The 110594-nt window shown below is 40.1% G+C and overlaps 1 protein-coding gene across 2 annotated transcripts; it reads right to left on the bottom strand.

The window, feature by feature from the left end:
• Window positions 1–5106: 5106 nt before the first annotated feature.
• ACTN2 (actinin alpha 2) lies at window positions 5107–95910 on the bottom strand. Of its 2 annotated transcripts, none has more exons than XM_048843788.2 (21): window positions 95485–95910; window positions 62701–62815; window positions 60222–60341; window positions 53073–53159; window positions 52013–52100; window positions 50676–50754; window positions 45894–45975; window positions 43562–43647; window positions 40213–40305; window positions 38566–38796; window positions 36949–37096; window positions 34267–34417; window positions 28306–28414; window positions 27250–27390; window positions 25650–25832; window positions 21349–21483; window positions 20613–20792; window positions 18869–19015; window positions 10455–10520; window positions 8630–8788; window positions 5107–6495 (listed from the first exon to the last, which is right to left on the bottom strand). In XM_048843788.2, the coding sequence occupies exons 1-21, from the start codon at window positions 95608–95610 to the stop codon at window positions 6337–6339; spliced, it is 2685 nt and encodes an 894-aa protein (XP_048699745.1). In that variant the 5' UTR covers window positions 95611–95910; the 3' UTR covers window positions 5107–6336. The 2 variants fall into 2 exon arrangements, with proteins under 2 accessions (XP_048699745.1, XP_048699744.1); XM_048843787.2 differs by lacking the exon at window positions 43562–43647 and adding an exon at window positions 41239–41324.
• Between the last annotated feature and the right edge of the window lie 14684 nt (window positions 95911–110594).

The raw sequence follows: 110594 nt of genomic DNA, 5'->3' as shown, positions 1-110594 counted from the left end.
CTCTAGCCCAATGACAGGTCTACAGAGGATAAATACAGATTTGGGCACCTAAATCAGCAGTCGGAATAGGAAGTATGTATAGGGTATAAAATTGGACATGTAAGCCCAGATCCACAAAGTTATTGAGGCACTTAACTCCTATTGAAATTAATGGAAGTTAGAAGCCTGAACCCCAGTGTGGCAAGGTACCCCTTCTATCTCACCAGACTTAGTGCTCCCTCCTCTGGCAAGGACTGGGCCTGGGGTAAATCAACCCCCCCCACTCTGGAACATGTCTGTACTTCCTCTTTGGGGTTTGTTTCTCAGAGCTTTCCTGGTTGGCCTCAGGGCAGGCCTGAGAAGTGCTCCTCTGCCAAACAAAGGGAATAAGTCTATAACACACCAAAACAAAAGGAAAATACCTTTCCTTAGCCCCCTCACTGGGACAGGTGTGGTCCTGTCACTGGCCCCAGGGTGTCAGTCTTTCCCCAAAACAGGTACTGGGCTTTGGGTGTCTTCCCTATGGGAAGGGGCACAACATCTTACACTAGAAGCCAGTCTCCCTGCTACCTCCAGCCTTGCAGGAGAAAGATTTTAACAGGTTTAGGCAGCCCTTAATTGGACTCAGATGTCCCTAATTGACCTGAAGTAAGCCCTTCCCAGCTTGTAGGAAAAAGGGCCTTTAGCATTCTAGGACTAACATACCTGTTTTCCTGCAGCCATCTGGCCTAACTTTGTCACACCCAGTTTTTAAAATGAGGTCTAATTGCCTGATTTTCAGAAGCGCTGAGCATCTATGAAGTTAATGGGAGCAACAAATGCTCAGCACCACTGAAAGTCAGGACAGATGTTTGTTAAAACCAGCTAGATTTCCATTTTCTTTTCTGCTTGGAATTAGTCTTTTGAATTTACAGACATTCTTGTTGAGAGGAATAACAACATCGGTGGAGGTGAGACTATTTTGTTAAAAAAAAAAGGCAAATGTAACTATTTCTGAGGAAAATCTATTTAAGGAAAAGAAATCATCAAACATGTACTGATGACTAGTTTGTATGTACTAATACCCTCTATTGACTAGAATACATTTTACTAGGCAGCTTCTGACACAGGACATGAAGAACTTGATTAAATACTGAAGTGTTCTGATTTGTCAGCCCCAAGCATTCCAAAATAATAAATCGAACAAATATTGGCTTAAAAGTTATGAGGGTATCTTGTTTGCTTTTGTCTTTTTAATTGTTTTTTTGTGGGCATTTAGGCTTCATCTTTTCAGGCTTTTCTCTGCAACCATGAAGGCTAGAAACTTATTTTGGGTTTGTTGTTTGTGTGTGTTTTGTGTTTTATGAAAGCTGAAATTCTCTGATAATTCCATGGTTCCAGAAGCTGCATATTTTTTTTAAAGAACACAGCAAATATCACAAGAGTTGGCACCACTGACACTGTTTGGGTTCCAGTTTGTTATTTATACATTTGTACTATAGTAGCATTTAGAAGCCAACTGAGATTGGAACCCCTTTGGGCTAGGCACTAAACAAACTCAAAGTGAGAGACTCACAATACCTGCCCTGAACATCTTACAATATGACTAGACAAGGCAGAGGGAAACAGAGGCACAGAAAGGTGAAGGGACTTGCCCACGGTCACACAGCATGTTAGTGGCAGTTGTGGGCTTAGAATGGAGTTTCCCCTCACTCTCAGTCCAGTGCCTTGTACATTAGACCACACTATCTTCTCAATTAACATGATTTTCCTTGACTGATCAGCAGTTTTTGGACCAGACCCTGTAACCTGTTCTGCATGGGAAGAAGGCATCAGCTTGTGTGGAACATCTTGCAAGACCAGGGCCTTATTTTGATTTCTTCCTTTGTGTCCTTGTGTTCCACAGATGTGCAATCCTGAATTATATCCAGAGGCAAAAGTAAGCTGGTACGGGCCGACATTAAACACCGTACCGGCAGGGTTGCTGATGGGGGGCGAGGCAGAAGGGGTAGATGCCTCGGGGCCTGGCGATTTAAAAGGGCCCGAGGCTCCTGGCAGCAGCCAGAGCCCTGGGCCCTTTTATCACTGCCAGAGCCTCAGGCGACGTGAGCCGGACAGCGCTGAAGGGCTGGCTGGGGGAGTCTGGCCCCAGCCATGCCCCTTCCGCCCAAGGCCCTGCTGACCTTGCCCAGGACCCTGGCTGCCCTGCATGCCGGCAAGGCCTTTAAGTTACTTTCACCCCTGACTATATCTTATAGAGTAGTATATTGGGAAAGAGTGTTTTATAGAAGTCTTCCTTTCCTTTATGAAGATTTTGAGCTAGTACAGTTCATTTGGCTTGTTCTAAAGCTTAATGTGCCAGGTCTCCTCATTTTAAACTCTTCTTGAAAATTGTTCATGAGCATAGAAATGGCTGTAGTGATTGTGTGGAGGGTTTTCTTCACTCCTTAATGGCCACTATCTCCTGTTACTTCCAACTGTTTTGAAGCAAAAGCTGCCTCATGTATGTGAAGTTGGGTAGGACAGGCAATTGGGGTAGGGTAAACCAAGAGAGTGAGGAGGCAACAGACAGTGGAGGCTGAGCTGAGAGAAAAATGGGATTGGGAAGAAAAGAAAAACAGATCCTCTACCTTACAGGTTAGAGGAGAATAGAATGAATTACCCTTAGCAGCCTGGACAGGGATCTGTACTTCTGTGGGTCATTCTTAAAAGACAGTAGAGAGACAAGGTGGGTGAGGTAATATATATTTTATTGGACCAACTTCTGCCGGTGAGAGAGACAAGTTTTCGAGACACACAGAGCTCTTCTTCCTTTAGGGATGTCCCTTATCTATTAAGTCCACTTATTGTCAGGGCTGATCTTAAAAATACATGGAGAAGCATTGTCACCAACGTGGGAAGTGAGCTCATACGTGCATATGCTTATACTGTTGATTCCATAGTAGCAGTGGCAAAGTCGTGCCCCACAGAATTATTCCGAACCACAAACTTTGTGATATTCCAGAATGCCTCCACCTAGCATCTGAAATCAACTGCTCTGAGGAATTGTCTCCCTTCTTCATTACATCACCTGTACATGGGATGGTCTGCGCAGACACCAGGAGCAAGCTGAGTGTGTAATCAATAACACAGCATGATCCTGCCAAAGGTTTGGAACAGCATGAAGTCCTGGAAATTCTAACTGAAATAGAAGCCACTAACTACTACTGGCATCTCTGATCCAGCCCTTTTGTGACTAATGAATACGAAAACAAGAGCTTCTGGAATCTCTATTAAAGGCGATAGGCAGACAACATCAGCTCTGCATTTTGTTAACATCAAACACTGACATTACGGTCTCCTAGATACCCCAGTGCCTGGGTGCTGTCAGCACCTGGCTGAAGAATAGTTGGCTGAAAATGAACCAGGACAAATGGAGGCAATGCTGTTGGAAGAGGGATGTGCTTCAAATAACTGGCCATGCCCATAACATCACCTCCAGCGAGAGACTCAGCCCTACAATCGTTAAGACAGTCTACAGCCTTGGAGTCTTCCTCGACTCCTCACTAACTCACAATATCCATGGGTGTTAAAAACATCCTCTAGCACCTACTACTGACTGGAATACTGGTTCTGCTCTATCGTATCCCACTTTAATGTAGGAACATAGGACTGGAAGGGACCTCCTAGGCCACTGACTCCAGTCCCCTGCTGTCACAGGCAATCCCGTCACCTAATCCCATTCACAAATTTAACAAGATCTATCTTAAAACTCATTAGGATGTTTGCCCCCATTTTGGCCATAATGATCCATGACTTCTAGGGTTGAATATTGCAGGTCATTACACCTAGGAGTCTGGGATGGATCTAATCAGAGCATCATAGCCAGCAAATGCCAATTCAGCCACCAGCCCCAAATGTAAACAAAGTGGTTCAGTAGAACAATGCAACCGTCAGGCACAAAGGCGAATGCTTGTGAGCACAATGGACAGTGCTTGCTCACTGGCTGTCCCACAACTCCGGAACTCACTCCCAGAAAATATCAAAAAGACCATGAATTTCTCCCCCTTCAGAACAAAACTCAATTATTTAACTTCGGTTTCTGTAAATAAACAAACAAATATATGGAGAGGGAGGGAAACTTTATATTAATTTTTTTTTAAGTGTAAGGAACAGCCAGATGACAAGTACAGTATAAAATCTTTAGGTAGGTTTGGATGGGGGATTAAATCTCTTCTTGTGTAGGTTACTGTGTGCTTTAAGGCTAGTTCTGCTTGCTGGTTTTTTTGGACACCACAGACTTGTTCCATGGATCAAACATTATTTTACAAATGCTATTTCCTACTGGTGCTGATGGCTTTGTTCCTCGCTTATCCTGATCAGTGGAACATTCAGATGAAAGAACGAATGTTTCAGTGCTTTCAAAGATAGGGAAGAATTTCATGCTTTTTGAAGCAGCACTCAGCTGCATGTAAAAAATTTTGTAGCTTGTGGAAGTGCCAGTTATAACCACACTGAACTGCCTTTGCATTAAAATGTTCAGTATAACTCTGTTTCCGTAAAACAGATTTTGTTTCCATGCCTGTGCCTAATTTGGAAGCTCACTGGTTTACAGACACACATTCATTCACACACAATAGTGAACATGGGATATACTCTTAACGAATCTTTTCAACAGGATTCAGCTGTACAGCCTCCTGAGCATTCATTTGGATAGCAGTCGGGGAAATTCCATATTAATCCAAGTATTAAAATCAAATAAAGACATGATCATTCTTAGCACTTAGGTAGTGCTTCTCATCTATAGGTTTCAAAGGAATTCATCAAAGTGGATAAGCGTCATCTACCTTTTATAAGTGAGAAAAAAATAATGGTACAGAGAGGTTAAGGTACTTGCCCAAGGCAGAGAGTAGGCAACAGAACCCAGTTCTATTCAATCCCAGCCCTGGCCTTAGACCACTAGATCATAGCTGCCCCTCACCAACTAATTCGTTAGCCAGCCAAGACACTGGCTCCAACAATGTTGTATGCATTGTTCCAACTGGGATAATGCATGGAATGTTTATTCTTTTAAGCAAATGGAGAAATCTAAACCTATTTTAATGTGTAGAAATATTTCTGGTTCTTTAGACGAAACACGAGATGAATCTCAATGACTGAATCTTCATAAAGTTTTGAAAAGCAGAGTTTATTTAGTAGGCACATCATTGCTTTAGTAGCACTGGATTGTACAGTTCACAACTTCACCATTTGTGAATGTTTTGTTTGGTTACATTGCATTTTTCAGTGTCTGTTAGGATTCAAGTAAAAAAAGTGATTGCTTTATTTCTCTACAGGTTGTCAAGATGGAAGCATGACTCCGATAAAACAAACTAGCATATGGTAGCAGAACTGCCATTCAACAGAAGTGAAGACAAACTATAATCTGAATTCTGTATGTGACATACAGTTAAAACTGCAACACAACCATACTCAAGCTAGTTCAGATAGGATTTTGCATCACATGGGATGATGCAGGTTGTTCACCAAAAAAACAAAGAACTGGGTTTCACACAGTAGGAAACAAAGAATCTATTCAAAATAGACATGACTGAGAGTTTCAAAATAATACAATTTACATGAATTAGCTTCCTTACTATTTCCTGATTGTAAAAGTTGTGCTCTCTCAGCTGCAAAGTAAAAGGCTTAAAAGGAAAAGTACTGCTTGTTGATTTATTACAAGATATTAAGATAATAATTATTATGAGTTTGCAGGATTATGCTTCTGATGTTACAGCTCTGTGTTAATAGAAAACCACCTTTAAAAGATATAAAAATACAGTTTGGGATTATTTTAGTGGTTAAGTATTTTACTTGATGGGTATTTTTCTTCTCTGAAAAGTTGCATTTTTTATTTTATTAAACTCCACCAGTAGAAGCATACAAAACCATAAAATCTGTAAAGTAATATTTTTATATGAAAGAAAAAAGTATGACTTCTAACATGTAGCTCTATGAACATAGTAAAAGCAGCATATATGGGATGAAGAATGTTTGAAAATGGCAAAATATTTTGTTAGTCTGAATAGTTTTTATTTTCACAAGCTTTAATTTTTTTTTATCTGAATAGGTCTCAAATTTAATATATTTTTTTAAAATTAGTGATTTACCTTTTCTTTCAAATACATTTTAATAATATATAGGCCAGATAAACTAATACCATCAATGCAGATACCTACTAGTGCTGCACACTGAAATATATGCTAGTTATTTGCATTTCTAATATTTGACACTGAATGTACCTACTATATTTGTAAAAATAATTTTTAAATCATTTTGTCAAAACTTTCAAGAAGCAAACTGGGAAATCAGGGTAGTTGTTTTTTCCAGCACGTACAATGAGTACCACCAATTCCTGAATTACAGGTCACTTTCTCCATACAATGCTGATGAAAATGAGGTATAATCCAGAGCTCCAGGAACGGCACCTGGACCAGAGTAGGCAGGCATTCTTCTGATGCAATACTGAGCTTGTTCAGAAGGCAGTTCTCGCCGCAGCTCGTCTGCGAGAATATAAGGCTGAAAAAAAAAAGTTATTTTTAAAAAACCCAGATACAGAACAGATTATTTAACTAATATTAATAAACTAGGACTTCCTGCCTGTTTTTGCAAGATCAAGAATATTTCTCCTCCTGAGTCGTAACTTCAACCATGAGCTGGTAGGAATAATCCTCTCAGCAAATAGACAGGGTCAAAGTCTAGCCTTAGTTATATACCGTTGACTTCAATATTATAATAAGTTTTTAGATAAACATTTTTATTACAATAATTACTACTTTCAATTTAGAATGACCTAGGAATGCCACTCTGGACACCTGTGACATTATTTAAAATAACAGCAAAACGTTCAAATCTCACTTTCTTGGGAACTCGGTGTGATCTTCAGCACAAACTCCTATTTGAAATGTGTTTGGAATTCAAAGTCTAGTCCTTCTTAGTCGAGATCACAAAATCAATATCAGGGGCCAGACTGAGTCTGCCTGGTGGCATTGCAGTCCTGTTCTAGTCTGAGCACAGAACAGCTTGCTGGCAGCACTCTCTGGGACACAGTCACAGACTACTCCAAAAGGGGAGTGAGTTATGAAACCACTGTTCTTCCCTATTGCATGTTCCTCAACTCCTACTCCTGCATTGCCTTGGCCAGCAGAGCTGGCTGTGGAGAGGAGAACATGCTCTGCTTTCCTTGGGAGATGTGCAGCAGTTTTATTCCCTGTGTGTGCCCAGCGTCTGGAGGAAGGATAATGCTTCCCAAAGCTCTCCTGGGACAGGCAGCTCCATACCACCCCATGGTATTTTGCTCAGCCAAAATTCTCATCTCAGCCACACCCAGGCAAAGCAACGGAAGTCAGAAAAGAGATTATGAAGAGGATTTTACCCCCTTAAACAATACTGTTCCATGGACATGCATGAGAGCAGATTATGACCACTGTATATGCAGCTGTGTCACTGAGCAAAAACTATTCAATGCATCTTATCTTATCAGAGAACCATAGAAGTGTAGGACTAGAAGGGACCTCAATGGGTCATCTAGTCCAGTCCCCTGCACACAAGGCAGGACTACATAATAACTAGACCATCCCTGACAGGTGTTTGTCTAACCTGTTCTTAAAAATCTCCAATGATGGAGATTCTACAATCTCCCCAGGCAATTTGTTCCAGTGCTTAACCACCCTGACAATTAGGAAGTTTTTCCTAATATCCAACCTAAACCTCCCTGGCTTCAATTTATGACCATTGCTTCTTGTTCTATCCTCAGAGGTTAATGAAAACAATTTTTATCCCTCCTCCTTGTAACAACCTTTTATGTACTTAAACTGTTATCATGTCCCCTTTCTGTCTTCTCTTTTCCAGACTAAACAAACCCAATTTTTTCAATCTTTCCTCATAGGTCATGTTTTCTAGACTTCTAATCATTTTTGTTGCTCTTCTCTGGACTTTCTCCAATTTGTCCACATCTTTCCTGAAATGTGGCGCCCAGAACTGGACACAATGCTCCAGCTGAGGCCTTATCAGTGTGAAGTAGAGCAGAAGAATTACTTCTTGTGTCTTCCTTACAATGCTCCTGCTAATTAATACATCCCTGAATGATGTTCACTTTATTGCAATAGTATTACACTGTTGACTCATATTTAGCTTTGTGATCTACTATGACCCCCAGATCTCTTTCCACAGTGCTCCTTCCAAGGCAGTCACTAACACAGCTGCTACTCTGAAACCTTCCTAAGTGGAGTACTTTGCATTTGTTCTTATTGAATTTCATCCTATTTCCTTCAGACCATTTCTCCAGTTTGTCCAGATCATTTTGAATTTTAATCCTATTCTCCAAAGCACTTACAACCCCCTTCCAGCTTGGTATCATCCACAAACTTTATAAGTGTACTCTCTGTGCCATTATCTACATGTTATGTTAGTTCTTTGTGATGTGAAGGAATAAGGACCCAGCTTTGAATTCCACTTGCATTCCTGTTAGATGCTTGGGTCGAAGTACAAACCAGTACCACAAGAATGAACGGTGAGCACTTTAGTCTTCTTAATGAAAACCAGACCCTAGATATACTAGACAGTTTGTTCAAGACTTTCATCAAAGGAAGGTTAAACAACACTGCTGTTGAAATACAGGGAATTCCTTACAGCTAGGAGCAAAAGGACTGACCTTATCTGAAGCTAGGATTCTGAAAGAAGCGATGACTTGCTCAGCCGTGTCTGTGTCTGCAGTCTCTCTGGTCATGAAGTCAATGAAGGACTGGAAAGAGACGGTTCCCTGCCCATTGGGATCAACCAGGGACATAATTCGGGCAAACTCTGCCTCACCCTTTGACGAAATTCAGAAAGAAAAAGATAGTAACTGTAAAACCAAATTTCAACATAATGTATCTTTATGACATACTACTAGAGGCTCTGGGTAAAAATTATAAAAATACTTAAGTGACTCAGAAGCCTAAGTCTCATTGTCAAAAATGACTTAGGAGCCTAAATGTGACTGAAAGTCAATATGACTTAGGAGCAAAAGTGCCTACATCACTCTTGAAAATGGGATTTAGGCACCTTTGAAAATGTCCTAAAAGCATTGTATGTGCCCTTCAATTAACTTTCTGCTTCCTGAAATATTTTCTACACTAAATCTAAATCATTTATAATGGATCATTAATTTCCATTTTTTTTTAAAATAGTGGCATGATAGAGTTTTGACTTAATCCTTTATTTAAAAATATATTCTCTCTGTTTTTAGCACTCTATCAAGTTTCTCTGCTACCACAGGCTCGGTCCTGAAAAGAGCTGAGCACTCTCGCCTCAGTCCAGCAAAGCACTTAATCAGCATGTGCTGAACTTAAGATGCACTGAGTCCTTGGCCTTGACCAGGGTAAGTGAAGCTGCATGGGTATATGGTACACATTCATACACCAGCGTCTCCCTTGTTACAAATGGAGTGACAAGTTTGTTTATCTTTTCCGTTTCTCTTCCTTTGTACAGTATAACTAGTCTCCAGAGGTTTCACTTGCTCTTTATAATTAGTATCACTTTCTGCACTACCACAACAAAGCTGTTATGTTGTATTTGGGACAACATTGAAGAGGACTGGTTAAACATATTCAAAAGTAATGAAAACATTTTGATTCTTATGAAGCTTGGAAAGTGCCCCCCTCACACATTTTTTTTCCAAACAGAATCTAAATTTGGGGCCTAAATTGAGCTGTTACTTTAATGCAAAGCATTCAATGCATGTTCAGTTCTGCTCAATGTCATACTGGTTTCTCTATTCTATTCAAAGATATGTTAAATTCACATGTTCAAAGAATAACTTGATACCATCATCTCTTCTAAATCTGTTCTTGCTCCCATTGAAGTATATGAATAAAAATTAACTCTGCACAGATGGACCCTTGCATCAGTGTGGTACCACAATGACATTAAAGAGGGTTGCAGGACTGAGGCTTTTCTTAGCAATTAACATACACTTTGTTATTATGGTATCTACATTTGGCAGAAACAATTATTAAAATCTCCCTAATACATGACAACAATTACATTTATTCCTAAGATTTTTTTTCAGTTACAAGAGAATGAAAAATGTAGAGATTTTAAATAAATAAATCTCAACCCTACAGTTTCCTTTCAAGAATTAGGAGTATTAAAGCCTCAGAATAATTCTTTTTTATGCAGACAAAAAGCTAATTTATAGATCTATAAACTGAAAGAACTTAATTGTATATTTATTTGATACAATGTACATTTCATGGAATATACTTCATAAATCAAAGCTAAATGCAACAAACCATAAAATAGGTGTCTTCAGGGGGTATATTTTTACTTTTAATTTTTTTTTACATTTTTAAAGTATAGAAAAAATTGGAATTGATAGCCAAAGTGTAAATATTATTGTTAGTAATATGTTCAAACTATGGTAACCTTTAATGCTGACGTGGTTAGCATGATTACCGATACGCAAAACAAATTTCATTGTATCTTAAAATTCATACCAAATCATAACCCATTGAAATTAAGCAAGCTCTGAAATCATCATGGTCCATCAGCCCATTCTTCTTCTATTGATCCAAGTAGCATAAGGAATATATGAGGGAAGGTTTGAGATATCAAAGACAGGCAGGAGATCATCACCATTTTCGTACAGATGACAAATGTGCATCACCAGAAGATTGGATCCATGGAACAAGAGGATGTTCATTGGAGGTATTGCCAAAGCAGGTCATGAGGAACACCATCAATTTAAAGGAGGAAGAAGTAGCTAACACATAACGTACATGAAACAGACACACCACAGAGAACGATACCAGAAAAGGGGTGGGTTGAGTACAACATATGAACATACAGAGCACAACCAGAAAGGAGAGAGAGGCAAGGAGAAAAGTTGTCACTGAACTAGCCAAAGTCAGGAAAGGCAGGCTGGTTCATTGTGAGACACCATACTTTTTCGGTTTCAATGTTGGAAGGTTTATTAGAAATTGCAATACTTTTTAGTGACTAGCAGTCTAGAAATCTTTGCTTTTTGAAAATACTGTACTCCAGAGCCAAGGCACACTGCGCTGTGTGCTGCCACATGGGAAGTGAATTCAAGAATTCTCTCTCCTCTGATCTCTAGCTAATGGGACTCTGAATACAATAGAGATATGAGCCAGTGGGGTTGATGGAGGAAAAGTGTATTGTTTTGTATCCAACAGAAGTTGGTCAATGGCAGATCTCTTATTAAAGGAAGGCGCCTGTTTTTTCAGCAGCAGGGTGAGTGGGACATTCATGGCTAATTGCACAGGGTGGACATTAAAATGGGGTCTTGGTAGAAGAGGTCGGCAAAGGTCTATGTGTACTAAGAACACCCAAATAGCCAGTGCAGAATCCTGGTGCCATGGGTCCTTCTTGAGGGAGAGGGAGGGCTCCTGCTCTTGGAAGTATGAGCAGGGGACAATGGGCAATATGAGTGTGTGATGGGAAAGGCAGCAGTGACCCACTGCAGCTCATTAGAATCCAAGTAGACTACCTTGGATCACACAAAAGCAGCAAAATGCAAACATTTTTAAAATCAGCTACATTTGAGTTTAAACCCAGGTTTCTTTAGGCTAGTATTATACAAGTCTATTTGAAAATAATAATACGTCAGTTTTCTCTACCTGCAGGTCATTTCCAACCTGTCCTAGACTGATGAGGCAGGCTTTAAATGCATCAGGCTGCAGATCGCCAGATTCATCCTAGTAGCACATCATGGATCATGCATGCAGAACGTGCAAGGAGGAGGGAAAAGTCATAAAGTGGGTTAGTTGGTTATTAAAGAACACTGCAAAGTCATATCAATAATGAGTTGTTAAGATGGAATCTGACTAATATAAATAAGGAGGATCCATTTTCATTGTTTACTTTTTTCAGAAGATCTTAGCTGTTGATATTATGTGACTTGATCCATAGCTTATTGAAGTCAATTGAAAGACTCCCATTTGACTTTAATGAACTTTGGATCAGATCCACTGTGTGCTTGTTTATTGGTATATTATTGGTTTCATGAGTTTTGGGATAATTTATTTTTACTCCAACTACAGTGTTGAACTGTTGCTTTTATACAAATACCATTTTTCTTTTTTCTGCATTTTCTCTGAAGAGGGATTTTTGTTCTGTACTCTACCATTTTCATCCTTCATTTTCTGTCGCCATACAATTTGTGAGAGATAGTCAATGGATAACTTGACCTAGACAAAATTATTTTTCCCACTGGATTAGGATTGCTTCTTCTCCCTTGATCTGATAATATTCTTAAAAATTTGAGTAAGAATAGCTTGGATAAAAGAGAAAATAATTATATACTCATTAATTCCTGGCCTAGATCAAAAAGAAAACCCTGATCAATGACATAACTTGTTTTAACCATTTGTCTTCTTATGACCCATTAAGATGAGGATCTGCTCTGAAAATTTATTATAAAAGTAGAACCATGGGATCCCACATTTATTGTCTCCCAGTGACGCCAGATCAAATTTGCTCATTTTTTCCCAAGTACGTTTTGTTTCTTTAATTACCAACCCCGCAAACTCACCCAGCATTCTCAAAACCAGACTGTTTTCTTCCCTTCCTGTTCAGACCACACCCATAACCCTGACCCAGTTGAGGCATAGTATAGATTTAATTCAGGTGCATGCAATTAAGGTCTGTCCCTAAAATCTGGAAATTTTTCCTCCTACTGGTCTAACAAAGCCAGAGTTTGTACAACTTTAGGTCACAGATCAAGATCCAACTTTTTTCTGTGACTTCTACACAAGAGAGAGGATCTTGGTCAGCTGATGAGTAATTTAAAAGGCAGGAGGCAAGCCTTTTCTTTTTCTGACTCTTGTATAGTTATGTATTTTGTTAATCGTACATGCTATTAAGAGATGTACTGGGTGCATTTTATAAATTAAATAAATAATTTGGTGCCATAATCAGTTCCTGACCACCAACATTTTAAAGGAGATAAATAGGCAATTATGTTGGCTCTCTCTGCTGTCAACCTCCCACAGCTCCACTGTGAGAAGGAGCAGTACAATGCCAATAACCAGAGATAAAGCGGGATGAAAATTTCAAGTGGGGTTTGTTGAAACTAGTAATTACCAGCAAATGCTTCCCTTAATTTCAGTCAGATTTTATGGGCTAGTATTTGCTGGACAGAATCATATTTCAAACAATTTAACAGAGCATTTCTCTTAGCACATCAATCAGTGCTGGCTCATAACTCTCCAGACTCACCCCAGGTCAGCTCCAGGGCCAAGTTATACCAGGGGAGCTGAGCTCATTTATTTATAAGGCCACAAATCACCCTGTTCCTTAAAACAATATGAAAAATAGGAACAAACGGCCAACTCCTGTCCCTCTCTCTGCAAGCATAAAGAATCTGGACAGTGGCGGAACAGGGCCATTCAACCACACGTGGTTTGGTGGGGGACGAAATTTGTGCATGCACTCCTGCCTGGTGTATAATCCAGCTGTTGCTGTGCAGCAGCTGTTTGGGGGCAGACTTAGGGAGGGGAAGTGTGAGGCTAGTGGATCCACTGCTACATGTATCTATCAATCATTCCTTCTGCAGAGGACAGGGAGAAGGTTGTATAGGAGCTAGTATCCACTTCATCAACTGAGTGGGATTCCCCAGTGTACGGCCCAGTTGCTTGTGCCATGTATTGGGGCAGGATCTGAGGCTTAGTGAATTTTGTAATATGCATCAGTCCTGGTTCGGGAAAGACATCTCTGCCTCTGCCATACACCAAAGCCCCATAACTGCATGGGATATGAAGATACTTTACAATTAAGTCACAGATTTCTTTATATTGCCTTTTTGTTTTAAAATAAAGTGCAAGGGGTTGGTCACAGAGAAATAGTTCTTTGTATTATTTATACTTTTGTTATGGGACAACATTAAACACTTAATTATGTTTTTAAAAGGATATAAAATAACCTTACTTGTTCATCCTTTTTGGCCAAACCAGAAAAAAACACTGACATTTCCCATCTAGTTTCACTACTAGCCCCCTGAAACTTGTCCTTTCCCCTCTGTAATTTATACACAGCTTTACACAAATACAAACTTCCAAGCCACAGTAATGCATTCTCAAATGTGTGCTTCAGTATCCTGAATGTTAGTTTATCTACATAAGCTTGTTGCTGCAAATCCTTTTATAGGGAGCTGTTGTTTTTACTGTTAGATAAACATATACAATCATACCTTGCTACTGTTTTCCACGCAGAGCTCCCATTTGAAATCAATGGTTTCGCAAAAATCAAAAGTAGAATATGGCCCACATTTACTGACATTAACGTGGAAAATCAGCCAATTCAATATTTATGATATTGCAGGTGTAGCTGCAGTAGATATTTTATCATATGCTTTGCAATTAGGGTTTATTAAAACATATTGAATCTGAAAAAAGACTCTGTTCTTCGCATTACATGTGGAAACACTAAAGGGATTGAGAAGCACTGATTGCCAACATACACATGTCACCTGTGTATGATAAATCAATTAGACACCATTTGGAGCATCCCAAAAAATCTTGTTATATTTCAAATAAATTGTACCCCATATCTCCTTTATGCCTTTCTATTGCAGTACAAGGAATATAACAGTTGGGCAGCAGATTCCTATTTATACTTGGAGCTTGATTGTGCCTTTAGTCACAGCCCTGAGCAAGGAGTGGTGCACCTTCTCAGGAGCCCCAGGAGGTACCATGCCACAACAACACCTGTCTAAGACATAATTCCCTCCCTGCTTCCCCCTTGCTACAGGGGAGGTCATAATTTACTCTTGGCCTATAGCTAAGGGAATTTACATCAGCTGTTTGGTTCAGCTGTGCTGGTTGATGCACTGGGGAGAGATGGAAACTCTCTCTGCCCTTTGCTTCAGGTGTATGCAGCACACCTTACTCCAGCACACCCAGACCCAAAGCTCAACTATTCCATGCAGAGGTCTAAAGGGGTAACTCACTCCTCCTAACTCCCCTGTGTGGGCCCGTAGTCCAAGCCAAAATCTCATCCTTTCCATTTTAAATAGTATGGAGTTTTATCTTTCCAACAGTCAAGACATACAGAGGCCACTTAAAATAACATGAGCCTCATCCTCATGCCCTTCCTCAAACAGATCAAGATTGGAGACTCAGGTTCTGTAACAGTAACGGAGTTTGAATGGTAAGATCATTATGATTTTGAATATTTGCCCTTTTTTTTTTCTCCTGGAGAAAAAAAGGAGTTCCCCTCTCAAATTTATATCTCATTGAAGCCATTCTTGGCAGTTGTCTATAAACTGTTTAGTTTCATGCAGATCAAAATGAACTATTAAAAATGGAGCTTTTAGTGACTCTGCACATTAATACTCTGTAATATTCACACACACATGCAACATTAAGATCTTATTTAAACTGGTAAAATACCAGGAAACCCAGAACTTAGGCATCCATAACTGACCCTGTTTAAATAGTTAAAGTCTACTTGTCAGGAATGGTTTTCAGTTTTTGGATTCTTGCTGATTGTTCATCATTGAATTGCACTCTTCAATTCTATTTATTTTTCTAAATACCTTATCCATTCAGCACCACGATTAGCAACAATAGTCGATTAGCTATAAAGCTAACAATTCTATACTATATAATCTTCCTTAACGGGAAGGAAAATACTGGCAGTACCTGTTTCGGATATGCATGTGTTTTAAAGATTTAGAAGCTAAAGAAAATATGTCAGCAAACCTCAGAACATAATGTTTATATTGAAAATCTCTACACCCATTTCTGCTCTCTGCTTCATAAGGGAAATGTGATGCCTTTCATGTTACAGAACTACATTTGGATGATCCAATTTCATGCACCCCAATTCCAGATTTCATAGCCGAGTCCACATCTGCCTTACCTCTGTAAACAGCCAGTTTAGAGGACTGATAATTGTGTGTACTTGAAGAAACTCTGAAGCAGAGTTGATACATTTTATCCTTTGACATTGAATGTGTAAGTTTGGGAGGATGAACGGAAGGTGTAAAATTGAAAAAGAAGCTTCAGTCTTTCAAATGTGTTTGTTTAATGAAAAAGATTTGCCTTCTTCTAGTCTGTGTAGATTGAATCACATTTGCCCACTATATTATACCTTAATTAGGACTGGTCTACACTAACATTTAATTCACACCAAGCTGAGGTGTGAATGTAGCCTGAATTAGCCTACTGCACCCTAACTATCTGTGTGGACCCTGCTACTGTGCATTAACAATTCTTTAGGGCATGGCTACACTGGAAACTTCAAAGTGCTGTTGTGGGAGCCCTCCCGCGGCAGCGCTTTGAAGTGCGAGTGTGGTCGTGCGTGAGCGCTGGGAGAGAGCTCTCCCAGCACTCCTGGTAATTCACCTCCACGAGGGGATTAGCTCCCAGTGCTTGGAGCCTGTTTACACTAGCACTTTAAAGTGCTCTGATTTGCTGCACTCAGGGGGGTGATTTTTCACTATAAGAGCGCTATAAAATGGAAGTGTAGCCAAGCCCTCAGTGTGCTTTGAAACAGCTTCCCTTTTAGCACTATTTGTTGCACACAGGAAGCCTGGCTTAGTAGCTGTGTTTTCAAATTTTGCCTCCTTTTCTTATATTTGTACACTGCAGAATGTTAACTACTCTCCAGGCCTTCGGCCTTACCCTCTTTCTTAGGGTCATATGCTCTCCACCCTGCCTAAAATTGTGTGGAAGCACCACCTCTCTCCTACACCCTGTTATATAGGCTTTTCTATGCTGCAGCTCTGCTGCACTGTTTCCTCTGGGACCTGGAGGTGTCTCTGCCAGTTCATGGAAAGGCTGCAGGTCCATCAGAACATGGCCAGTTGCCATAGATCTTAACTTGTGCATATCTAGGCCTTCTGCAGCACCAGAAGCTTGACAGTCCATTCTGCTGGGCTGCCACCACCTAGCAACAATACCCCCTCCATGGAAAGTTAAAGGCACAGAGCGGACATTCCTGCTCTGAAGGATTCAATAAAAGTTATGGAAGTGCTGGAAATGGCTACACAGTGTGAGTTGTACTATGGCATAGCCACCTTTATCCCTTACATACCATACCTCTTCCAAACCTTCTCCACGTGGTGTGAGGGAAGCATATGCTCTTTAGGGAGCTCCCAAATCTTTACACAAAGTTCCTGCTTCCCCACAATGGATTCTTCTAAACTGTAGGTTGTAATTTATCTGGGCCTGATGCTCCGTCTGCTTTTAATAGCTCTAATTACTCAATTATCTGCTCCAGTGCATTGGGAAAGCCTTTCAGCATGTTACTTTTTTCTCACCCTGGGAAATGTATCTCTGTCTCTGTGATATTGTCTTCTCCGTCCTTAGTGAATACAAAGAGGAATTATACACCACTACAATTACACTTAGGGTCTCCATAAAAAAATGAAGTACATCTGTCACTGACTCCTGTGGATCTACCCTCTCCTTGCTTCTATTGTAGATATTTGAAAATTCTACTTTTTGTCTGAAGTGCCAGATACCAAATGTTGACTATCAGGATCCAATACACATCAACTACAAATTTAGATACATGTAGCCACTTCGGAGCTGGGGAGCTAAGAAATGGAATATCAGGATGGAGATGAAAGGGAGGAGCTAGCATTGGCCATGGGGTGGACAGAGTCAGGCTGCGAGTGGGTGAAGCTCTCTGGAACCAAGGATAGTTTTCAGGGAATCCAGGTGGTAAGAGGGAGAAGGTGAGGAATTGTGTACAGCCTCATGTCAGAAAGAAGCCAGAGGAGAAGGAGGAAGGGAGCAGGCTGGTACTATATTACAGCAGTCATTTTCAGTGTTTGAGATTTGCATTGGATTTTGAAGACAGATTTGTATGAGCATCTACACAGCAAAATTGTGTATGAATATAGTTTTCCAACTGGGAATGTCACTCACATCCCTATGTGCACAGATATAGATGTGAGGTCTTTTTTAGGAGTGGTGGGTGAAATTCTGTGGCCTGCATTGTGCAGGAGGTCAGACTAGATGATCATAATGGTCCCTTCTGGCCTAAATATCTATGAATCTATGAATCTATTCTTATGTATGAAAATAACTGTTTGCATTAAATAGTTTTGCTTTGTTACTGCATCCATACCTATCTCTTTATTTACCTCTTACATGTGCATTTTGATTACTTCTTTCATTTCTTTGATTGCACTGAGAATCACCAGTACAGTGTGTTACATTCATCCACAAGGGTATTTTCTTTCCTACTTTATTAATTTCTAACTAAGGAACTGAAACACACAATCCCTGTGCATAGAAAGGATTTTCTTTGAAAACGATCGCTGCCCCTGCTGAGTTGCTTCCTTGAACAGAATATTTCTAGGGGGAAAAGTTATTTATTTTTTCCTTTTTTTCTTTTTGTTATAATGCAGGCGAAATCAAGCCTTAATATGTGACAGCAACTACAGGTGAGAGCATGTAACAGGCCCCTGCTTTAAGGTAAGGGACCACATCACTTTGTAGCATATACAAAAATATCCAGTCAGTCCCCTGCATTATTTTAACAGGTTGTTACAAACACTCAATTAGCTGTCAATCTCTCTGAATTTTAATTCCACAGCAAAATTGAAGAGCAGAAATTAATCTTTAAATCATCTGCATAATAAATGCTGTAGTTTAAGAGAATATGCCTCCTCTTTTTATTTTGACAGGTTTCAGAGTAGCAGCCGTGTTAGTCTGTATTCGCAAAAAGAAAAGGAGTACTTGTGGTTAGTCTCTAAGGTGCCACAAGTACTCCTTTTCTTTTTATTTTAGCATTTTTACTTCAGAAAAATTATCCATTTTTTAGTGCATCTTATTTTGTTTTAAAGAGAGACTGATATTTGGAATGCAAGGAAACAATGTTATACTGACTTGCTGTTGGAGAACTGTTAGATGAGAAAGAAGTTGGAGTACTGTACCCTATCAAAGTGATTGAACGATGCTCTGAATTCATTCATTTGTTCTTGGGTGATACCCTTGGCATCTCTTGTAAGGATCTGTGTCTCAATCTCATTGATAGTTCGGGCAATGGTGGTCAGTAAGAGTTCCCATCCAACGCGGACATGCTAAGGAGAAAAAACATGGATTCTTTAGGCTGTAATGAAAACCTAGCATGATAAAAAAGACAGTGAGAGAGAAACCAACAACACAATCTGAAATTATTTATATAGATTGTTGTTTGGTGCCACTTCCTGCGTGCTACGATTATGGGTACACTAGAAATATAACAGCATGGGCAGTGGGTATTGTAGGCAGGGGAGGCTGTGCCTCCCCAAACTGCCTGGCTTGGCCCCACCCATGCTATACCTCCAGGTCCCCTTCTGCCTGCTGTTCCCTTCTGTGGCCAAGAGGCTGCAGCAGGCAGGCTGAGGGCCGTGGTGTGCACAAGACTCCCGGACTGGGGCAACGCTGGGGCTGGGGGTGCTCCAGTCACGCCACCTGCATGCCCAGGGCCGGGGCTGGGGGCACTCTGACCACTCTGCCTGCCTGCACAGAGCTGGAGCTGGGGGTGCTCCAACCGCGCCGCCTGCCCGCCCGCCCAGCGCTGGGGTTGGATGCAATATGGCTGTGCCGCCCACCCAGTGTTGGGGCAGAATGCGATACAGCCATGCCGCCTGCCCAGCACTGGGGCTAGGGGTAGGCGGGGGGCCAGTGGCCGTGGGGGGAGATGTGCTCCGGGCTCCGGCGGGGGAGGGAGGCAGAAGGGGCTGGGTCTCGGGCAGAGCAGGAGGGGCTGGGGGTTAGCCTCTCCCAAGGGCATGCTCACCCGCTGCCCATGTATAACACACATGCAAAAAATATTAAATTAGTTCCTAAACTGATACTTGTTCATACCCTCTATTGGTTCTTGATCATAGTGTTCATGTTAGCCATGAAGTCTGATGTTGGCTTAGATGGCAGCACTTGGATTTGAGAGCTGTTGTATTTTTGAGCATCAGTTTAATTCTGGACAGTATTTGGCTGACCCAACATGGTTCCCAAGCTTTCCAGTTATAGTCACTTTCCCACCTTGGGCTCCAACTCTTTGAACACTTAAAATCATGAGTTACTTTATACATGTGAGCAGTCTCATTTAGTTCAATGGGACTACTCCTGTGTGTAAAGTGACTTATATATATATGTGTCAACAGGACCAGGGTCTTGGCTGGTAATCTGTCATGGCAAACATGTGGGAAAAGACATGGCTTTATCATGACAAAAATGCTACAACAGACATAAAAAAAGGAAAAGTCGTGACAAACTATATTTTAAAGAATACAGTTTTTTGTCATGGGAAATTAAGAGGAAAGTCAAATAAATCTTTTATGTTCCAATTAAAACAATAATATTTAACAGTTCATACCCATATAACAATCTATGTTCCACCCTCCACGAACATATAGAAAGTCCACAATGTAAAATGTATAAAGGAGTCTTATGCTCTGATCTTGCAATCAGCTCCATCCAGGACCGGGGTCTTTCTCAGGAGCAGCTGATCAGGTGACAAAGACCATAGGCTTCATAAAAAAGACCAAAAGTCATGGTTTTGTCACAGGAATTTATGGCCGAGACAAATGGAGCCTTAGTAATGTATATCTTCTGCTGCAAATAAACTAGGAACTCCCTCAGACTGGGGGAAGTGGATACATGAACCTAAGAGCACAGAACTGAATTCATAAGTACCTCCATAGTATAACTTGTGTGCTTGTTATCAAACACCAGGGCTTCTTGTATAAGCTGATGGTCTCCTTCCAATTTGTCAATATTGGTTTTGTAGTTGATGATATTGTGTTCATGCTGCTTCAGTTGATTCATCTGGTCCTCCAAGGTCCCTGTCAACTCAATAGAGCTGCGGGCAATTTCCTGTCACACAAAAAGAAACAAAAAATCTAAACTCCAGGTTTGTTAGTTTGCCACACATTTACGTGGAAAATGTAACCTTTTTACACTAAGAATCAGTGGCAATCAAAACTCCCTCCAAACTAGAGAACGTCCTCTGTTGCACACTCATATCTCAGGACAACATTCAGACAATGGTATTTACATAGAAAGAACACAGCTAAACTAATAATCATAATCTAGGAGAGGACTTCGAAGGTCCAGCTCCCATGGACTGTTAATGTGGTTGGGTGCCTATCTGTTCTGTGTGCCTTTGAAAATCACCTCTCTAATGTCCCCATTCACTTCTCAAAAAACTATTCCAAAATGATTTCATCTTGTTAGACCGGTTTTTATTTGCTTTTATAAGCTCTGACTATTTTAGAACCCTTCTTTAAAAGACTTGATTACATGAATGTTTGAGTGCTGGTGCAGGGCACTGAAAGCCACTGATGTTCTGTGTGTACAGCAGGGAGTATTCTGAGAAAAATGATATGTGTTCTATTCAGCAGTGTCCTCTTGATGCCTCAGTGATACTCGCCTCCATCTTGGTCTGGATCCATGGCCCAACGACATTGGCCTGAGCAGCAAATTGGCGACGCAGACGTTCATTAGCATGCTGATGGGCTAGCTCCTCCTGCAAACATTGATCCCTCACGGGCACAAGTTGTTTCACCTGCCCATGCACAAAAGAAATGAGGGTTGATGTGAATAGATAAGATTAGATCATACTTGTAAAAATAATGTAGCACATAGATTGATGGTTTCCTAACCTCAGTTTTCCCCCTTCCTCTGTCACCCCCTACAGCTATTTAGCAAGCAGGTTTATTTCATTACCTGAAATGCTTGTTTGCTTTCAATCATTAGCAAACTTTGTGAAGTTTTTGACTGTTTCAGCTAATGTTTACATGTGGCCTATTGTGTATTTCTTACTTGAATTTTTGTACGGTTCTTTAGGTACTAGAACTATTGAAATGAAGAGATGTGCTGTACAATGAAACAACAGGTACTGACTTCTTTTTTAGTGAATATTAAGCATTATTGACCAATGAAGTAAATACTGACTGAGGTGGACCCATGTGAGGAAACAGAAAATTCACTGCAGTGAAAATAATTTTTTATTTTATTCCTGGACGGAACAGGATGAATCAATAAAGCATGACAGGGAGTTGTCAATTATGGTTTAATAAAGATCTGTGTTGGTGGTTGTTAGCTGTTAACCAGCAAGGCATATCATTAGACCACAACAAACACCCTGGAAGAACTCATTGTAGTTATAAAATATTACAGCACGGTCCTGCAGCCACTTTCTACTGAGCCTAGTGTTTACTCCCTCGAGATGGAAATGAAACGACTGAAGGTAGTGAGCGCTCTGGCCCTAATTCAGGAAAGCATTTAACATGTGCCTAAGTTGCATCCCTGTTTACAAGAGCACGTAGGCTCATGTGTAAGTGCTGTCCTGAACAGATATGCTCTGTTTAACTGGGGTCTTCGTGGAAGATGGAAAACGAGAAAGAAGAACAAAAGCAGCCAGTTTGAGAATGGTTTTTTTTTTAAATTATTATTAAGTTTACGAGAAAAACAGACCCAAGTTATTCTAAAGTTTTAATGACAAAAAATTAACTTATTTTTCAGATAAACTTTTATAAAACAGAAAAATTACTCATTCTTTCAAGTGGACCTTTGTACCGCTATCAGTAATTTTTTTTAAAATTCAAGGCATTTTATTATATACTTTAATTCAATGACTAAATATAATGCTGAATTTAAAACATTTAATCAAATAATTATTGATTTTTCAAGTTAAATATTTGGCTGGCTCTTGTGATTAATTTAAACCATCTCCCCGGGCAATTTATTCCAATGCTTAACCACTCTGACAGTTAGGAGGTTTTTCCTAATGTCCAACCTAAACCACCCTTGTTTCAATATAAGACCATTGCTTCTTGTCCTATCCTCAGAGATTAAGGAGAATAATTTTTTCCCCTCTCCTTGTAACAACCTTTTGTGTACTTGGAAACTGTTATCATGTCCCCTCTCATGCTTCTCTTCTCCACACTAAACCCAATTTTTTCAATCTTTCCTCATAGGTCACGTTTTCTAGACCTTTAATCATTTTTGTTTTTCTCCTCTGGACATTTTCCAATTTATCCCCATCTTTCCTGAAATGTGGCATCCAGAATTGGACACAATACTCTAGTTGAGGCCTTTTCAGTGTAGAGTAGAGAGGAAGAATTACTTCTTGTGTTTTGCTTACAACACTCCTCCAGATACCTCCCAGAATGATGTTTGCTTTTTTTTTTTTTTGCAAGTGTTACACTGCTGACTCACATTTAGCTTGTGATCCACTATAACCCCAAAATCCCTTTCCACGGTGCTCCTTCCTAGGCAGTCATTTCCCGTTTTGTATGTGTGCAATTGGTTGTTCCTTCCAAAGTGGAGTACTTTGCATTTGTCCTTATTGAATTTCATCCTATTTCCTTCAGGCTATTTCTCCGGTTTGTCCAGATCATTTTGAATTTTAATCCTATCCTCCAAAGTACTTGCAACCCCTCCCAGTTTGGCATCATCCACAAACTTGATAAGTGTACTCCCTCTGCCATTATCTAAATAATTGACAAAGATATTTAACAGAACTGGACCCAAAACTGATCCCTGTGGGACCCCACTCGATATGCCCTTCCAGCTTGACTGTGAATCACTGATAACTATTCTCTGGGAATGGTTTTCCAACCAGGTATGCACCCACCTTATAGTAGCTCCATCTAGGTTGTATTTTCCTAGTTTATTTATGAGATGGTCATGCAAGACAGTAGCAAAAGTGTAAAGTCAAGATATACCACATCTACTGCTTCCCCTCTTCCACAAGGCTTTTTTCCCTGTTAAAAGCAAGCTATGAGGTTGGTTTGATTGCTCTCTCTAAATATATCAGAGGGATAAAAACTAGGGAGGGAGAGGAATTATTTAAACTCAGCACCAATGTGGACACAAGAACAAATGGATATAAACTGTTCATTGGGAAGTTTTAGACTTGAAATTAGATGAGGGTTTCTAACCATCAGAGGACTGAAGTTTTGGAATAGCCTTCCAAGGGAAGCCGTGGGGGCAAAAGACCTATCTGGCTTTAAGATTAAACTCAATAAGTTTATGGAGGAGATGGTATGATGGGATAACATAATTTTGGCAATTAATTGATCTTCAACTATTCATGGTAAATAGGCCCAATGGCCTGTGATGGAATGCTAGATGGGGTGGGATCTGAGTTACTACAGAGAATTCTTTCCTGAGTATCTGGCTGGTGAATCTTGCCCATATGCTCAGGGTTCAGCTGATCGCCATATTTGGGGTTGGGAAGGAATTTTCCTCCAGGGCAGATTGGAAGAGGCCCTGGAAGTTTTTCACTTCTTCTGTAGCATGGGTCACTTGCTGGAGGATTCTCTGCTCCTTGAAGTCTTTAAACCACGATTTGAGGACTTCAATAGCTCAGACATAGGCAAGAGGTTTTTCACAGGAGTGGGTGGGTGAGATTCTGTGGCCTGCATTGTCCAGGAGGTCAGACTAGATGGTCCCTTCTGACCTTAATATCTATGAATCTATGAACCTATGATTTGTTCTTGCTAACTGATTGCTTAATTATTTGCTCCAATATCTTTCTGGGTATACTCTTGAGCATTTTGAAACCAGTCAGGCTGGAAGTGTGACCAGAAAGACTGACTTCTAAGGAAAAGAAAATCTAATTTCTGGCTAGATTTAAGTTTGACTTTTTAACCCTGGTCTAGTTACTACCCTGTTTTTCCTGTTGGAAAAAAACAGGCTATTTTAAGCATATTCACTTCCCCATTAGTCTCACTTAGCTTTAAACAGTAATTGACACACAACATTACATTCAAGCAAAGCCATGAAGGTAGACTCAAATGAGATGTGTTGGGCCAGCTCCACAATGCGGTTCTAAAAGCCTCAGTAATAGGATTGCACTTGATACTTTGCCTACCCTACAAGGTTGTTATGGTGAAACTGTGAGTTTGGTTCTTGTTACCTGTTGGGATCACATTCTTGTGGTTTGCACTATATGTTTGTGTATTTGGTGGTGTGCATTGGTCCTCTGTGTGAATGTGTGTGTTTTTAAAAAGAGAGTTCCACAATGCAGATCTGGATTCTGATCCAACTCCTACTTAACTTCAATGGGAGCAGAACTGGTTCCCTGGCCTGTGTACTTCAGTCATTAATGATATAGTCACGTGACCGGGGAACCCAGTTGCAATTCAGGGAACTGTAATGCTATTGTATAATTAAAATTAATATAATCCCATGTAAAACATTTAAAATGTTTTAAATATATTTTATATCATAAAAACTAACACTGAGCCCAAATTTTCCTTGCAGTTCTACATCAGTTACCCCACTGACCTACTAAATATTGAGTTGAAACCTGTTTAAAATGTTAAATATGGCTGTAACTCATATTTTTTTCAATATCCGTCCGTACTACGTTTCTCCATAATACATAGGTAGGCTTCTTTTCTACAGCAGCCATAATGACAACCAAGCTTCTTCTAGCCAATAGCCTAATTTTATGTTGACATACTTTCTGCTGTCCAAACTAGCCAAGATTTTTAAGGAAGAGCTTTCATTATGGGGCTGTTTCTGTTTTTACCCATTGATTGTAGAGAGAGTTTTGCCTGAGTGAATGCTGTTGGATCAGCCCAGATATTAGACTTTTTTTTTCTTTTTGGTAATTCATGACAACTTCTTGAGAGTTAGTGTAGGTCTCTGTTCTTATTATTCTTACAACCAAAAAAACATTATTCCTGCAATGTCATTTTCACCTTTACCATACAATACCTTATCCCACTTGGCACGGATTTCATCCATAGTGACAGTGCTGTAAGGATTGCTTGCACTTATTCTGATGTTGTAACTCTGAATAACCTTCTCAACTTCATTCTGGATCGACAGGATAGCCTGTCTCTCACCATCTGCCTCTGGCAGAGTGGCTTTAAACTGTTCATGGGCAGTGATTAAACTCTGGAATCAAAAAAAAAGGGGGAAAGTATGAGGATTTTTGTTGTAATGTCAGTTCTATGATCTTGAGGGCCTGATATAAATAATTGTATTTCCTCCCCAAATACATTGTACACATGGGATGAAACCCTGACCCTATGGAAGTCAATGGCAAAATTCCAGTGGAGACAAAATTTCACCTATAGGATCACCTCAAAAAAGACAGAACTTGCAATAAGGTGGTTTTTGGGGTAGCAGACCATATTTTGCTGTTTTTTAAGTATTTAAGAGACACTGTGAAGATGAAAATGATGCATTTCTGAAAAATGTTTCTTTACCTGTGTTTCTAAAAACATATGATATTAAGAATGCGAATAGAAAAAAACTAATTTAACTGTCATACTTTGTTGCACTTCACGCACTCTGAATAGTAAAGCCAGACAGATAAGTTTCACTTCATTTTTCATGCTACCTTTGATGTTTTGCAATACTGTGCTATTTGGGTTTCCAATACTGCAAGTGACTATTATCCCCTTTCCTTTTCCCCACCAAGTTTAAAAAAACATAACAAGTTTTCTACTCACCCTAACCTTGCCCTGTTTAAAAGAAAAAATTAATTAGAGCCCTGACACTTCATATGGACACAGGACTTCAAGTGAGAGGATTCCAAAGGAGTCTCAATGAAGTAGTGTGACTCCGCATAGGCAAAGCGGTCTTCCATAGCAGATCATGATGCAGCATCTGGGCCTAAATACAGCTGCACAAATGTACCACTAATGTTGAGTGCAACTGAATAAATGACAAATTAATGCCTTTAATTACTTTCACAACAAGCCAACTATGCACAATGAACAGCCCAATTCTCATTTATACTAAGAAACTTGTATACTTATCTGGTAATATAAAGTGGTCTTAAAGTGGGTGGAAAGGTAAATTATGCCTTTCCTTTAATGAGACACAGAAGTAAAGTGTTAGGTTCCACAACGTTGCCTTTATTATTAGGTTAACATTAGTGCAGTCAGATATGACTGTTCTGGGCCAAATCCCATATACTGTGACTACTCAAGGCCACCAGTCCCACATAGCTAGTGTCTTAGAGCCCCAAACAACTGCCAAGGGCCATATAATGAGAAATGCAAAGAGACACCGTGTTCCCAAGTTCTGCTCTCCACATGGTTTGCCTGCCTTCTTATCTCTGGCTAAGGACTCCTTCCAAGGGGAGAAGTACTGCAGCCAGTTGCCTTAAAAGGCCATGTCTGCTTATAGGTTATCACTTTATGCTCACAGATGAGTGGGAAAGGACATTCTCTGTCAGAAAGATAGCTTAAAGGCAGGATATGTTTTCACCTACACATGTTGACAATGTCCATTCAGTGAGAGGGAAAGCTTCCCTTTCTTGACTTCCTGAGGATTGCAAACCAAAAACATACTACCAATTTACCTGGATTTCCTCTATGCTATGAACAATAAACATGTCCTGTAGGTCTTCCATAGCACCTTCCATCCAGTTGTTGAATGGAGCAGCTCTCTTGGCAAACTCCAGGTGAAGCTGATCAATTGTTTCCAGCAATTTCTCTGTCCTCTGTTAAGTCCAATAAATGCACACAAACAAATTCATTATTACCAAGGTGAAAGCTAATTTTATGTACATACAAGTAGTGTCCAAGTTACCTTGGGCATACATTTTCAAAAGTGACTGATGATTTTGGATGCCTCATTTCCTGGCTCCCCAACCTGAGATATCTTAAAAGATGCCACTGAAGTCAGTGAGACTACTGACATTAAAATTATTTTCATGTTAAACTTATGTAAACTTAAGTATGTGCATAAGACTTTGTAGGATCAGGGCCTAAATGATTTTATTGCCATTTATTGCATTTTAAATATTTTCTGATAATCTGATCTATAAAATGAACAAATTAAATTGCATCAATTGGAAATGAATGGCCTGCTTTAGTCATTTCTTTCGTGTCTGAAATGGAGCAGTAACATATACATGTCACATTTGAACCCAGAGATGTATGTAGGTGGCTTCCACTGATCTCATGGGAAGCCATGAAGACACATCTTAGGGCTTTTAGTAAATTGGATCTCACTGTTTTGGAACCTCCATCACCAGAGAGCCTGGACACTGGCCTACTGCTCAAATGGAGTTTTGCTATAGGGAATATGACAAGAGAGCTGCCTAATTATATCACTGCTATGCATCAAATCCCCAAAGGGTGAAATTACAAGTCACCTGTTGGTGACCAAATTCATTCTGCTGCTGCTTTATAACTTCTAACTGCACCATAAACTTCTAAGAAACAAAGCACCATCAAGTCTATTACTGAGCAATTCAACCTCTATTGCAAATGAACTCATAGCAAACTGAAATGGAGAGCTGAGGAAAGGGTTATTGCAGTCTGGATTCCAGGAATTAACACGCAACAATGTCTTTATAAATCCCAAAGGATTCATTTTTTTAAATGGAGTTGCTTATTGATATCAATTTTACCTCCAGAGCCTCTCTCCTTTTCTGCGTAAGTGTTCCCAGTTTGTCCCATTGGTCACATATCTTCTGGCATCGGTCATTGACACTTGCAGCATCATAAAAATCCAGTTCGCTAGGAAAGAGTGAAGAGAAAGAGCTATAGCTTTCTAAACAAATAGACAGGAAAACACTGTACATTCTGCACCTGTGAACATGTTGCACTGGCTCTCAGTAACTATGCCTCCTCTTCTTTTTCCTCCTCTTGCTAAAAAAGTCAGCTTGCAAACAGTTAGGCAGTGTAGTGTTATTATGTGTGGGATCTAGGCACTAAGGGCGGGATCCACAGAGGTACCTAGGTGCTTAAACCCCAGATTTAGGTGCCTACGTTCCCATTTTGGTTCCACTGTGATCTACAAAACTCCCGCCAAACCTCGTAGTCCTCTAAATTCACTCAGCACATAAGTTTCCAATGTAAAGGTTCCCTCAGCACCTATGTTTCCACTTTTTGGCATGTGCACTGCAGCCTCCCTCTATGCATCTGTATAGCTATCTCCCAACTAAGACCCAGAGTGATTCATGAACCTCAAGGAAAGACATGTTCAGCTACCTAAGCCACATGTGGGCTTGGTCGATAGGCATGCTCAGAGGCTGCTTACTGGACTGGGTCCCATTCAAAATCCGGCCTAAGGTGGTGGTGCTCACCTTGTAAATTTTAGCCCAATGGTTAGAGCACTCGTCTAAGATGGGGGGGGGGCGGCAAAAGGATTTGAACAGGAGACTCCCATGTCTCAGGAGAATGTTCTAACCACTGAGTTATGGGATATTCAGATGTGGGGCATCCTCAATCTCTCCTGTTGAAGCTGTTGCACTGTGGATAAATAATGAAAGAGTGACTGGTGTAAGGGGATTGGACCCAGGGTCTCCAACCTACCAGGTAGGTGCCCTAATGACTCGGTCATTTTCACTCTCTCTGTGGCCCAATGACTGTTCCACTGTGGATAAATACTTATAGTCATTGAGACACAGAGAGTGTATGTGTGTAAGAGAATGACTCTTCAGTGGCTCTGCAGCAAGAACCAATGAACTGTTGGAAACTAAGAGCTTTTTTGATAAAAGTTCCCTGATCAGCAAAAGGTTAGAGAGAAACCATATGACATCTAAACACATTATTTATAAAAAGGAGCAAGGCATTCTCCATGAGGGCCCTTTGATTCTGGAACTGCTCCGCACTCTGCTCTAGACCATTCCAGATTTGTTGACCTTCAGAGTATGCAGTAAAAGCTATCTAATTAATAACACTTTTGGGGAGGTCTGAGGGTATGGGGCTGTGGGTGGAGTGAGATGGGACATAATTTTGCTGTTTTGATGTACTGGCTGCAAGTTAATTATTTTTTATGTTATACTCCTACTGATAGATGAAGTTCATACATGGATTGTGAGTTTAGTAAATTGTCAGGGCACCAAGAGCTTCTGTATCAGTATCTTTTTGCACCATAAGTCTAAATAAATAAAAAGTGTTTTTGAAGATTTTCCAAGTGGCACCTCTGAGACTATTGCAAATTTTATTTTTAGCCCAATGGATCATTGATCTCCAGTTGTGTCTCTCATTTTTTTAGGATAGGGGCAAATGTCACTTTTGTGAAAGTGAGGGACTAATTGTCCTGGCTACCCATCAGTGCTGGGAGATACTGTACTAACTTCGCCAAACAGCTCTGCCAACATACCTCAGTCATGACCTGCAATATCCCTGCTATCCTATTTTATTAAGCATAGATAGTTTGTGTTGCATGTTTGGATGTGGATAAATAGGGAAGAGAATGAGATTATCAATGCTAATTTTAAAAGGGTACCTACAGTTTAAAAATAATAGGCCGGATCCTCAGCTGGTATAACTCAGTGTGACTCCAATGACTTCAGTGGAGCTATGCCAATCTACCTCACATGAGGAGCTGGCACCATAAACTTCTAAGAAACAAATTTCCTTTAAAAAACGTCACATTTTACAGGCATTATTAAAAAGGAAAGAAATGTAAATACCTAGTTTACTTTTGCACTACTTGCGCTGTTTACTTTTTGTGATTCTCTCACCATTATAAGTAAAAATAGAGTAGCTTTCACTTTTCTTTTTTTTTTTAAAGTGAGTTTCTAGTCAATTTAACTTTTAGCTTTTCATGCACACACAATGCTGCAGCACATGGTTGAGAATTCCACCAGTGAAACCAGTGAAATGGTTTGGTTTTTTTTAAATCCCATGATCTTTAGAATTTAAAACAGTCATAAAGGTATTTCTTTTTTTCTTAATCCTAATCTGGTTTTAGATTTCATGAAATCTTACTTTCATCGATTTTGGCTCACAGATGGGCCAAATTTGATCTGACAGTAGCTTTGATCCAGCAAAGCATTTAAGCATGTGCTTAACTTTAAGCACGAGTAGTTCCACAGAAGCCAAGTTAAGCATGTACTTAAGTAATTCCTGGATCAGGGCTGGCGTCTTTGTAACTGTGCCCATAAACACAATTTGAACCCAGGTATGCAGAAGCAAAAGGCTTTCTAGTCCATCTATGCTGGAGATTAATATAACTGTTTGCCTGGCTGAATATAAGTTTTTACACAAGGTAAGATAAATATTTTAAAAAATACATTCAGAAATTTTGATCCTGATTAGTGAAAATCTTGGAATTAGTGCATAGGACCATAAATGAGTATACACCTTAGAGCACAATTTTGTCTAATTCTTTTTAGCATTTACAGTGTATTAAATGGGAAATCCCTGATTTTTTTCCCCAGGTTTAAATAGTGCCCCATCCAAGATTTACGATGTCTCACAATCTGGCACACAGTGACAGCATAACAGCTTCCAAACTAGAATGATCCTGCTCACACACACACAAATCCTTTATCCAGACACCATCAATCAACAAGCTTTTAACAACTTTAACCTTTATGCTCTTAGTGGGCTCAGCTGCTGTAGCAGAAAATATCATCGCTGACACTGAACTGTAACCAGTGCAGCTCAAGGTCACACAGCAATTGTTCTCCTTCAAAATAGCAACTGCAGGCAGCCAAGAGATGGCTACCAAAAATATAGGGCATGCTGACCTGAAGCACAGTCAATGATGGTCTTTTTAAGGGCCTGATCTAATGGCCAAAGAAGTCAAGAGAAAGATCCTTATTTATTTCAATGAGCTTTAGTTCAGGCTCCAATTGCACCTTTCTTAGAATGAAAATTTTTACACAATCCTAAAAAATATCACTGTCAAGAGGAACTAGGACTTTTCACCTCTAATTTCTAAAATTTTGTGAGGAACTGTTGGTAAAATTATTGAAATCAATATACAAAGGAAGCTGCCCATTTGCTTGCAGCTACTAATACTTGGCATTTATATATAGCACCCTTCATTCAATGTCCTCCAAGGGTTTTAAGACTAATTGAGCCTCACAACCCCCCTAAGCAACCGGGCAGAGATTTCTCCATTTTACAGGTAAGCACATGGAGGTTAATGCAGAGCACCTCTGAAGTCAGTAGGGTGTTCAAAAATTGTTCTCCTTAGCCTCTCAAGGTCCCTTCCAATCCTACAGTTCTATGATTCATCACCTCTGAAAATCAAGCCACAAGTAGCTTGTCCAACATGACATAGCAAGTCAGTGGCAGAGTTCTCTCTCCCATCCAGCCCCATTCTAACCACCTGGCTATGTTCCCTTCAAGCTGGCAAAACACAGACTTAGAGGATGTAGCACCAACCCTGCCTGCATTAAGAATGTTATTTCAAAAATCTCACTTTGTTGCTAACACCAGTCCAACTTCATTGATGTTAACAGTGTTTGGAGCCCTAGTGTAGATGGCCAACCAGCCTTTTAAGCATTGCGTTCATTAGCCTGATCTGAGCAGAGATCAATGACACGTCTAAAACAATGGTGGCCATTGCCAGGCTGTCCGCACTCTGCTCTCAATGCTGCTAATACTGGTGGAGCTGAACCAGCGTTAGACATTTTCAGAAATTGTCTCTAGAGAGAGCCATTGAGAGCTTCTCTACAAACAATTACACAATAGAAAGTCATTATTACCATACAGGTTAGGATGAAAAGAAAGGCAAGTGTTTTATCAACTGAAGAATTCACTGATACGTGCATCCTTTTAAGTTTCATGCTTTTTGGCACTAACTAATTACTTCGTCTTTTTTTCCTCCAAATATATACATTCTCTTTTAAATAAACTGGAAAAAAAATAGACCTTTTTCTCTAATCTCTTCCAGTTAAAGTAATCTTAGGTGTCACTGTTAACAATAGTAGGCAAAACATTTTCAGAAGGTGCAATTTCTAACTTGATGATGGATTTGTTTGGATTTGTTTGTTTGGATTTGTTTCTAAACAGGGGAGACTTCCACTGGATGAGGTGATAGAACTGGTGCCTGTGCTAGCCACACTCTACCCCCGCACAAGAATGGAAGGCTCATGGCAAAGCTGTAAGGTCCCTCCTCCCGAGACATACGTTAGGGTAGACTCCCAGATGCTCTAGACTGAGGCCAGGCAGTACAGGATCACAGAGACACAATTGGAGCTAGTGGAGAATTAAGACCCAGGTGTTTCTGAGTTGTAGTCCTTTTCAAAAATTTTGCACAATATTCTTTTGCAGTAGGTATTTAACCCATCAAAGAAATGAAGAAACTAAAACATGGAAAGGTAATAAAGAGTATGTCTATACAGCAACTAGACACCCAGAGCTGGCCCGTGCCAGCTGACTCAGGCTCTCGGGGCTCAGGCTGGAGCCCAGGCTCTAGGACCCTGCGAGATGGGGGAGTTCTAAAGCCCAGGCTGAAGCCCAAGCCCAGAAGTCTACACAGCAATGAAACAGCCCAGCAAGCATGAGTTGGCTGGCATGGGCCAGTGGTAGGAGTCTGTGGAGACAGAGATTTGCCACAGGTGACACAGAGTCAGAGACAGGGTTGGGAACCGTGCTTTAATGCCCCGACTCCCAGACAGACATCTGTTTTAACCACTAGTCCACACTGTCTTCTGTTAGCGTCATAAATTTATACTGCAATTCAGCAATGCACATGCTATTAAGCATGGGAGTAGTACCACTGATTTCCAGTATAACAACATTAAATTCAATGGGACTATCCACACTCTTAAAATTAAGGATGTGTTTATGTGTATTGCTGAACTGGACCCTTAAACTAATTTGTATTCTCTCTCTGAGTGTGTGCACACATGCATGTGTGTCTGTGTGTGTGTGCTGGTCCAGTGGTTACGGCATTGGTCTTGGTCGACTTGGTTTCAAGTCCCTACCCTGCCACAGATTTCCCGTGTGACCTTGGGCAAGTCTCTGTGTGCCTCAGTTCCCACTCTGTAAAATGAGGCTAACAACACTTCCTCACCTCACAGGGCGGCTTGTGGGGATAAATACATTAAAGATTGTGAGGTCCTCACACACTATGGTAATGGGGGCCTGACAAGCACCTTAGACCCGAGACACACATGCTATACAGAGAAGGAATAGGAATTAGTTTTTAAAGTATATAAAGTACTGTGGGATGGGAGACGCGATGCAAATGTAAGACATTATTTTAATATCAGCTTGCAATATTTGATCTATATTATACATACGTGGGTAAAATGAAATAAATTTTTATGAGAATGGTTTTACATCTCGCTTCTTGTAGCAGAACACATGAACTGGTAAACTAATTCCATATATACCCCCACCACATACACAATTTACCCACCAGCAGATCTACAGAAACAAAAGCTTACTGTTAAGTCAATTTTGAAATGTTTGCCCTCAAACCACTGTATTCAGTTGCATGTCTATATTTAGTTCAATTAAAAAAAAAAGGAAAGGAAAGGTGTCAATGACCAGCTCAGATAATATCCTTACAAAGCTATCTGTGGAATTCTTACATTGTACCTATGACACTATTGAATTCATTGGAAAGAGTTTATCAGCTAAATGTCAGCAGCTGCATGCCTCTAAATGGAACATACTTCAGCTCCTGGGCAATGGCTGCGATCTGTTCTACTCTGTCCTGGTGGGCAGCCAAGTCACTCTCAAAAGCTTCATGTTTCCTCAACATAGCGCGGACTTCGGTCAGAGAAGCAGATTCATAATCCTTCTGGAGTAAGATCTGCTCTTTGCCTGAAAATAAAAACAAAAATATCAGTAATTCATTACTAATTCATTAATTACCCTCAAGTCAGTCATTTAAATTGGGGCCCAGTTTTGTGGTGCTTTGATCAGTATCATACACCCAGTGTGAAATCTGGCCCCACTGAAATCAATGACAAAACTCCCATTAATTTACTTCAATAGGGCTAAGATTTCACCCCTTGTGTAAAGCCTTTATTAACAACTCACTGGAAAAGTCATATGACATTTAATAGGGTGAAATAATAAATATTACATATAAATCATTTTATAAACCTGTAGAACATATTAAGATATTTTCTGTAGGTTGCTGAAACAATCCTATAGAATTCTATAACTGGGATGTGATTCTCTATTATGTTCCACGGAATCATTCATGAGCCTGTCTAAAGATTACTTTCTGTTCATTTCTAAAGGATTTTTCCACATGGGAATCAGCCTGTTTCACACAGACACATTGTTGTATAACATGGAATAAGTAGCAAGGTAATTCAGGCTCATTCCAGAATAGGACCAGATTGTCAACTCCCTACCTGCACTGGTGAAGAGTTACTTAACTGAGTAGTTATTAACTTCTGTGGGACGACTTGGGTGAGTGACTCCTTCCCAATCTGTGTAAAAGGATTCTCAAACCTGGCCCTTCGTTAACATGTAATTTATAAACACAAAGATGTAATAAAGCAGAAACATCCAGGTTGCTGGTACGATTCTTGGCTCAGTGAACCACTATTTGTGATGGTTTAAGACAGGCCTGGTAACTCTGTTTTTTGGTTCTGTATCTTTCAGTTACCGACAAGCACTTCAATGGCCTTTTTCACAGCTAGCACTGAACTGCAATTTATTCTCACTGTCTGTGGAGGTGTATGAATTTTGAAACTTTTGGTCTTGTTGCTGTTGAAAGAGGAGGAGAGTAGAAGGGGGAAAAAAAAGAGTGTAAGGAAAGGACACCAAAGAAGAAAGGAATGGGGGCAAAACGCAACCATTCCCCTAAAAAGGCCAATAATTTTGCTTAATTTCTTTTTTAAAAACCACCAAGGGAAAAAAGGGTGGAAATAAAAACTATGATTATGCCCTCACAAACCTCACACAATTCTGACCCACACTCAGAACTTTTGCCAATATAGCAATGTTGGCTAGGGGTATAATTTTTTGAGCCCTACTATAGATAAGGTATACCAACATAAAAGTCCTTTTGCTGGCATATCTTATTTTGCTCAGGGAAGTGGTATAAATTATATTGCGAAAAGCAATTTTATGCCAGCACTGCGTGGGGTGGCTGGCATAGCTATATTGGCAAACCTTTTCCAGTGAAGACCTGGCTTATGTAGCCAGCAATCAGATCACTATGTTCAGTGTAAGTTATGTTAAAGATATATTATCTTCTTTGAAGTTCTGCCTTCAATCCATTATTCACTTTGGCCTCACGCCCAAAACCTCCATAAAGGCTGAGATATGTGGCCGTCTTTTCAAACGCTCTTTGTTTTTTAAACAGAAAATGCCAAATCCTTATGACCCTTTCCAAATTACAAAAGCAAGCAAATAAAATCGGAAACTGAAAGATTATCTCTCACTCATCAGCAACTCTTACCGTTAGGAGAGACAACTGAATTCAAAGACAGCCACTTCAGCTTCAGTTCACCACATACTATTTCCTAGATTTTAAGGCCACAGGGGACCATTATTTCTCTTGCTATATATTCTCCTGTATCTGTCATGTGTAATTTCCCCGTGTCAGAGCTACGACACATGGTCAGAGTAGCACGTGCTCAGTAAAGAGGCTTTCAGAATGATCACAGCTTCACTTCTGGCATTTACTTGGCAGCCATTTACTGATTTGGGTGCTTCGAACAAGCTCACTATGGGCTGGACTCTGGTTTGAAATGGCCAGCACAGGGGCTGTGGTGGGAGTGTGAGGGGCATGATGGGGTAGAGCTGCATTACATAGATTCTCTACTGTGGTAAGGTCCTGAAAGAGACCTTATCGCAGTGCTGTGTGCGAGAGGAGCCCCTCAGCTAGCTGTTCTAACTTATGATGGGGTTGGACTAGCAATAGCACCCCTCCCCTGTGCTAAAGTTTAATAAAAGCTGTAGCCTGCCACTTAATTCCATGCAAGTGTCTGTCCTCATTTCGCTGCTGTGTCCACATCAAAGAAAGCCAGGTTTTTCATTCCCATCTTCTCCCTGAAATTCTGGGGAGGTAAGCTAAACTGTAGGACGTTGCTTGTTGACCTTGGCTAAAGAAAGCCACCATTTAATATAACTTTAGTTTTGGGACTTGGCTGGAACAAATCCTGGTTGTATTTATGTGTCACCCTTAAAGTGGAAGGATGTCTTTTGTCTTTGCTGCTGTTCAGTTAATCACACTCTGCTGATATCTGCCTTTTCCCTAGATTCTTTCCTGGATTTAATGGAGCTCTGACTGGTTGGTCACAAGACCTGGCTATGCAGATAAAACCATGATGTGATCTTCGCAAAAATGCTGGATAGATTTACCTGAAACACTCTAAGCAAGGTCTGCTTACCATATGCCCAGGTTTCATGAGTAGAAGCCTTCTGTCTAAATTTCTCAGCCAGGTGTTCAAGTCGTTCCAGTCTTCGTATTTCATTCAGCAACCACTCTTCATAGCCCTTCTCAGCTTGTTCAAGTCTCTGCCAAGCGCCAGCAATATCCTGTGAGAAATTTGGGGATGAGTAAGGGAATGAGATTTTAATCATTACTCTGTATCTCCTCTGACTTTGCCCAAATTTGTGAACTCTGCAAGAATTTACAGTCTTGCTCCAAAAATGGAAATTTAGGTCCAAATTTTTCAGGAATAGTCACCTAAACTACACCAGACAAAATGAGTGTAGGTGAGTGCAAAATGGAAACAATGTGTACAAAATGTGATTGTCCATGCAAAGCAGTTATCTATCTACTGCCTCCGTGCATATTTTATATCTTGTAATTTCAGTGAAGGTGATTTATAATATCCTTAAAGGTTTCAGAGTAACAGCCGTGTTAGTCTGTATTCGCAAAAAGAAAAGGAGGACTTGTGGCACCTTAGAGACTAACCAATTTATTTGAGCATGAGCTTTCGTGAGCTACAGCCACTGAATGCATCCGATGAAGTGAGCTGTAGCTCACGAAAGCTCATGCTCAAATAAATTGGTTAGTCTCTAAGGTGCCACAAGTCCTCCTTTTCTTTTTGCGAATATCCTTAAAGTGTACTGTTTTGTGCATCCACTATCAAAATAAAAATGTTTTGGTCTTTAGAAGCTGACCGTGATGGAACAGCTAATAGCAAAAGCAATCCAATGTGCACTTTCGCTGGTACACAAAGTCACTAAGCTTTCTGGCCTATGTAGAAGGCTGAGAAATAAAAAAAGCTTGATTCCTGTTGTGTGGTCTTTGCAGAATATTTTGAGCTTTTACAGATGCGCAAATGCACCATTTATAGCCAGGGCTGCCAGTCTCTATGATATTTTGTGAGCCAGATAGATTTTTCAGCTAACAGTACTGCCTGTTTATAAAACCTGAATAGCTTAAACACAAGATTACAGCACAGTAGAGACATTTGTTGGCTATATTCAACACCTAAAACACTCAAAGCTCTCGACTCCAAAACTCTTATCAAGAGCTGAGAGTTAATTTGGAGGAACTATTGTTTGTCTTCACAGATTATAAGGCTCCATTCAATTAAAAGCAATCTATTGCAAACTGAGGCTGAAAAGGGTACTGAAACTGTGCCAGGGCCAATCCTGGGCCAAATTCTGAGGTCCTGCATTGAAGAAAACTCCAAATGAAATCAATGGTAGCTTTGCTTCAAACAGAATCACACAATTTAGCTCCTTCAACAAAGCAGTACTGATCATGTTCCAAAAGGGGGATTTGTCTCCCACTCTCATGGCGGGAGAAGAATGACTGAAGTGGAGGCAGCCTTAAAAAGAGACAGGGCCCCCGGTAGGGAGAAATGGTCCTAGAATGAAGTACTGAATAAAATAAGTCTTGTTGATTTAGCACTGCTGGTACTTGAGAACTAGATGTTGCAAGTTGAAATGAGTGAAGATGTTTTGGAATAGTAATTGGATCCCATCTATTCACATATTACTGAGCATTTCAGGTGAAAGGAGAAAAGAGACTGGACCCGTATTTTACTCACTGAAACCATTTTCCCTTCTGATGGCATGAAAGCTGGCCTATTGCTGATCCTCAGTTTTGTCTGCAAGGTATTGAAATTGATCTCCAGTTGACATTTTTCCTGGACTTTGGGAGGCTTGTGCTTGCGGCGGTAGTCTCGGAAGTCCTCTAGCTTCTTCTGCATGGCCTGCATTGTTTTCTCGGGTGTTTTGTCTTCCAGCCAAGGGATTGTGCGACGAATCCATTCTAAAAGCTATCACATACAGACACAAACAATTAAAACTCAAAGCAATGGAAAATGGAACCAAAAAAAAAGAAACGATAATCCTGAATGTACAGACTCTAGTGTCTTTTCTTTAACAAGAGAGTCATTGCCAAAGTCAATGACTTAGTGACAACTAAGCACAAGATTTTCAAAAATGACTAGTAATTTTGGTTACCTCAATTTATGCCTAATTTGAGACATCCTAAAGGGCCCTGATTTTCTGAAGGTGTTGAGCACTTGGCTTTTTGAAAATCAGGTCCCTTCAAGGTATCTCAAGATGAGTACCCAAAACCTGAGTTATCCCAAATCCCCAGCTACTTTTAAAAATCCAGGCCAATGGGGGCTGAGGAAGCAGCGTGGGCCGAGGGACGTGCTGGCCACCCTTCCTGCAGCCCCCATTGGCTTGGAGCAACGAACCATAGCCAGTGGGAGCCGCGATCGGCCGAACCTGCAGACGCGGCAAGTAAACAAACCGGTCCGGCACGCCAGGGGCTTTCCCTGAACAAGCGGCAGACCAGCTTTGAGAACTACTGGTTTATATGATAAAGTTCATGTTCCAAATTCAGGGCACAGTTTTAATCTGTTTCTCTTTCTAGGTAGGTAATTTCACTGCAGATTCTGAGAGCCTCACAATATTATTGAATTTATCCAGCAAAGGATCATTATCCCCCTTTTCCAAATGGGGAACTGAGGGACTTGTCTCGGATCACACACAAAGCATGTGGCAGAGTTGAAAACACTGTTCTCCTGAGTCTCAGCCCTTCCACAGATGCAGGGATGCATTATGATACACCTTGAAAAATACCTTTTTCTGGCCTACCTGTGAAATATCTCATACCTTATACCCTCATATTTCAGTTTGAAATAAAATCCTTATGGACCACTTTATACTTAAACATCTTATTTTTATCACTTAAAGATATGTTTGTATTTATCTATCATGTTACAATTTTTGGCTGAGGGGAAAGAAGCTTTTTTTAAACTAGAATTATGGAAAACAGTAAGTGAATTTAAGATTCCTTATTTGTGCAAGCAGTTATAACATATAAACCCTCAAAGATCTCTCTCTCCGGTACTTAAATGGCCTCCATTACTGCAATATCCGAGTGCCTCACAATTCCTACTATGTCTATCCTCACAACACCCCTGTGCTATTATCCTCAATTTCCAGATGAGGAACTGAGGCTGAGAGAGTCTATGTGACTTGTTCGATGTCACTCAGGAAGCCTGTAATGGAGCAGGGAATTGAGCCTGGCTCCTCCAAGTTCTAAGCGAATGCTCCAAACACTGAACCATCCTTCCCCTCTGATAAAGATGACTGTCAGCTGTATGTGACTTTAATTTTGCTCTGTTTTCATTGTAAATAATGCACTGAATTTATCATCATCACTTGCTAGCCTTTACCTCACTTGCTAGCCTTTCATAGTCTTCCATCAACTTTTCATTTTCTTGATTCACAGCAAGCACTTTACATATCCTGTTAGCTGCAGTCTCAGCCTGTAAAATACAGAAAACAAACAGGACATAGCTGTCATCATGTTCACAAGCAGATACAAACTTTAAGTAAGCTGAATGTGACTGCTGAAAATAAAAATTGCTCTTATCACTGTTGGTTAGTGCTCATGACTCATATGTAAGTTCGCCCTTCTCAGAGTTATTGGGACAAATTCTGCAGTGAGTCTCCCTGTAAAACTCTACTAACTTCAGTGTGCTGCATAGCATATAAATCAACATAGAATTCATTCTGTTAAATGTTAAAGCCTTATTATATAGGAGGTAGTTTCACACTAATGTCAGGGTCATTTAATAAATCTTTACTTTGAAAGTGACTTAGACTATTGTTCAGGTTATGGTATTAGGTTAAAAAAATCATACTAGAAATCTATTAGGTTTGTTAGGAACATGCAAAAGAAGACCCAAGCAAATTAAGAGCCCAGTTCACACAGTTTTTACAAGTCATTTGCATTTATAACTGCTAGAATGTGCACAACTGGTCAAAGTCTGCTCTTCTATACAAGTGTAAATCTGGGGTAATTCTAATCGGGTCAATTGAATGTTGCATATTTTTTCTGATTGTGCACCTGAGAGCTGCTCCTGCAAGGAAAGTTGTGCATCAACTCAGCCTGAGGTCCATATGCAAAACAAGGTCTCTTTAAACTTACTTTTCCTGAAAATAGCCTTTTATAACCACTAAGGACCCTCAAAATCAGTGGTAATACCTTTTGGAACCAAAAAAAAAAATCCAATTTGCTACAGGGCTTTTAACTGAATCAGGATTAGAAGTTAGTTAAAAAAAGCATTCACATTCAAATAATACCTGGGAACGTTGATTAAAACCTCAAAGATCTATATTCAGGTGAAAAAATCTCATGGAAATGTGAAACAACCAACCAAAAAGCACAGCAACTCAAAGGGACCATTGATTAATACCTGCTCTGCTCCAGCAAAAGCATGGTAGAAGCAGGAAACATAAGTCATGATAGCTCTTTCATCAGGTTTGGGAGTGTTCACAATATCTACAGAAGGAAGCGGGGGAAGGAAAGGAAAGAACAAAAAAACAAAAAAAAAATAGAGGAGTAGAAAACAGGCTGAACAAAGAGAAGCACAAAATGGTTGTTACCCTGCCTTGATTTCTGTATGCTAAGCAGGTGCTGGCCCACAGCTCTGTACTCTGGAGACAAAGCTGGAATAAACTGTGTGTGAGATTTATTGGTGCTGACAGAAAAAAAAAATCAATATGCTGAAACTCAGACTGAGGTCTTGCAGGACAATGAAGTGAAATTATTTTTCTTTGCAGAAGGCTGGATCTTGCACCCTTATTCATGCACTGTAACTCACAGGAGTAAACCCATTAACTTCAGTGAGACCACCTGCATGCATAAGGATTACTCACAACAGTAAAGGCTGCAGGATTGGGCTCAAATTTAACAATTTAAAATCTGTCATCTAGTATAGACGCGATAAATCGACCGCTGAGCGCTCTCCTGTCGACTCTGGTACTCCACCAGAACAGGGAGTGCAAGCGGAGTCGATGGGAGAGCGCCAGCTGTCGACTTACCATAGTGAAGACACTGCAGTAAGTAGATCTAAGTACGTCGACTTCAGCTACGCTATTCAGGTAGCTGAAGTTGCGTATCTTAAATCGACCCCCACGCAGTAGTGTAGACAAGCCCTTAGATATGTAAAAGACAGGCTACATAACTCACGGAATTTTAGCTCTTTTAACCTGGGAAGGACCTCTCTACAGAAGAGTAGCTCAAGCTTGCAAAAGTATCTGTTAGCTATTTAATACTATATATCAGTATCCCTAGAGTGAGCATTTTCCTATTAGTGACACTTGAACTGTGTCCAATTCTGAGTTTCTCTTTACAGTAGAACCTCAGGGTTACGAACACCTTGGGAATGGAGGATGTTCGTAACTCTGAAATAGTCATAACTCTGAACAAATCATTATGGTGGTTCTTTCAAAAGTTTACAACTGAACAGTGACTTAATACAGCTTTGAAACTTTACTATGCAGAAGAAAAATTCTGCTTTTAACCATCTTAATTGGAATGAAACAAACACAGAAATAGTTTCCTTACCTCGTCAAATCTTTTTTTTTTTAAATTTCCCTTTATTTTTTAGTAGTTTACATTTAACACAGTACTGTACAGTATTTGATTTTTGATTTTTTTGTTTCTGCTGTCTGATTGCATACTTCCAGTTCCAAATGAGGTGTGTGATTGACCAGTCAGTTTGTAACTCTGGTGTTTGTAACTCAACTGTTTGAAGTGGGCCACCTTGTTCACATTGGCCTCATTTGCACTACAAAACTGATTCCACCCCTTCTTGTCAACTGTTGAGAATAGCCCACTTCCACTTTAATTGAATTAGCTCATTAGCACTGACCCCCCACTTGGTAAGGCAACTCCCATCTTTTCATATGCTGTGTATTTATACCTCCCTAGTGTATGTTCCACTCCATGCATCTGATGAAGTGGATTTTAGCCCCTGAAAGCTTATGCCCAAATAAATTTGTTAGTCTCTAAGGTGCCACAAGGCCTCCTCATTGTTTTTGCTGATACAGACTAACACGGCTACTCTGAAATCTGAGATTCTACAGTAATTATTTTTTGCTTATATTTGCTGAGATACAATTCCAGATTTCTACCTAGATGTCTGTATATGATATTTGTGTCTGCATCACATATAATAAATGTCTTATGCTGCTATGCATTTGTACATACATTAAAATGCTAACACTTAAAAAAATCCTGAAAACAAAACTGGTGTATATTTTCTGAGATTGTGCTATATTTTTTACATTTACAGCATGAATAATATCCAGGGTCTCTGGCATGGTGGTGGAGATAATATGACTGCTGTTGGGATCTCTTTTTTCCATGTGAGTTTGTTATTTTCATCTTGCTCTTTAAATGTTGATTCAAGTCAATGCACAGAGGTTTCAAATAGAGGGAAGTATGTCTGCTATCCAGGTCAGTAACCAACTGTTGAGATCTACTTGATATTACTAGTAAAGATACAGAATAGTGAGACAGAAAAATATGTTTCTGGAGAACAAACAAATGGCTAAACTTCTATTGACTATACAGAGACAGGAGTGCAGAGAGAAAATTAGGAAATGAGGTCTTGCCCAGCTCTAGGATGCTCCTCTAGTAACTAGTGGGGGGAAAGATCAGAAGAGAAAAACTGCTAAAAAAACCCCACAGAAGGTGAAGGGTGAGATCTGATCCATCTTTTACAACCTCACCTTCTGAGCACCCGCAAATGCATGGTAGTAACAGGAAACATAAGTCATAATGGCTCTTTCATCAGGGCTGGCAGTGTTTACTACATCTGTGTAGAAAGAAGAAGGTTAACTGCTCAGATAGTCTAATGGCAATATACTTCCATCTGATGATGATTCCACCTCACATGCTGCAAGGATTTAAAAAAAAAACAAAAACAAAAAAAACCAAGGTCATTCCTCTTGCTTTCATCCACTCATATCAATGCTGATCAGACTTTAGGAATCAATAAATGAAGGAATTATCAATTGCTCAATTGAAATGTTAAAAATATCCGAATATCTAGGATGTACAGAAATAGCATTGCCACATTGCACTGTTTTGTACAAGACCCAATTTTCAAGAGCTATTGGGGAAGGCTGGCAGATGCAGACCTCCTGGGATCAATTCTGCTTTCATTTACACTTACATAAATCCAGAGTAACTTCATTTAAGTCACTAGACTTACTCCAGAGTTAACTATGTGTGAATGTAAGTAGAGTTTGGCCTAGTAACTTAGTTATGGATGTAGAAGTGCATGTGAAGCACGTTAAAACAGTGTCTCTATATTCTGCCTGCCCTGCTCTACGTTCTCACATATCAGAGTATTGATCTGTATCCAAAACCTGCAAAACAGGTATACATGTGCTACTGTGATCCAGAATAAATCTAGCACTCAGAAAAGCTTTGATTTTTAACAGTTTTGCAGCCTTTGAGCCAGATTCTATTTTCAGTTAACCTCAACATAAATCATAACAGAGTTCAGCCCCTTATTTTGGAAGGCTGATGGGTTTTGCATCATTATGGGAGGAAATAACTAAAATGACAGGATATGACTGAAGTTTGGGCACATTGACAGTGATGGTCCCTTTAACACTCTGCAACAGATAAAGACAGAAAGTGACCAAGCACTTCATACTGATTATCAGTGAAGAGGCTTTTTGAATGGCATTAGCACCAATGCAAAAATGCCCATTTCACACGCAGCCGGAGTAGGGTTGGGGAGATGACCAGGGAAAGCAGATAAAATTTCTAAAGTTAGCTGTGGGATTTTATACCATAAGAACCAATATATTTCATAATTCAGCATCAGTTTCTTTTATTTTACAGGGGTTAAGAACGAACTTTTGAAAAGGATACATTAAAAGAATCTGAAAATTGAAATAAAAGCTGACAGCACATATTTGGATGATTTCACATATTAATGATGACTCTAATAAAGCGTCTTTTTTCTTTTAAGGTGTAAAACGCCAGGATATGGAATACAATATTTAAGGAAGCTGACGAAAAAGAAAAATGGTAATGGACGTTCATATCTATGAATAAGGAGATAGTAGATGTGTTAAATAATTACCTTGCATCTTAGTTTACAGTAAGAAGGACAAGGTGTTGCTTAAAACAGGACTCAGATTTCCAGGAACAAAGAGAGAATGAGTTCTGAAGCATGAAATCAATGCTAGAAACCACTGAGTTATTTGGGTGGGGTTTTCAAAAGCACCCAGTACTAACTCTACTGCCATTTATTTCAATGGGAGCAGGCAGGCTAAGACTGAGTGCTTGGGAACATTCTACCCTTTGAGACCAGTCAACTGGCAAGAGACCAGATCAGAATTAATATATTTAAAGTAGCAAATGTTCATATTTTGTCTCCATGCATGCCCAAACTACAGAACATTAGTTAGTTCCAAGAGGTACTTTAACATCATATTATTTATAGAAAGACTCTGAAGTCTTTTTCAAGGGTTCAAATATGGGACTACTCATTAAAACTGATCATTTGGAAAAAATACAAATACAGGTTTTTTTGTTGTTGTTTTTTTAAACAGTAATTCCTCAACTTCAGCTTCCAGCATGGGTGGCACATGTTACTAGCTGTATATTTGGGAAGGACTATATTAGCTATAGGTCTCTTTTTAAAGTCTTGATTTCAGCAGTATACAATGTTCATGTGTTTTTAAACTGTTAACATCTGTGCACCATCTTGTGTTACAGGTAGATTTTAAGGTCTTTGGGGCAGAGATTGTCTTTTTGTTCTGTTTATATAGCTCCTACCACAATGGGGTCCTGATCTATGATTGGGACCCTCAGTGCTACTGCAATACAAATAATAAATAATATTTAACTAAACAAAAAAGTGTGAAATTATCCAGCACACAAGAAATAAAAAAGGAGGAATAATTTGAAAAGGAACCATAATAAAGAGGCATCATTGTGGTGATTCACGTATAAGCATTCTTGAAAAAAATGTATGTACAAGGTGACAGATTTTACTGCCTACTTCTTATTCAAGGCACATAATAAAATTTTAGCTCCCACCTTCTGCATCCAGCATTTTTGGAATATCCAGATGTTTTTCTGCAATTTCCATTGCCAGATTAATATTTCTTAGAGGATCATCCTGCATGAAAGCAAAAATGAGAACCAGTTAAACACCAGACATTTTTCTCATAGCAAGAAGAAATATACACAGTATGTATATTGAAGGTTATTCCGCCTGATCCAAGACATAGATTTTCCTCACTGGAAATGAGTCATAATTAGTGTTTTCCAAAAAGCTGAGCTCATAGATATAGAGCAGCAGTTCTCAAACTGTAGGTCAGGACCCCAAAGTGGGTCAGGACCCCCTTTTAATGGGGATGCCAGGGCTGGCTTACACTTGCTGGGGACTGGGGCTAAAGCCCGAATCCCACTGCCCAGGGCCAAAGTGTTGGGACTCAGGTTACAGGCCCCCTGCCTTGGGCTGAAGCCCTGGGTCTATGGCTTTCCCACCCCCGATCCCCCGCCCAGGGCGGTGGGACTCGGGCTTTGCCGCCACCCACCAGGGGTGGTGGGACACAGGCAGGTTCAGGCTTTGGTCCCTCCTCTTAGGGTCATATAGTAATTTTTCTTGTCAGAAGGGGGTCACAACGCAATGAAGTTTGAGAACCCCTGATATAGAGTGAGTGAGTGAGTCTGTGCGTGTGTACACACGCACGTGTATATATATATAATGCGTTTCTATCTTTTCAAGAGAAAACATTAATAAGCTATGAGATATGATTAGGTATCCAGTGTTAATTTGTTCTGCGGGGACACAAACATTATGTATTTAATATACACATATACTATGATGAAAATCCAACATATATATATGCAGAATAGCACAGAGATGTGAATTCTAGCAAGCTCATAAGCTGACTACTGGTCAAGCTCACATATAATGATGAACAAGCACAGAAAAACAAGAACAACTAGTCTCAGAAATGCACAGAGAAGCCGCTTCAGGCATAGGAACCTACTGAAATCTAAGCTACTGTTCAGAATGAGTAACACCTTTAGATCTTGGTTTGGATGTGACTTGTTTTTATTGTGCATGTACATATAACATGGCTTTCAGAGGTGCTGAGAACCTATAGCTCCTATGGATCAAGCCAATGGTTTCCTTTTTGTTTTTTGAAGAAAAAGGAAGGGGAACAATAAGTGAACCCCAAATCAGAAGTATACGTTCAATGTCTCAAATTATAGGGGATGATTACTGTTGGGCTTAGTGTCTCAAAATTAGGCAAGGGAATATGCTCCTTATGCTGCCCTGATATCTCATATTGGAGTCTTAGGGTATGCCTACACTGCAAAGAAAAACTGGTGGCACCAAGCCTCAGAACCTGGCTCGGGTTAATGGGGCTCGGACTGCGGGGCTAAAAATAGCAGTCTAGATGTTCCCACATGGGCTGGAGCATGGGCTCTGAGACCCTCCCCCTCACCAGGTTTCAGAGCCCTGGCTCCAGCCCAAGCAAGAATGTCTATTTTTAGCCCTGCTGCCTAAGCCCTGTGAGACCAAGTCAATTGACCCAGCCTCTGTGATTCAGTGCTGCAGGTTTTACTTTGGAGACATACCCTCAGTGTTTCACATTAGGGTGAAAACACTCTTTGTGAGAGGTCTTGGTTTCTGAAAATGCCACTACTGGTGGAAGACCTTGTCTTTAGAAGAGACACAGGTTCTCCCAGTAGATAGATCTGTTCCTTGCAGGCAGCATCCGGGTCTTGCGCTGGGATAAAACTGCTATCCTAGAGAGGGGTCCTGATGTCTCAAGTGGGCTTTTTTTTTTTTTTTGGTTACATCAGTGAAAATAGTGAGATTTAACTCACAGTGATTATTCCAAGTTTCATAGAAGTCTGTACTTCACACATCTTCTGAGTATGAAGTATTTAATTTTCTGCATATTATGCATGTGTTTCCAAAACGTAAGTAATGTTCCCAGTGGTACCTCTTTCGAGCAAATATATATCATACTCATCACTCAATTTGAAAAATTATATGTTATGAAGGCTTTTGCCTGGCCTAAAGATTTTGGCTCATTTGTATATTATACACAATAGCTGCATTTTCTAACTTTACTATCAAGTGTATTTCATATAGTAGGTTATATCAGCTGCATCATTTCAATTAAAAGGCATTTAAAATTTGGCCAATATTTAAAATCTATGGAACTTTATTTGTGGATATATATATTTATGTGCATGCAACACCATGTATATACAACATGGGTTAATGGCATGTACAAAAACTATGTTACAGATATGAAATATGTATAAAAACTAGACTAAATCTAAGTGAAACCTATTGACTAATTTGAGATACTTTTCTTATAGATGAGTGATAGACACCCCCCACTGGTATGTTCGTTGTATAATCAATGATTGATCAAAGCTCTGAAGATTTGGGAGAAGATTTGTTTAAAATTATAGTGAAGCCTGAGATGCTGGGAGATATCCATCACCCATACCATAAAATAAAGCTACAAACCACAGTAATTAAAAATCTCTGTTGCGGCTACAGAAATACCTCATCTAACTTGTCATAGTCAAGAAGATCAGGCCTGTGTCTATGGATAAGGGCACTGAGAGCAAGGCCATCCTTCCAGCTACCATAAGTCCACACAAGATGCATAGATGAGAAAAGAAAAGAAGGCATGCAGGAGAAACAGATATCATACCAAAAGAAAAAACACCAAGACAGTTGTTAAGACACCCAACAAGTAGCCAGTCAAACACAGCCAGGACAGGAAAAAAGCCCAATGTTACGATCTTTCTGCACATGATTGACACGGCAGTCTCATCAAGGCACATTTGTTTGAGTTCTGTTCTATCTTCCCACCGCACACACAAAAATAAAATGGTTTTACTATGGAAGTTTTGTACACTGTGGTCAAGGTTTCAGCAGGCCTTCCAGAAAGTTAGCATCTGTTATGCATAAGTACCTTTAAATGCACAAACAGGTTGTCTGTTTACCTAGTAGGTATGTTTGTGCAGAAAATGGTGTGTGCGTAAAACTGGAGACCATGCTGGTGCTAGCTGACAATTTTGACATTTTGGTTTAGATTTGTAATTGGGATAGAATTGTTTTAGGAGCAGTGTAAAGAACAAATGGGGGGCAAACTGCTGTTGAAAATCATTAACCAAAAGTAAGATGAAATGCTAAATCCTCTTACTCACCTTAAGTAAGAAGAGTAGGACTGAGCTCAAAATTAATACTTTCCAAATGCCTTAGTGTTCAGATTAATACTTTCTGAGTTTAAGTTAGCATTATAAATCGATTGACTATTTATTATTATGTGCCTCACAGGCCCCAGCATAACTTTTTAATACTTATAAAACAGAACCAGCTTTATAAATCATTTCATTTTAGTTCTTTTTTTCTTCAAAGCTTTCCCATAACAGCCAATTCCTTTGTAGAATCTATTTACTATGGGGAGCAGGGAATGAAGAATCCGATCTATGACTTAACAATCTCTTTCACAAATGAGAAGTGTTTGGTAGCATCTAGCAAGTTAAGACAATGATGGGGTATGTTTACACTCCAATAAAGAACCCACTACACCAAGTCTCAGAGCCTGGATGAATTGACTTGGGCTCTCAGGGCTCAGGTTGCGGGGCTAACACTGCAATTTTTAGCCCTGCAGTCCAACCCAGCTGATCCGGGCCAGCCGCAAACATATCATATATCTTTTGGAGCACTGCACACATGCCCATGAAGTCTTCTTCCTGGCTGGCACTGAAGGAGACTTTTAGCTGTATTCTCATTTTAGAGCACAGGAAATTAACTGTAAATCCCCAAAACTGGGATGAAACAACTCTATTCCTCTTTCTTTTCTAGCATTGTTCATCTGTTACAATCTGGCAAATCTGAGGTATGTGCTTGCCCCTCATCCTCACACCCCCTAAAATAGTTATTCATGACCCCGATAGATGAGATTTTTAATGTTTTTTCTTTTGAAGACTTTCTAAACTAGTAAAGCCACCAATTTCAACAGCAACACAGTCAGGCCCCATTTGCGCCCTCTGTTCTGCTACGATCAGACCCATTGTGAGAATAACATACTCCCCTTGTCTGTAACCTAGTGACGTTAGGGCACCATTAGGTTTATGCTTGTAGGGGACATTGGTGGAATTCTGTTAAAAACAAAGTAACAAGAAATTAATATTTTCTTTGTGAACTTTAATTTGTAAGTCTTGTTATTTCCTGCTAGAGGTAATTTATTACCCAGACCCAAGGGCAGAGCAAATTAGCTTTGCAGGACCCCCTGTGGCATGGGGCCCCTGGCAATTGCCCTGCTTGCTACCCCCCTAACGCTGGCCCTGGCTTTTATATGCAGGAAAACAGGTGTTGTGGCACAGGTGGGCCGTGGAATTTTTCTAGCATGTTGGAGGGAGGCTCAGAAAGAAAAAGGTTGAGAACCCCTGCGCTACTGCTTTGCGCTTACATTTACACCAATGCAAAGTGGGTGTAAACACCGCCACCAGCATGAGGGGAGAATTCGGTTCTATTAGGATTTCACACCCACTTTGCACTGGTATAAATGAGTTCCAAAGATGCAAAGCAGTGGAGAATCAGGCCAAGCGTATGTAATGTTAGCTGCTGAAGTGGGGCAGGGGGAGGTGGAAGGGGAGAGGAAAAGGATGGAGTGTCCTTCTTCCTCAGAATCAGTTTTGTCAGGATCCTGGCAAACCAGTCTGAGTTAGTAAGCACTTCTCAGCTTATCCTTAAGGAAACATGCTAAGCAAATAGGAAGTGAACCAGATCACTGCAGATCAGCATGCTGTGGCACCCAGACTGATGACCTTATTTAGCTTGGAGTAGTCAATAAGATCAGGTCGGTGTCTGTGGATAAGTGCACAGAGTGCAAGGCCGTCTTTCCAGCTTTACAACAAACAATAGAAAATAAAATGGAAAAATAAGTTAATACAATCATTACATTGGACAGTTTGACCCTCACTTAATGTTTTGCTATATGCATGAAGGCCCATGTTGCATCCAGATAATTAAATCTCATGGTCCACTCTCACTGTGTGGTTCTGTTAGTAGACTGTGTACTCACTCTTCTATAATCCATATATTCCTGATCGCCCTACAAGGGTCTTTACACAGTGTATGTTATGTAAAATGCGTCCTGAGTAGAAACTGGTTAGCTTCTGTGATGCTCCAGGACACAAAAGGATACAGGTTCTGCTTTCAATGCATGTGCATAACCCTCCAAATATATTTATGGTCACACGCATATCAAGGGCCAAATGAACCCCTGAAGATTCGGCTAACAGAACATGCTTGTCCAAGAGTCTTTTTCAATGTCACTTATATCATGCAATTATAACACCACAACTGGGCTTTTCTCAACGGAACATACAGTGGCAGCAGAAAAAAAAGCTTAATTTATTTAAACACTTTCTATGTATTATGGGTCTCATTCTGAATGTTGCTGAGCACCTGCACTTCCCCCTGTCTTCAGTGGAAGTTTCAGATGCTCAGTACTTCTCAGGATCAGACCTTATAACAATGATCCTGGAGACAATAATGGAGCCATCACTTACATCCATTTAGGGATCATGTCAAAACTAATTTACAGACATAGGCCCTGATCCTGCAAGATACTCCATTCTGATGGACCAATTGGACTCTGCATGGGCACAAGGATCAACTTGTGTACAGCAATTTGTAGGATTGGATACTACACAAGACGTTTGTAATACTAAAAGCTTTTAGAGGTTCTGTTAACTGACTTCAAAATGTACAAGCAAAGACAATTCCCAGATAAAGATTCAATACAAGTGTTACACATAAAAAGTTCTGTCATCCAAAAGGTAAAATTCAAACAATATAAGCATCTATTATTTTAAGAAAACATTTTCCCTAACCAAAGATACATGCAATAATAAAATAGTCTGGAACATACTCTGTAAACCAAGAACTGAAGATAGCATAATCTATACTTTGAATATAAACTTGAACTTATGCCAGGGTTCTGCCGGTAAAAACTTTTTTTCCCATACATTGAATGAGCCAGTATATACCAGTTTAAACATTACGGGCCAAATAATGCTCTTAGTTACATGTACACAACTGGAAGCAGAATCTGATGCAAAACACTTGTATTTTATCCCTTGAAATAACGTGATCTTACCTAAGATGGAAGTTCTGAATGTTCACATTTCTGTAAGGAGCAGTTTTCCTTTGACACCACAGCAGCAGACCTTCTTTGGCTGAAGTCTCTGTAAAGGACATCAGAGAGAAAAAGAAAGAATGAAAAGGAGCTCAGGTAGACTACTCCCTATTATTTTAAATAACATTCACAAGCTGGAACTTGTTACCATCTGCTGCTTGGGGGGAGGGGGACTGTGCAATAGATGTTGATGGTCTCAGTTCGTTTCCCCGGGGTTAGCTGTCAACGTCACAAAATTACCACCACCACAACTGGCCCCCTTGTTGGCAGTCTCAACACATAAATCAAGGACTAAATAGACCCTGGAGACTGATCTTCATCTCAACACTAGAGGTGGTTCCTCCAGGTCTATCATGATACTCCTGGCAGGGCAGTGTGGGAAGCTTGCACTACCACTGCTTATACATTACATCCTTCCTGTGGAAACTAGAGATTAGTTTCTAGAATTGTCAGTGACACTTTTCACAATTTAAAACTGATTTAAGTAGAGAGGCATTTGACCAACAATACAGTACAGCCAACACGTGAAAATGTCCTTCATACAAACTGCAAGACACCTTCCAGAGTTGAATACAATTACTTAGGGACAGTAAAACAAAACAAAAAAACACTAAAGCAGTAGAAGAAATTAAGAGGTACAGAGAAAGAAAAAAACATATGTACTCAGATCAGATTTGCAAAGAGGTGGAGAAGTGGACAGATACAGGATGCTTGCTCCAGAAAGCAGGAAGTTCAGAGAGCTGGCGAAAGTGTACAGTGAAGAGGCAAAGATTAAGCTATGGCTTGATGTGTGGAAACAGCAGAATTCGACCTAACACTGTAGTGTAGACCAAGCCTGGATTGCATATGGAAGCTAGCAGATCAGCAAGCTCAGGCAGACAATCTTGTAAATCGGATGTTGTACCACTACACAGTGATCCAGTAATCTGACAAAAATAGATTTTTTACTTAATTTTAACGTCAACTCAAATTGACGTGCTTTGCCCTAACTATTTTAAGATAGCCAGGGGTATATTCTTACCTTCTACTGAAATGTCCTGAATAGCAAAGCGAAGGATGATGGTCCATATCATACCCAGGGTCATTTTCACATTGCCATCAACAATTTCTAGGGTAAAAAAGGGAAACCAGAATTCACAAAGTACAGTTTGCAATGTGTCCTCTTACTTTCATCCTGCACATCTGTTATACTGCAAGTTTTGTAATTCTTAACCTATACAGAATTTCTTCTAGTTGGATTTTCAACAAGCTCATGGTTCTGCTCAGGCTAATTAGGCTTGAAAATTACTTACAGCTAAGGTCACCACTTCCATACTAAAGCGCTTTATTCAATTGATTCTGATTTTCTCAAATTTTCACCATTCAGACTGACTTTTCTCTGTTTAGTCGCTACCTAAGGAAAAAATATTTCTCTGAAGGCTTGTCTACACTTAACAATTAATCTGGAATAAATTAGTGTGTGAATTTAAAGAGGATTAACTGTTCCCGAGTAACTCCATGTGTTCACACTCTTAGGCCATGTGTCTACACTTACCCATAGATCGGCGCTGCTGCAAGGGTGTCAATTTAGCAGGTCTAGTGAAGACCCGCTAAATTGATGGCAGAGAGCTCTGTAGTCAACTCCAGTACTCCACCAGAAAGAGAAGAGTAAGGTAAGTTGACGGGAGAGCGTCTTCCATCAACGCAGCACGGTGCAGACACTGCAGTAAGTTGACCTAAGCTACATCGACTCCAGTTACGTTATTCACGTAACTGGAGTAGCATAACTTGGGTCAACTTACTGCAGTAGTGTAGACAAGGCCTTATTCTGCACTCTTACTCCATAATAAGAGCATCCACACATGGAGTTAATCTGGAATAGCTATTGCAGAATAGCTATCGAGGTAGATAAGCACTAAAGTTTGAGCAAAATCAGTCTTGCTGTTTTCAAATACAAAGCAAGTGAACAAACAATTTTTTGCAATTTTTTAACAGCTCTCATGCATTAGTGGTGTACAAACTTGAAATCTGATTTAGAGAGGGGGGTAAATTTCTTTAAGTGCCTAAATGACTTAGGAGCCGAAGTTCCATTTTCAAACATGACTTTGGCATTTTGGAGCCTAAGTTCCATAGACTTTCAATAAGACTTAGGCACCCTAGTGCCTAAGTCCCTTCTGGAAATGGGACTTCAATTCCTAAGCTTTAGACAGGTTTGAAAATTTTACCCATTGTCCTTAGGTAGGGTCAGATTTTCAAAACTGGTCAACAGCCAGCAGCACCCACTGAGGACAATGAAAGCTGTTTGTTGCTGAGCACTTGAAAACTTGGCCATAGGTTACATGTGCACCTTTTGGTTGTCTGATGAAAATTCAATTTGATTTGGCCAAGTTACAAGGAATTTTTTTAAAAGTACTTTGTGTATGTACACTGATGTGTTACTAATGATAAACGTTCAGCTATCTTTTAAGTCATATTCTTCTAAATATATACTGACAATGCCCGCATGCACATAAGTAATTTGAATGGCATTTTTTATCCCTGTGGTTTGAAAGTGATTCAAGACACCAATTCTATTTGCAACCCAATCAGGATTTTCTCCCCCTTTCCATGGAGTTTGTGGAAGTAACTCCCAAGGTACTGGAAACCCCAGCACAGTGACATTGTAACAGGAGCAGCAGAAGGTCCTTAATAGTGGGGGGATCACCAGCGCCCGAACCAAGGCCCCAGCCTTGTGCCGTCCCTTCTCCTGGAGGCCCCGCTCTCCACTCACTCCTCTCCGACCCCTCCCCCACGTCCCTCGCTCTTGCGGCCAGTAAAAAGTGAAAGAGCATAGCCCTCCCACTTTTAAAAGAGGGGAGGCCATGGGCCCCTAGATTCCCCTGTTCTGGTGCCCCTTCATTGTAACATTTATTTTTATAGTGCAATAATCAGTGTTAAAAAGATAATTGATTTTTTATTTTTCCTCTTCACTCTTAGGGGGTTCCAACTCATTTTTCCAAGATTTACATCCCTCTTCTCAGGACTCCATGTGCCACTGCTACCACCGTTGTATAGGCCCTGGAGGATCACGGCCCTCCTGAAGTTTACCATGAATTATACCAAAACTGAACTTTCTTAATCAATCAGAGGCGATTGAATCGTAACTGGTGCATCTCTCAGTTGTTTTTTCCTCACATACGCATTTCCTTGCACTTTGATTGGTTGTGGATGTTGATGTACGAATCACTATACAGTCATTTCTCAAACTGTACAATAGCTGGATTGCAATACTCATGGAGCATGCTGACTGTCAGCCAATTAGTGTATTTGCATAATCGCTGCGTCCCAGATCTGCAAAAGTATTTAGGCTCCTAACTTCCATTGAAACCAATGGAAGTCAGGAGCCTATAAACAATTTTGTGGATCTGGGCCTGTGTGATTATTTCATAACAGCTACACGGCAAATATACAAATCTTTCTATTCTGACTGGCTACAACAATCCCGCTGTTCCCAGGGCTCCAGACAGAACTTTCAAATTATTTGTCAGCAATAAAGTAGATGTGTCAGTTCCTCAGTCTCCTTAGCCAAAACATTGTATGGAAGAGCCAAAACATATCTGACATACATAGAAAAAATACCAAAAAGCAAGGAGAACAAAACTGCTAAACTGCTGAAAGTAATTAAAGCATACTTTGATTCATTCCTTTCTCCCTCCTCTACAGGCCATCAGGGATATTATCCCCAGAATAACTCTCATATCTGTAACAAGGAGTCCGGTGGCACCTTAAAGACTAACAGATTTATTTGAGCATAAGCTTTCGTGGGTAAAAACCTCACTTCTTCAGATGCATATCTGTGTTTTCATTGCCTGTTTGCTTTGAGAGAACTGCAGCCCCTACCTTTCAATTCACTCAAAACCCATCATAAGCTAAACTACATCCACAATTATTCTGGGGAGAAGAAGATGGAGAAGGGATAAAAATTTGGGGGGCGGGAGGAGGTTGACTGAAGGCCCAAAATGTTTTTTTGTTGTTTTCCTATTTTACTTAGTTGTTTGTCTTTCAGCAGATTCAGCAGCCCACTTTGTTTTTTGAAATTTTTTTCTTCTCATCTAACAAACAACTCCTTGGAGGTCCTTCCTATTAATGATCTTCTGTACTACCAGTCTCCTCAATTTCTCAGTTTATTCAACCCAGGATACAATAAAAAGCACCCTCAATTTATTTGATTTTTTTTTCTTTAAACCCACTGTGACGCATGGCTAGAAAGCGTTAAAACATCCTGCAAAATAAATAACCCTCATAAGACGTGGGGAGAACATGATTGTGTTTTTGTGTATTTACATATGTATGAGTAGGGTGGACCATGCAGTCCCTGTCTATGCAGTATTCTGATAATTCAGAGGTGAAAAGAATATCCTATCACCGCTAAATCCAGGGTTGTGAGTTCAATCCTTGAGGGGGCCATTTAGGGATCTGGGACAAAAAAAAAAAAAAGAAAGAAAGAAAGAAATTGGGGATTGGTCCTGCTTTAAGCAGGGGGTTGGACTAGATGACCTCCTGAGGTCCCTTCCGACCCTGATATTCTATGATTCTATGATATCTCGGTATTCATCTCACTTTGAAATATACTGTGAATGGTAGAGGAACAAGCAAATGGCCTTATGTTAATTCGTATAGCGAAGTACCGGTGATGGACCTCTTTCAAAGTCATGCTAATTACCTTTTGAACTCCCAACTTGTCAAAAGACATGAAAATGTATAAAAGATCCTTGGGTCCTGATTCTGTCATCTCGATCTGTGTATGCTTCATCAGGAGACGTTTGAGTTGCAAGACTGAGGTCCCAGTTATGCTGGTATGCCCTGAATATGACATTTGGACATTGGACTATAACCTATGAACTATTTATGAAAGAACTCTTTGCAACTACAAAGCTCACCATCTATGCTATGAATCTGCACCTCAGTGAATTGAACTCATGTCTGTATGTATATTGATCTTTTAACCATACTCTCTCTCTTTTGTTTTTTAACAAAGTTTAGTTTAGTTTAATAAAAATTGGCTATAGTTTTTACCACACATTTACTGAATAGAGACAACTCATAAATACATTAAATAGAATTTTGCACTAGAGCTGCACAGGACTAGTGGTTTAATCTTTATTCTGGGCCTCTGGTTTAAATCACAGTTGGTGGCACTAGGTTCACTACAGACTCTTCATTGCTCAGTGTCAGAAAATTACACATGATCCTCAACAGATGTAGAGACAGTGACTTCACATTTTGGAAATTAAAACATATCCCAAAAATGTTTATGAAAGATTAGGTGATTTACAGCCACCAGTAGCCAGAGCTGAAACACCATTTGGCCTGTTTTAATTATTATGTTCCTCTTTGTGTCAAAATAAATATTATTATATTATTATTATTATAATAAATAATAATGATAATGATAATACTTGGCTTTTCTTTTGTACCTTCCACCCAATAATCTAAAAAGCTTCCAAACATTAATGAATCAAGCTTTGTAACTATTATCTCCAATTTTACAGATGAGGAATGTGAAGCACAAAAGTTAAGCGACTTGCCCAACGTTACACAAGAAGTCTGCGACAAAGCTGGGAACGAAACCTAGAACTCTTGACTCCTCAGCCTGGACCTGCTTCTCATTTACATTAAGGCCCAATTAACCTTTCTGTGCTTCAGTTTTCCCATCTGTAAAACAGGGCTGATACTTTACCTCACAGGGGTCTTGTAAGGATAAATTCATTCATTCATTCATGTTTGAGATCTTCATGTGGAAAACAGTATATACAGGGGCCAATATCTTTAAAAATGGGTACTTAGGAGCCTAGCTTTAAGTCCATACTTAGAGACCTCAATAAGTGACCTGATTTTCCGAAGTGTTGTGCACCCAGCAGCTCCCACAAATCAATGAGAGATCCCTGGGGGCTTCTTTAAGTGCCTAATTATGGATTTAGGAGCCTAACATTAAGCACCTAGAAAATCTTGGTCAGTATGTATAAAATATTATCAGGTAGAGTAAGCAACCGTCAGCAGAGCTCTTCACCTCAGCCAGTGAATTTAAGATTCCCATGTGACAGTGAAAAGCACTACTCACCAGACCATTTGTTTAATCCATTTTAATTCTAATTTTGGCCAGTTGGTTCAGTATTTCTATACCAGCTCTGCAAACAGTCTGCCTTACGCTTGATTTCTATTTCCACATGTAAATTGGCTCTTCAATGCCCTCTGCTGTCCATAGAATACAATATTGCTCTCAGAATAGCACAAGTATAAAGTATACCGGAGAGGGGAAGGGGGAGCACTTTTTTTTTCTATTTCTGCTACATAGTTTGTCCGCCTTGCTCTCCTTGTTCTATTCAGTAGCTGAAGAACAGCAAAACATTAATTAAAGCAGCACTTTGATATTAGCTTTGATTTTGGGAGAGACTGCGCAAACCACAAATACCCAAAGACGAACAATTAAAATCAATATTTTAAAGACAGCTACACACACACGTAAGCACCCAGGCAGTTCAGTCTAATCTAAGTCAGAGTAGAGTCCACCAAAAACTCAGCTTTGACACATCTGTTCTCTGGTGATGCTGGAAATCTGAACCTAGATCTGGATCTGAATTTGGCAAATGACACCTGTTTATAACGGACTAAATGAACACCCACAGCTCTGAAACACCAACCCAAACCTTAACTATACCTGTGAACAGTGGCACCAATTCAGATATTTCTTTGGTGGGGGAGGAATTCCAGTGTCCCACACACACATACACACACACACTGGCAGGGACCACTTTCCAGTCCCTGCTTATCTCCCTTCCCCCCCCACAGGGACCCCAGGTGTCCTTGTCTCTGACCCACATAGTGTATGAGCCAGTGCCACCATGAGTCAAGTTCTTGATGGACTCTCTGGGGCTCTGTCGTACAGGAACAGTTTCCCTATATGCCCAGTTGCAATACCATTTGGCCCAGCTGCTCCTCCATATAAATGGAGGGGCGGCTGGACCAAATCTGAATAATGCTCCAGCAGCAGCCATACTGATTTAGTATAGGACCATGGCTTAAAAGTGGTCAGGCCATAGCTCACCCCCCACCAGCTACATGGCCCTATGGAACTTTGAGCAAGTGCAAAAACCTTAGGGGAAACATTTGCCCCCCATGAACTTCACCTAAGTGGCACTATTGCCTCTGAAGCCATGAAGGTTGTTCTCCCACTCACTCCTACCTAAATATCCTTCCTCCCTCTAATCCAGTTACCCTCCCCCTCTCACTCAGCCCCCTGAGGTGAAGGGTTGGAGGCTGGAGTAAGGATAAAAACATGGGGATGGGGCAATTAGATCAAGGGTGGGAACCATGAAACAATCTAATTTAGATAGCACAAATCACTGTAATGTCTAGATGCTGAATGGGAAGCTCCATGGGAAGCTGCATTTAGCAAATCCCATCTGCTGTGAGATCCTGCATATTTCAACCATCAAATTATGTTTCTCAAAATCCAACCAGCCAATCACGTATTTTAATGTAACTACAGTGACTATTTGGAGCAGAACAACAAAATAATCATGTCACATCTAGTTCCACTTCATTTTGGGTTCAGTATCCAACCAGCTCCAGCCACCACTTTTTCCATTGTCCACTCTTTTAACTGCATCTAGAATGTTGAACCTTGGTCTTAAAAATGTACAGTCACCGTAGTAACAATTGGGACTAGGTCTCAACTCCCAAGCAATTTTATCAAAAGAAGTCCGCTATACATTATACTCACTAAAGAGATAAACAAAGACCCAGGGCTGTATGAGGTACATTCTAGACTCCTATCTGATTTCTAAAGTGACTGGTTTTTAATAGCATGTTGGAATAAAAGAAGGCACTGAAAGAACCAAATGTTGTCCTAATCTTTAAGAAAAGGAATGGGCAAATGCCAAGAAATTATAGACCATTAAACCTAACTATGTAGAGAAGCAAATTCTAGAATCATCAAGCCCTTCCACAACCCACATCTCCCCACACCCAAAATCTTTCCAATTCTTGTCTTCCCACCTCTGCAGAGAAGCCATCAAGATGCATCAGGGGCCTTGGCCTTCCATGGCCAAGGAGGCACCAGGACAAATTTGGCCCCTGATCTCTGCTGTCTAGCTTCTTTGGGATATGTATGCCTATAGACCAAGGCCTATTGTCAAGTGTTTCCACATACCTTCTGCACCAATTGACACAAGTTTCACTCCTTTGCTGGCAATATAATCCAGGGCTTTGTTGACATTAGCAATTTTATGGAAGCGCATTTTTCCTCTGTCTGGTTTTGGTAGTCTTTCCCCTGTAGTACAACAAGTTGAATGCAATTATTCTTACAGGCACCTGGCAACAGACACACCAGTGACTAGAAAACTCAGATAGAATGTATGCAGTACATTTTCTAAAAGCTAACAGTTATTCTGGAGGTATTTTTCTGAAAGAATGTCAAGTGCCTTTGAACAAACCCACAAAAAAGCAAAGAAGTTTCTTACCTTGATCTTCCGGTACAGCAGTGAAACCTGAATAAAATTTGATGTTTGCCCAAACATAAGAGGTATATAAATGGATACACTTTTCATATTTTATTGTGCTGTTAGTGTCTGCTTTATAGTTGAAAGAAAGTAAAAAGGAAGTGAACAGGCCCTTCCTCATAGCTCATCATCCTTTCCTTCCTGATTACAAGGGAAGGAAATCATATAAATCAGACAGCCATGTCATCCCTTTCTGTGTAAAATCTCCCCAAACCCATGGCATTTGAAGAGCTGCTGTCGGACAGCAGGATCGGCAGAGATGCACAAGAGGGAAGAGGAGTATCCTGGAAAAAATGCAGAATCTGAGAATCGGTGTGGTTAAATGGGAACAAATCCCAGACGTCAGGACCCTGTGGGCATCCCTGCCACCTCTGGACTTATCCCAACCTCATCCATCACTGTCAGAGCCATGCTGCCACCGTCTGGTGCCAAGGGCTGCATGACTATGTCTTCTCAAATGGTCAAGAGAGTAACTATATGTGAATAAATCCCCCCTACACAAATTCAAAGCGTTCCACAAAAAAACATGACTTAGAAATGCTCCTTCCCTTGATCCTTTCCCTTTATCATCCAATATGCCCCTCATAACCATCCCTCTTCACAGGGGCATCGTCAGCTAATCACAGTCTGCTGGTGACTGCTCCCCACCTTTGAATGGCAGAGGAAATAGATGATTTAGCTGGTTTGCATAAATAAGTCAATAGGAGCTGTTCGGTGCTCAGAAATTTTGAAGATCAGACCACTAATTATTTAAGGCAGGGGTAGGCAACCTATGGCACGTGTGCCAAAGGTGGCCCACGAGCTGATTTTCAGTGGCACTCACACTGCCCGGGTCCTGGCCACTGGTCCGGGGGGCTCTGCATTTTAATTTAATTTTAAATGAAGCTTCGTAAATATTTTAAAAACCTTATTTACTTTACATAGAATAATAGTTTAGTTATATATTATAGACTTATAGAAAGAGACCTTCTGAAAACATTAAAATGTATTACTGGCATGCGAAACATGAAATTAGAGTGAATAAAATGAAGACTCGGCACACCACTTCTGAAAGGTTGCCGACCCCTGATTTAAGGTCTCTAAATATGGATTTCTGAGCCTGATTTTAGGCACCAACTTTTGAAAAGCTTGCTTAATAATTAAAAAAAGAAAAGAAAAAGTTTGGAGTACTCATACTAAGGGGTTAAAAACTGAATAAAATGGTTAAAAAATAAATTTGTGACCTCCACATGCAGAGGAAAGGTAAACTCTTAGTAGCAGGGCCTAAGGACCCTGCAGGTTTTATGTCTCTCCAACAGCAGTTTGTGATATCACCCAAAGCCAAATGGTTCAGACAGCTGCTGTCATAGTATGGCTTTGGGACATCATCAGCTCAGAAGCACAGAACCTTTATTTTAAAATGTATTCATCTGTAACTCTTTAAGCTCACTCATGCACTGCCGATCTTTAACAGTTTTCATTCTTTTAAGAGAGTATTTCACTAATTTTTTTCCTACTGATGACACCCTGAGGCAGGCTAAGAAAAAAACTTTTTTTTTTTAATTGCCCAGTCCAAGGATAACCAGGATCTCAGATCTGGTTGTTCAACAAGAAGCTGTGGTTATTTCAAAGGTTTTTATTTATTCATTTTCTGGTTTTGTTCTGTAGGAACTAGGCAGGTACACAATTTCCAGTAGGAATATGCAGGAGGGGGACACAAATGTGCACACAATTCCCAATTGTGTGCAGTGGGATTCACAACTAGAGGAATGGAGGCAGAAAAGGAATTTAGCAAAGCAGTAAGTGCTTGGTGGACAAATCATCCATTTCCTTTACTATTCAAAAATATTTACAAAGAAACTGAGGTGAGAGACCACTTTTTATTTTCAGCCTCAGATCAGATGCAATGGTCCATCAATTTGCTCAGGATTCTTAAATACAGGTCAGCAGCTCCTCCAATGGACAGTGAACAGATCACTTGTTGGACTGGAGTTTTGCTGTCCCACGCAACTGGAAAACAAGATTGCTCCTAACCCTCCTCAAGGTCGAGGATTAACTTCTGTTATAGTTTTGCACTACAAAATCTCTACGAGGTTCTAAAGTCAGGGGTGGTGTTTACTAAATGCATTAGACATTTTGTTTCTAACAAACCTGAAATGACTTCCAAGAGGAGCATCAGTTTAAGGCCATTCCTGAAGTCATCTTCGATGTTCTCAATCTGTGTGCCTGCTTTCCTGAGGTGGGAATTGCACCAAGCTGTAAAGGTCTATAACAGCAGAAGGAAAACAAAATACTTGTCACCATGGCATCTTTCAAAGCAACTGCTGAACCATCTGAGTGAGCAAACAATGCAGATGAGATTGTCAAGGCTGCCTGGGACTTCTAGTAATACTGATAATCCTGGGGCTTACTAGTAATATTGATAAGAAACAAAATGCCTTTTTAAACACAGACTTTTTGAAAAAGAAATACAGCCCAGTCTCTTGGAAGCTTTACAATGAGCCATGCACAGTCATTACAGAATCTGCACGACGTCTGTATTTCAATATGGCCTGATTCTTCATGGATTATTTTTTTAATTTGGTTTCCTCCTTGTATGAACTTCCAGATTGTGACCACAACTTGGTGAAACAGCCAAGTGCAGAGATGGAAGTTTTCATGGTTAAATTTATCATGAAAGACAACATACAACAAGAGTATCTTTCTTTTTCTCTTTCTCTCTGTAAAACCACTGAGCCTGATTATTTTGTCCAGTTCTCATTGCTAAGGCAGCGCCAGCCTAGACCAGACCTTACTAACCCCCAGTTTTGAGAAATGCTGTTGAGCCTACCTTCAGCATGGTCTCAGCAGGGGTTTCAGTCCTTGGACAGCTACCAGGGTGGGTTGGGCCAGTGGCTGAAACAATGTTCCTTTCTTTTCCAACATTTCAGCAAGCACCCTCCCTTCCCTCAGCCCCTCCCTCCTGCTCCTCCCTCCTGCTCCAGTCAGAAAGGACTTGAGAGGAAGGAGCACTCTTGGCGGGGAGGGGGGGGAGAAAGGAGGAGGCAGGGACTCAGCCACTGGTGAAGCCATGGCAGCTGTGAAAAGAAAAGACTCTGAGGTACTTGTGGCATGGCAGGAGAGGGTGAGTGAGAGCTGATGAGCGGGTGGAGACAAACCGGTGGCTTCCCTGGGGGAAACAAGTAGGGCCCTACTATATTTACAGTCCATTTTGGTCTATTTCACAGTCATAGGATTTTAAAAATTGTAAATTTTCATGATTTCAGCTATTTAAATTTGAATGAGGTTGTAACTGTAGGGGTCCTGACCCAAAAGGAGGTTGTGGGGGGGTGACCAGGTTATTGTAGGGGGGGTTGCGGTACTGCCACCCTTACTTCTGCGCTGCTGCTGGCAGCGGTGCTTCCTTCACAGCTGGGTGGCCGGAGAGCGGTGGCCTCTGGCCAGGCACCCAGCTCTGAAGGCAGAGCCACTGCCAGCAGCAGCGCAGAAGTAAGGGTGGCATGGTATGGTATTGCCACCCTTACTTCTGCACTGCTCCCTTCAGAGCTGGGCCCTTGGTCAGCAGCTGCCACTCTCTGGCCATCCAGCTCTGAAGGGAGCAGTGCAGAAGTAAGGATAGCAATACTGAGACCCCCCCTACAATTACTTTCTGACCCCCTTTTTGGCTGGGACCTCCAGTTTGAGAGCCACTGGTCTCCTCCGTGAAATCGGTATAGCACAGGGTAGAAGTACACAAAAGACTAGATTTCACAGTCCATGATGCAATTTTCACGGCCGCAAATTTGGTAGGGCCCTAGAAATGAGGGAGTGTATGGAAACAGATGTGTCCGGAGTTAAAGTAAGGGGGAGAGGAGAACATGTGGGAGCGCAGCTCTCTGCCTCCTGTGGTAAAAGCAGGCCGGAGCGCTCCTCCTCCCCCGGCTTGAGGAAGCAGTGATTCTCTGAAGCTCCTACTCTATGGCTAATTAAATGGGCACTCTGCTCCCCTTCTGTGTCCAGCTACTGAAATCACTGGCGATGGCTATGGGGCAGAGGCGATGGATTTGGGGGATCTGTGCAATCAAATGCCCACTTTAGAAATACGTAAATTTTATGTAAATTATGCACAAACAAAAATACCTCTTCAGACTTTTCATTCAGCCCATGGAGGCAGATCTAGCCTTTTGCATTTTGGGCCTGTGGGCGCAGAATTGACTCATCATTAATGTTTGTTCTTGTATTTTCAGGGGACTCTCTGTGAGACCAAAAAAAAGCCTATTTGAATGCTTAAAATTATTTAATAAAATCTGAGTTGCGGTTCTATTTTTACATCCTAGAATGCTACTGTGGCCCTTGAGGTGTCAGGATGAGTGGGGTGACTGGGATGAGCCAAGAGCAGCCAAGAATTGCCTCTGCTGCTTTCAGCCCTGCATGCAGCCAACAGGTAAGTGGCTTGTGAGGTGACAAAACCAGGGCTGTGGGCTGTGTGCAGTTCTGGTCTCCCATGTTTAGGAAGGATGAATTCAAACTGGAACAGGTACAGAGAAGGGCTGCTAGGATGATCCGAGGAATGGAAAACCTGTCTTCTGAAAGGAGACTCCAGGAGCTTGGCTTGTGTAGCCTAACCAAAAGAAGGCTGAGGGGAGATAGGATTGCTCTCTGTAAATATATCAGAGGGATAATACCAGCGAGGGAGAGGAATTATTTAAGCTCAGTACCAATGTGGACACAAGAACAAATGGATATAAACTGGCCACCAGGAAGTTTAGACTTGAAATTAGACGAAGGTTTCTAACCATCAGAGGAGTGAAGTTCTGGAACAGCCTTCCAAGGGGAGCAGTGGGGGCAAAAGACCTGTCTGGCTTCAAGACTGAGCTTGATAAATTTATGGAGGGGATGGTATGATGGGATAGCCTAATTTTGGCAATTAATTGGTCTTTGACTATTAGCAGTAAATATTCCCAATGGCCTGTGATGGGATGTTAGATGGAGTGGGATCTGAGTTACTACAGAGAATTCTTTCCTGGCTGTCTGGCTGGTGAGTCTTGCCCACATGCTCAGGGTTTAGCTGATTGCCATATTTGGGGTCGGGAAGGAATTTTCCTCCAGGGCAGATTGGCAGAGGCCCTGGGGGTTTTTCGCCTTCCTCTGCAGCGTGGGGCACAGGTCACTTGCTGGAGGATTCTCTGCACCTTGAAGTCTTTAAACTGTGATTTGAGGACTTCAATAGCTCAGACATAGGTTAGCGTTTGTTACAGGAGTGGGTGGGTGAGATTCTGTGACCTGCCTTGTGCAGGAGGTCAGACTATATGATCATAATAGTCCCTTCTGACCTTGAAGTCTATGACTCTATCTATGAATTGCACTGCAGGGACTAACTTTACCATTGCAGCTGCAGCATTTGCAGTTCCTACACACAGTGGCATGGCAGCAGTGCAGAAAAACATGACTGTGGATGCAACTGTGCCTAGACTGGCACTGAGCAAGTGCAGACGGGACTGTGGTGTGCGTGCCTGTGCATTGTTGGAAAAATGTGTCGGGTTGGGGGGGAACATTGTAGCAACTTGTATGGACTTGGAGGAAGGAGCCCAGGTTGCAGAGGAGAAGAGTCTGGAGAAAGCACCAGGAAGTCAGTCTATGTGCACATGGCTAGAATGTTAGCTGTAGCATCTATGTACATAGTTCTCTTAATAAAGAGCCAGTTGAATTTTACAAGCATGGAATCTTGGGTGTTATTACCCAGCATATGAAAGAGACACAAGGTGTTTTACAGGCCTGGTAGGGTGCTGCAACACCCAAATGCTAGTGTTGACAAGCCTTAAGAGCTATATTATGGCTTTCAGGCAGAGCTCTGCACTGGGAGCAGTGTACTACACTACACAAACGAGGGCTGTCAAAGGCTGTCCTATCAGATTCAGACACAGTGCCCCCCACCCCACCCCACCCCGATCGCCACTGCTTCACCTTCCACAAAAGTGCTGTGTGCTCTCCATGTTATGTGAAGCCCTATATGCTGCTTGTGAGGGAGCAAGGCCACGGTCCCATACCCACCTGGGCCCTCTCACTTTGGCTTGCTTTGCTTTTTAGTACTAGCCTCACCGAGTCCTTGAGCCCACAGGAGTGCAAGGACCAGATTGTACCAGGCCCCAACCCCAGGATAAAAAGCACCCTCTCTGCACATGTGAACCTGCACAGGGTTGCACACAATGAAGCCCTATGGTGGTACCTGGCATAATCAAATACTGCCAGAATCTAGCTTGTTACAGCTTTTGTCTGCCTCTAGCATCTCTGAGCATGTGTAATCAGTATTCGTGGGTCAGTAGCGCACATTTGCAAATACCAGAAATTATAGTACTCCTCCTATGACAGAGAGATATTAGAGTAATGTAGAAGACACAGCTTAAAGCACCCAAAGATAAAATGCACAAAAACTTGTTACATGGAAACCCGGCACACCCATTAGAAAAGCTAACCAATAAATGTCTGAGCCTTTCACACTCACCAAAATGATGGCTATCCATTTACTTTCAGATGCTATTGTATTTTGCAGAACTGTTTTGGGGACACAGGACTAGGCTAGGTCTGAACAGCCAAGCAGATGGTAAAAATAGATCCATCAAAACTGGGAACAGACAGGTCACAGTGCTATTTTCGTGATCTCACCCATCTCAACACAGGACTTTATTGAGGGTTATGTTGATTTATTTTTTGCTGTTGAGCAAAGATTAATCTGATACTTGGGTTCATCATCCAAGCAAATTAAAATATTTCCCACCTCTAATTTCTCTGTTGGCCTCTCTACTTTGTACTTACATAGTGTTTAAATACCACAATGATCAGCACAGTATAAGAACCTCAACAGAATATTCTAAAATATGGTTGCATCGGAGGGTCCCAAAGAGGTTTGAAAACTAACTTATTCAAACATCCCTTAGAGATAAAGGGAAAGGAGTACTTGCGGCACCTTAGAGACTAACCAATTTATTTGAGCATAAACTTTTGTGAGCTACAGCTCACTTCATCGGATGCGTTCAGTGGAAAATACAGTGAGGAGATTTATATACACACAGAACATGAAAAAATGGGTGTTTTTTTCATGTTCTGTGTGTATATAAATCTCCTCACTGTATTTTCCACTGAACGCATCCGATGAAGTGAGCTGTAGTTCACGAAAGCTTATGCTCAAATAAATTGGTTAGTCTCTAAGGTGCCACAAGTACTCCTTTTCTTTTTGCGAATACAGACTAACACGGCTGCTACTCTGAAACCTGCCCTTAGAGATAGGTACTTTTTATTATACTAAGTTTACAGATGGATAAACTGAGCCATAGAGCTGTTATATGACTTGCTCACAGTAACTCGGTGGCAAAGCTAGACATAGAAGCTGGATGTTCTAGCACTCAGCCCTGTGATCTAACCACTAGATCACACTTCCTCTTCATTCCCTCTCATCTCTTCTGCTCTACCTACCTTCTCTTTTTGCTGATGTTATTGTTCATTTTATAAAGATTTTGAAGATACTGAGCAGCTGATGTTGCTACTCCATAAAGAAATCAAAGATGCTACTTTGGCCCAATCAAACTGTTTTAGATGAGCAGACTGAAAAGGGATCAGTTCATCTTCACTTTTATAGATTGTCCCACAAAGCCTTTTCTGTGCTGATTTTTGCTGTCCTTTTTATTACATTTTTACGTGTCTGAACATTAAATCAAAATTGATCCACAAACTGAAAATTACCAACATAAGACATGGACTCACACCTGTAGTCTCTCAAAAATGGTAAACTTAAAAAAATGATCTGATTACAACCCACAAAACCTACACAGTGGGCTAAACGAAGTTCTGTTGAAGCACGATTCCTTTTTATGGTATGACACCCGCTTACACCAGGTCTCAGTTTATTCTGATTGGTCAAGTGCAGCAAGAGACAACTGCAGCTTCTCATCGCAGCGTTTTTTTCCAGTGCGAGTCCTTTGTTCATGAAATGCCGTTATCTGTATTTCGGTTGCCTTGTGCCTCCTTGAAAGCACAGCTCATGTACATTCCAGCAGACTATCTGCATGTGACTGTATAATCCAGTGGCCGCAAAAACCTGTCTTGTTTGCCTAGAACTAAACACAGCTATATAGACATCATTTAATGTCAAAAGAGAGACTATTACTGACTTCAGTAATGCCACAGATAAGAAGTTGCCGAACAAAACTCACTACACACCTAACCTTGCGACGCCTTCCACAGTTCACATCTTGTTTAATCCTCATTCTTTCACTCTCTCATTGTGATCCCATTTGTTGAGAGCATAAATTGGCATTACTCCGGCTCTGACAAATAGCTCTATAAAAAGTCAGTAAGCAGCAATTCAAAAAAGCTCAGGTCCTGGAGATCAAAACACAACCGGCATATAACACTGTATTCCGCAAATCTTAAATCCTCTGGGATTGAAAGGAAGAATTAGGAAAAGCAAATTATTTTCACTGCTGACCTGTTGGGAGCATATCAGAGTAGCAGACTGCCATGATGAGCAGGGTGGAACTGACATCACAGAGCAATAGTATATGCTAAAATAGGTGCAATTAAATGCCTGGAGCATTGGCCTTTGGGGTTTGAATTTATTTGCAAAAAGCAAACTCTAAATTTTTTTTTAAATGCCCATCACAAAAGCTACCAGTAGAAGAAAACCTGTGCTGTCACTCTAAGCAGAGAGAGCCATGAACGAAAGGGCAAGGAATTTGAACTACTCTCTGACCCCTGTAGGAAACTTTCCCAAAACACACCACCAATCGTGTCAATCCTGATTTGGAAAGCCTATGTTGAGGGATGACAGAGTAATTCAGGTTTTATGCAGGCAGTGCTTGGCCTCTCTGCAATCACCACCAAAAGGATTGTCTGTGTCATTTGTGATGTAAAAATATGTTCACTGAAAACTGGACTGAGAAGACCAAATTGATTTCACGTAGGCAACTGAATCACCATGAACATGTGAATTTGCAGTCATCGGGGTAACTCCAACTTGCAGTCCTAGTGCAAGTAACTCCCCAAAACTATGTGTACCTTTGTAAGGATGCAAATTGAAGGACATAGTATTTCTGATTGAATAAACAACATGTATGAAGGCAGAAAGGGTCCTACAGTAATAGGAAAGCCCACATATGTTGCATATGTTAGAGTACTGATAAAAATTTAACTTTCTTTTGATGCTGCCCCAGAATTATAAAAGGAGAACACTACTGTAATTATGAGCCTTTGATCCTGATGTAACGTTTGAGATATTTAATTGAGAAATTCCAGTTGTTTCCCACTAGCTAGTACTCACATTTCACAAAAAGGCTAATGCTCTCTTTGACTGATTCAATGGAACCAAAGAAAGATGGGTCGCAATAACTTTTTTATGTTTCCTATACTAATTACACCACCTATTTAAAATTCAAACTGATTTTAAAAGAGTTCTTGTTTTCTCTCTCAAAACAGCTACTGGCCTTCCTGAATCATTTCTTTTTGTTTCTAACCCTACCCATGATTATTCCATAAGATAAAAATATACAGTGCTCAATGGCAATCGAGCAACGATAGATCAAAATACACATACATATACACAGTGCAACACGAGTAAAAAACTTAATACTTTAGATTTCTGTTTTGTGACGCAGCACAACTGCCTTGTGGACCTTGCAGTGTACTGAACCGGGGACAGGGGAGCAAGCTCAGATAAAGTGATCTTTATAACCAGATCTTCAGGTCTTCAGAGAAGTGGAAAATATAAGCTGGCAGTGTTTCCTAAAAGGATGTGCATTTATGTGTTAATACACACACTTGGGTGACTCCTGCTCTTTACTTCAAAGGGACAACTGCTTAAAACTGACAATTATTTTGCTTCACAGCACTGATCCTGATATATCCCCGCTCTCTCAAATGGTGGCAATTGGGATTGTTCATTACTTCAAGCCTAAATGGGATGCAATGACTCGCTCTGTAGCTATATGTGGTATTTTACTGTGCTCTGAGTACATGGCAAGAGTGCTGCAGAGAGAAAGCCAGCCAGAACATTCCTACTAGAGGAGACTGAAGTCTCTCTTTGAAGCACAGCCAGCTTCTGCCTATTATCCATATTTCAAAATGTAAGCCCTGATCCTGCAATGCGACCTGCTAGCATGGACTCCTGTGTCCATGGGACTTCAGCATCAGGGCCTTTCTCTCCGCTTGGAACACAATCTGCATGCTAGCTGTATGCATGTAACAAAGAAACTTTACCATTATTTTTAGTTTAAAAGAGAGAGAGAGACAGAGCAAGAGTGAGAGAACAGTTTCCCCATTGGCACAACTTACACTTGTTGCATAGATGTGATACAACACACCCATTGGGCCAAATTCAGAGGTATTGTAGGCAGGTCAATGAAGCTGCACTATTATCCCAGGGATGAATCTAGCCCATTACTGTTATCATATCTGAGTAAGAATGTAGAAATCAGAGATAGAAAACACAAACAATTAGGTCACTTGATTCATCCACCTGCCAGTGCAGAAAGACTCCCTACACAGTATCTGCTAAACCTATTCTAGCTGTGACAAAAGATGGTGTTCCTGTCACTCTCCCTGGAGGACAATTGAACAGTCTAAGAAATCTCACTTTTAGGAAATTCCCCCTTCCCCCCTAATATTTAACTTAAATTCTCATTTTCTCTCTCTGGTCCTGTTACTCCTAGTTATAAGCCTCTTACATGGCTCTAAACAAAACCTCATTACTAAAGTATAAATTCAAAAAAACATACACGTACACTCAGCAAACTATGTGATCTGGTCTTCCTTTAACAAATGTATATGGGAATTAATAGTATTCTTATCAATTAGGATGGAATAAGAAATTAAAATGTTGATTCATTTCAGTTTACAGTCAGACATACCGTACTGTGGAGTCTGTTTTTTTTAATGTAGTGGTGATTGCTTGCCACAATAATTTGTAATAATAATTTTATTTATCAATGAAGTCTTGACCCCCACCAAGGGGCACAAGATGATGGAAAAAAACACAAATGGGGTAGAATGGTCTTATGGCTAATGCAAAAAGACTTAGAGTGAGGAGATCATTAAGAGCTCAGAAACAACTCTCAGCAATTTTTGCAGCACTGTATAATATTTTGCAAATTCTAAGCTGTCTTTTAAAAAAAAATCAAAGTAAGTGTTTTTCACTGCTAAGATTTATCCCTCGTAACACAGCAGTTACCCTGTTAAACTGTCTTGCAGAAAATTGTCTCAAGCCAGACAATAGCCCAGGCCAAGTGTATATGTGGGATGAGGAGGAAGGAAAAATGGGTTAAAAAGGAACACACTGTGGAGGAAATCCTGTTCCCACTCAAGTCAATGGCAAAACTACCATTGAGTTTAATGAGGTCAGGTTTTCACTGTTTTTTATCAGGTTATTCCATAATTTTCCACCCTGGGGTTTCTTCCATCTTGCTCTGAAGCATCTGGTATTCACCCTTGTCAGAGACAGTATACTGGATTGGAATGATCATTGATATACTCTGCTATCGCAATTCACTCTTATGTATAGCAAGATTAACTCAGCCACATGGCATATATATTACTATTTTCTATTTTGTTTTCCCAGGTAAGTATGCAGTAATATTACTTAATAGCTTACTATTTATGTTGTAAAATGAATACCATGCAAACATATAGGAGATGAAACATAGACAAGTTGATATCATTGAACGCTGACGTCTGCATTTTTCGCCTTTTTGATTTTAACTGTGGAGTGTAAAACAGTAGGAAAAATGCTGAAAAGCCAAAGGAAAAATGCTGAAAAGCCAATATTTAAACTAGCAAGAGAGTTCCACAGTGTAGGGGCCACCGGAACAAACGCTTTGTCACCCACTGACTTAAAGTGTGATAGTGGAACTGTAGAAGGGCGACTGATTTCCAGAGGTGCTGAACACCTATGCTACTTCCAGCTGAAGCCAGTGGGAGCTGCAAGCCCTCAGAATGCAAATACCCACCAGGACAAGACTTAAGGAGCAGGTCTCAATATATCCAGGCTCCTCTCCATTAAGAGCCCAAAAAGCCAAAAAGACCAGCCTCTTTATAGGCAGTCATTTCTAAGTTGGAATAATATGATCATATTACTCCTCCCTGTGAACAGGCACTCTACTGCCTTCTGCACAAGTCGCAAACAGCAAAGAGACCCAGCTGGAAGCCCTGCACAGAGGAAGCTACAATAACTGAGGAATGATAATATTGCCATAAATTGACACAATTTTCTCCACTGTGGGAAGGAAACCTTTCAAATTGGAACTTCCTTTACTGTGACTTCTCATTTTCCTCTTGGCAGTTGCTGAAGTGACCTATCTACACTATTTTTACCATTTGATACGAAGTACAGCTTGTACCATCATTGGACATAATATCTTGCTTCTGCTGCTCTGTCGTTTGCTGCTGGGTAAAACAACAGCAGCTATTACTGTTGGCTGCTTGTACTACAGTAGCACCTAGAGGCCCTAGTGTGCCAGGCACTGTACAAACACATAGTGAGAGAAGGTCCTTGCCTCAGAAAAAGAGTTTGCAGGCTACCTGAACAAGACACACGAAGGGTGAAAGGGAGAACAGAGGTGAAGATATTTGCCCGAAGACACACAGCAGGTCAGTGGCAGAGCCAGGAATAAATGACAGAAAATAAACTAACCCTTTTCAACCATATGGTAATATGCTGCAAGTGCAGTGAAACTGCCTGGCACCATTTTATTTAAGTTTCAGTTTTAAATGTACCCTTATGGCTATTAATTGACGTGTGGGGGAGTTTCTACAAATGTGTAGAAATGGCTGCACCATTAACTGAGTTGGTATGAACTAGAAATAATAAATAAAGGATTCGATTTTTTTTTTCAGTTGTTTGAACTCGAGTTTGGATTTTACCCCTTTTCCTTTTTCCACCCCAAAACAAAAGCCAAAATGCACCTGGTACAATTTCATAAAATAACTAGGGTGACCTACAGTTCTGGAGCCTTAAATGCTACCTCTTCTGGAAGTGTCATTTTTACAGGAACTTAATGTTATTCAATCACTGAGTGACAGGAAGTCTTCTACTGGCCAAGTGAAATGTTAATGTTTAGCACAGCAACTTGCTAATTGAATTTGGTTATGTAAAGGATGTAAATATTTGAAGTGGGTGAACTATCTGGGATGGTTCAAGGGATTATGTACCATACATAGGAGTCATTCAAAGAAATCAAGAAAAGGAAAATCTAGGCTAAATATCACGGAAAAACTCCTGACAGTGAGGTCATTTAAACTGCAGAACCAGAAAAACTAGAAAAGGCACTAGAAAATAAAGAATCACAAGGTCTTAGAATTCAGAGATGGAAAAGCCCTACTAAGCTCTTCTGTCTGAAAGTGCAGTAGTGATCATATCAGAGATTAAATTGATACCATACTGGATCATAGTAGTGAACAGGTTTCAGAGTAACAGCCATGTTAGTCTGTATTCGCAAAAAGAAAAGGAGTACTTGTGGCACCTTAGAGACTAACCAATTTATTTGAGCATAAGCTTTCGTGAGCTACAGCTCACTGCTGTAGCTCACGAAAGCTTATGCTCAAATAAATCGGTTAGTCTCTAAGGTGCCACAAGTACTCCTTTTCTAGTAGTGAACAGTCCACCCTACTAGGAGATCAACTCCATAAACTGAAAGGTCTTTTTCATCACTGATTCCCACAACCCTATTATTCATGAGGTGTATAATTAAAAAGGCACATTCCCCACTCAGTAAACACAATGTAAGCTCCAATAGCATTAATGGGAATTCTACGCACACAGAACAGCCAGGGAAGACTTTAGCCCTTACAAAGCAGGTGGTCTAATCCTATGTGAGGATAGGGTTTCCTGGAAAATACGCAACTCCCATCACTGTGTGACTACATGTCCATTTCACAGGCCTGATTATTGCCAAAAAAAAGCTGAAGATTCTAAAGCATTTAAATATCACTTTAAGAATAACTTTAGGAGATCACCACCAAGGCTGGACACTGGCAAATGTCAAGAAGATCATCAAGCATTTTGTTACAGTTCCATTAGTGATTTCTTTTAGTGGAGTCAACAGAAAAAGGGTTGCATTGTAAAAACCCATCAGGCAGAGACGTTCCAGGGGAAATTGCATGTGGATCACTGCATACACTGTTCCCAACTCATTGTCATCTTGTGAGGGAAGGGTTTCTCAGGACTATTACAGGAATGGGTAGGTGAGGTTCTGTGGCGTGCAATGTGCAGGAAGTCAGACTAGATGATCATGATAGTCCCTTCTGACCTTAAAATCTATGAGACTGTAGAAGGGATAAGACTACCATTAAAATGTGGATATTCCAATAGATCCACGGGGAAATCCTGCAAAGAGCCTGCATGATTCATTCTGAACTCTGGAAGCCGCACTGATACTGGCTCCCCTCCTAGATCTCCAAACTATCCCTACTCCAAGCCCTGAGCCAAAGCCAATTGAAAGCAATAGGTGTTTTTCCATTGACTTAATTGGGCTTTGGATCAGGCCTCAAATTTGGAAGAAGGCAGGAGCGAGAGTTAATACTGCAACTGTCAACATTAACTCCTAATATAAACTCCACTGTGATGACAAGGGCGATACCATCCAGTTAGAGCACTGTCATAAATATAAAGGGAAGGGTAAACCCCTTTGAAATCCCTCCTGGCCAGGGGAAAGCTCCTCTCACCTGTAAAGGGTTAAGAAGCTAAAGGTAACCTCGCTGGCACCTGACCAAAATGACCAATGAGGAGACAAGATACTTTCAAAAGCTGGGAGCAGGGAGAGGAACAAAGGGTCTGAGTCTGTCTGTGTGCTGCTCTTGCCAGAGACAGAACAGGAATGGAGTCTTAGAACTTTTAGTAAGTAATCTAGCTAGGTATGTGTTAGATTATGATTCCTTTAAATGGCTGAGAAAAGCATTGTGCTGAATAGAATAACTATTTCTGTCTGTGCATCTTTTTTGTAACTTAAGGTTTTGCCTAGAGGGGTTCTCTATGTTTTTGAATCTAATTACCCTGTAAGATATCTACCATCCTGATTTTACAGGGGGGATTTCTTTATTTCTATTTACTTCTATTTTTTATTAAAAGTCTTCTTGTAAAAACTGAATGCTTTTTCATTGTTCTCAGATCCAAGGGTTTGGGTCTGTGGTCACCTATGCAAATTGGTGAGGCTTTTTATCCAACATTTCCCAGGAAAGGGGGGGTGCAAGTGTTGGGAGGATTGTTCATTGTTCTTAAGATCCAAGGGTCTGGGTCTGTAGTCACCTAGGCAAATTGGTGAGGCTTTTTACCAAACCTTGTCCAGGAAGTGGGGTGCAAGGTTTTGGGAAGTATTTTGGGGGGAAAGACGCGTCCAAACAGCTCTTCCCCAGTAACCAGTATTAGTTTGGTGGTGGTAGCGGCCATTCCAAGGATAACGGGTGTAATATTTTGTACCTTGGGGAAGTTTTGACCTAAGCTGGTAAAGATAAGCTTAGGGGGTTTTTTCATGCAGGTCCCCACATCTGTACCCTAGAGTTCAGAGTGGGGGAGGAACCTTGACAAGCACTATTAAACATTTTAAATAATATAGATACTACAACTTGAAATATAAAATAATGAAAAACAAGGAAGCCATATGGTCAGCCTGGTTACCTGTAGCAAGACAAGACGATTGGTGCTGCAGCCAGAGACAAAGGATGCTGCAGCTAGAGACACAAGGGAACAAACCCAGAAATGACACAGCCGCCTAAATTCCTACTGTAACGTGCAGTCTCGTGTTTGTGTACAGTATTACCCTCTACTGGATGGAACTGCTTAGTTGCATTTCATAGGTCCTACTATTGTAAAAATCACCAGCCTAAACGTGTGAATTTGCACGTAAGGCCACAGAATACAGTTCAACATACTGTCAATGTAGCTCGAAAAAGATTACCAGTGTACAGAATTTCATTCCTTTCACCAATTTCTACAGGGGCTTTTGCTGTGAGAGCCAAAGCAATGTGCCAACTCCATTATAGTTCATTAGCTCTCGCTCTCTCACACCAACAAGCCCTGTTCTAGCAAACAAAAATAATAGATTTACATGGTCTCAGAGTTAGTAAATAAAGCTGCAGCAGCGCAGGACTGCTTGTCACCTCAGGATGGACAGCAGCAGTTTAGACATGGTCATCTGGAAATCCTGGCTCCATCAACCATACCTGGTGCTCAGAGATGGTCCATTGGCTGCTCACATTCCTATGGCACTGCATCCTTCACAAGTTAATCTGACTCTCTGATTACACCATAGAGACCTACAACTTCAGATGAACAGCAGGTATAATATTCCAAGTGCCCTCTCTCATGCAGAAAGTTTCATTACCACTGATGACACAGGCCTTGTTACAAGACAAGTTTGATTGCAGCAGGCAACTAGGCAACCCATCACAACCAGTGGAGTTCTCAACTTTTATGCAATATCAAAAAAATCTGCCTGGGGCAGAGCAGGGGCGGGGTGGGGTGGGGGCGGGGCTGGGGGCCATGGGAAAGAGGCGGAGCAGGGACTGGAGCAGCAGGCAGGCAGCAGGCGGCTGCGTAGGGCACCAGGAAACTGTGTTCTAAAACTGAAAGGCTTCATATCTCCAGTATCCTGAGCTATCCAATCGCCAGTATACAAATTAATCTCCAGGCTTTTGTTAATATTGAAATAGGGAGTTCAGTTCCTTAATATGGTCACTACCCTGCTGATTGGTAGTAGATTTCTGGGTCTTGCAGGTTGGTTTCCTGTTGGAGAAGACATCAGTCTGGGTATTTTCATAGTATAGCTTGTTTACATATACTATACACAATCATCTTTGAACAGAGTTGGTCATAAATGGCATACAGGTAATTCCCGCTTTCAGAAACCTCAATCCAATGCCCTGCCTCAGGAAGCAACTCTGCACAAAGAATTGACTCTAGCTAGACAAGGTAAAGCTGAGAGCAAACTCTCCAGCTGTTGGCAACAGCTCCCCCAAAAGGACTATACATCACAAAACTTACAACAATATGTATATCTTCAAAGACCGAACACTGTTTGCGTGCCAAGAAAACAAACTGGTAATACTTTGTGTAACAACATCCTCCAATGACTCTCACCATAACAATATTAAGATCTTTATTTTTTTTTAGTATTGAAGACTGTTCTTTTAATCTGTGTTAACTGCTTAGGGTATAACATTAGCACTATAACAGTTAAATAAATATTATCTCTTATGCCAATATACAGTATCTATAATACTAACAAATTTCCCACGTACATTAGCCCCCAAATTAAATTGCTATACCGATCAGAAAGGAAGCATGATCCAGTGGTTAAGGTGCTAACTTGAGACTTGGGAGCCATGGTTTCGAGTCCCTACTACACTGCAGACTTCTTGTAGGATCGGGCAAGTTCCTGAGGATACATCTACACAGCAAAGAAAAACCCACAACTGGTCTGTGCCAGCTGACGCGGGCTCATGGGGCTCAAGCTGCAGACCTGTTTCATTGCTGTGTAGACTTCTGGGGTCAGGTTGGAGCCTGGATGGAAGGGTCCCAGAACTCTGACTCCAGCCTGAGCCTGGAAGTCTACACAGCAATGAAACAGCCCCACAGCTTGAGTCAGCTGGCATGGGCCAGATGCGGGTTTTTCTTTGCTATGCAGACATACTCTTAGTCTCTTGTCATAAATATAAAGGGAAGGGTAAACCCCTTTGAAATCCCTCCTGGCCAGGGGAAAGCTCCTCTCACCTGTAAAGGGTTAAGAAGCTAAAGGTGGCCTCGCTGGCACCTGACCAAAATGACCAATGAGGGGACAGGATACTTTCAAAAGCTGGGAGGAGGAAGAGAAACAAAGGGTCTGTGGCTGTCTGTATGCTGGTTTCTGCCAGGGATAGACCAGGAATGGAGTCTTAGAACTTTTAGTAAGTAATCTAGCTAGGCATGTGTTAGATTATGATTTCTTTAAATGGCTGAGAAAAGAATTGTGCTGAATAGAATAACTATTTCTGTCTGTGTATCTTTTTTGTAACTTAAGGGTTTGCCTAGAGGGGTTCTCTATGTTTTTGAATCTAATTACCCTGTAAGATATCTACCATCCTGATTTTACAGGGGGGATTTCTTTATTTCTATTTACTTCTATTTTTTATTAAAAGTCTTCTTGTAAAAAACTAAATGTTTTTTCATTGTTCTCAGATCCAAAGGTTTGGGTCTGTGGTCACCTATGCAAATTGGTGAGGCTTTTTATCCAACATTTCCCAGGAAAGGGGGGGTGCAAGTGTTGGGAGGATTGTTCATTGTTCTTAAGATCCAAGGGTCTGGGTCTGTAGTCACCTAGGCAAATTGGTGAGGCTTTTTACCAAACCTTGTCCAGGAAGTGGGGTGCAAGGTTTTGGGAAGTATTTTGGGGGGAAAGACGCGTCCAAACAGCTCTTCCCCAGTAACCAGTATTAGTTTGGTGGTGGTAGCGGCCATTCCAAGGATAACGGGTGTAATATTTTGTACCTTGGGGAAGTTTTGACCTAAGCTGGTAAAGATAAGCTTAGGAGGTTTTTCATGCAGGTCCCCACATCTGTACCCTAGAGTTCAGAGTGGGGGAGGAACCTTGACATCTCTCTATACCTCAGTTCCCATCCATAGACTACTTCCTTACCTCACTGGAGTGCTGTGAGGATAAATATATTAAAGATTGTGATATCCTCAGATACCATGATAGATAGAGGCCCCCAGATGCATGCATGGTTTCCATTTACTTAAATGGGATTCACATATACAGGCAGAATTTGGCCACTTAAGTATCTAAAATAGGTAAATTAAGGACCCTTTTGTGCCACTTAAAAATGTTGGTTCTGTAAATATAAAATATGTTACAAAAAGTGAATGAAACTGGATAATTTATTAAATTTACAAGTGTTCTCATGCTGAAAGTACTATTGAGTGAAAAACGACCGCTTGACACACATAACTTGTGAGAAGAGCAGATCCAGACCTAAAGTTGCTAAATTAGGTTAAAATTTTGGGCGGGGGGGAGGGAGGGAGGAGAGAAATAGGAAAAAAGGACTGATGGAACAGAACTATAATACCTAGGCTTGAATGCTGTGTTTTTGACACTACGGCCTTTGATGTCTTTTATTCTTACAAAGGTTAATTTTGTATTTCCCCTTGGACCAAAGGTTCATTAACACACTGATCTCTTCCAGTAAGCCACATTGTTCTAGCATTTAATAATTTAACAATTAAGACATTACAGTGCTTTGTTTCACATATAGTACAATGCCAAATTCTGCCTGTATATGTGAATCCCATTTAAGTAAATGGAAACCATGCATGCATCTGGGGGCCCAAACCTGCAAGGTGTTGTACCCTTAACTCCCAATGATATAAATAGGATTGATGGTACTCAGCAGTTCTCAGTCAATACTCACCACCTTGCAGGATCAAGGACAGAATTTGGCGTTTGTGCTGCTGAAGAAAACATTTCCTTCTATCAGGGTCACCTAGCTTTGTGTCAGATATATTTTAGCAAGCACAGTGTACTGGTGCTTTTTGGATCACCGTAGAGCATGGTGATGTCTGAGGTATCTCTATGCCCCCAAATAGATTTACGCTGCACTGGAGTAAACAGCAGGATGTGGGGAAGCCTTTGAGGTTCAACTCCTGCAAAACTGTGAAATAGCGAGGTAGACAAAAAAACAGTATGTACTATGAGAGCAAACAAATCCAGTGAGATTTTGAGTTGCTATGCAAAGGCATCAAGTCACAAAGGAGGGAAGTAATTGGTCCTCTATACAGTTCAAGTGAAATCATGTCTGGAATATTATATTCAGGTCTGGCCACCTTCATAACAGAAGGATATCAACAAGCTGGAGGCTATTCCAAGAAAAGGAACTACACAGTGTTAAAGGGGCTAGGGGCAACTTAAGATGTGTAGCTTGGCAGAGTGATGATGAAGGGTGTGAACGTAGAGATCTAACTGAAAGGAGAGGTCATTCCGTTTTCTGTGTACTGCACCTTACATGTAGGGTCTATTCCAGCTGCATGGCCAGTCTCCTATGGCAAGCCACTTGTAGAAAAAACTGCATAAGCTCTGCTATGTCTGTCACTGCCTCTAGAATTGAGAAAAGGGAGAATTGAGACAGGATGAAAGAGGAGGTGCCAGAGGAAGCTTCTCCTTAGCTATTCTGATGGTTCGGCAGAGGCACTTCTACACCTGTATTACACACGTGGACTCTGAGGTGGAGCACATGCCCTCTGCACTGGATAAAGTTCTCCACCAAGTCAGTTCAGCAGAGGGAATCAACATGACCAATGCCCCATCATCAGCACATGAACATTCATATCACTGAATTTTATTTCTGGTTCCCTTTTCCAGTCTCAGGGCCCACTCACTGCTCTTCCATCATCAACAGCGGCATCTGATCCCCAACACCCTCCTTCCGGCATCTCATTGCCTCCTGAACCATCAGTGTAGGTGCTGGTTGACTTTTTTCCCTACAAAAAGAACAGGAGTACTTGTGGCACCTTAGAGACTAACAAATTTATTAGAGCATAAGCTTTCGTGGGCTACAGCTCACTTCATCGGATGCATAGAATGGAACATATAGTAAGAAGATGTGTATATATATATATATATATATACAGATAAGTTGGAAGATGCCATACAGACATATTTTTAAATGATCCTTGGCTATTTAAGGTTATGTGATGGAAACAATTACATCCAAATGATAGTGTGGGTGAAACGGAGGGTATACCCTCCAGATAGTAGGATTAATTGAAGTAGGCTAATCCAAGATTTAGTAGACTGGATTTCCAACTGTCTCCCCTGCTTTCTCTGAGGCTTTTTCTTCACAGTGCTATCTTTTCTTGTTAATTATATGCGACATTGCCACGCCCCTGCTCCCCCCTCCCCCAGTGTATGATTCAGCCAGTAATAGGGTAGATAGAAAAGTTTTCATAATTTAGTTTATCAACATGCTTTTAAAATGTTCACGAGTGTAAGATCATGTCTTCCACACGGATAAAGTGAGAAGAGACTCAGAAGAGACAATGCAATCTGAAGACCATTTGGTGTTTTAATATCCTTTTACTAGTAAGTGATCATAAGAAGATATATTTATGGTCAGACATCAGAGTATTTTTGAACAGTGAATTAATGCATATGTACTCTGTTAGATAACAGATTTCAAGCCTACCTAATTCAGTTTCTCTAAACCAAGATTTCAACTGAGGTCCCTTTCTCAGAAGTAAAAGCCTTCTGCATTAGCTCACTGTGTAACCTAACCCGCTTGTGTGTATTAAATGCAGTATTTCTCAGCACACAAAGCATATACGTCAGCTAGTGAAAGTTAATTTCTCTGCCGAGTCACAGTTGCTGACTGAGAAATAAAAAAAAAATATTCGTTTTAGATTTAATACTTTAAAGGTTTTGTCTTTTTTATTATTATTAGAATACAACGGCATAAATATAGGAGGTGCATTTAAAACGTATTGTGCTTGGTTATTTTTTAACCTCAGTAACACGATTGCTCTGTGACAAAGTAGACAGAGAGTAAAATTTTCAAAAGCACCAATGTATTTCGGCCACCAAGTCCCATTGACTTTCAATAGGACTAAAATACCTAAGTCATTTTTGAAAATGGGACTTGTGTGCCAAAGCCACGAAGGTGCTTTTAAATATCTTACTCAGAGACTATAAATAGATATCATCATTATATATGCACACAAAATGGTATTAACTAACTTGTTTTTGCTTAAGAACCTAACCAGAATCAATAGAAAAAAAATAATAAACAGCGACAGCTCAAATGCAGGGAGCAGGAACATCTGTTTTTAGAGCGAGCGCTGAATTTGTAATGAGCAAATCCTTTGTCAAGTAAACATAGAAGTTCTTTGTTAAAGTGCATGTTTTCTGGTCATAAAACATTTTGACTATGGGGCCGCTTTGCGTCATGGAAACACAGGCCACAAGGCAAAGGCAGAAAGTACAATCTTCAGACTATTTGTATGGTGTTTTGTTTGTTTGTTTTTAATAATTCTAGTAGCTTGCCAAACCCCTGGTGACAGATGTATAATACACTATATGTGTAGATAAAGACATTAAATAGAATAGATAGACAGGGCCAAACTGATTCCTGACTGTAACTCCACTGAAGTTTATCTAGCTACAGATGGGATTGAAATTTGACCCTACAGGTTTTCCACAGCCTGAAGAAAGACCCATAGCTTAAAAAATCCCTCAAAGCTGCACCAGCATTTATGTTTTCTTTGCTCACGCCATGCAGGTGATTATTGGTTTTCTACAAACAGTAAGTTCCTTGTCGTCTCACATACAAAGGTGCAAATTATTAGCCTTTCCAGCACCAGAAAGCTATGCTGGGACCAAGATTTTCAAAAAAGTTTGCCCAAAGATAGGCTCCTAAACCCTTGTTTAGGTTCCTAAATAAGTGCCCTGATTTTCAGAAGTGCTGCATAGCCTGCAGTTCCTATTGAATTCAGTGGGAACTGATGAGTCTGGGTGTTCAATACTTTTGAAAAATCAGGGCACTTATTTAGGTACCAGTTTAGGAAAGCATCCTCATCCAGGGCAGCACTTAAACACATGCTTAACTGTAGGCATGTGCTTGGCCTATGTAGGGATGGATTTAAGCACATGTGGAAGTCTTTTCCTGAACCGAGACCCTAAACAAGAACTGAGAGCCTAATTTTTAGGCAGCTGTTTCTGAAAATGGGGTTGAAATTTGGCCTGGTTTTCTGGATAACTGTTCATTTGTCCTCTAATGTATCCTCAGCTTACATTGACTTAAGCATATTGTACTACTCTTTAAAAAAACAAATAAAAACACACCACTGTGGGACATTTACTATGTCAAGTATCATATTTTAACACAGTTGTCATCTAATCACGTCAGAGTAATAGATTTTTAAGGCCCAAGAGACCATTAGATCCCTTCTCACCTATGCAACACAAGCCATCAAATTACATCCAGTTGCCCCTGTTGTGTTAGAATGCATTAGTGATAGGACTGTAACACGATTCAGTAATGTGGCTAAAATATGGTTTGTTTCCATCTACACAGACAGAACCAAAACGGGTAAAATCTTTGGGACAGGTACTGTCTTTTTGTTCTGTGTTTATATAGCACGGAGCACAATGGGATCCTAGGCCATGCCTAGGGCTTCTAGTTGCTACAGTAATACAAATAATAAACAACAACATAATCCCACAACAAGGTCAAATTGCCTATGTAGACAGCCCCAAATCAGAGGTATTGGTAAGTGTGACTCCAAAAACAATGGCAAGGATTTATCATAGAGCTATGAAAAATATTGTCAGTCTTTAACTACTATTGTAATTTTCTAAAATTCTACTTACCCACTCACCCTCGAGAAAAAATTTTTAAAGTAAAATATTATTCTTTTAATGATTATCAATTATCATGGTAAAATGGGCAAGCAAGTAGATTTTGTTGTTAAATTTTCGTGACAGTGTTCTGCCTACTACGTAACTTTGCAATTTGAAGTATTAAAAAGTTTGGGTTTTTGGAAGAACTGCTTGAGTTAGCCAATGGAGTGTGAACTATTCACACTCCACCTTCTCTTTTCATGATAAACACTGAAGAATGTTTCTCACCACTAATTCAAGCTTTATCATCTTTGATCTTTTTCTGTAATGTGGTATGGTAGCTGAAAAGGTTGGAAGGAAAAATCTGATGGAAAAGGAAGCATGAATTTGCATTATAGGGCAAGGGCAATACCATGGAGTTGTTGGCACAGTGGTTTTTATCTTTAAAGACCTAGATTTAATGTTTGGTCTTTCTAGCGCCAGTTGTTTTTCAGTTATGTGCGTGCAAAATATTTGATCAAAAGTATGAAAGTGCTAGGTATTTTTCAAACAGAAAAATGATAAATGACAAAAAACATATCACCTGTGGGTGAACACATCACAAAATGATCTATCAGTCATCATCCTCAAAGGAAACCTGCACAAAACCTTCAAAAGATGAGCCTGGGTGCTTAAATTCATAACTTTGCGAGACACTAAAAATCGTGGTCTTAATAAAGACGCTGGCTTTATGTCTTTTATTACAGCAATTTGTAATTCACTAATCCCACTTTTTTGTCCTATGACTGGAGAGGTGTTAACAGGTCACTTTACCTTGAATGGTCTCTTAAAATATGTGTTAGCTACTTATACTAAACAATCTGTTCTACCTTGTATTTGGCTGTGACACTCTGAGTGCCTTTCCCTGACCTGCTGAAGAGCTCTGTGTAGTTCTAAAGCTTGTCTCTTTCACCAACAGAGAAGTTGGTTCAATAAAAGATATTGCCCTATCCACCATGTCTCTTATTATATCCCTACATTTCTTTCTTACACTTCTCAGGTTGTGTGTGTTTCTAGCAGAGGTGACCCATGGGGAGGGGGGCGCATGCAGGGTCACATGCCCCTCCAGATTTGGTACTTGGCTTGCATTGAGCATGGTCATACAGACTGAGCACAAACTGCTGAAGCTGGTTCCTCCCCCCCTCCCCACTCACACTATCAGCAGGCATGGCTGGTCTCTGGTTTCTAATCTCCCTTCAGCTGTTTGGTATCTGTCCTTAGTTTTAATCTCCCTCCCTCTCAATTCTCTCTCTTTTCATTTCGCTCTCCTTCCCTCTCCTTCACCTGATTATTCAGGCTCTCTCTCCTGTTCCAACATCCCCAGCAACAGAGGAAAATCACCACTGACAGCAACTGAACCTCGGGTCCTACACAGTAATTCTTTCCCACCAGTAGTTTGAGAATTATTAGAATCACGCCACCCTAGTTAGTTTAAAAAAGAGTTGCTTCCAGTACCACAGGGAAAAGTTACTGTATAGGAACAGAAGCACAGTCACAGAAGGTGATCATTCAGTTGTATTTTCCTGTTAAATAATGTGGAATAGGTAATCTTCTTAAATTCATGCCTGATTTTATAAACTGAAAAGGGACCATTGCACAGTGCCTGATGACATTGTGAATGGCTCTGCCCAATGGTCTCAGTTCGATGTATACTAAAATCCATCAATGCTTTTTCTTTTAGAGAGCTCCAGTGCATTAACAACAACCTTGGTTGGCCCAAGCTGGTATACATGCAAGTCTGTTTGCAAATGCAAATATTACCAGTGTCTTATTACAACAGCTTAAGGTGCATATACTTCCTAGAAACCAACTATGATGAAAAAGGTATATTTTTCAATATATTTAAATTAACTTAAAAAAACCAGAAAATTAATTTTTGAACAATATTAACTTGACTGTGATGTCCACAAAGTTATGTTCCTTATCAGGAAGCATTTTAGGCATTCTACTTCATATAAATTCTTCTCTCTGGAGTGTATCATATATACATGCCAGAGAAATTAATAATCTAACATATTCCTCTGTAACCAAGTTCAGTTCTAGAATGCTTAAATGTAGCCAGCTGTGTTATAAAGGACACTGAGTATTTTTAAAATCCAGTTGTTCCGTCCCACTGTAATGAATTCAGTAGAACTGCATAGTGTAATACAGAATTTGCCCATTAGAAAGCAAAAGTGCTACATTCAGATTAGAGGATGACTATAAATTGAAAGGAATAAAATAAATGAATAAATATTGGTACTGCACCGATGCACTTATTTCTTAAAATAAAATGGTGTTTTGTTTGGGTTTTTTAAAAGGATTTCCCAATAGAACTATAAACTTCTGCCACCATGAAATATTGCTGGTTGAGATAGTTTCATAAAAGCTCTGTTTAATTTTCTTTTATATTCTGGGTACATATGGCCACAATTTTCATTTATTTCTCCCTCAGAGTAGAGTTTATTGATAATATTTAGATAAAATATCAAACACGCTGACAAAATATGGTCACTCTGCCACTGCTTCAGTGTCCTCCTCTCAGACACAATTCCACACAAGTCACATTAGCAAAAGGAATTCAGCATGTTACTATTTTAACTTAAAACCAATCTCTAAGGGCCTAATCCTGCAAAACAATCCACGTACACAGCCCTGACTCCTACATGGAGCCCTACTACTTTCCGCAGGATGCTGCACAAGAGTAGGGCTCTCTGTTTGTGGGTCCCTTTGTAGGATCAGAATCTACAATTTAAGGCGTAATACTAGAAAATAGTTAATATATAATAACTTCTCAACAACCAACATTCTCTTCTGTTTAAAAGAGGAAAACCCTGACCAACTTGAGAAAAACACTTAGCCTCGGGGTGCGGAAGGTTTGCGATGCTAAGATCCATGTTGGATGCTTGCGCCGAGCCCAGCGGCTGCACCTAATTTTCATATTATAGGCACATCATTCCTTTTTTTAAATGCACACAACCATGATATTCACTTGAACCTGTTGATAAATAAACCTGATAAATATAAATTGTTTGCTTTTTGCTGCTTTAATTCACCAGTAATTAAAAACTTGGCAGTTTATCAACTGTGTTCTCACCCAGAGGATACAGGGAGAGGATGGCTGGGAGTTGCATTTTAGGACTCTGCGGGTCACATGAGATATGATCTCCCACAACTGTCTTTGTACTTCCCTCCATGGCACTCCTTACAAACGGAATCCCTTCCCTAAGTTAGTCTGTAAAGCCACTTATCTAGAGACACACATCTACTGTAATGCCGACAAAAAATTGCCAATTAATATTGGCTAGGTAGTGAAGTAGCGGGAATGTTGATATTTATTTATTTTTAAAGACTGTGTTTTCATCCCTCTCCCTTACCCTTCAAACACTACTTGTTTCCTTAGGCCCTGCCCTACAGGTGCCTGTATAGAGCCCCATTAAATTCAATGGGATTCCATGTGGGCATAAGGAGACCCTGCTGTCTGTATCACATTGCTAGAAACTCTTCGGGGCAGAGATTGTCTTCATATACTATATGTCCGTGAATCTTCATGAGCAGACCTCTGCAGATACATAGAGCCATTTATTTCAATGGGGCTCTGCACAGGCACAGGTCTGCCTACCCAACTCTCAATGCAAAGTCGACCTGCAATTGGAAGGTGCCTATCACAATCTGTGGATACTATTATACTCCAAATAACAACAGTGGTGTCCTGGGGCACCCTTAAGTATAACAGTAATATTTCTACATTTCCTAATTTTCCTAGTGATCTCCAACCAGTCCTGGCACCCATTTAATTTCTTTTTCCTATTTTATCCACAGTGTGTGCAACCCAGGCTTGATCACCTCTTTTATCCCAGAGGTGAGGAATGGGGCTGCTGCCTTCCATCACTTTAAACTTCTCCTCACCCTGTCAGACTTTTCAAGAAAGAGGGGTATTTCTACTGAGGCTACACTGATGGAAGCCAGCATGGACTCTGGAGTGAAATTTACTGTAACTATTTACAGATGTTGCCTACAGATTTATAGAGTCAATTTCTCTTAATTCCTGTTCATCAGTGCAATGCCACTGAACTCAATTAAGTTGCACACGTTTAACTAGATGGATAATTTGGTCCATAATGGTGACTAGTCTTTCCTAAGAGAGTCTTCTGTGCCTATACTTCTAAAATGCAAACTTTTCTTATTTTCTAGTATGATGGAGGCTGTAATTACAGGATTTACATGCCAAATTAATACATCATAAAGGAAAAATTAATCTGTATATTGCCAAAGATTGGATATTTAGTAGGATACAAAACAATGTGGTTTTTTCCTGACAAGCCTGTTCTGTTCTGGCAGTCTTCACACGTGCATACTTCCCAGTGAAATCAAAAGGAGTTTTTCATGCAAGAGGAGTACAGGATTTAGCCTAAATAAATACTTTGAGATTTATTCTTGTTTACATTAAGGCCCTTTGGTGCTACTCTAGCAGTGTAAAAAGGCCTTAAATTAAGCAGAAATTAAATTTACACCCACCTTAAAAGAACCCTTTATACCACCAGTGTAAATAAGATTAAGACTTCTTGTGCTGGCTTTGTCTATAATAGTATAACTAAGGCCAGAAATCTTGTTCCAGTACACTTTCTATTAATTTATAGGACAACAATAGACAATCATGCCTGAAGTACTCCAAAGGATGGTATGAGACAAAGATTTCTAGCATACACACTGCCCTAGTCTGCAAATTCCCTTTTAGTTCAGATATCCTGAAGAGTGAATTGCACCTGTCCACAACCTTCAGATCTTTTCTTTATCCCAAAGGCTTATGATTTCCTTTAATAACAAACAAGAATGTTTTATGTCAAGGTTTAAAAAAACCCATAGCAATAAATCATTATATGACAAAAGCTGTCTAAAAATAAAACTTAGGCATCAGATAAATCTTTCTGTCCTTTACTTAAAAGGTGGCAATGTTTCTACTCAAAAGAATCATGAGCTTCCATGCATCTATCTGCCTAGGTAGCCACTAGATCAGGAGCACAAAGATTTCTAGATGGGCTCCCAGCACGCAACTTCTCCCTCTTCCCTGTATTTCAGGTCTTCTTGTTTATCTGTCACTGCCAAAACAGACATCCCACTCTCAGCCCTGCACTCCCACTAGGGGCACTGATGTAAAGGTGGCTCTGCATACGAGCCCCCCAGAGTCACACACTTATCACCCACGTCTGAGATAGTCTCTAGAATGCAGCATTCTGTTCTCCTTGACACAGACAATACAGTAAAAACAGGCTTGGGGTTATAACTCATTGTATTTTAATATCACATTGAACAGGTTAACATAATAAAAATTCCAATACATAAAGTATCAATAACAGCTTATTACCCCATGAACTATTATAATTCTGTAAACACAGGATAAGAATATTCAATAAAACAGTCTGTTTTCTTACTTAAATGTATCTGAAGTCAATATATACTTTCCGCCAGGTTTGGCGTTTTAACCAAATACATCTTTATATCTGGTTAATAAAAGCAGAAAAGACCAGCATTTCTCCTATTAATACACAATATGAAAGATCATCAGTGTGACCAAAGCAGTGTCCATTATGGTCATTCCATTTTTCTACTCTCATAACTTTTCCAAAACATTCATCCTTTAAGAAGTTATCTATTCTTGGTCTCTGGTCAAAGATAATTTGTTTTTAAGTTTGAGCAAAATCCCTTCTGACATATTGTCTTTATAGTGAGAATACAGGGAAGAAAAAGAAACTTTTCCCAATGGAAAACAATTACAACCACATATTTTAAAAGCAGGGTTACAGCAAACGGGGCTGTAGGATTACCTTTTGGATCTCCTGACTTGCTAATGTTGAATATCTTAACTCATAGTATTTAATACATATCCATATATTCCTTTAAATAAACAATGTCTCTGGGGCCCAGAAATCAACTGTAATACAAGCAGTGTTTAACTATATGAAATTAAGTATTTAAATTCCATGTATGTTAAAGGTTAAAATAATATGGATGAACCTAATTATTCAGTAGAGGTTTGCATACTTGGAATTACAGTCTGCTCTCAATTCATATGTATAACTCCCATTAATATTAAATAGGAGTTACAGGGGCATCTCAGGACAAAAATGTATGTCCTCAGTATTTTAAAAAGCCAGCTTAAGATACCTCCCTGAGTGGCAACCCCCCCGATTTAGAATTGCAAATACTATTCTCAACAGCATACTCTTGCTTTGTTAAGATAAAAGGTAAGCATTGAATTTTCCATAACATTTGAAGCTGTTATTCGTAAGAGCACCCATCCTTCACTCTGATCTGTGTGGGTGAACTGCTGCATCCGTGCAGAAACACACTGACTCCAATGGGACTCTGCACAGATGTAAGGGTCTTGCCCAAATGGACTGTACAGCACAGCTGGGTCAATGACAGCCATGCACCCATTTTTACCATTGATTTCAAGGGGAGTAAAAGTTAAGTCAAAAAGTGTGCTTTTGAAAATCCCACTTTATGTGAAATATTTTAACTGGGATTAAACAAATGAAAAATAGACGACTGCAAGCACAGTGTTAAGTAGTTGGCATTAGAGAGCGCTAGTGGGAAACAAACAAGCAAGTTAGCTAAAAAAGGAATAAATGAAGAAATAGTGATATAGCTTCGTACAAGTGAAAACAAATTTACTAGAGTAACAAAATACTTCCCCTGTAAATTACTACCCCTGGAACCCTCAGCACCAAGACACAGCCCCATCAGTGTTAGGACTGTAGGTTTCTTGAGGCAGGAATCTTATTAATAATTATTATTTACATTGTGATAGTGCCTATGAGCCCTGGTCAAGGACCAGAACTCCACTGTGCTAGGCACTGTACAAACACAGAACCGAAAGATTGACCTTTGTCTTCCTACCTATGTCTAAAAATTCGAGAGCACTTGTTTCTATATATGACATAAATAATAAAAGGCAACAGAATTTATTTTAAAAAGCCACCTATAATTTTAATCCAATTGATGACCCTGAAATATCAACGTCATGCCCTTTGTGGGGAAACCTGGGCTCAAGGGATGTAATGCCTTTCACGTCATTGTCTTCAACATACATGCTGATACTCAGTCTTTTCACCCAAGCCTCAGCCTGAGAATACTCCAAAAGCCTTTGAGACTGACTCCAGAATCTCAAGACATTTGGTGATGTCACAGCCATCGGTGTCACAGGATCAGATGCCAGTTGTAAAGATGACATTCATTAAAACCGAAGGGGCAGGCAGCAAAGAATACAGGACTTCAGTTCTTGAGTTTACCATTGCCCCAATTTGCCTAAAGTAAATTGATAGTCTTTTCCCAATTGAATTATTACTGAAATATTTTATTGAAATGTATTAGATATCAGGTTTTTGTTTTGAAACAGCAGAAATCAGAAGGGAAATCTTAGGCTTTTAAATTTTCCATTGTCAGCAAGTATGGCTTTCAGTTCATATCCAGCCCAGCTTGGCAGTGACTGAAAGGTATTATCTCCCATGACTAGTAAGTGGCCCAATATAAACTGTGCTTGATGGCTTCCTTTTAGGTTCAAATGAACAAGTGTCTACATCCACATCACTTGCAGAATATTTTTTAAACAAGCAAGCAAGCAAAGTGCATATTGACAATGGCAAAGCACTGTGTTTTTATTAAGCAGTAAACTTCCAAAGTACTAATTGACTCTGTTCACTTTCTCCCGAAGATGAAAACAAGACACAAAAATTGAACTTTTCTGATCAGCATGTATTGGAAGCATCTCTACACACGGCATAATGAAGACATACTAATAATCTCATAATTTAATCCTTTCAAACCTCTGTTTGAAATTCAAACCCTACAATCCCCAATTATGTTTTGCACCATTAGCATCTAATATTGTATACTGCCAACTGCTGCACTTTAGTGGTGTCCTTTTACACAGGTTAAACTTTGCGCCAACTGAAGCTTTCAATTTGCAGTTCACGTTGACAGCAGATACAGCAAAGCTACTCCCCAGCTTCCTTTTGTACAATGTACATCATATTTAACTGAGACTTCTGCAACAAAGAATTCCACAGCAAGAGCCTGGATTACTGCAGATCATAATACCCTATGAGCTGTGGTTATAATTAGCGTCATATCCATTGTAATCCTATGGACGTCATCGTGTGTTACCAGCATCTGTTGACAGATCTCATACCATGCATATCAGTGAAATGGCAAGTCTGGAGAGGGCAGCCAACAATAGAAACAATGGCATTTATTTTTGTCCTCTTCCAAGATTGTCTCATAGAACATATATGCTGCCAACTGCCAGGGTTGCACTGAGATCACTATTCATTATTATATTTGAACAAATCTTTGTGCCCACCCAAGCATATACAGCCTTCTCCGGTAAATATGGGAATGGGGAATGTACTTTCCGTAACTTATTTTAGCACCCTGAAAAAACGATTTTGACACCCTTAGATCACTTCAGATCCATCAGGCCATCTACTGAGATATTATTAATCCAGGGGAAAATATACTATCAGACTCCTTTCTAAACCAAGGAATAAGAATGCCCTCTCTTAGTTATTTTTAAATGTATGCATCACTTTGGCATTTGTTTCAAATGCACATGGCAGACAAAGAAACAAAACCACAATATAGCTAATCTATTGATGTGCTCTAAACTGCTAACTTTCCACGGAAGCATTGTCGAACTGGAGTGAAAAATCAAACTGGTATAGAACAAGAGATAGAAATGCTGAGTCCACAGTTTGTGATTCACATGAGCGTTTCCCTGTCCTACTCCCTCCACCACCCCAAACAAATGTTAAAAATGTGCAACAGATTAACTGCTAACAAAAATAAACCCAGATTCTCTGCATATCTGGTTTTCACTATAGGAAAACTCTTCTGGACTGTCCAAGAGTTATTCAACTGCCACACTATTAAAAACCCCTCAGTACTTTGTCTTCTTTACCACAGCATTCTGTGCATCTGCCCACTCTGCCAAGAACATAGACTCAAATGGGACACAGGATCAGTTTTATCCTGGATGCTGCAGTCTTATGAATTCAATATTTTCAAGAAAAGTAAATCTAGCTGATGCTTCTTGGAAATACAAAACTGTTGTACAAAACTGCAGTTGTTATACAATGTGGTTTTTTGCTGCATAAGAAACTGTATTAGGTCCTTAGAGGAACTATAAGTACCATACTTTACAAAATGAACAACGTCAATTTTCTAATACTGAAAAGCCTTCCATACTTTAATTGCCACATAGGTTACAGTGCATCAGAATCACTTGCTCACCAGATAAAAAAATAAAGTCCAACTAAAATAAATCTAAGTGATGACTGCTGTAGTTTTATTACTGGTCCGGAGGATACAATTGAAATAACAGATATAAAGACCAGTATTCAAGATATCCCACAGAGTGCACATTACCTACACACAGTAGTATCTGAACATATGCTATCATGCCAGGTCCTGAAAACTAAACACACAGAAACAAAAAATAAAGGGAGGAGAAAGGTTTGCAATTTTGCTAGAAGTAGAAATTTAGGGTGAAATCCTTGCTCTATTGAATTTAATGGGGAAAAAAGACTCATTGACCTATGGTCAGGATTTCACCCTTAGTTTCCTGCTAAAAGCAACTAATTGCTCTTACATTGAGAAAGAGGTTATATACAGAGGGTAGGTGTTCAATAGGCTGAATTCTACCTTCAGATACACATATGCAACTTCCACTGAAATTTTCAATGGGAGCTCTTCACACATAGCAAAGGACAGAATTTGGCCCAATTGCCTGATGGATACCACATATTTTATTTCTGCAATTAGCAGATGACCTCATAACTCCAAATCTTACAGCTATAAATTTCAACATTATCTGTTACTTTAGGAAATAACAGAAATATTTCACAGGTTTCAGAGTAGCAGCCTTGTTAGTCTGTATTTGCAAAAAGAAAAGGAGGACTTGTGGCACCTTAGAGACTAACAAATTTATTTGGCATAAGCTTTCGTGAGCTACAGCTCACTTCATCGGATGTGATCATCCCTTTCCCATGTGCTGCTTATGCAACAGCTTAGGTGATTTCTACTTTGTCATGTTTTAATGAAGCCGTATTAGTGATTATCTAGTGGAGTATCAAAACTGTTAATCAAGTTGCTGATAAGATTATAAATACCACCTGTACTCAGCAACCGAGCATCATCAGCCTCTATGCTGGTACAACTGTTTTTCAAAATTCAGAAGGTAAGAAGCATTTCCTCCACAGTAGGATGCTCAGGGCGTTTACAGAGTTGTCTCTGTAAGTTGGTAGGACGACAGCTGGGTACCTTTCAGTCCCTAACTCAGTAAATAAAGAGACTTTTTAAACCTCAGCCTGAACATTTCCCAAGACTATAGTTTCTTAACAAGACTGTTCCACTGGATTTGACAGTAAATTCTAATACGAGTCAACTCAGAGGACCTTAATTTCAAAAGTGGTCTCTCAGTTTGTTCCTGGAAATATGCAGTTGCAAGTGCATTTTGGGTAATTGCAGGCATAGCTTCTCATTTACACTTTCAATTACCTTATTTTTACAGGTTTCAGAGTAACAGCCGTGTTAGTCTGTATTTGCAAAAAGAAAAGGAGTACTTGTGGCACCTTAGAGACTAACCAATTTATTTGAGCATGAGCTTTCGTGAGCTACAGCTCACTTCATCGGATGCATACCGTGGAAACTGCAGCAGACTTTATATACACACAGAGAATATGAAAGAATACCTCCTCCCACCCCACTGTCCTGCTGGTAATAGCTTATCTAAAGTGAGCATCAGGTTGGGCCATTTCCAGCAGAAATCCAGGTTTTCTCACCCTCCACCCCCCCACACAAATTCACTCTCCTGCTGGTGATGAGTTGTCACTTTGGATGGGCTATCACCAACAGGAGAGTGAATTTGTGTGGGGGGGTGGAGGGTGAGAAAACCTGGATTTGTGCTGGAAATGGCCCAACCTGATGCTCACTTTAGATAAGCTATTACCAGCAGGACAGTGGGGTGGGAGGAGGTATTGTTTCATATTCTCTGTGTGTATATAAAGTCTGCTGCAGTTTCCACGGTATGCATCCGATGAAGTGAGCTGTAGCTCACGAAAGCTCATGCTCAAATAAATTGGTTAGTCTCTAAGGTGCCACAAGTACTCCTTTTCTTATTTTTACAGGCAATCAGGTGAATTTACACAAATTCAGAGGCCACTTTTTGAAAATATGGCCCAGAAAGTGATTTTAGGAATGGTTAAAATCTCTGCCAACAGCCAATGTGAGCATGAAAAATATTGAATCAAAGTGTATCAAAAAACTTTCATGATATTCATTTAATTTCATATACAGCCTCCATTTATATATAAGAATTCTAAAAGTGAAGGACTATTTCATAAGCTATATATAACAACATAGTTAAAAATGTTTATATAAAGAGTAAAACTGATCATAGATTCCTTTGCAAAAATTATAGCACTTGAATTCACTAGTGCACATTCATTTACAGCTACAAGATAAAGTGTTATAATAAGGCGGTGATTATTATTCCAGACACACACAGACAGACACACAGTTTATTTTCTTTCCTGACCTTCCTTTGCTGTTTCTCCCATGCTGGGTCCAGGAGCATGTCCCTATCCCATTCTTCCTCTTGGATCATATACTCATCATCTTCATATTCATAGCTGTACTGCATACTTGTTTCTATCTGGTTCATATTGCTCAAGGACCAGATTCAACTCTACACTTGCTGTGGCTTTTATTACTTGATTTTTATTTTTTACTTTTTTCTTTGATTTCAGGCAGTGGTGTTTTTTCCCTGCTTCCTTCTTTCTTTTTTCAAGGTGAGAGGGTGTTAATATTGATGAGTCTTGCTGGCAGGACAGGTTGAAGCTGTCAGGATACAGGTATGAGCTGAACTGTGATGACCTTCACTTCCCTCCCTCCCACTCTGCTGCTGCTGCTGCAGGTCCCTGTGGCTGAATCTCCAGAGAAGCCCCAGCTCCAGCTCACTGCTGCTGCTTATTATCCCCACTGTGTCACGTGGCTCAGCAGCCTGGACTAGCCCCCACCTTTTTCAGTCTCTCGTTTACAAGTTGCAAGGCAGACCTTCAGCCTGATCAGCAGAAGCAGAATGATCTGTTGGTATATAGAAGACTATGCAATTTTGCATTTGCTATTAAGTGTTATTAAACTGTTACACAAATACATGTAGGTATTTACTGTGCAGAGAAGAGCAATGATTTATCTGCAGGAGGGAAGTCTAATCAAGGAAATTCACCTCTGTATACATTCTCTGTTCAGTGGCTCTGAACATTTTCTGTGATTTGCATTACTGTCTTTTTTCTTTTAATAGCACTCAGAAACTGTTGAAGTTTCATCTTTGTATGTTCGGTGCATGCATCTGTAGTTTGGAGAGCTGATTACAATTTATAAATTAAAAAACAGAATCAAGATATATTATATACACACACACACACACACACACATATAAAAACAACATGTTACTTACTGTTGGTCCAAAGCTTCAAGGCCCTTGACTCACTTCACCCCATCTCCCTTTTTGAAAAGGTTCTCATGAGTTACTATAGAAAAGCATTTACCAAGAGAAAACAAAATGACTAAATATATCAGGACTGGAATATAAACCAGAGAGAAAAAAAGCCAGATCTAGCAAAGCTCTGAGCACTCTCAGCTCCCACTGAAATCAATGGGATGCAGAGGATGTTCAGCAGTTTGCAGAATCTGCCCCCCTGGTTAGAATGAGAGAATTATAAATTAATGACTGCTAAAGCAATAATTTAGGAAAAGTCTTTTGGAAAATTCAGTGGGGAAACTTTTTGTTCTCTTTATGGTGCCTTGTGAACAATGAAAACACAATTCAGACAAGCACATCCCATGCTTCCCATGTCATAACATTTTAATTTTCCTGGGGAGAACATTTCTCTTGGGAACTGGCAGGCAGGTTTACTTTGTTCTTCATCTAGTCTATTATTAAACACTCACCCAAGCATTGCCAGGGAAGGTCATCCCTGTGCTAGTGCTTGTATTGGACACAAACCTCTCCTCAACTACAAACCACAGGATCACAGAAGATCAGGGCTGGAAGGGACCTCAGGAGTCATCTAGTCCCACCCCCTGCTCAAAGCAGGACCCATCCCCAACTAACTCATCCCAGCCAGGGCTTTGTCAAAGCCTTTTGTCAAAGACAGAATGCTCAGCAAAATTGACCCCCAAACAAACAAGGTCAGATTTGGGGCCACTGTATTAAGTGGTAGGTGTCCCTTGAGATGCTAGGAGTGAACTACAAGGGTGAATGTAACATTAGGACAGCCTATAGGCAGTCATCCCAAAGGAACACAGTTTAGAAATATGCACATTATTACTATGCTGACATATTTTGTGATGGTTTTATTAATCAATTATACACACACACACACAACGTGTATAGTCATCTGGGTTTGGGTATTTACATGATAACTTTAGATATTTCAAAACCCAAATGAAAAGTCTTTTTCTAGTCATTAAACGCTACAGGAGAAGGTTGATGTTTATAGATGAAAACTAGGCAAAAATTCCATAGGAAATTCTTATTAATAAGCAAATTATGGGAAATGTTGACACCCTGTGTTTCTAAAACTTGATATGGAATGTGCTTACAGTACTATTGCAGGCAGAGAGTGGAACCAACACACCAGTGTCTATGCTGTATTTGAATTTGCAGAAGCCCTCCTCGTAAAAATGGCTGCTTAGCAGAGACCAGCACTGATCCCTCATGCTGCATGAAGGCTCCTGGTGAAAGCCAGTCTCTGGAAGCCTGAACCCTGAAAAGTTTGATGCTGGCAGCAAGAAAACACTGTAAAGTTAGTTACTGGAGCGCGAGAACAATGTTTCAAACATCTTGCAGATCATGAGGGAGATGGACAACTAATTATAGACTCGACCTTCTGGGACATCAGTAAAAACACGTATTTGGGGCATGTACTCTGGATGCCAACATACAGATTCCCACATGAAGCTGTCAAGTGGGAACCAACTGGTCTGAGGAAATGAGGGTGGCCCAAGAGAAACCTTACAAAGAACCCCTAGCGGGGAGGGCAGAACAGTCAGTCAATCTCAACAATGTAGAGCAGATGGAAGCAGCAGCAAATGACAGAGAAAAATGGAAGAGACTAGTGTGGTGGGTTCTCCCTGGGGTGCCACCTGGAACTGGGGTATTACTGAGCCCTCTGACCCACCAGCCTGAGCTCCCTCTCACATTGTGTTGCCATGACAAGTTGCAGCCCTCCAAGCTTGCACTTTCACCAGCATTCACACAGGTAGGAATACACCCAGCTGCAGTCACATGCAGGCTCTCTAACCACCAGCCTCCCAGCCTAGGACCCCAGGGCAGTACTGTCCTGCCCTGGTCAAATCTGGCCAGTCTATGGGTTTAACACCTGGTCTGCCTCTCCCTCAATGTGAGGAGGACCATACACACTTGTGGTAACCAAACTGAGATTTTCCCCAGACACCTAAGTCAAACGCACACTGGTTTGGATTAAAACATAAAATAAGTTTATTAACTACAAAAGGATAGATTTTAAGTGATTATAAATGATAGCAAACAGATCAAAGCAGATTGCCTAGTGAATAAACAAAACCACGAACTGAGCTTAACACACTAGATAGGGTGAGAATTTGCTAATTCATATCCTACCTGAGTGATAAACAGGCTGGCAGATTCTTAAGGCACAAGCTGCCTTGGCTTTGCAGCTTGGATTATCCAGGTTTTCATACACAGGCTAGAAAACCCTTTAACCTGGAGTCCCAGGCTTCCCCCCATTCAGTCTTTATTCTTCAGATGTTTCCAGGCGTGTTGTTGTTGTAGAGAGAGTGAGGTCCCATCATGATATCACTTTCCCCCTTTTATATCTTCTTCTCACTTGCTGGAAAGTAGTTTTGCTGTGACCTAGGTCAAACAGTTTCCATGGTGTAGGGCTATCTCTGAGAGGTTTCTACTGTACACAGTTCCTGGGGTAAACCTAGTGCTTGTGTGCATTTCCTCCACAAGCCATTAACATTGTTTGGCCTTTTTACTGTCATACCTGAAAGGCTGATTGTGGGCATTTCCAACCTCACAACAAGTTTCAGTAACACACACAGCGCCAGACTTCATAACTTCACATACGACGGCAGCACATACAATCCAATGAGATCTTACTGTCTATCCGATCAAGACTTTTAGAACGATACCTCAGAAGGCATACTTTGTACAAAACATTTCCTAATTACATAACAGTGGTGAATATTGGAGTGCCCGGGTGTCACAGCTAGTTTCCACCCTGAGATCTAACACGGTTGTGGAAAGGATGTAATGTAATGATGTAATGTAAAATGAACTATTATTATTTAATGTATATATAGTGCCAGAGGCAAGCAAAAAGACAAGGTTATTATTCCAAGGAACTTACAGTCTAATATTCAGCTAGCACAAAGAGTAAAGCCAACATCAATGGGAGGTTGGGCTGGGTATCAACAGTGAAGGAGAAAGAGCTCTTGGGGGCAGCATTTGATGTTTATTTTGTATTGCACACAGATTTTTTTGATTGTAAATAAAGAAAATCGTATTATGTTACAAAACTTTATTTTTATAAATAAATTGTGCAGATGGTAATGGGAAGTACCTGAGAAGTTAGTGATAGAATGTTAGCCAAAAATGTGAGTTTTAAGGCAGAATTTGATGGAGACAAGGGAGCCCTCTCAGTGTTTTATGAGACAAGGGGAGCTGTGGCCGGCAAATGAAATGGCATGAAAGAAGGTGGGGTCATGAGTGGGAGATCATAAGCTTGATTGTGCTTTTAACTTGTGCTAGGGTAGGTCAGCAGTGGCTCCACTAAAGTTGGGGGAGTCACACAGCCAGAAAGCTGGTGTCAGTGAGGGAAGAGTCAGGCCAAAAGTGAGCATCGAAGCAAGTGAAACTAGAGAGAAAGACATGTGGAACAGGAAACAAGAACCCTGCTACAGGTAGGCTCAATCACAATGAACCTTGACAGGGGGAATGAGGAATTTGAATATGATGTGGAAAGGGACTTAAAGCCAGTAGACAGACTTAAAGTGGAAGTGACATACTTTAGCCATAATGTGAGGAGATGATGATTTTCAGAGTGGTGTTTTGGACAAATTGGATGAAATGAGATGTGTGTCAGGGAGGTCAGAGATGGAGAACGTAGCAGTAAATTGTCAGAGCCTAGACAGAAGACAGCCCCTCCCCCTCCAATCATAATCCCCTCCCAGGGAGGCGCTGCAATGGTAGAATGTGACTGTCACCTCCCTTGCTCCAGTGGGGTATAGGAAACCAACACGTTCTAAATAAGTAAGTAAAATGTAACGCCTGGGTATAAACTCAGTCAGCATGTCCTCACAGTACTTCCTACCCATGGAGCACCTATGAAATTCATGTTATCAAAGGGAAGACACCGGTAACACTGCTTGCTCTCCCTTGCATTGAACCTCCTGTGATGGAATGCATCCTGTATTCACACCCTACACACTACTGTAATAATCTTTGTACCAAATATGCCTTGTGAGGTATCATTTGAAAACTCATAGCTTGCTTGTCAGTGTGGCCATAGTGAAATATACGTAGCAACATTGTAAGGGAAGTTTCCCCCTATTTTCATTCCTTTTGCAGTGAAATGGAGATGAATTTGTAGACTCAGTAAGACAGGCCTGCAATGAGTCACATAAGGAAAGACAGCTTTGCGACCAGAAGGGCTGGAAACTGCTTTTTTAAAAAAAATTGAAAACCTCAATTCCACAGAAAACTTTGGAAATACTAAAAATCCTAGAGAGAGGGAGAATCCATGCCATGTGTTAAAATCCTAAATGTTAATTCCATTGGCTTCACATTTCATTCACAAAAGAGTAAGAGAAAAAAATAAGAGAAAAAACCCTCAAAGTTAAAGGGTCAACGCCTTGGGTCAACTACCAACATAAGCCTGAGCCAGTGATCAAAAACAAAAAGCCATTTTCCTTTCAACATTGATTATTGGTGTGGTTTCCAGTAGCCTTTCACTTGTGACAAATACTAGCTCTAAATTTGTTTAGTTTTTTTAAAGTTTAAACTAAAAAATTTAAGATGATTTTAAATGAATTTAAAGCAGACATTGTCAAGGTACGTTAGGCCAATATTCTGGATTCTGTTAAAAATGGTGAGTGGCTGAAAAAAGGAAATATAAATAGAAAGAAGTTGCATGTTATATACATAATTTAATTTAAAATTAAATAAGTGAACGAAGTTTTGTGGAATATTTAGACTCTCTCCTTCAGGGCTGATCTACACTACAAAGTCAGGTCAGCTTAACGATATTGTGCAATATTGTGAAAAATGTCATGGACTGGAATGATGTAATTAAGCTGACCTAAGCCCCAGTGTAGACACTGCTGTGTCGATGGAAGAATTCTTCCATTGATCTTGCTACCACCTCTTGGAGAAGAGGATTTACTACCTTCTGTCACTGTAACAACCCCTTCTGTCACTGTAATAAGTGTCTACACTACAGTGCCACAGCTGTAGCTGTAGTGTTTCCAGTGTAGACATACTCTCATTTCTGTGAAGCCAAACGCAACCCATTTTGCTAGTGCAGAACCACCAAGGGGTGAAGTAGAATACACAACAGTAAATACATGTTAAATTGGCTTCACTGACTTAGTTGAGCAAAATAATAATTAAAAAGAGCATATATTCTGAAAAGTTAGGCCCAGATCCTGCACTAACCTCGATTCAGGTGGACACTTCTGTCTGCATACACAGGCCCAGGGGCTCTCTTTTACAGAGCTCACTGCAGAGTCTGGCCCTGTTTGATTTCTGAAATCAGTTTTAATCAGCTAAGGTATTATTAGCTATGTAAAAGCCAAGTATTATTATAATTAGGGACAGTGTGTCTTTAAAAAGTGAAAAATAAACAGAGCATGATTATAAAGAGAGTTTAACAGAAAAACTTTTGAAGTCAAGAAAATGATTTTTGAAGGAAGAGTAGGTAATTTCTCAACACAATAGGGATATATATGAATGATACTATTCTTATGAAGAAAAGTTATAATACTTAAAACATGTTTCAAAGTAAAGAAAAAGAAAAAAGAAATATAGAGTATTGAAAGACGTTTGGTTTCATAACAACTGATATTGTCAAAGGATCCCGAAGTGTTTCACAATCTATATATAGGAATAACTTTGTCTGCCACTGAAACACAACCATGGATGAAATGCAGCAGGAAACATTTATAGAATATACAAATATTGCCAAAGCATGGCAGCTTTATGAGTACATAGAAGATGCTGACGAGACTGCAATCATCAAGTTTTGCCAAGTTTTTTGACAGAGAGGAAGGAAGGTTGTGTGGTTAAGGCTCTGGACTGGGACTCAGGAAATCTGGCTCTCCTTGACATTAACGTGACATTGAGTAGGTGAGAAATGTGGGGCAGAGACTTTCTTTCACTGCATGTTTGTAACTTGTCTATGCACAACTCCAATTCATAATAATAAATAATAATAAACAAACTGCACTGTGAATGTTGAAAGATTTAATATAATGGAGGACATACCCCTTAACAGTGACTGGACGTGTTGCCAATTTAGAACCCAGATTAGACAAATATTGCTACTTTCATGAATCAGAGGAACTCTCAGGTCCTAAATTTCTCTCTGCTCCCTTCTAAAATTCCACCCAAGAGAGGCCATGACACCTGCATCCCTAGCTCCACTAGGAGACTGCTTCCTTGGTTCCATGTATCCTACCACAGTGACTATAGAGGTATCTCATAATAATGATGTGAATTAGTGAAGTGATAGTCCAAGTATCTTTGTGATTATTGGAACTATAATACCAAAGGAAAAGCTGGGAAATGTATATGGTAATTTATACACAGCATACCTAGTCTGTTAAAGTGCTAGAACTGCAGTAGCACTAGATAGACGTTACAATGTAATACACATGATGACAGGTGGGAAACTACAAATAGTGCTGGCATAGGATTGGAAAAAATGGTCAGACAGATCCAGGATTTAAAAAATGATTCAGTGATGAGAATGCATGGGGCAGGAGTAGGGGTATAGAATAGCCTATTACAAACTTTCAGAAGAACAGATATGTATTCTCAGAACTTTCGCTGTGTTCCTGTATCATGCTGGCTTAGTCCCATCTCAGATAGATATTAAGGAAGAAATTACAGTTCTAGTGCAATGCTAAAACCTGTAATAGGCCCTTAGAACATGGATTTCAGGAATGTCAGCAGCTAAAAAATCTATCTATGAGCTATATTATGGGCTGTACCTGATTTAACCAGAATAGTTTCAAAGATGTGCTATATTGTTTCATAATGGTTTGGGTATTGCTGAACAAAGAGAACAGGCATGTGTATCGGGTAACAAGGACAGGAACAATTCCATAAACTTTGCTGTACCTAGAATAAATTGGCAACAAACACTGACTAAACAGGAGTCCCAGGCAATAACTAACTATGATGGTAAGTACAGGGAGGGCTGGCCTTGAAATTATTGCAGTGTGATCTAGAGGTTAGAAGTGGGTGTGGGGGGAGATGCTGGAAATTAGACACTGCTGAGTTCTAAACACAGCTCTTATACTGAATCCCTCAGTGACCTTAGCCAAGCTGTGACATCTCTGATCTAAATTCTCTCAGATAGTGTTTGCAACCCCACTGAAGTAAATGAGAAGACAACTTGCCTTGTGAATCCAAAATGGATATAACTACTTCTTACATATTCCACAGGAATGATGTGAGGATCAGATTCACCTTGGGTAAATGCCACCAAAGTCAACTGAGTTACAGAGGGTTGCATTTGAATCATTATCAAGCATTTGGAAGCATGAGGTTTTATTTTCTCTTTGGAACATGTATGTAGTACAAGATGGTATTGTCCAAAGATGCTGTTCTTACATTCTGCCTAGGAGAACTTTACTTGGACACTCAGCTGTATCCTTTTAATAGTCAGTGGAGAGAACAAAGCAATATTACTGTGACGTGGGGGATAAAATTACTTGGGGCTAGAGTTCTCCAATTCCTATTTTGATAAGCAAGGGAAGATGAGTCAGGAGGTGGCTGTCTTCTCCAGTAATTATCAGACCCACTAGTCTTATTCATGTTCCCATCTCAGGAGCAGTGGGCATCAGCTGACACCTCATATTGCCCTTCATGCTGTCCAGTGCAAGTGTGGTAGCTAATATGTTCACTATCCCCAACTATAATCCATTCATGCAGGAGGCCCTTGACTTTGCTTGTAAAACCAAGCCCTGTCTGCAAGAGTCACCTTGTCCTTTATTGGCTTTACTGGGGAGACTATGTTATTTGTATATAATTTCAGCTGTAGGAAGTGGTTTGTTCACTTTGGATCAAATTCATCCTGAGTTTAAATGCACTGACTTCTTTCAGAGTAACAGCCGTGTTAGTCTGTATTTGCAAAAAGAAAAGGAAAATTTTGGCACCTTAGAGACTAACCAGTCTCTAAGGTGCCACAAGTTCTCCTTTTCTTTTTGCACTGACTTCTATGAGGTTACACCAATCATGAATCTGGTCTCTTATCTGTGAGATATGACATAGGGTTACATTGGGAATAGCAGTGGTATGCAGGTCTCCTCAGATTTCAATCTGAGCTGCCTGAGGCTTTTTGCTGACCAGATTCTTTGTTTTAGGTGATTTTAATGCCCAGATGGACAATAGTTCCTATAGGTTGACGCAACGTCTGATACCTAACATGACAATTGTGAGCCTATCCCTGGGGCTTTCAGGCTCTTCACATATATGTGAGCAAACTGCAGAACTCATTTCTGAACTGAGATGGGGAATTATGATCATACCACAGTCTCTTTACTCACTGAAGTAAAGGGGTCATTTTTGCTCCCATCAAGAAATGTTGTAAGGGCTAATATTTGTAAATCATTTTGGAAGTGCAAAGCACTGAGTATATTTGTTTAAAGTTTACTTGAATAACGCATGGGTTAAGGCCAAGTACAGATTATTCATGAATGCAAATCTCACAGTGGGAATTAATACCCTAGCTCTCAGAAGAATTTTAATCCTAAGAAAGGTATTAACTTTAAATGTAGTCTTCTGTTGGCCTTCCCATGGTTTTTTGTTTGTTTAAATAGTCTTTTCAAAAGTGAGCAAATGTGTGAGGAGTGGAAAAGGAATCGTAATATCTCCTGCAATATAGGAGGGAATGCATATATTGGATACAATCTATCACAGAATATAGACTTTGTTTCTATGTTCTTAGATGTCTTACTGCTAATATCTAAAAATTAATCAGGGGAAATTGCACAAATAGGGCATAAACTAATATAAAAGTATCTTTTATTTTATTTACTATGTACTACATATTAAATTGGGTTACTGTGTTTGTGATTAATCTCTTATATTTGCATTGTGGATGATACCTAAATAATAAAAACTTAGGCAAAGATATTAAAAAATAACTAGTGATTCTGGGTGTGCAATCTGAGACATCTTAAAGGAGCTTGATTTTCACAGGGTCGGTACTCTATACTTTCTGAAAAATCAGACTTATTTTAGGAGTCAAGCTGAGCACCCAAAATTTGGGGCACACAGAATCCAGTCATTTATGAAAATCTTGGCCTTAAAATCTGAATCTGCAACCCTTACTCACATGGATAATCCTTATTGACACTCACAGTCAATGGGACTACTCGTGTAAACAAAGGTTGCAGGACTGACACCTTAATTTGTATTTGTTCTGCTCTCCATGATAGGACAGAGCTAGGACAAACAGCTTCAGCTTCTTGTTCTATGTTTTCAAATTCTGAGTGACTAAATTTCTCCATCCCCTGTCACCTTTTTCCAGACCATGGTGGGGACATGCTTGAAGAATAGCTGGTTTATTCCATGAAGTTTGTCTGCCAACATGTTTACACATTAGTCAGGCAAAGCTGAAGATACCAGCCAATATTTTGGAAAGATTGTTTCAGCAAATGAATCTAGAGAGGGTATCTGTAACTACTGCTTTCCCCACAGCACATTGCTTGAAATTAGATGGACACCTTGATTAAGGTAGCACCACCTATTATGAAATTGCCCAACATTTACCATTAAAAACCCTGTTTTCAGTTGCTTATGACTTTGCTAAACTTTAAGCACATGGGCTGAAATTTTACATGCTGGGTGTCTCCCTCAGTTTCAATTTTTTTTTCCAAAAAATTTCCGCTAAAACAGTTTAGCCATTTCCAAGAATGAGGCTAGCGAAAGATATGCTGTTTTGCCCATGTTAAAAAAAAATTCTAATAAGCTTCTCTTTGAAAAGCTCTAGAGTTCCATTCTTTGGAGCAGGGACATGAAATTTGGCCGGGGTGGCCTTTGTATCAGGAATGTGCCTTTTGCTGCCTCTATGAAAACCAGTCTAAATTTGGCCAAGTTATGAGTCTTGTGGAATGAGGGGAGGAGGGGATGACAGTTTGCACATGCTCAGTAGAGACTTGCTGGAGCTTCACCTCTAAATTCTGTTTGCATTGAGTATGTTTCAGCCCAGGGCTGAACTGGACTTTCCCTACAATTGCAGCTCTGGGCTACTGCAGGCCGTGGTGAATCCAGGCCCCTAAAATTTGGGCAAAGAATTTCTCTCTCCTGTGTTCTTAATGACACCCCTTCTAGACCCAAACATTAATTGGGAAGCTGCCTGATTCAAAAGCAGAGAGCCAGATTTACTGGGACAAGGAGCCTGGGACTGACTGGGCAGAGACTGGGACATGGTCAGACTGTTATAACTCTTCAATGGCGCAAGCACTGGATACCTTCCTCTCTCCTTAGCTACTCAAAATGAACCATAGGACCTTCAAAAATGAAAGATGTTGGAATAGGTAGTATCACCTATACTGCACTTCTAGCTCAATCTCTCTGCTAACCAGTTATGGAAAAGTCTGAGGAATCAGACAGAGACTACAGCAATTGAAGGAATGAGAGAGGGTAATGACTTGAACAACCAGTCGGACAAGAAGGACCATTATTTATATTTAGCATCTATAGATATGGAGAACACTATTTCTCTTTCATGGAAAGAACTGTGGTTCATCCTAACCCTTCAAAATATCTGGCAACTGGCTGGCTGAATAGTAAATAGAAGCTCAAACAGCTGTGCCCTAGGAATGGACAGCTGTACCATATGAGATCTGCTGCTGAGCCATATGTTGTGAACACATGACCTACTGTTTGCTTGGATTACTGGTGGGGTGAAATGTGGTTTTGGGTACAGAGGACAGAAAAAATTAGAAACCTGAGATGTTATATTATAGAAGACCTAAACTACATTGTAAAGTTACATTCTTCACCTCTTTCCCTTTAATTGCTATAATTTATATATTGTTTTAGTGACTGCAAGTGGAATCTTCTACTTGACTAGTGTCCAGGAGATAACAGATGTGTGCCAACTAAGAACAATAAATCTGCCATTCAGAGCTAATCTAGATACTTATACACACAATCAGTGGCAAAACAAAATATATTCTTCAACCAGATGTTTACCTTATTTTGCAAGAAATTTACCTGTTCAATCCATTACTCGAGAACATGATGTGATGGTGCCCCCCCAAAAGGCTTTATGAAAATATGCTTATGAATGTATATATGACATAACTAGAATATGTTTTATGCTACATATGCCATGTAACAATCTCTGTAAAGGTTATGATCTACTGAATCTATTAATCCTATTTTATGCATGTATCATTTTTGTATTTGAAGTTAAGAATATTGGCTTGATTTTTAAGTAACCTTTATAAAGCATTTGGTCAGTTTCTTGAGAAAGAAATGTGCAAATTAAGTGCCCAGTCAAGAAGCACTTAATGAACAATGGATCTTGGAATGCTCTAACCCACATAAGAAAGTCTACTTGAGGACGTTCAAGGAACATGTGAACCATGTTCTGAGTCATGCATGGACATGTGACTTGCCCATGTGACTCCAAAACTCCATCTTGTAGCTGGACTTCCACACAAAGGGAGGGAGGATTGTTCACCCACAAGAGAAAGTCTATTTAAACCCTGGGGAGACCCCTCCATTTGGTCTTCAGCTGCCTAAAGAGAGAGCCTCTCCACCCCCAAGGATACCTGAAAGAAACTGGAACAAAGGACAGTAACTTCAGGGGGTGAGTAATTGCTGGACCCAGACTAGAAGGAGAATAGTCTTTAAAAGGAAGCTTACTGGAAATCCTCTAAGGGTGAGGTTCCCGGCCAATGGGAGCTGCAGGAAGTGGTGGCCTGGCCTGCGCTGCTTCTCGCATCTCCCATTGGCCTGGGACGACGAACTGCAGCCACTGGGAGCTGGGAGCAGCCATACCTGCAGACGCTCAGGTAAACAAAGTGTCTCGCAACCCGCCAGGGGCTTACCCTGAACAAGCCGCAAACCAAGTTTGGGAAACCCTGCTCTAAAGTTTTACATTCTTTTGTTTTTGAATGCAGTTATTTTTTTACATAATTCTAAATTTATAAGTTCAATTTTCATGATAAAGAGATTACAATACAGTACTTGTAATGGGGGAATTGAAAAATACTATTTCTTTTGTTTTTTTACAGTGCAAATATTTGTAATAAAAATAAATATAAAGTGAGCACTGTACACTTTGTATTCTGTGTGGTAATTGAAATCAATATATTTGAAAATTTAGAAAACATCCAAAAATATTTAAATATATGGTATGCTATTATTGTTTAATTGTGCGATTAATCTTTTTTAATCGCTTGACAGCCCTAGTTTCCAGCTTTTGTATCTCTTAACCAAATCTTTTCAGACATGACCTGTGCGCTAATTCTCACAGGGGATTAAGTTAGTCACAAATGTAGATACTTAAAGCAAGCTATTTTCTAACTATGAATTCACAAAAATCACAAAGATTTTAAAACATAAAAAGTTGTTTTCCCCCCCCAAACACAGAATTCAAAAATGGCTTATCTGATTTACTTCAATCTTCAAAAGCGATTACCAGTAACTAGTTACAGGATTAATCTGAGCTATGATACCTTTACCATAACGCAATAACCATTATCAGGGCTATGTACTAGCACCAGAGTCTGAACAACTTGAAGTGACGGCTCAGGCTTAAACATAAAAAAAGCGTCTGAAGTTCAAAGTTTATCTCAGGAGTCCTAGTTTAACACAAATAACACAAACTTGAGAAATGTCTCTGCCTTTATTAAGCTTTACTGTTAGGGAATTAAAAAACCAACCAACCAACCACCTTTCCCCATAATCCCTATATTTATATATTTTACCAGAATTCCCGATGCTAATGTTTGATCAAAAACACCTCTGTCTTCCCACAGGGGAAACGGCTCAGTCAGCTCCCCTTTAAGTGCACCTAATTAACTCCATATGGGAGCTCTTGAGAGGATTCTGAACCCTTGCTGCTTTGCGTTTAACAAAACAAAACAGCAGACACTCCAGCCTTAATGAGGCGTTTTTCTAGAGGTGCATGAAAAACCTGTACAACTTTCAGAATTTATAACAGAGCACTTCCTGTTTGCCTTTTCTGAACAAGAGTATTTGAAATAATCATATTGCTAATAAATACTGATTTTAATGACATGTCTATGGTAACCTGGTAAACACTTTTTTAATAGCTCTGTCTTTTGCAAAAAGTATACTCTTCAGTAATGTGTGGGGTTTTAAAACATGGAAGTGTGCTTTATTAAGCACACAGAGGGTTAAACTATGCTTAATAAAAGAGGGTTGCAGGACACCCTTGTGGAGGAAAAAGATGTACATAGCAGTAAACTATGCAGAAAAATGTGAAACTAGCATCTTGATTTACAGGCAAGGTACATGCCACTTAACCATATAAACAAGCAGTATCCTCTCCATAATCCCCTATCATTAAAACAGCAGTTTAGTAACCCTAAACATCTGTGCACGATGCAGTAACAGTAGCATGCACTACCTTTATCCCAGATGTATGCCACATTAACAGTAGCTACGGACTACGCAAAATTAACTCAATCTCTCTTCTGGTGCAGGAAAGACATTCTCAGGAATGAGATCAGCCTTCAGTTGCTCTTTGTGGCCTAAGTCCTATAAAGATTTACACACATGGTTGACTTTACACTGTGCATAGTCCCACTGAAGTCAATGGAACTACTTCTAGTATTAAAATTAAGCACGTGCATAAATCTTTCCAAGATATAGGATTATACTTGTATTGGTTGTTTGCATTTACATTGCAAGTTATTGCTGCCTAAGGTAGCATTAGTGGGCAATAAATTTGTCACGGTCTTAATTGTAGAGGAAAATAATTTCACAAAAATGTTCTCAGACTTTCAAAATTAAAAAAGTAAATCATTTCCATTGTTTGTTGAAAAATGGGTGAAAAATCAAGGAAAACATGAATTATTTGCTTTTGGGGATCAAATTTTGATTAAAAACAGAATCAAAATTTTAAATTAATTTTTATTGGCTTTAATTTTGATTTCCCCCCTATTTCTCCCACTTTCTCACAAAACACATTCTCATTTTGGTTTTGAGTACATTATCCCTGAGTGTAACAAATAAGGGTTTTAAACTGGCCGGTGGCTTTATATTACACAGCACGGGACCTTCTGAAGCTATTTGGTAGGAAGATGGGTCATTTTTCAGCATTGCCAACCCCAAGCACTCAAAAATCAAGAGCCGTTCTTAAAATTAATGAGATTTTACATTAATAA

This window comes from Caretta caretta, chromosome 3 (assembly GCF_965140235.1).
Source record: "Caretta caretta isolate rCarCar2 chromosome 3, rCarCar1.hap1, whole genome shotgun sequence".
In the NCBI taxonomy this organism is placed as follows: domain Eukaryota; kingdom Metazoa; phylum Chordata; order Testudines; family Cheloniidae; genus Caretta; species Caretta caretta.
Note: the sequence above shows the minus strand (reverse complement) of the source record. Positions and strands in the feature narration are given on the sequence as shown.

Excerpts from the sequence above, each read along its gene's own strand:
- ACTN2 (XM_048843788.2), bottom strand. The coding sequence starts at position 95,610 with ATGAACCAGATAGAAACAAGTATGCAGTACAGCTATGAATATGAAGAT. Across the intron at positions 10,521-18,868 it reads CGTTCAATCACTTTGATAGG|AAGAAGAATGGGCTGATGGA; the intron begins GTACAGTACTCC and ends TTGGATCAATAG. Across the intron at positions 8,789-10,454 it reads TTTCAATGGGTTATGATTTG|GGTGAGGCAGAGTTTGCCCG; the intron begins GTATGAATTTTA and ends ATTTCGTCAAAG.